The sequence below is a fragment of the Lachnellula hyalina genome (genome assembly GCF_007821495.1).
Source record: "Lachnellula hyalina strain CBS 185.66 chromosome Unknown contig00046, whole genome shotgun sequence".
Classification (NCBI taxonomy): Eukaryota; Fungi; Ascomycota; class Leotiomycetes; order Helotiales; family Lachnaceae; genus Lachnellula; species Lachnellula hyalina.
In genome coordinates this window covers 1-137,868 of record NW_022157160.1, presented here as the reverse complement: position 1 = coordinate 137,868, position 137,868 = coordinate 1, and the positions used below count along the sequence as shown (strand labels likewise).

The window sequence follows — 137,868 nt, the reverse complement described above, 5'->3', positions numbered from 1 at the left end:
TGGCAAATAGTCCACCAGCGTCCCTTTGCTGTATTCAAAGCTCGCAGCTTCCTGGGACCAAGGAGGAGAAAGGGCAATATGATTGGGGTGGAACAACACTTCATTAATCGGTAACGTGGCTGCTCCCTCATCTCTGATACCCTCTGGGATGGGAGCAGAATTCGAGACAGTGAGGGGTGTGTACTCTTGTACCCCGGAGTAGTTTGGTACTGAGGATAGAGGGTTGCCGGGACCGTAGATGTGTGTCCCGAGGCTGTATGCAGGGTTGGGTGATTGTACTGTGCCGGCGATGTTGGAACCTAAGACGTAGGGGAGGTGGTCTGCGAAGAAGAGTCCCACGTCGCGGCCATACGTATCGTGGGGAAGGACTGGGCTTTTGATCGGAGATTGGCTGGAGCTCTGGGGATGGGAGAATACTGGCGTTGAGTTGTAGTTACTTTTATGAGGACCCAGGGCTGGGAGTTCGCGAGTGCCTGCCGTTACTGGCTTGCCCAATTCGGTAACAAAGAGGGCCTTTTGAGTCTTTGCAGAAGCCATGTTTGGTGAACCTGAAATCTATATGCAGGTTGAGAGGTCGAAGAGAATAGCGTTTTGGACTTGGTTGCAAAGGAACTCTGCCGGCTTCTGAAAGTAGATTGGAGTGCTTGATATCAAAGAAGACACTTTGAAGCGCGCGCTACTGTTTTATATATACTTCATTTCTGATACTAATCAGACATGGCATCTAAATATATATGTCGGCAATCCTTGCATGATAGTCATAAGACGTCAGTGACCCTCATAGCGACTTCCGTTCTACAAGATCCGAGACCATGAATTGCATTGGATCTGAGAGATTGATAATACATGATCTGTAAGCGTAAAGTAATCATGTTGATACGTTGCGTACATTTAAAAAACAGCTCTCAGACGACAACAATCCCAGGTATGAAGTTAGTGTATAAATGGGGAGGGGATCAGGGTAATGTTGAGTAATCCCAATTATGACTGCAAGAGGGTAATATCGTTCCACCACAGCTTGAGAACTCTCGAGGTAGCACGACAGTGATCGATCTTGCCTTATCACGCATTGGCTGTAGATGGCGGGAGGGATTGGACAAGAACAGTTGGATTTATAAGAAGCTCGTTAGTCTTAGGTTTCGGGTACCTCACTTTATGACATAGACCCACCCTTCAACGCATTAATCCCATTCTGCAATTCTTCCCTCTTTATCTTCAACATCTCCTTCCGTTCACTCTCCTCAATTGCCTGGTCTATCATCCTCTCTTCATATTCCCACTGTTGTAATTGTTCTGGCGTCATTTGACTCTCATCAGCTTCAAGATCCAATGCGAAGGTATCTTCTCCCTTGTTTATAACATCTGATCTCGGCGTCCAGTGCTCACGTGGGGAAGGAGGTGGAGGGGAATTGTTTCCTCTTAGCGGTGTACCGGGAAGCGTCAGTTCTCTTTCGTAGTGGCTCGTTGCTGCTGTTGCTTGATCCGAAGGTAAAGGAGACGACCTATCGAGTCCCTCAGATTTGGACTCGACAGGTATGTTATACCGATCATATGCCGCGTCCAGTGCTCTGGGAAGTGTTATAGTTTTCCGCGTACGGCAACGTCGACAGAGTAAAAGGGCACCAAGGAGAACTAGGCACACCCCTATTGCTGCACCAATGCCGATGCCTGCTTTGGCACCTGTTGAAAGGCCCTTGCTTCGTGCTGGTGATGGACTTTCTAAGATGGCGGTAGACGTTGTGGGCTGGGAATGCGCTGCTATGCTAGTGGAAGAGGCGCTTTCCGAGACTGAGTTTCCAGATGACATTGTTGAAAGACTGGTAGTAGCGGTGCTGGATGATGTGGATGTCATTGAACTTGAAATGATAGGATCAACAATATAAAACACATTCGAAAATGTACTTGACGACGTTTTCAGATCCCTGGATATCCAAGTAAGGTTAAACTGATATTTAGTGGATGTGTTCAGTCCCTGCGCATAAGAGCCGCCGAACGTGAACGAACCATTGTTTACCCACTATGGGCAGTCGGGCTTGAATGCCTGATAAAAACATTGGGAATCCGCCACTGTTGATGGTCGCAACTTGAATCAGCATATCTCCCACTGGAGCGGAGTGGGTCCCTTACGAGGTAAACGTATCGATTGATTGAAGTCTGGAAGTTCAGTTACGCGCAATTCCATCAGCAATAATTCACCGCCGTCATCCTTCCAGCCAAACGTGGCGGGTTCTTTGAAAGAAAATGTTGGTGAAGTTGTCCAAGTTCCGAGAGGTTGTGGCGTTTCGAGGGCGACAGTTCCTAGTATCAGCAGCAGGAAGCTGCATATCGCAAGATACATTGCTCAATAGCCTCGAAGCCAAGGGAAAGCAGGTTTGTTGAGATGTGACGGAGAGTAAACGCAGTGTTCGCAGCTTGAGTCTAGCTGTCAAAAGAAAGCATGGGTGACAAAAATACTGTAAGATGATGATTGCACGTGGTGGACTGAGCCACCGTAAGGCTGTGAATCCGGGGTGTCAATAGATTTCGTGGCCATAATTGGTTAAGTGCCATTCTCCTTTTCAGGTGCGAGGTAGCACTTAATAGGTCAACAAAGGTGCTAAAGAAGGGGTGAATGGAAAAAATATGTGAATAACGCTCTGTAGTTTAATGGACAGCCAATAATGATAACTGCAGCGCTTGCAAATGGAGAAATGGAGAGATCATTGCATATTGCATTGTCCCACAAAGATGCGGGTAATGTATTTCCATAAAAGTGTTTGTGCTGGAGTGGTTATATCTTGAATGTTTCGAAGACAGAGAAATGCAGAATTCGAAGCAAAGGACCATCAGTGGGAAAGGAGGAATCCGAGACAGACGCTCATTGCAGTAGCTTCTGAGAAACGGGTATAAATGTACAATAGCGACTTAGCAAAATAATAGACCTATAGCTCATCCTTATAGACCTCTTCGCTGCCCTCATCGCCCTCGGCCTTGGTCTCTACAGCTTCAGGCGTAGTGTCGTCATCTTTTTCGTCATTATCCACGATTCCCAAAATTTCCCTAACCTCTCCAGGGGCATCGACAACTTCGATCTTCCAACCTTTTTCCTTCGCCATCTTCTGCACTTCCTTTCGTAGCTGGTCCACCATCTCCGGCTCCAAATCCAGCTTTGCTAATTCTGCATCACTTGCCATCTCAACCTGTCCGCCCTCGGCCTTGCTCTTCGCCCTGGCAATAATCTCAGTGTGGCTACCAAGGGGCTCCTTCCCAAAATTCGGGGGTATTGGCATACGGGCGCCTTCATTATTCATCCATTGGCCACCTCCGACAACGACTCCGCCGACGTTGATTTTCGTCTCTTTCTTCTGCCCAGCAGTCTCAAGCTCAGCTTCTAGTGTCTTTAATTGCAACCGGTAATCAATCTCATCTTCTGGAACTATGACCCGACACGTGATAGGGTGTGCTTTGTTGTCTTTCGGTGGCATGAATGCCACATCGTTACACAGACGTGGTGTGTAAACAACCATAAGGTAAGAGCATGTTGTTACCTCCTTGATATAGCCAATCCGATCCGTGACGTGTGGGTTGCAGTGGAATTGGACCTCGACTCTTCTTGGCTTACCAGTCAGATCGCATGTCGTGCCCCCTTCCATCTTCTGTACCAAATATCGCGTGTCGCCCTTGACCTGTAACTCTGTGTTCGGCGGCTGGTTCTTTTGACCCTTTGGAGGGTCTAACTGGTTTTCCCATTCAGCTGCTTTCATGCCACCTCCCCTAGCTCTACCAAGCACAAATTCCATGGTATTTGGGTCTCTGAGTGGTGGCACTGGCGGTTTACCCGGCTGAGGTGGAAGCTGGTGGAATTGCGTTATATCTGCATTGTAGCAAAAGGCATATGACCACCATCCCGAAATATAATAGAGACAATTTCCCTCCAGCTCTTGGAGGAGTTCCCAACCTCGGTCTGTGGCGCGCGCCAACTCTTTTTGCTCGGCCGCGCGGGCTTCCGCTTCCGAAGTTTCGTTCCTGGGCGGTGATTTAACAATGGGAATCGTGCAAAGATGTTGTTCCCCATTCAAGTACATTAATTCGTAACTTTCGTAGGTGGGGTCGAACGGTTTATCATGGTGCGTATGGGGGGCACCGCTGGGCTCGATGCTCTTTGTATTCGAGCTTGGAGGAGGCTCCTGGATTGACGAGGAAGCTTGCTCGATTATGTGGTTTGCAGCTGCATCTGAGATGAAGGAATCAGAAAAGATAACTTCATACTGAAGAAGTGTCAGTCCGGCGCAAAGGATGATCAAGAGCTACTTACTTGTGGGAAAGCAAGAATATCATCGTGCACACTGAACACAGTCTGACTCGCCAGAACTATTGGAATTGATGCCAAAAGGGCTCCATTAATCAGATGCATTTTGCCATATGGAATATGCGAAATGGAGGAGGGGACTGATAGCAAGATCCCAATGGACGTTGGTAAGATGAGATGTTGTTCATCTGTCATCTTAGATATCCGCTCCGCTACCCTCCGCCGTGCTTATCAGCCATGTGAGCGCGGAGCGGAAAAGCACTCATTCCTGGCGATTCATAGATCAATCACGTGATTCAGAAGTAAGGCTAGATATCGACTAGAATCTCCCAAGCATTAGGCATTGCTTTTCCCATTAAATTGTTTGATTCCGCAAAGTCTTTGTTTCAAAATGATTTTTGATTGAGATTGAAGTTTCAACTCTTTTTCACGGCGTCTCTCAAGTCGAGCCGGGTGTTGAAAAAGCATCGGGCATCAAGAGAGAGAATCTAGGCCGTAACTTCGTAAGACGAGGTCAGGCAAGCTCTCGGCGACCTTAAAGCCGTCTGACTGCCTTGAATTAATGCCTCAAATGCGACCTGCACCTTCAGTACGCCCGTCTTCCAAAAAGAAAAGTTTCTCAGAATGCTATTCGAGTCTGGAGTCGGTGGTGTAGAACGTCAAGCCGTGGTTGGTGATACTGGAAAGTCGTTGAGTGCGGAAGGACTTCCAGCATGCGGTTGAGCCAGTTAGAGAGGTGCTTGCTGTGGACGTGACTAGATTATGCCTTACTCCTTTATGCAGACTCATTATTGCAGAGCTCAACGTTGGGCTGTTTGAGTTTGCCAACGACTTCCAAAGTTCCACTTCCTCGACGTGGTACGGCTTACTGGACGGTGGATACGAGTTGGGATCCTTCCACTTGTCGAAAATCTGGCGGCGATCAATCAGAATCGCGAAATTCGGTGAGGCGGACTCGCGGACGACGTGTCTGCCTCACTTTGCTTTGGTGGCAGTTAGAGCAGTGCGGTTGGTGGTACCGTGGTACCAACCGGAGCGAACCGTACAGACCACTAGAGAGAGCGTGCGGTGTGATTCGCTGCTTCACTTATCAAGTTTGGAATAGGCTGGGTAGCTTTGCATGGACAGGGTCACTTTTCCCATCACTCTTCCCATGGCTGCGTGTTGTCCTTCACTGCACCACCACATGCAGGGTGGGTGCGCCCGGACGGTATGGAATTGGGTGATAATCTACTGAATGGCAGCCTAGATGGAGGGGCACGATAGGTTCAAATGCCCTGAAGGGTGACGCCCAAGAGCCTGGAGCCAGCCAGTAGAAACCCCATACAGGGTTGCTGCCAGTTTTCATCCACTAGGAACGCGGAAGGCTTCACTAGATCGCGGACTGCAAGGGAAGATGCCAAGTGCCCTATCCCATCCTAGTGAGAGCTCCTAGCATGCATCGAGAAGCATCGCGGCATCCACTCTCATCCACTCTCATCCACTCTCGTCATGCTTCACCACTCTCCGCGCGCCATCTCTCCACCGCTGCAAGCCTCTTCCCAGCTCACCCAGCCGATCGACACCGAATTTCAATAGAGCCCCAGAATGACCTTTGGCTTTCCGCCAGTTGTGAAATATCAAGTTTGTTCCCTCCTCCATCCATCCTTTCTCTTCCTTCGCCCTACTTTTTGAATGCAAGCATCAGCGTTCATTACTTGTTATTCAAACATCAGAGTGAACTATCATCACCTTCATTGTTTGTGCAATAGCGGAGACTAGCAGTGAGTTGTCGATCCCACGATCCGTCCTATGGGCAGCAAGAACTCGTTCGCTGATATTGTAAGGCTGTAGACGTTACAGATTGATCGTCGTCGAGCTTCGAGGCAACTTCTCAATAACCTCCCTATACAAACTACTCAAACCATAGCTGCCCATCATGTCGGCCGACCTAAGGATAAACACCTCCTTCGAAGCGGACCAGCGACTTCGACGAATTCAACAACTCCAAAGCAGGCAAGCTGCCACCCAGGCCGCCCTTGATGCCGAGATTGCTGCCCTCTCCTCAAGCGCTCCTACTCCCTCATCATATCAACCGCAAAACCGAGTACAGAAACACCATCGCCGAAACAGCAATGTCCCCAGAAGCATGTCTTCCACTGGTGCTACCATGGCCCGGCATCTCTCTTCTGTAGGACAACCCTCTGGTCTTTTCTCTACTGGCTCTAATGACAACTAGGATCGAATCGAAGCACCATCTCAGCGACGGACACTCTCCCAGCGGTCAGCACCTCCCATGGCCCGAACGAACTCGAAGGGTACATCGTCGTCTCGAAGCGGCAACATGCCTTTCACTCAGAATGGTGCAATGCCTCCACCACTTCGCTCCGAGCCTCGAGAGAACCCTTCTATGGAGACTTGGATGAAGGACCCCTCCTACACCTTCCGCTCTCACCCATCAGCTCCTCTGCAAAGGTCACCATCCGAACGAAATTATGAACTCGAGCAAGTCCCAGAACTGGACCAAGTCGGAGAGAATCCCCTCGACTTCCTTGCACGCACGATGGGTCCTCCGACACTCTCACTATCACCGCCATTCTCAACACCCTCATGCACACTGAATGATCGGCTATCGACAACCTCTTTTAACACCGCAACACCCTCGACTCCTACAACCGATTCGCTTACTACGGCAACTACACTTTCAAGTAGTATGAGTCGACAGAATAGTCTGTGCAACGAGCCTGTGCTCGAAAGTTTTCAAATGATGAAGTTCAATTCGAACAATTCTTATTCTTCAGATGTCAATTCCCCCGATCAAATTATGTATGATCAGTTCAATCCTCATTTTGCATCTTCTAGTCATAATCGTCGTTCATCGAACGAAGAGCAATCTCAACTTCTCGTTGGGGCTGGTGCTAGTCATGATTCTCAATTTTCACATTCCTTTTCTTCTGCAGAAGCTTTTGCATCTTCTGGTTTTGGTGAGAAGATGGAAAAATCTCAATCGAATGAAAGTATTTCTTCGAACGCGTCATCTGCTTCTCGAAACAAACAGCGGCTGCAAGCTAGTCTTGCCGCCGCTCGACCGATCATGCCTAAAGGTGGCAGCGATGAAGACTCAATATCGCGAGCAAACTCATCACAATCGATGAGTCGCCTCGAATCAAAAGACGGGTCCCATGACAAAGTTGCTATCTCGAAGCCTACTTATCAGCGTCCAAAGCATGAGCGAGTCTTATGCAAACAGTGCGATAATCACCCTGACGGGTTTCGCGGCGAGCATGAGTTGAGGAGACATCAAGACCGAGAACACAAGCTGTTGGTCAAAAAATGGGTATGCATCGAGCCTACGGGTCATGGTCATGCCAAGCCCGAGCTCCCATTGTCGAAATGCAAGGCGTGTGGGGTGCAGAGGAAGAAGTACGGGGCATATTACAACGCCGCAGCGCATCTTCGACGTACCCATTTCAAGCCAAAGGCAAAGGGGGCTCGCAAGACCTCCAAGGGTGATGATGGGGAGAAGCGAGGTGGCAAGGGTGGAGGGGACTGGCCGCCAATGTCTGAGTTGAAGCATTGGATGAGGGAAGTGGAGGAGCCGGCAACCGATTACTCTCAGTCACAATCTCAACAAGACGAGGCCGACATCTCCGATGACGAGACGAACGAGAACGAAAGTAACTTCGATGATCAAGTCTTCCAGTCCTCAACCATATCGCCACAGCTCGGAAGCAACAACTTCAACGACACGTTCATCGCTAACTCTTCGCCGATACACAATATGTATCCTTCAACACCCAACGACATCTACAGCATGCAAAACATGCCTCTCAGTCTCCCTTCACAGCAGAGTTCATGCATTGATACGTCAATGTATAGTCAAAACAGCTTTCATAATTTCTCTCCCGATCTCACAAACGACGCAATGGCGTTTTATGATTCTGTTCCTCAAAGTTTCGACGACCAGGCTTTTGCTGGTCCCGATTTTGTACCTTTCCCTTTCTCTCAATGACTTAGTAGTTTTCTTGATCTCTTTTAATTCTCTTCTATTTCTATGTCAATGTTTTTTTCTTATACATATGGGTATGGTACTTCGAAGGTGTGCAACAAATCTTCTCTTTTCTTCTCATATTATTTATGTTTACATATATCATGTATTCGGCGTACTACAATTCATTTTTCGATGAATTGAGGCGTTTACTTTGGGATTTTGGTTAGGTTACCTCATGTACATAATATGCAAACACGACGTCATGACAAATGAGGGGTCACATGGATGGACAGGAGTTCAGAGGTCTAGATACTTCTGGCGTTTAAGGTCTTATAACGGTACCGCAAGGGCGGGCCATGTTACTATTACAATAATAATATTGATCTTACACACTTAATAACCCCTGCCCCATACTCATCGTTCTACCCATCGACCACATCGATTATGTATAGGTATGGCCTGCATCCCCAATTTCACATACCACAACTTCCAAATCCCAATTCCAGAAGCCACATACCCATTCTACTTGCTCTCCCGAAGGCGATGTAAGGCAGCACAGGGCATACAAACATGATTGAACAAGACACAGGACAAAGACAGGCCACCTGGTACACGGCTGAAAGAACCATCCCACCATCTATCCAAGTGAATGAATGCCCACCAACCCGAAAATGAATCCGCAACGCTACCTACTCCAACTCCGCAAGAACAAGCATCATCGCCAAACAGAAATCCACCCTTCACACTTCAGGTTCACCTCACGGATTAACAACAGACAGATAGGCAGATAATGCTAGGAAAGGAGACACAAGTTGAATCTAAATCGCAACTATCATTGCTCACGGAGGCACAGACGAGAGCAATGGATTCAAGTCTCGCCGCAAGACGATGATGTGCCTCCGCGACAATGCAAACCCGAACTATCGGCATTAATAGCCATGGCCTCATCATCATCATCATCATCATCATCATTACCAAAGCGCTTCACGTCCCGCATAACCCCGATTCCAGAAGAAGAAGACGCAAAAAAGGAACAAAAGAATGTCGAGCAAGGCAGCGCGATCTAGGACCTCGCGCGCTGCGTACTTGTATAGGTACCCCTCGACACGGGATAACGAGGGAGTCGCCGTGTAGGGCGGAGGATCTGGTGGGTGGTTGTATGCTGGGGCTTGCGGGCATGTTTTTTGTGCTTTGGTTCGCGGGTTATGATATGATGGTTGGGGTGTTCAGGGTGGTTTCGGCGGGGTTTTGGGGGTGGATGTGGGGGTGTGTTTGTGCTTGATTGATGGAAGGAAGGAGAAAGGATGTGGTTGATTGGGAAATAGGTGGTTGTAATGGAGTGCAATGGAATGGAATGGTATGGTATGGTATGGTATGGTATGGTGGTATGCGTTGTTTTTGCTGGGAAGGAGGAGGTGGGGTTCCCTCACTGGAGGGATAGGTATGATGATCTTGAAGGAACACAGGAAGCGTAAAGGCCCAGGTAAAGAGGCGAGGAAACGCTATTGGGTCAGGTTTTGGGTCAAGACTTTGGATTTAATTCGGCGTAGTATGATAGATACCTATTGCATCCCTTTCATTTCTGTAAAGTTCCCAAGACCCTTATTTCGGCATCCCATCATCATGAAGCAGACGCCACAGGACCTTCTCCACCAGGTATTAACTGGTCCAAGTCAGTGATTGTATTCAGAGGTTAAGATCAGACGTACCATGCAGATGTTGTTTCCATTAAGCAGGATCTTTGACAGCTTGGTGTGGTTTCCAGAATAATCGCTACGAGGTCTATCAGCATCCAACACAACACACACGAGAGTATAGAAAGTAACATACAACTCGGTGACATCTTCAAGAACCATGTCTATATTTTGATTAGAATATGTGGGCAAGAGCGAGGAGTTGCGTGTACTTACTGACGTAGTCGTCGAAACCCATGAGCGTACCACTGAATTCTGTTCATCCAATCCGTGTCAGTCTACAGACTTGATGGTTTTGAAGTAGGTTACGAGAACGCATACCCTTTTCACCCTTCATAACAACCCAGATCTTGGATCCCACGCATTTGTCAATCAGCTCTAGAATTGGAAGTCAGAGGAGATGAGAGAGCTTTAGCAAGGGTTTAGGGTGACGAACCGAGGGGAAGTAGTTGAGATGTCATGGTGAAGAGGAAGCGGCGAGGCTAGAAATGAGATATCAGATCAGAAGAGTGTTTCGTTGGTGGGCTTTGGCCTTGAGAGAGTCTTCTGCTCAGCGAGACTCAGATGGCTGTAAGAAGCTTGAGGCAACTTTCGAGGCGGGGCACGTGAGGGTTGATATTAAGAGTACAAAGAGAATCTTAAATACTCACAGGTTGTGGAATAAGGCTCGCTCTCCAATACAAACAGTATCAAGATCAAGTATCGCTATCTTTCGTGTTGTTGATCACAGATACAGAGGCCTCGATATTGTTGTAATTCTCGTGATATCAACCCAAAAGGTCTTGGCGTTCACACTTTGCTCGGTTTGCACTAGCTGGACTGGACAACCGTGGCGCGTCTACCTCTAAAGCTCTCACCTAAAATCAACACACGCCTCTCCCACCCAGCCTATTTATCTATATGCGTGTATTGCTCGCGTCATGCTCCTTTGCCATCATGGAGCATCAACGTTGGGCAAGACACTTCGACCGATTGTTTACCGAATGAGTGGCGAGAGTGCTTTGAGGAATCCGTTTATGACTTCAGGCGAGAGGTCAACTCGCGCCAGCATGGCTACTTCGTAAGTACTTTGTTCCTGTTATGTAGTTGAAAGGGAAGCAGAGACTAATATGATCCAAGTAGCCCTAAGGTTCCGACTTCAGGTCGTCCAAAACCCCCTCAGCCAAAGACATGGCATCCAAGCCACGGCATCCGATTCAGTCCAGGACCTGACACACCTCGAATGAACACCACAGCCGCAGTAGAAATAGAGCAGGATCTCATGCTACACTCAAAAATCGAAGAAAACTATATACTAGGTCCCTTGCAAACGACATCTCGAGCACTGCCTGAAGAGAAGACCGAAACCCCCACCACCTACCCCCCTCTCCCCGCCGACCTCCCCCCTCAAGACCCAAAATACAACTTCATCCCAACCTCAACCTCCGAATGGAAACCAACAGAAGAACTTTTCCGCGCCGCGAAAAACGCACCCCTTGGAGCCCCCGAATCATACTGGTCGCATAGCCTATACCGACATACCACGACCCCAACGCAAAAAGTAACAGTCCACTACTGCAAATCCCTCCACACCACGGAGCGCGTCCTACAAACATACTTCCTTAACGAACCCCTCATCGGCTTCGACATCGAATGGCTAATAGCCGCCCACCGCAACTCCGGGCCCAAGCAAAACGTCTCGCTCATCCAAATCGCCTCGTCTTCCCGCATAGCACTCTTCCACATCGCTCTGTACCCCGGCACATCCCTCGTCTCCCCAACGCTAAAACGCATCCTCGAAGACGATACCATCACGAAAGTAGGCGTCAGCATAAAAAGCGACTGCACGCGCCTGCGCACGCACCTAGACATCCACCCGCGCGGCCTCTTCGAGCTCTCGCACCTCTACAAGCTAGTAAAATACTCGCCCCTGTCCTCGCGCGACCTCGCTTCCAAAAAGCTCATCAACAAGAAACTCGTCTCGCTCGCCACGCAAGTGCAAGAGCACCTGCACCTGCCCATGTACAAAGGCGACGTGGTGCGCAGCAGCGATTGGAGCCGCGCGCTGAACCTCGAGCAGATCCGGTATGCGGCGAGTGATAGTTATGCGGGGGTGCAGCTTTTCGATACGCTGGAGTGTAAGAGGAGGGCGCTTGAGCCCACGCCGCCGCGGCCCTGGCATGCGGAGTTGAATCTGCCGATTCGTGTGGCGGAGGGGTTGGAGATCGAGACGGACGGGGAAGGAGAGGAAGAAGAGGAGATTGAGAAGCCCGTGGTGGCTAAGAGGAAGTATACCCGGACCGCTGTACCGGATCCTGTCAAGGTCAAGAATGCGGATGCGGATGAGGATGTGAAAGATGGAGGACGCGATGAGACGAGGTAGTTTGGGAACGGAATTACCAGGTGTTTACTAAACTGAAGACTCACGAATTGGGATTGTCATTAAGGTCTAGCATTAGCATGCATTACCTCGGCGTCGGATACGGATTTTGCATGGGATGGGATGGGATGGAATAGGATACACATGGCTTTCAACGACCGCCAAAACTACCTAGGTATGCATAAGCATGGACGCATTTCATAGACTGCATGGAATAAAAACATCACTTGGTCAAAGAGTGAGGGATTGAAATATCGTCTATTAGCGAGCGTAAAGAATGTGATTCTATAAACCAAGCACAAATCCTCTATGTATTTCTTTTTGCCTTCATTTCTTGCTTGAAAACCATAATCATGAAAATGTATTTTTGTCCTCCCACCACCACCATAACCATCTCTCCTGCACCCATGCTTATTTCATCCCCAGCAGTGCCTTAGCCCCAGGCTCACTACAAACATACACAACATCATGCGCATCACTAAAGCCATTGAATCGGGTAGCACTGCACTTCGTATAAGCTCCCATATCCTCAAAGTACAGCCAATCGCCCATATCAAGTGTATGATCAAAGCGCACACTTTCTGCGATACGATCAATGCCATCACAAGTAGGGCCCCAGATAGAATACTCAGTGCTTTCATTGTGGTGAGATTGTTGGGAAGAGAGCGCGTTGTAGTGAAAGCGTTGGTTTGCTCCGGTCTGCAGGACATGTGCAATGGGATTCTGATGATCGAATATGATGCTTGAGAAATTGCCGTATAGACCATCATTAAGGTACAGCATGTAGCTCTTGATGCCAGTCTCAGGGAGCGTGATGGTGCGGCGCGCGATGATGTGGCATGCGATGGTAAACGCAGAAGAGACGTAGTAACGCCCCGGCTCACCGATGACGTTGATATGGGATGGCATGTAATTGTCCAGGGCAGCGCTAAGAACAGCAGCCATGTCTTCGAAAGTCTCACTGCAGAACCCACCACCAACGTCGAGGGTGTGGAGGGAGAAGCCGTGGTCTGCGGCTTGGTCAAAGACGGTCCGGGCATCGCGGACGGCGTTCATGAATGCGAGGGGGTCGGAGGCGCCAGATCCAACGTGGAAAGAAACGCCTACTACGTTGAGGCCCAACTCCTTGGCTAGGGAAAGAAGCTCTTCTGTAGTGTCCATTGCGGCGCCAAATTTCATACTCAAGCGACATAAGCTGGATGAGTCGTCGGTGCAGATGCGGAGGTAGAGTTCGGCTCCTGGGTACAGCTTCTTGATCTTGTGAAGCTCGTCCGTATTGTCAAATGTCATCTGCTTAACGCCTTGGTTGGCTGCATAGCGCACGTAGGAGTTGGTCTTGCAGGGCTGGGCATAGATGATACGGCTTGGGTCGATGCCTGCCTTGAGGACCATCTCAATTTCGGCCTTGGAGGCACAGTCGAAGCCAGTTCCAAGCTCCGATAGAAGTCGGATTACTTGGGGGTCAGGGTTACACTTGACCGCTGCAAAGTCTTAGCATGAGGAATTTTACTATGTAATAGGAATCTTACCGTAAAAGGGCTTGACGCGTGGGAGGTTCAGCTTCCATCTCATATGCTGCCGATAAACCTCGCCGAGATCAGCTACGAAGAAAGTGTCTTCATCGCCGGGCTCGCAGATATCATGATCGATATTTTGGACCCTTTCCTTCAGAGCATTTCCAATCAGTTGTTTGGGGGTGTTCACGCCATTGAGCTCGATGTAGGAGGACTTTGAATTCTCAAAGTACCTATCGAGAGTTGGTGTGGTTACAAGAGTTTCTGTGGCGGAAGATGACATATCCTCGAAAAAGAACGAGGGGTTTGTGTTGTGGTAAAAGCCTTTCACATGTTAGCTTTGATATTATCCAATTGATCTAGATTGATCGAGACATACTTAATACTCTAAAGGGGTGTTAGGGAGGTCTGTATCGATCAGATCCTGAACTGATCTGACGAGGTCGGCTCGACTCTTCCTCTGCGAGAGGAAGAACCTGTAAACTCGTCCTATGCGGCAGCTGAGAAGTTGGGGACGGAACGGGGGTGTTGTATGACAAGTCGAACAGAATTCGCTCAATTTGCCAAGTGAACAGCAAGAGGAGGGGGGCGGGTGTTGAGGATGTCCCTGTTTGGTCGTAGAGAGTAATCTTGATCAGAGACTAGACTTCCGGCCGCAGGAGCCGTGGTGGGTATGTTTGCCTTTGAGAAGACCAAAGGCAGTCGAGGGCTATTGAGGGATCCGTGGGGATCTGTATTGGGGATGTGTTAGATGTGTATGGGTTCGAATTGTGTGCGTGTTGCCGTGATGGGTATAAACACCGAGGGTGATCTGGGTCCAGTATGACAATGACACCGCCTTTTCTGGCAGATGGAGGGGTGGGACTTACCAGAGGCAAGCGGCTGAATGCAGAGACTAGGTAGATTCGTGATTCTGGTATTGTTGTAGATACAGAGTATCGACGACTGGGACGTCTAGGGGGTGGAAAAGTGTGTAGAACTTCGAGGTGTGGAAGAGTGTTGTGTTGACGAGTGAAGACGAAGGCGAGGGGGAGCTTGAAATTTTTGCTTTTAGATGTGTGGTCATCGCTCCTCGTACTTGGCAACGAACGGTTCGGGCCAAGAGCTCTTTAGCCGCCTAATCCTTGCAACTACGACTGCAACATGGATTGCAAGAAAATAACGCACCAAAGGAAATGTGCAATACAGTCTCTTTCTCTCTTCTAACACTGAACATCTTTCCCCTGATGGAAATGTCAAAAAGGGGAAATCTTGGCATTTGGAAACAACACACAAATGCCTCAAATCCCCCCTCTGTACCTGCATTTTGGTTCACATGACGATTAAGCCTCTTTCAAAAATCCAGATATTGGTCTAGACTCTATAGGTAGAGAGTATCTAAATATGTATTCAGTTTACTACCTTACCAATGGCTGCAAATTTCTAGAGTAAGAACAACCATGTGACAAGACTAGCAATCCACGAAATCGAAAAATGTCTCACCAAACCCCTCAATACGACGAGTACGAGTGAGTATATGCTATAGCACGTCTGGGGAAATGGGGAAATGTCAATGTCTCACTCCACACATTAACCATTGCCCTGGAATTTCTCCAATTCCACACCCGCCCTTTCTGAATCCAACAGCATGAACCCATACCCAACCACCACCATCATCTTCTTCCCCCAATCCGCAATCCCCAACCCACCCCACAAAACATCATGTCCTCACATCTTTAGTCCGCCATCCCACAACTCCAGGACAACAGCTCTGAAATAAGACGGAGCCAGCCAGCCAATCTCTCATCCCAATCCACCCCTTCGAAACGCACAACCCAAGATACCTAAGTACCTTACGCCAGGTTACTCAGGGAATGACTTGCTAGAGAAAAAAAGGCTGATATCGCTCTTGCGCTAGGCTTCGTGAAGCCATGACTTGTGATCTGCCAGCCATTGAAGGGGACTGTAGACGTGGTTATCTGTTCGTAGCGCGTGGTCGTTCACCTTGTAGGTAAGGTAGGGACTGAAACAAAAAATACATATCTCGAACCTACTTAACCACTGACATACAAGGTAAGCCAGCAAGCATACCTAAGTATGATTCCTACCTATCCAAGGCAAGGTACCTGTCTAGGTATGCCAGATCATACGGTGCGGTACCTATCGCATCTATCAGCCGAAGCTGCGCTACCTCCTGGTGCTCCTGGTGCGCTGCCCAAGTCAAGTCAAACCACAGACAGAACGCCAGCCAGACGACCCATCAGCTACCGCCGTACTGCTCTCTAGCCCCAGTATACAATCAACAGCGCTTCAGATATTCCCATCCGCGTCGTTTTGTTCGATTCCAGGCAAGTCAGGTCCGGTCGTGTATGGTGCTTAGTTGTCAGTCAGGCGAAAATTTAAGAAAGAGGGAATGGTTATGGCTCGCTTAGTCATCATCGAGAAGCCCAGACCTCTTCTCCCTCTCCTTTCGTATCAAAACAAACTACTATCAACATTTGAATCTGGTTTTATTCTATTCTATTGAAAATACGGGGCCGATTCTTATTAAAACATGCTTCGTTTTATAGCACTATATTAGCATATTCAAATTCAAATGATAATCACCCATCTAATTATCAGGCAAAGAGCCCCCTTTCCAAGAGCAGCCATGACCATGCCAAATCCAACACCCCACCCAATTTCAGCCCGCCCTTACTTCACAACACCCCCCCACTAATCTCTCAATACCCCGGATCATCCTGACATAAATGCTTCGGGCTACTAAACCCATCCAGATTCGCTGCGCTGATAAACCTCTGTGTCTTCCCCAGATCCCCGCTACAAACCGGACCGCACCAGACCGGCCGACTATCATGTCCGTAATCCTGCAGGATATACGCCTTGTCGGAGTAATCCGAGCCGATCGCGTTGCTCACGTCGCACACGGGGATAGTGAAGGTACCTTCCCAGGAAACGCCTTGGGCGCCCGGGTTGCGCCAGCCGCCGGAGAGGGCGGCTTCGGCGCGGGACGTGGCGGTGCTGGAGTTGTAGTTGTATTCGGCGACGGCGTAGGCGTCGAGAGAGGAGTTTATTACATCCTATGTTGTTTGTTAGTCTATCTATTGAGAATGGAGAGGTGGAGAGGAGAGGGCTCGACGTACTGCAATCTGGATGCCAGACCAGTCACCTTGACCGAGCTGATCGCCACCAGGTGGCATGGCAACCCAGCCCCATTGATGGGAAGTCGTTGATACCACATCATTCTCTTGCCAATAGTATAGGTACCACGCTTTGCCATCACGGCAAACGCTGGAGCCCTGTGGTCCCTGACCAATATCTTGGCCATCGCCGCAAGCTCCGCCGCCCATGATGAAGATCTTCTGGGTGCGCCAGAGGAGGTTGATGGCATTGCCGACAAGGAAGTTATTCATCACGTCGATAACAGCATTCTTGTCGACCCCAGGGAAATCGACGAACGCGCCTCCCTTTAGGTAGGCGGTGATATCGCTTCCTTGGAACTGAGAGCCGTGCATGAGATCGTTGTTGGCTGAGGTGAAGGATTTCATGGCGCCAACGACGATCTGACCAAGGATGCCTCCTAGATCAGCAGACTTCTGAAATGTATCATCTTGGCTATTGTGAGATGCTAGTCAGAACATGTGCAAGCATGAAAGCAATGAGGATGTTACACTTACTGCGCACCAACTAATGGACCTGCTGCACCAACAGCGCCCCCAACGATAGAGGAGGCAGCTCCAGCCATGGCACCCAGGACCGGATCAACCAGCCCTGCAAAAGACGCGCCAATACCAACGATGGTAGCCGCCAGATTCAGGATCTCTTTCAGAACAGTGGCACTCTTATCATCTTTATCTTTATAAAACGTCAAAGCCCACGAGTCCTTGCTCAGCGCCGCAGCAATAGCGCTGACTTCGAAAGACTGGCTTAACCCAATAAAATACGAATGCAGGCGATTCACACTCTCAGCAACATAGTACGCATTCCGAATATCATTTCCCTTGTCGTTCAATACCCGATTGTCGCACGGATCCAAGTCGCAGTCACTCGGTGACCCGTCGTCACGGCATGACCAGTCCGGGTTCCCAATAGCCCATTGTCCGAAAGCCCCCGCGAAGCCTTGACTGTTGGCGTTGATGTCGGACGTGTGGTTGCTGACCCAGGTGCTCAGCCAAGCATCCGTGTTGTGACTCTGCCAATCTGCGTCCGTCTGGCCGTAGAATTGGGACACTGTTCCGCAGCGACGATGCAGACCGAGAGCAGCTGTGGTCTCGGTGGTAGGGAGAGCTGAGGCTGAGGAGAAGAGGAGCGCTAGGCACGAGGTAAAAGAGAGTGGATGGTGCATGCTTGACTGCTAGTAAACGAAAGACAGGACAACAAAGAGAGAAAGCGAGAGTCGATGAAGAAAAAAAGTTTTCCCTCTACTCTGTGAAGAACCAAGCTCATTTAATACTTCTCAATCCCGCTCGAGTTGAAGATCGAAATACTTATTTCCCCGAGCATGAAATCCTACACCCCATCAGCACAACACAAACAACACAACCCATCCTTCCCTACCCTATTCTCCATTCTATACATAGCCTTCCTTCATTCGACCTACCGGCTGGTGGCCTTGTACATGTCATGCAAAGAAACAGTACGGTACGGTACGATACTTCATACTCCAATTAACCCAATCACAGCCGTGACCGCACCTCAACACGGAAACATCCCATCCCATTCCCACACTGACTCGCTCGTTGGCTGACAGGATAAGGCGGAATCGCAGGATCAGCCAGATACAGTAGGTGGTGTGGTCTTCCTTTTCAATTCTAATCCTTCGTGCCAAAATGTCCACAACCTTATATCTTGGCACCGGGGCTACCAGAGCCTCAAAATAGAGTTATGTCGGCAGAGCGCATTGCAATGCAGTGCTTACTCGAGACTTGAGCAACGAATGAACAACCAGCCGTGATTATCCCACACTCGTGTCGTGCAAGGCAGGCAAGGCAAGGGATCTCTTGCACGCACGAAGAGGTGCCGGGTCTCTGAAACGTAGTCCGATGAGTTTATTATGTAACTCTGCCGTAGATGAGAGTTGTCGATTACCTATTACCATCAAGTTTTATAAAACAGTACTCCATAAAAGAGCGAAGGATGCAAGCAAGGCAAGTACATATCTCGTATTACTTAAGCTAGGTTTTACTCCGCACTAGCCATAGCTGGGCTGGTCTTGTGTCTTGGCATTGAATCCTGAAGCTTGGCATACCACACATTGCATTCGGAAAAGAGAAATGCGATGGAATCTTACCTATATTAGGTACTTGAGGAAAGGAGGGAACTTGGAAGGCTGTAGGAACAGCTCGCTTATGTACTACTCGTATATCTTAGTTAGAGTGGCCGCTGAATTGTAGATCGCATACAAGGGAACCCCCCCTTTCTTTTCTCCTGTCTTTGTTCCTTCCATCTCAGTTAGCCTTGGGAGTTGGATTGAAACACGGTAGGTACTTGATAATTATCCTGCATCCGTCCTCCCCTACTCGTGCCCTACCTGCCCTTTACACTGCTGCGCAAGTAGTAGTAGTAATAGCTACTCATTTAGGTCTATGGAATAAATAACCTAAAGTCTACAAAGATGGTACAATCAGACGGAAACAAAACAAAACAAAGCAGAGCAGACTTCGTTCCTTCCCAGACAAGTTCTTAACAGCTTCATTTCGAGAGACATTAGTTTGGAGTGATGGTAATCATAATCTAATATACAGGAGTGGAATACATGTTTTATATATACTGTACACCAATTTACAAGCTTGGCTCAGATCACTCTTCCTCCTCAACAACTTCCCCCTCAGCGACCTTCAACTCCCTCTCCTGCCACGACTCGTCAACCCACGCCTTCTTCTCCCCCCAAAAACACAATCCTCTCATTCCCCTTCTCCAAGCCCTCAACCACATACTCCTGCGCCACATTCCGCACCTGGTCCGCCGTAACATCAAGCAGTTCCTCCCTCCTCCTCTGCTCCATCTCTTCATCAACACCACTCAAGAACCTACTCATGCCCTCCTCGGACACACTCTCTGGTGCATCCAAGCTTTGGAATACCGATAATTTCGCCTCTTCAATATCCCTCTCGCTCCACTGCTTGTCCACAGCCCATTGTCCCGCATTCTGCATAATGCTCAGCGTATTTTGCGGGTTCGGATCACGGTACGAGTAGAAGCCAAAAATGCCTTGGATCCCCTTCGCGTAAGCACCGCCACCGTACGCTCCACCTTTCTCGCGGATCTCGTGGTGCAGGTGTTTGTGCGTTAAAAGTTGGGCGAGAATCTGTAGGGGCGCGCCTGCTGGTGAGGTGTAGGAGACTGTGGGGAGGGAGAGGGCGCCGTAATAGACTTGGTAAGGGAGGGGGAAGAAGGTTTTCGAGTTGCGAGAGAGTTCTGGGACCGGGACCTTGAATCCTGGATTCCTGTTCGAGGGGATGGAGGAGAGGAAGTTTTGGAGTTCTGATTCGTTGGTGGCGACACTTTCGGCGCCGCAGGTTATCGCTGCGCGGAAAGTGCTGGAGGATGAGAGGGCGAATTCTTGGATGCGTTCGAGCTTATCGATCACATCTTCTAGCTCTGCCATTTCCGTGAATGACGAGAGCTGGGTGATGAGTTGGACTTGGGATAGACCGCTGATTTGTTCTCGTATTCGGCCGTAGTTTGTGAGGCCTGCTTCGGCGTAGCCTCGAGCATAGCCATGTCCGGAAGATGCAATGCTGTTCACGGCACCATCAGCAGAACCTTGCAAGAGCTGTCTGATTCGAGCCCCTGCCAAGGGATCCGTGAAATCTGTTTCGAGGGTCAACTTTCGGATTAAGTCATACATGAATGGCACATTGCGATCCAGAGCTGTTCCCGAGAAACTTATTCCTTCTGTACATGATTTGAAATCATGTGGAGATGGAGAGGCATAATATCCTGTATTCACCCCCCCTGTCTTCAGTTTAATAAGGTCTTCAAGCTGTTCCATTGACATGTCTCTTGTCCCCAAGCGCATTATAGAATCCGAGAACAGTGGCAGGTAAGCTCTGAGCTCTTCTGGCAGGTTCTCAAAGGTGTTGATTGCTCGGAAATAGGTGAGCCCATTTGTCGGCGCTTCTCTCCACTGAACGCTCACGTCTCCAAGCTTTGAATCCCTCACTTCGTGTATTACATTTCGCCGAGGGATGTCCTTGACATAGACGGTCGGCAGGCAGCTGAGATCTTGGGTATTGGATTTGCCTTGCTCTTCAAGGAGCTCCAATTCACGTTTCTCCAGCTGTGCACGGGCTTCTGCTTCGCCTCCTGCTTGCTTCGTAACTTCAGAGATCTTTGACGCAAGCCTAGTAGCTTCTTCTTGGACTAGTTCATCGGCGTAGGTTGTTGATGGGGTCATCGTAAATGTGAGGGTATTGTCGTTCAACAAATATTTCTCTAGCAGTCCTTCCAAGTAACCTCCTTCAGCCATTTTTGCCTCAAACGCCGAGACGGTATCATTCCAGGCCAAAGACTCAAATGGGTCTACCCCTTCAAACCAGTGAGGCTTAATTCTTTGCATTAGATTCATGCCGAATTTAGCTGTCTTGTGCTTCAAGCCAAGCTCCAGTTGATGCATATATCCATCAATTTTCGATTTGTTAAATCCATTCTTGTGAGCTTCTTGGAAAGTCTTGCTAATAGCTTCTTTTACTTTGGGAACATCGGCCTCTTTGACACCAGTGAGTCCCACTGAGAAAATTGCTATTCTTCCTGAACCATCATATCCACTGTTAGGGCTCCATTCGGTTCCCAGACCAGCTTCAATCAGATTTTGATATAATGGCGACCCGTATCCGTTCATCAACAGGGTAGACAATAAGCCCACGGAGAAGTTTTCAAGAACATTCGTGGTATCCCCCATCAGCCAAGACGTCGATGTTTTGTACTGCATATCCTTGCCCACCAACGGATCTATTGGACCCGCCACTGTAACGTTCTGTGGTCCGCCACTAAGGTCTATAGGGCGGTGAATTTCGAAGTCTCCTTGGATACGGTTGAAAGCACTTAATTGAGCATTGACTTCTTCTAAATGTTCGGCCAATGGCATATCTCCATATGTAAAAACTTTGGCGTTGCTCGGATGGTAGTGCTCAGCATGGAACTTCTTTAGCTGCTTGTATGTTAAATCCGTCATTTTTTGAGGGTCTCCTCCTGAATTGTTGATTGCTGGAAATATGTGGTCCTGGAACTTGATGTAATAGAGGTATCCAGCATCCGACATTTGCCCTTTCATCTCATTGTATACCACGCCCTTGAATACCAATTTACTGTCTTCTGGCTTTGCGGCGTCTCCTTCTACAGCAGCCTTGGGGTTTTCAGGACCAATCCTCCATCCCTCCTGTGTGAAATCACTCTCCTTCAAAAGGGGGTGTAATGTGGCATCGAGATATACGGACATCAAATTCTTGAAATCTTGTTCGTTGGTGGTGGCGAAAGGGTAGAAAGTATGGTCCGAGGCAGTGAAGGCGTTCATGAAATTGGAGAGAGTTCGCGGTAACATCTTGAAGAATGGGTCACGAATGGGATATCTAAAATCATACTTAGCATGACTCCTTGGAAGGGTTAGAGTGCTAGCTACTTTTCGCTCCCACATAGTGTTGTATGCTCGAGTATATGCGGTACTCCTGTATCATCCGGCGGATTCGTCTTGAAACCGATAGAGAAGACATTATTCTTGTCTTCTCTGGCTACATGCAAATAGTCTGCGCCGGTCTTGTCATGTTGCAGATGTAAAGCTGTCAATTCGAGCTCCGGGACATGTTTCGAGCGCACGAGAGTGAAGCCATGGAGTTTCTCCCCTGGTTTTGGGTATTGGGCGAGCTCTGTGACTGCTTTCCGGATAGTCCCCTTGGATGCGTTCCGTAACATCCTGTTTGACGATAGGGGATACGAGTATATGGTCGAGATGGGAGATGGGGAGATATAGAGGGTGATGCAGATCCAGAGATTTTAGATGCAAGGCCAGCTCGGAGCCTCGCGTAAAAGCATACAGTACCAGTCCAGTCCAGTACGGACAGAAATTATTCAGTGGTGCATAAAACCAGGATAGGCCAATCAACAGCGTTTTAAAGTAAATCGTATTGCATGGATCGGTCTTAAACGCATAACAATCAGTACATTACACTATATCATTCCTGTATTAATAAACATAAAATAATATACTTTCGAAATTAACAATCTTTCATGTCGTATTTGGTTCCATTCCCATGACATTATTATATAAGTATTACTGTATCCCCCTTTCCACGATACCGGGTCGAGCCTCCTCATTTGAAACTTGAGCCCGCTAGTCTCTATCTGTCTTACGCTCTTTCCGCAACAACTTCACGAGAGGAAACACTAGAGGAGGGCAAGCAGGACGAGCATTTGGGAATACGAGCGATCAGAACACAAGGACGAAGCTGTTCCCGAGTACACACATCTTCGCCCAGCAGCTGTGCTTGCGCCAGCTAGCTTCGATCACCCACCCCGAGCAAACGACCCAGCGATCCATCCCAAATGCAACATGTCGACCGCCAATAATCCAACTCATACAACTGTACCTGCGCCCTCTAGAGCCTCCTCGATTCCTTCGAACCATACCCATCCGGAGTCTGCCTACACAAATGGCAACCACCACCATCATCACGATGCTGGTAACACCAACCAATCTGCGGCGGCAAATGCTGCGAAGAAGGGCAAGCAGAAGAAAGCGACGGACCCGAACGAAGCCTCCAAGTTGATCGCAGCGAAGATCTCGCAACTGGAGCTAGGAGCTGCAGAGGATAAGGAGCAGGAAGCTGAAATTGGTTGGTTATGCTCATTTCCTTCTCTTGCGTTTGAATTTTTGCTGTGAAGTTGTCTGCCGGACTTGGTTTGCCTCGAATGTTTGCAGGACGAAGATATATGGAGATATTTGCTATTATATACCTGTTCTTGAGGGCTTTTAAGGAACTCGCGACATTATGCGCCATCTCGACGATATTCAAAAGCCATATAACCGCCAAAACTATCCCCCGGAGCATAGCAAGGCGCGGAAAACTATCGTTTTGCCGTACACGGGGAGGGTATTTATAAACTTGCACCTCATGATCCACCTATCTTGGAAATAAAAAGCATAAGGAACCATCTCACGATTTAACGTCGAATTCGAGACAAACATGATCTCTCAAAGTATACCGAACTTCTCCGTCCTCTATATGGTCTTGGACAACCCACGGCAATCGGGATGATTCACGACAACTACTCGGTCCTCTGTAGCAAAATCGAATGTACGCCCGCGCAAGACCAGTTTGAGCTACCCGAACGAGGATGATGCGACCTATTATAGATTTTTATTCAAATAATTCCGCATTTGCGCTTTGTTCATTGGAAACCTATGAAGCTATCAGCAGAACGCCTCCACTAACAAATTCATTCTACAGAGCGAGAGGTTAAGAAAGCAAACCGCGAGCTGAACAACCTTACCTCGAAGATGGACGACTTGGGAAAGATTGATTATCTACAGAAGCAGGTCACGGAGCACCTTACAAATATGAAAAGGTGGCAGCGCAAGAGTTCGAAGAATCAAAAGCGCTCGGACGATTTGCAGAAGGAGAAGGACCAGAGAACTAGCGAGCTCACCAAGCAAAGTGGTATGCGGGAGAAATTGGAGAAGCTTTGCAGGGAGCTACAAAAAGAGAATAATCGACTCAAGGTCCGCTTGTTCATCTGAAGTCGAATTAGGTCCTAGAGTACTGATGGCTCAATATAGTCCGAGAACCGAGATCTGAAAGATTCTGACAAGAGTAATCATGAAGCGTGGGATGATAAATTCCACCACCTTTTATGGCAGCTACAGGAATACCAAGAAGCGAAAGATCATCCTCAAGCTCAAGTTGTCAATATCGAGGTGGAAGAATTGTTTGTTATCAATCCCGGTTTCTATGGCATTTGCTAATTTCTCTAGGTTCAAACAACGTTTCAAGTCCTTAATTGAGCAATATGAATTGAGGGAACTGCATTTTCATTCAGTAATGAGGTCAAAAGAACTGGAACTTCAGTATCACATGGCCAGGTTTGACCGCGAGAAGAAAGCTGCAGAAGCAGAAGGCACTCGGTCTAAGGCTCTGAATGCCCAGGTTCTGACATTCTCAAAGACCGAATCAGAATTGCGCCATCAGTTGAATATCTATGTGGAAAAATTCAAGCAGGTAAGAGCAAAACATTTAATTTTAATTCTGCGGTCAAGTTCGAGAACAATATATATTGCCATCTACAAAGTCATCAGACCTAACAAACCTGTAGGTGGAGGATACACTCAACAATAGCAACGACCTTTTCCTAACATTTCGAAAAGAAATGGAAGATATGTCCAAAAAGACCAAGCGGCTGGAAAAGGAGAATGTGACTCTGACGCGGAAGCACGACCTGACGAACCAGAATATTCTTAAAATGGCCGAAGAGCGTAAAGCCAACTTGGAAAATTTGGAGCAGTTGCGAAAAAAGAACGAGAAACTTACGAGCATTATCAATCAAATGCAAAAGCAGGGGAGAGGGATGCCCAGCGGAATGGCAGGGATGGCCGAAGGGACTATAGAGGGGGAATATGCCGAGGGTGATATGGAGGGTACGGAGAGTGAGTATGAATATGAAGATGAAGATGCTGAGGATGGTGATGAGGAAGGGAGTGAGGAGGGAGAGTATGATGAGGATACTGAGGAAGAGCATGTCGAAGGTCCTAAGCCCTTTGGTCCTCCTCCGCCACCTACAATGGCTGCTGTAAACGGGGTTTCGGCCGCTGCAAATGGTATCAAGCAGCATTGATTATTTTTGGATAGCCATGTTGTTGAAAATAATGTTACTCAGTTCCCGTCTTGTAACAGTACTTTTCCAGCATTTTTGATTGGGGACGTGCTCCTATCCCAGGGTATAATGTTTTCAGCTCTAAATGTCCCAAAGCTGAGACATTCCGGGCGAGATTCATATTTCGAGAAATCATGATTCACCATGCATTTAGTCGTAGTGAGTAAGGGTTTACAAGTCAAAGACACTGAAACTTCTTCGCAGCCAGCCCAGCCTTGCTTGCCTTCAGCCTTGTTCGGACAAACCTTGGCGCGCTTGCAGACGGGCCCAAGCGTCTCGGAATCTGGACGACTTCCACTGAAAGTGTTCCAAGTACCTATACAATACAATAACCCTCACCCACCCCACAATAATGTTGAGCTCTGTAAAACGAATATATTACCAAGCTACAACCCATGCCATCGCATAGACACCACTACCCTCTCAAAATCACCAAGACGTCATTGATGTCTCTCCAATCAAACAATCAGTGAACTGATATAAAGACAAAACAACCGCATCGCAACCACCCCCACAATGGCACCCCTCCTCGAAGACCCTCGATTCCGCCAAACCTGGAATCAATTCTCGCAGAATGCAGAGCATGCCACCGAGTCTGCGGCCGCTGGCATCTGGACCTTCCAGCACCGCTATCTAAACCCATGTCTCTCCTCCGTCTCCTCCTCGTTCACACACTGCACCGGCCATTGTTTCCCCGATCGATCAGCGCGCGGTCGGACGCGCGGGCGCGCGGAACTTAGTTTTGATTTCTACGATGATTGGGATCAGGAGAATAATGGTGGGGAGAGGCAGGGATTGCTTGGGGGATGGGGGAATGATGAGTTAGATCGCCTGTTGTCGGGGACTGGGCCGGGGGATCAGCCGCGCAGGAAGAGGGGGATGAGTTATGGGACTGGTGGTGCTGGTGGGAGTGGGAGGCCGAGGAGGAGGAAGAGTCAGGATTTAAGGGATGACCCGACGGTTATTCCTAGTACGAGCGCATTGGGGTTCTTGGGAAGATTGCCGTTTAAATTGGGAGGCACACTAAGGTATAAACCCAGTGCAGCGGATTTGCAGGAGCATCCGGGGGCAAGGAGTGAGGATTTTAGGGCGGTGGGTGAGGATGGGGAGGATGAAGGCGAGCCTCTAATCACGGATGAGGATGATGAGGGGAAGGGGCATCAGAGACAACGAAGCTCTACTGCTAGTTCGGAGGAGACGTTGGATTCATTTCGCTCGAGGGGGGATTTATTCCCGAGTGATGGGGAAGACGATGCGGTGCCATTACCTGACGAATTCGCCATGGTCCTCGAGAGGAGGACAACCATATCGAATATGGATGATAGGAGTAGTGGGAAAACAAGGAGCAGTAAAGGAAAGAGACCGGCTGGATCAAGGACCACTTCGCGAACATTATCTAGGACAGCAGCTTCCTCTCAATCCAGGCCATCATTAGACGGCCAGCATACGAGTTCAGGACCACAAACCCCGGGTCTACCGTCTCCAGATGTAAAGATACCGTCGTTAACGGACTTGCAACAAGAAGACGAGAGACTTCGATTAGAAGAAGACGCAGAAGTAGAAAGGAAGCGAGAAGCTGCTGCAAAGTTGGCTGCGGAACGTGGGCTGAGAAAGGATGATGTCATCGAGGCTATGGCGGAGAGCAAGACTGATGCATCTGTGGTGGAAGCCATACCTGCACCAGAAGATATAGATATCAAAGAAGCGCAAGCGAGTGATGAAGTGTCGGCTAAATCACGGGAGAAGGAACCAATGAGCGAATCTCCACCGAAAGAACCCCGGGATCAGGAATTCGTGCCTGCTAGGTTGCCGAACTTTGGGTGAAGTTGTATTTCTTGGTGAATGAACAGGCGGGCATAGTTATTCAAACTTGGGCGGGACGAAACAGATGATTGGCGTTTTACACAAGCATGCGAAGCGCTCGCTGCTTCGTTTGGGTTGAAATGGGTTAGGTTATTTAGAAGATAAATAGCATATCTTTAATTACTTGAGTATCGGGAGCCTTGTGTGAAGATAGAGTTTCATGATACCTTACGTTGGCAACGTAACAGGAGGATTACTCTAGTAGTTTCGACTTTCTAGGATGTATCTATAACATCAACTTTTCATATCAAATATCCGCTGCCTTTATTTAACGCGATCGATTGCTCAAGGCAAGTGATATTGTAGTCATAAGTTCAGCTAGAAAGGAAATTCAAAATGAACCATTAGCATATTTCCAGTTCCCATAGATATATTAGTATTGGTATCACAGGTTAATACGTGATCACGTTACTACTATGCATAGTTAATATAATACTAGTATTCTAGTAGATAATACTTAGTATTTATAGTATTATAGGCAAAAGATAATATGCATCTTTTACTAACTAAGCGGATAACTAAGCTAGGTCACATAATTATAAAGGTCGGGATACAGCCCATTATCCCAACAATCAGAGAATTCGCAACCTATAGAGTATAGAAAATGATGCGGAGATTTATATATAAAGAGAGAATGCACTAAAAATGATACTAGATGATTTTCTTTTTGGTGACGAATATATGATATGCTTATATGGTTGTACTTGACTGGATCTTCCGTCTTAAGTTCATTGAAGGCTGGGCGGGACGGGCGTTCAAGTAAAGCTGCACTGAGGAGGTTGAGGGGGAGGTCACAAATGTAAGAGTGCCGATTTCTTGGTATGATGCGGAATAAACTTGCAATTGGAAGCTGGCTTTTGGTTGTTATTTCCTTGGCTGTCTATCAGATAGTGTGAGACACTTGTGACGTATCCTGCGAAACATGTAGAATGAGCTTCAATATTAGGTACTTAAAAAGTCTGCAAATTTCATCAAATCAAGACAATGGTATTTTATTATATTCTAAAATTTTATAATCTGCTTTTTCCACCCCCCAAGAAGGTTTGGCCCTGCTTTAACATATCAACAGCTTCTTCAACCATTTCGTCCACAATTTGCTTCGCGGGCTGAATATTCTTAATAACTCCAGCGACTACTCCCATCAAATGAGGAATATCCACATCATTGCCAGCCTCCAAGTCAAAGTCAATAGGAACAACACCTTTCTCAGTCAACTCCTTGATCTTCTGAGGCTGCTCCTCCCATTTATCAGTCCACTCATTCCTCCTAACTCTCAACGGCCTCCCACTAACCGTCAAAGTCCTCAAAGTATCCTCAAACTCAGCCGTAACAACACTCTCCTTGTGCATCTGACTACACCCCGCCTCCGTACTCGCTACAAACCTCGTCCCAACCCAAACCCCTGCCGCGCCCTGCATCAAACTACTCGCCAGGCTCCTCCCATTGTATATACCCCCCGCCGCAACGACCAGCGCCGTCTGCCCGTTCAGCATCTTAGGCCTATAACCCCTCGCCACGTCAACCACACTAGGAATCAGTATCGAGTTCGGCACATCCCCCGTATGTCCCCCGCCCTCTCCTCCCTGCGCACAAACGATATCAACACCAGCATCAAGCGCCTTCCTCGCATGCTTCGGATGGCCCACCATATTCATAACCAGAATCCCCGCGTCGTGCAACCGCTCCACGACATGCGGAGGCGGCACGCCCACCGCGCTTACAAACAGCCTCGCGCCCTCTTCAATCGTCACCGTAATCAGCTCATCGAGCTGGCCATGCGTATAATCGTGATTCGTCTTCCTCGCCCCCTCGCCGACCTTCGGCAACGCGAGGTCGACGCCGAAGGGCAGCGTCTGGGACTGGAGATTGGCTTTTAGGGAGTGGATGATCTCGCGCAATTGCGTGGGCGTATAGCCTAGACCGCCGATACAACCTAGGCCTCCGGCGTTGGAGACGGCGGCTGCGAGGGGCCCGCCTGAGGTGCGAGCCATTCCGGCGAGGAGGATGGGGTGTTGGATTCCGAGGAGGGTGGTGAGGGGGGTAGTTATTGGGCCTTGGGGTGCCATTCTGGGGAAAAGGATATGTGTAGTCTACGTTGGAAATGGATGTATGAGATTACCTGGAGAAAGAATAATGTATATTCGGGGGAAGAATAATTATATGGAGTGAGTGCATTATCTGGGGTAATACTAGCGGCAGTTGGTATGGTGTGGGGAAGTCGGGGCGGGCCGAGGTTCCCCAGTTCCGAACTGCCGCCTTGTTGTGCCACGTGAAGGACTATATCACACAGGTTCCACGGATTTTTCGTCATTCTCTACCATCTATCTATCTATCCGCCTAGACGCGTGTAATAGAGAAGTATTTATATGATGATGCTTGATGAGAAATTATAATGGCGGAGGCCGCGAAAGATGTGAAGTATAAAAGCTAAGCGAGATAATAGGGGAAGGGTTAAGTTATATCTATTACGATCTGTATATACTTGAAAAATGTTCTGAAAACCCTAGTTCCATGACATTATCAAAATTTACACATAGACATTAAAGCCGTATTGATTTTGTGACGTTGTGAAGACTCAAAATTCCGGAGGAGATAAGCTCATCCGCTGAGCGGGTTCAATAAGTTCCCGTTTTTGTTCATGGTTAACTTATTAGGGATCGCTAACGTCTCCTATTTTAGATCCATATCAAGCCGATTCGTGGTAATAGAGCTTTGATATGGCACGGGACAGAAAGGGGCACGTACTGTCTTAGCAACTCTGAGTCCATGGCTCTTGCTGTCTCGTAGGTTTTGAGTGAAGCTAAAGTTTGGATTCGATAAACCTGTAATGGCTCTTTCCATCCACGAAGACAGTTACGACGAAAACTGAAACTACCACCCTCTGACTTGTCGCCATGTGCAACGGCTTAATGAAACCGTCTTCCTTTCGTCTTCGGTCTTCTTCCTCCTTAACAATCAACATCCATCCATGAACATCGCAGAATCATCCATAACGAGAATAAAAATATCTCAAGAGATCAAGTACTTATCAACATCATCAAGTCGACGATCATCGCGGCATAGTGAAGCTCTCTGCACCCTTCGTTCTTTCCGCTATCGCTGGTGTCTGCAAAGCACTGCCCTTCGCTGATCCTATTCCATGGACCGTTGAGAACTTCAGCGTTTATCAGCAGAGACGGCTCTGGAGGCAGGCATGTGAAACCACTCCTATTCCACAAGATATACTGCTAACTATGTTGTCTACGCCAGTTTGAAATTTAAATGTTACAGACCCTTCTCTGGAGCCACAGAATATCATATTCACTTTTTTAGATCGCTTCCTGACTGCTCGCCTCAGCCGATAATCCTTCCTCGCCATAGGACTTATCCGCCTTCTCTATCTTCCTCCGCATCCTCCGCTCCTCCCCTATAACCTTCTTCTCGTCCAACATTATAAATTGCTCGTCCGGCGTTCTCTAATGATACTTTCGCTTTATTCGTGCAGATTTCATACCCTGTAGTAATATCGACTTGTTATTCCACTTCTCTACTTCGGCCAGCAATGTGTATAATGTTTCGGACCAACTGTAATAGAGCAATCGGGGAGCTTATTAGATAGTACTTGGACGGCGAAGTTATTAAGAGGGAGCTCGAGGCCAGATAATGAAAAGATAGGATTGCCTTCAGCGTCTAAGCTACTCTATATTAGTAATATCACTAATTGTTAAGGTGTATATTTACCTTATTATTAAACTCCTAGATGGCTTCGCCCTCAGGCTGCCTATCGTGGCCCGGCGACGTCTTTAACCGCCAGATTGTATCCTATTGTATGTTAACATCGAAAGCAGACATGAAGCGCAACGTCTTTACTGGAAACAATTGAGTGTATTATATATATTCAGATATGCAATTGTCTATGCTTTCCCAAGATGGTCTATCGCTGTGCTGGATACATCTGTCATCCCATCTGTGAAGAACGACCAATGAGGCCCTTTAGGCGTTCATCAGTCTCGTATTCTTTCAGCGCGCTCTCCTTCCACTGCGACCAACCTTCCACCGCCCCAAACGCTTTCAATATTGCATTTGCCAACGGCAGGGCGTACTTCCATTCTGGTTCTAAGGCCAGGCCCAAAAAGAATCTTCTGACTTTTTCATCAATCATATTGCTGGCCAGATCAGATAGGCCTCTTTTCCGCAGCATATCAGCCAGTACAAGATCGTCGGGGCTCAGTGAGAATTTCCCATTGCACAAGGCGTTCATATCTGCTGTAACAAGCGATGGTCCAAAAGCTTCCCGTCGAGGTACAATACGTGCCATTTGCCAGTCAATAACGCCAGTAATGTTCAGCTGCTCGTCGACGAGTAAATGGTCGCCTTTGTCGTCGACATGCTTCAAGTAGAATCTCTCTGTCGTTTGGTTTTCCTCTTGCGAGACCAATTAGGTCACGTTATCCTTCATAAAACGGTACACTAGATAAGCATCGATAGGATATTCGGTATAGAGCTGGCCATCCACGATGAGCTCCAAGTAATGCTCAGCAAAAGCAGCATAATAGGCGGTAGATGTAGCAAACGGACCTGTGGGAGTGAGAACGAGAAACCTGTCGCTCGCAACGGCTGATACCTCGACTTCAGATGATTGCAAGCACAGAGAACCAGCTTTAGGAAAAGGGTGTGTTTTTCCAACTGCATCAAAATGTCCGCAAGACCGCTCCAGACCTTTGCCTTTTCGTTCTCACTAGCTTTGCCGCCGGACACCCCCTGGCCTGTCCATGGTGTCCCCCGTAGTTCTTCCATGAGAATGAAGCTGACGCCAGTACCATGGTCTGTTTCAGTGCCACATATACCGTAACTAAATACTCGAGGTGCCGGTACTGCGGTAGTTTCAAGAAACTTCAGGGTTGCATATTCGCTGAGTACAAGGTACTCGACTAGCGAAGACGGAAGACCAACAGCGAAGCTAGCAACACGTGGAATGCGCAGTAACCATGAAGGAGAGCCATCGTGGAAACGAATACGGGCGTGGTAGTTAGCGCTGCCCATAAGAGCACCAGGGCCAATCGTGGAAGAATGTTCGATGGTGCAACTCCGACCACCATTTAGACTTGAAGCATGCTTGCAGACTGCCGCGTCGTTGATCCGAGAGCAGAGACGTTCAATTTCAGCAGCAGTCTGCAATGTGTAGGTTGCATCGTCCAAGGCCTTTTATTTCAGGAACACTCAGTATTGGTTTAGAAGAGCGAAGTAAAGGCAAAAGACTATACCACTTACCTTGTTGCACTTGTGGTAAGATGAGGACATGTGAATGACACACAGATAACTGTTGCACGCATCGCATCCACCAACAGCTCTGACACTTGGCCGTTCACATCCCGGCCTTGAGCAAGTGAAGAACCTCGAGTTCATAGTGTGATAATGTATAAATAAGACGAGCTGTGATAGCTATGTGGAAATTATCCAAGAATTGCTTGTAAACGACGGAAAAGGTTGCGGGAATCGCATGTAGCTAGACAAGATGGCGTTGTTGAAGTAGTCCTTGGTGTTGACGCAGGTTCAGCAGGCTTTGTCACCGCCTTCATTCTGCCTCTGCGTTGGTGTCTCGGAAGCAAATACGATGCATATCATTGTCTAGGCAGTCTATTTAGCTGCGACTCAAAAGTCCATTGATTGGAGCCCAGTAGGGCGTATCTTGCCGCTAACCGGCCCCGCTACTCTCGGAAACCATGTCACAGAAGACTAATAGCGCCGCGCGAGCCAAAGTTCAGAGATCGACATTAGAAAACAGGAGAGGGGATTTTCACCCTTGGTCAATAGATTCGGCCGAGGCGTATCAAAGAGGATTTTTGCTGTTGGAGTTGGTTCAGCCAATATATCGAGTTTCAATGCCTGACATTGAATCACCAACATTATTTGGCCGGTTAATGTCCGTGTCTGTTGCAATCACAGCTTTAGTTTGGCGTTCTTTTGCTACTGTATTGGGCACGCACTAGTCGGTTGGAAAGCGGGGCGACCGAACTCTCGGGTTCTTATAACGATTACTATTCCAGTATCCTAGACGCCGGAAAACAGTTACATCCGTGAAACCCTCACATCCATTTTTAAATAGTGGGCTATTTACATAGCGTGTATCGGAGGGTTCCAAATGCAGCATGCACCCTATGTTACTTTCGGTACATGTTTGTCGGCAGTAATTGGGAGCCCCATTCAAAGCAGGTAGTGCGCAGTTACACAGACTTGATTGGCAGTCATTCCCTCTGCTGTTGGAGTTGGTGGGGTGATCTGAACTCGTGGGGTCAGCTCCAACCGCCCGCTGCTTGTTGTTCGATGTCATATAATCGAAAAAGGCATAGGTCATCCCTAAACAGCATCATCCTTAGCAAAGGAATAGGAAGGCTGGGAATGCGGCTCCGTTTTGCCAAGCGTGCGGCACATGCAGATGAACTATTCGAAGCTTCTTAGGAAAACTCGCATGATGCGCTAGCTGTATAGAAAATTGCAGCTTGTAATAAATGGATGTCATAAAATCCTAGGATCCTTTCAGATCGGCATCTCTTTTGTTTATTGAAGTTCTTACACCGAGTATTGCTATGCAATTCGAACTTTAACATTCGAACTCTATCTATAAGAAAGTATATAAGAAGATAGGTAAAAAGATATGTAAGAAGATAGATAAGACCATAAAAAGATAGGTAAGAAGATAGGTAAGAAGATAGGTAAGAAGATAGGTAAGAAGAGAGGTAAAGACAAAAAGTAACTAGTTATATAATACGTAGCTGAAGGCAAAATGTAGAGGACGGCGTAAAACAACCTAAAGGTAGAAAAAGGTCCTATGCATCAAGATAGGCAGACTTGGATAATTGTCTAGGAATAATCGTATAGTAGGAACAGATTTGGGACCCTTAGCTAGGAAAGGGGGCCTTTTGGGCTCCTTGTTGAAAGCTGACGATTCCTAGTAAGATAGGTACGCAGACCTAAGCGGACTTAAGCCGAAGTTGAGCTACGCTGCCTAAGCACCTAAGCAAAGGCGGCGCGGGGTTACGTAGGTCAGAGGGTTGGGAGGGGAGGTGTCGAGATTCCGGTCAAGAAACACAATTGCCAAACTTCCAAATGTGGCAGCCAAGAACAGTAAGCCATAACCTGTATGGATGAAACATTACTAATGCAGTGGAACAGCGTCGATGCCGATATCCCTTGCGCGGATTTTGCAGCGACAGATCTATTCACATATGACTCCAGTGAACCACCACTAGACGGATCCGATAATGATGTAGACGAAATGCTTGTCTATCACTTGGAACTCATGATCCTTTACCATGCTCGTGACATGAACAGCTCATTGACCGTGGGGCAGTTGTCATGGACGTAAGAGAAATGAGGCGTGAAGCTATTACTCCATACGAGAAGCGCACATTTGTATTGTTATGGTGCGAGAAAGTTAATGAACTGGCAAGGTCGGAGATCCATTGTTTTGAAGGAAATGGGGTTCATGGAATCGGCAGAACAGGATTGCAAATGGTAACTTTTCTTACTAAGGTCTGTGGAATCCATAGACTATTGAGAGGCGTATATTCACAGACCAATAAACGCTCTCTTTAACTTGAATTGTCTTTTCAAATTGTGATGCTCTTTGCATTGTCTGAAGAATGTGCCCCCGTGACCTAGAAGGATGTTGGAGCAGAGTTTGAAAGAGCAGATGCGAAAGATATATGTAAATCGAAGAAAGACAAATGATAGGGATATTCGGATACATATTCGGATAGGGGGTTCTGACCCTTCGAGTACTTGCGAGTGATTTAATAAACAAGATCCCGAGGGGATCCGTGAGTGTGGCATGATGGCCAACTTGCACGACACGAGAAGGCATAGAACTTGCAATGAAAACTTTCCAAGAGAGTCAAGCACAATTGCAACACAGAACTACTCCGATTACCACAATCACAGACCGAGAAAATAGTGGAGGAAGATACGTCGATATCCATTTCTAATATCATACACACATCACCTCGAATACTTGCTCTTCCATGCTTTCCACATCCATTCATAGACTATACACCCCCATCTGTTCCTCTTTATCATACACCCCCTTCCAGCCCATCCACCTAATGACTCAACGTACTCCTCTTCTTAGCCCTCCTCCTCTTCAACATCATCCTCCCCGTCCGACTCCTCACCCGCGCCAAGAAGCCATGTCGCCGCTTCCTCACAAAATGACTTGGGTTAAACGTGTTCCGGCCTGCGCACCGGATCTGTGTCAAGTTCATCGATGGGTGCGTTGATATGGGCAGGATCGCTGCTGCATCTAGGTCGGTTGTGGTGCTGCTTGCTGTTGTTGTGATGGGATTGGGGCGTAGGGAGAAGGATAGGGAGGACGGGATGATGGTTGGGCGGAGGGAGGGGAGGGATGTGAAGGTCCTAAACGGAGGAGATGTTAGTTGTGGTTTGGCATTGGGGATGGGGATGGGGAGGGGAGGGAGAGAATTGGGAAGTACCGTTTTGAGGAGGTGGGTACGCGGGTTATTAGGTGCGCTGTTCGTGATGCGGACGCGATGGGGAGTTTGGAGAAGGCATTCAAGCCCCTCGAGCAGCGGAGACACAACATCTTGCGGTATTGCGGTGGTCAATGGCTAGAACACAAGCTCGAGGTTGATATCCGAAGTTGTCGTTCCAGAATGGAAATATAAACGCTAGCGGCCGCTTCGACCAAAAAAAAAAAAAGATATGGAGCTTGATGTTTTAAGACTGTAAGACTGTAAACCACGACGGCGCATTTATTCAGACACTGTACGAAAAAGCCAAAGCAGTTGTTTGAATTAAAAAATCAATAATGTCGGCCTTCCCACCCCACAAATCAATCCCCTCAATCCCAGTCTCCCAAGAAATCGCCCTCAAATACCTGTCCTCGTACCTCACAGCAACCGCCACCAAAGCGCATCTCCTGCCCAACGCGCGCCTCGAAGCGTCCGGCCCAACAGCAGGCTCCAGCTCCTCCGTCACACTACACAATCTCCAGCGCGTGGAAGCGGGGCTTAGGGGCGAATGGCTGGCTCCTACGTTGCAGTTGAATGAAGGGGATGGTGAGGGGGGAGATGAGGAGATCGCGGGGCAGGGAATGGATGATGGGACGGCAGTGGGAGCGGCAGAGGAGGGGTGGCAGGATTTAGAGGAGTATCAACGGGAGCAGAGTATTGAGGTTGGGAATGTGGGGGGTAGGGATACGAGTCGTACGGTTGAATTGGGGAAGGATGAGGAGGTTGAAGTGGCTGAGGATGATTCCGAGGTGGATGTCGAGGCGCCGAAGGCTAAGAAGGTTAAAACGATGCATAAGCCTGCGGATAAGGTGGCCAAGTCAGTAGACAAGGACGCCAGGAAGAAGGAGAAGAAAGCTAGGCAGCTGGAGGAGAAGAAGCAGAGGACGGCCGAGAAGTTGAAGAAGGCGGAGGCTTGAACTTTACGGATCCAACCCGACACAACGATACAAGACACTACGACGAAATATTGGAGGAAATCGCTTTATTGGTGGTTATACATTTTACAGCTCTCTCCCACTGGCCTTCTCGGCCTTTTCATCCTTCTCATCCGACACTACATCCGTCTCATCAACCCATCCAAGTGCACCCAATCTCTCCGACAAAATCGGATGCGAGAAATGGTAGCTAGCATACATCCAATCCGCATCCATCGTGCTCAGATTCTGGATCTGGAGCTTGATCAAAGAACGAGCCAGCTCTGTCGAGTATCCCAACCCCTGCGCGAATTCATCGGCTTGGAACTCGTATTTCCGGCTCAGGATGTTCATCAGAAGCTTGATGACTGTATCCATTGGCGCAAGAGCGTCCGAGAATAGGATGAAGCCGATTATGATGGGGAATTCATTGTGGAAGCCAAAGGATTGGTAGAGGGACTTGTTGTTAATGAAGACGGAGAACAGGGCGAAAATGTAGAAGAAATGAGCCTGCAAAGTTGGTTAATAAGAGAAACCCAATTCGCGAAACTGCATACCTGAGAGATTCCAAACAGCCTCGTAGTGTGACCTAAGCTCCAGTGACCAAGTTCGTGTGCAAGAACAGCAACAACTTCCTGTGTCTCGCTCTTTTCAATCAATGTATCATAGATGACAATATGCTTCTTCCACGGCATTCCAAAGAAATACGCATTGCTATGCGCACTCCGCTTGCTACCATCAATAACATATAGTTCATGCAGCGGGAACTTCAACCTCTCAGCCAGTGCCTCAACACCAGTCTTCAAATCGCCAGGCTGCAGTGGAGAAAGCTTATTGAAAAGCGGCAAGATCGTAATCGGGTAGATAGTAATCATGAAGACCTGTAATCCAGCACCAAACATCCAAAGGTAATAAAAGAAGCTATTCCCAGTCTTCTGCACAATAGCCAAGAAACCAGCCAAGATCGGAGGAGCCAGAACAAAAGCCAGCATTTGCGACTTCAACATATCCATAACAAAGAGCTTGGGCGTCTGCTTGTTGAACCCGAATTTCTCTTCCAGCACAAAGGTATGGTAGATGGAAGTTGGTAGCGAGATAACCTGTTGGATAACGATGAACGTGAGGACGAAGACGATGGAGTGCGAGATTTCGCCGCTGAAGCGTGCAGGTGCGTAGGATAGGAGCCATGATCCAGTCAGGGCCCAGAGTTTGGGGAGGATGTCGTAGTAGATGAATGCTGTGTTTTGGATCTGGCCGAAGAGCCCGCTGAAGAGACCGAACTTGGCTTTCGCGCGGCCGTATGCTTGGGATTTGTCGAAGACTTCTTGCGACACTTCATTCTTCAACACCTTGGGCGGTTTGGTCTGCTTCAGGACTTGGTATTGGCGGAGGGAGAGGAATCCTTCGAAGACGTATTGTGCGAGGGAGAAGCCGATGATGAGCTTCTTCCAGGGGAATAGAGGCCTGTCAAGGGCGCGGGCGAGGCGCTGGAACTTGTTAGCTGGGTCGCAAAAATGGAAGTTTGGAAGGGGTGGCATACTTGAAGGAAATCCATCTTGTTGCCGGGAAAGAAAGAAAAAAAGAAGAGATGGAACTTTTCCAAGGGAACGTCGCTGTGAGATCATCACACAAAGATGTGTCTTCTGCAAGGGGGTCGCGCCGCGTCTATTAAATAGCCGCGCATATCAAACTCCACTTCCCTGCCGATCTCACTTCAATATTTCTGTGTCAATATAAAACTTTCGGGTAGAACAAGTGATATTACAGTTTGTCTACAATCTCCATGGTGATATTTTCATTTTGCTTCATTGTCAGCTTTGTTTACAACGGACTTCGAACCGCTTCCAATTCGACCTCCTCAACGAACATCTAAGACCTTCTCTGGCAAACACAATTTGGTTGCGCCGAATCATGCCCATGTTGTACCTATATTGTGTTTGCTAAAGAGGCCCAAGAAGCGTTTACAAGCGCCCCCTTCTGTAATCTACGGCTCCCCTCTCAACCCACATGATGGTCTGACAGGGACGCCGACCATCATATCAACAATATCGTGAGTATTTCCTACTGCTGTAGCGTACGAAGTAAATGATCCAGCATTTCTCTCCTCCGCGAGTTTCTCGCTGCTTCGCTTACCAGTTTGCTTCGACAATATGGGCACTTAGCCTGGTAACCCTTTTGTCGAATCCAGACATCGAGGCAAAGGAAGCCAAAGGTATGCCCGCATTCAGTTGTGACAGGCCCGAGGCGAAGCTTCTTGAAGGGCCCTATACCGGAGATAGACGATCGCAAGTTGGCGAATAAAGCCTTGCATTTCTTGGAAGAATTTGATATCCTCTCTCTCGGGTTGGCTGAATACGTATCTCGTGCAGTCTTCCATTAAATGGGTTATTGAAGTCCAATCTGAGCCCGAGATGCTCGCGACATTCTTTAATATCGATAGTATCTTTGCCACATTTCTGAATTGTTCGCCCATTGCCCCCAGGCAGATGGCACAGTCTTGTCCCGACAAGTTGGCTGGGGTCGCCGCGTGTAGAACGATTCCTAAAAGACGGTGTCTTATTGGTATGTCCATAGTCCCCGTAGTCTCTTCTAAGCGCTGTGCCATTCGAATCAAGTATTCGAGGCCTTCTTTCGCGTCCCCGGCCCATTCATGATTTTTTGCCTCTTCTAGGATTATCCTCAAATGACCGAGGTGTCCGTGTCTCTTGAAATCAGCTGTTTCGCTCACGATTTTAAACACTTCAGTGATGTTTTTTGGTTCCCTTACGGCAGGTGTCTCTCCCATAGTATATGCACCACAAAGTCCGGCCCGATATTGGATGTAAGGGGAAATATCACCAAGCCGTGTCGAAAGATAGTTCATAATCTTGAGTATTTTGAAGTAATGGCGACTTGAGATAGGATTCCAGAGCGGCTTTAGGAGGGGCATGAAGCGTTCTACCTCCGCTTCCTCCACCTCCACTTCGATGGGAAAATTGGGGTTGCGGAGCGCCATCAATCCACTGGTAATTGGACAAACTTGGTCGATTGTCCGATAATGAGATGTAGTTTGAGGACTGTCGAGTATATAAAGCCAACAATCGATATCGTTGTGAAGGTATATCTGGTAAAAGGAGGTTGAAAAGCCTTTGTCGAGGAGCGCTTCGGGGTCTGTATGTAGCTCCCACTGTGTGTTATTCCGAGGTCGAGAACAAGATCGAAAATCATAGGGGAAGTTAAGGATTCTTTACACATGAACCGACAAGGAAGTTTCCAAATGGCCTGGGCAGCTTGCACTAATTCTGTTGAAACTGTGTTTGCGACTGAGAGCTATGTTTGATGCTGTTGGAGTTCCCACGTCTCCTGGGTAGTTCCCGCTGTCTTGAACTAGCTCCCATCAGAATACCTGCTGTGAAAGAAGGAGCGGTCTCCAAGCCTCTCGTTAGTGTATTAGTACATTGAAGGGGTCCAAAACCATGAGTTGGACACTTCCAGATCTGTATAATTCCTAGATGACGAAAGTGTGTTTCTAGGAAACGAAATAATGAATTCAACTTCAGTGTACAGCTCCATTCCTTCTAAGCTGCAGAGCTCATTTGGCAACTCTTCTAACTCTTCTAACTCTCCTAATATGCATTTCTTGCAGGTCGCAGCTTCCAAAAGCACATTACATTGATATTTCCCATTCGAAAATGCCTTTGAACTATACAATGCAAATTGAAACCTATAAATGAATGGAAACATGCAAACATCCTCCCTTACCAACACAAACCCTAAGCCAACGCTGGATCATCCTTGATATTCTTGCCCTTATTCGCCACAATCTCCTTCAGCGCCTGATCCGCAACCCTAAACCTCTTATCCGTCTCCTGTTTAAGTAATGTAACCAATTCCCTCTGCTCCTCCACATCCCGAACAACACCCAACTCCGTCTCCCTCTTGCTCGCGAACCGAGCCTGGTCCTCCGCCTTCCCCTCCAGCACAGCCTGCACCCTCTCGCGCGCAGTCGCAAGCGAATGCTCCGCGGATCGACACAGTACTTCAATCCAAATGATTAGCGACAGCTGCGCGGTCTTCCGAGCTTGCGCTGCGACGAGCCAGTCCGAGAGGTCTTTGCCCTGGCGGGAACTGGCTTCTATGTCGAAGTTTGTATGGATGAGTAGTGTGGTGCTCGAGGTGTATTTGCTCAAGCGTGAGACAGCCTCCTCCGCCCGCGAAAGCTTATAGAGCCACTGTTGGGCGTGCGAATAATAGCTATGAAATAACTCCCACTTGTACTGACCCAGTAACTCATGGTGTGCTTGTATTTCCTTCGTCGACGTCCTAGCTTTCGCGACGGACTTTTGGAAGGTGTCGATCATGCGGAGTATTTTGCTGGGGTTCTCCGAGAAGACTTGGTCAGCGTGGATTCGGCCTAGGAATCTATAGTCGCCAAGACCATTTTCTACACTCTTGAATTCGAGTTTATGGACCTTATTTGCCAAACGTAAAGTTGCGTTTCTGCCCTGCAGAGTTTGTTGGGCGCGGTGGAATACTTCGCGGGCGACCCTGACTTTTGCTACGAGTACAACGAGTGGCTCGTGGTCCAAGATTGGTTCATAAAGGCTGAGTGCCACATTGACCAATCTGGGGAAGACCTCATTCTTGGATGCCGGGGCATGAAAGTTGTTGGGCTCCGTTTCGGAATCGATACTTGCTAACTTCGTCGTGTAGGACTCGGATTTTAATCCTGCGACACCTGCCGACGTGAAGGTGGGTCTCTCTGTTGACAGCGTCTCTTGCGCTGCGGTTTCTTTCTCCCTCGCTTCTGCCGGCCTACTTGCGAGGAATTGTTTCACGTTCAAATTCCAAGTGTTTGTGTTTGTCTGTACCTCTTTGGTGGGCTTTGTCTGCCCAAGTACATGTCGTTTAACATTCAGGTCACATTCCCTAACATCAAAACGATTTATAACACTTTTAATGGCCTCCTTTACATTCGAAGTTGGCAAAGCTGGAGACGTTTGAGTTGGTTGCGCTTCGGATATGTGCTCGTTTCCCAGACCAAACCACCTTTTTCGAGCAGGTATCGTGACCTCTGGTTCCGGCGTTTTCACGACTACGACCGTGGCCACTTCAGGCTCAGGGCTCCCGCTAGTCCTTCCATTCTCAAAGAACTTGCTAACCCATGAATGAGCCGGCTCACCAACGCCATGGGAGCCAGCGACCCACTCGTCTTTGTTTTTGAACGTGATGCCCTTGGGTGTTTCCTTCAAAGATAGCAAGAATAGTATTGTGGCGAATATGAGACTTGCGAGATAGGCAAACCGCCAGAACTTGTACCAGAGACCTGGAGGGGACGGAAAGGTGGGGGAGCCGGGAGCTATATTGATTGATTGATTAGTGAGGAACTCTTTTGTTTGGAGATTTGAGAGGGCGCTTACTGTAGCCATAGTGTATTCCTCTAGTAGCGGTCGCTACCTGTGAGGTTCTCAGAAAGTTGCGAGGATCATGTAGACTCGCAATATCTTCAACTGGTTGTGTCGCTTCTGGGAATTGCGCATGTCCGACATTAGCTCTAAAGACTGATCTTGCGATTTCCGCATTCGATGGTCCACTAGCCCGCCGTGCGTACCTAGACCGTTGAGTTTGGGTGCCCATGATGTAGTACTATAGTTTGAGCATGCAAAAGAAGGCTGGTATATCGAATGGTCAGCGCGAGATAGGAAGCCATTGGAATTGGAGCTTGGCTGTAAAAGGTATTGTTGAGGAATAAAGAAATTGATGATACGACTGAACCCAAACTTCGACAATATTTGATACTATGGGAACAAAGAATTCTGCTGCAATCGTTATGTCTCACTTGAATAAATGACGGTGTAGGTCGTGGACTCAGGGGCATACAGCTCGCTTCGCGTAAAGACAAAGAAAGTTTCCGCATCCGGCAATAACCTATTTGAGACTTGAAAAGCGACTTGTAACCGGAACATCGCAAATATAACAAAAGCCTATATTAAATGAAACGTAAATTGACATAAAAGTAATCGCTTCCTGCACCTTGTAATACCTCGAGGCTCCTGAAAAGCGTTTAGTAGCTAAACAAACAAGATTCTCAATGTAGTGATGATACAAGTATTCGTGACTTCGGATCTTGAAGGGAAAAGACCGAATAAAATAGATAGACTATCATTTGATGGAGCAAAATGCAAATATATACCGAAATATTGGTTGCTGTAGACTAGAGGGAAATTACTCATCTATGTTCCTCATAACTAATCTCCTCTTTAATCCTGGCTTCCACTGCCTGAACTGTCTCGGTATCATACAGATCTTCGGGGGTCTTTGCACCCCGAACAACTTCCCTTTCATGTACAGCCGCCTCCTCTTTGGTCATACACACCAGATCCCTTAACCTAACTTTACTAGTCTTCTGGCCCTCAACACCAAGGTCAATTGTAGACCCCTCAACCGGACTCCGCCACCTCACCAGCGCGAGCCTTGTCGAAACCCCACTGATCGCACTCCTCCCCTTGTAAACCTCCTCAACCACATAGCCCACATCACCAGCCGTAACCCCCAGCTTCAATCCCTGCGCATCCTCCCTAGGAGTCGTGGCCCTCGCAAGTTTCTCCTCGAAGCCCTGCAACTGCGCCAAAATGCCATCATACATCTTCTCTCTGCCCTTCGCAGGCACATACTCCGTCGGATACCCCGTCACATTCAAAATAACATGATTCGCAACCGCGTACCCGAAAACCGCTGGCATCGTTCCGAGAACCGGGAGGATCCTAACTCTGAAATCCGGCAAAACGCCCAAATCTCCAACTGACCCCTTTGCAAACTCCTCTTCAGGCAAGGGTAATAGTTGCGCTTTTCCTGGGCCTGGTTTCTCGGTGGAATATACGACTGGTATGCCAGACGCTATGCCGACGGCACGTAAACGGCGTCTGGTGGAACGGGAGAGTGGGTCTTCGGTACTGGAGGATATATCACCGATGAATATGCGTGTCGGGTCACTCTTACACCCGGCCCCCATACTTGAGATGACCTTCAGGTTATTCTTATAACAGTATTCTAGCAACGCAACCTTGCTCTCGATGTTGTCAATCGCATCCACTACGAAATCAGGCTTCCTGCCATCATACCCGGGCCCCAGCAACGTATCTGCTGCCGATTGACTAAATAGCTCATTTCGGAGGTCGAAATGCACCCAGGGTGTAATCTGCTGTAGACGCTTTCGTAGACAAGAGACCTTGGGTGTTCCTACATCCGCGAGTGTAGCAACCGCGTGACGATTTAAGGAGGAGAGCGTCACTTGGTCGAAATCGATTAGGCGGATGTGAGAGACGCCGGACCGGGCGAGTGCTGCGGTGCAGTGAGAACCCACACCACCGCAGCCAACGACAATTATAAATGCTGAGCGTAGCTTGGATAAGCCTGCATCGGTGAGGAAGACCCGGTTACGGGCTAGTTGTTCGAGGATGAGTTCTAGGCTTTCTGTTAGTGGGGCTTCTGAAGAGGTGTGAAGAGGGGGTTACCATCATCATAATCCCCCTTCAGCGCACGTTCCGCGAATATCGCACTCCTCTCATCCTCCTTACTCATTGCCGTAGCTTTCGAAGCAGCACCATAATCTGTAAGCTAGATGTATCTTTATTAACATCATCCCCATCAGTGTTCCTTCCCCAGAAGGGCAAACCCACCTTGTCAACCTCATGTCCATCTCCCAATTCTGGCACACTCCTCTTCAGATGCTCTACCCTTTCTATCCGCCTCACATGCTGATACCCTAATATAGCCCCTGCGACGACAGCGCCTGATACGACAGCTGTGGCAGCTAGCTGAATACGCTCGCGCGAGAACCAGGTTGTCATTATGCCACCAGTTTTCTTTCCCTCGTGCTCCTGTTCCTCCGCTTCTTGCTCCCAGGGGGGGAGTTTGTCTTCGTCCGAGTAATGGTGATATGGATCGCTATAGCGCCTGTCCATTTTGCAGGGTACGCATGGTGCGCGTTGTATCCATTGTATATTTTGCGGTGGTGTTGAAGTGTGCTGCTTTTGCAAAATCTAAAAGGTTTCGCGATTCGATGTTTCTCAGCCTCGGCTCGTTTGATTGGTCGCTAGATCTAACCTCACCCCTCTTTTCACCCCCCTACCTCTAAGAAGAATCCGCACTTCCTAAAACAACAGCAGTCATCTTGCAACCCAAATAGTATACTACTTAATGGACAAAGATATCCTTATAAACACAAGAACTTAAATCCAGGGCTTTGAAAGTTATGGATAGTGGTGTGTCTGTATTGTAAGGATACAAATTCAGATATAAATCTCATTGAGTCTACTTCCCCATATCTAGGAACTAAATGCTGAATTGAAAACATCATATTGGATTACAGCTAAACAACAGGGTATATTGCTATGTAGTAAACTTAAGCTTGTTTACTTTGTATCATCTCGTAATCCAGCAACGCCGTGCTGAATAATCAAATACTTTCTTCCAATCATAAGTCGTCTGTCTGCTGTTTCTTGGAACTTTCCGCCATTTCCTTCATTTTTCATTTGATCATACCAGGGAGTCGTCTGAGTGCTTGTATCCTATCTTGCCTTGCGTGTTCATTCCGCTGTGGCGGACATGGGGATTTGGCTACGGACGAGCCTGGTTAGAAAATGGAGCCAAGCTCCATTCCTGCGGTTCAACTCTGACTCAGCCATGACAAGACTGAGTACAGGATTCAACTTGGTCCGGCTGAAGCTGATTATCCATTCACTAATCCGAGAAGTCTTTATTTGACAGACTTTAAACACTGCCCCGAATTGGTCCATGGAATAGTGAATCACCGCTACTGTAGACAGAAGCTGGTAGGTGGGAAGTCCAATACTGGGACTCTGACCCCTGGAAGAGATCCTAGCTTTGTCACTGGACCCAGACGTTTCAGGTGGTCATGGATCACTCGGTGGGAGCGCTCCCAGCATGATCTTACTATCGTCTTGACTGCTTCCCCAGAAAGGGGAATTATCATGTTGGCCATTATACACAATCCTTGGCATCATAAGGCTTCGAGTCGGAATCTTTCGTCTCATCGGTCGTACATGTGCTAGGCTTCTTCGAAGGCTGTTATCAAAGATCAGCCTAATACTAATGAAAGCTCACAAGCACACCAATTACTCACCCCCACACCAAAAACAGCCTCCTTCTCCTCTCTTAAATGTTTCTCATCCTCCACCATCCTCGTTTTTTCTTCGACGTGCTCAAGATTCCTTTCAAGCGCTCTCGGCATCTCTATATGCGGACTTCCACCCATAAGAAACTTCTCATTTGGTCCTGTATTTGGGCGCGGAGAATCATCTTTAGACTCGTCGTTTGGCCAGAGAATGCGTTCAGCTTCTTCAGAAGACATGGGTGCTTTGGGGTCGGTAGTAACTTCGGAGTCGGTAGGTGAGTATGATGAGGAACCATCGTATAATTCTTCGCCAGAAGTATCGATTCTAACTTGTGGGACAGATCGACTGTGACGCTTGTCTGAGCGGAGCTTGGAGTCTACGCTCTTAGTGTTGGTGGATACGCTCAGGTCATCTGAGTTAACAGCACGGGAATTCCGGAAGACTAGAATCTCAGGGTTAATCTGTGATATTGTCCTTCTTCTTTCTGCTTTCATGACATTCTTCAGTAGTGAAGCTTCGTTCCTCTTGTAGGCGCTGTAGAAGGTTTTGTCGATCATCGCAGCTGAACTAAGATCTTCGAGGTTGTCAATCTGTGAGAGAACCCGCAGGCTGACACTTTCGTTCGACGAAGATCTAAACCATTTCGCTTTTCTCGGAGAGGGTAGTGGTGCTCCCAGCTCAACGACATCTCGAGGATTGTCATCATATCGATCTTCCGTCGAACCAGCATGCTTCGACAAAGCCCAACCATTTCGACCTGTAACATCTCGTAGAGTAAACCCAGAGATACTGTTGTAGATATCGCCGATTGCGCATCTGAAAGCAGGTGCGTAGTCGCAGACTCCGCTGTGAACTTGAGGAGCACTAGGCATCAGTCTCAAACAGTCGACCAAATCCTTCAAACTTCGCTGAGGCGATGGTGGGATATTATGGAAGCCGGTATTATTCATAATGCTCGGAAGCATCCGTAGTTCATTGTAGACTAGCATTAGCCACCCTAGATTCGTGGCATCGCATAAATGTGATCCCTTAGGACAACGTGGCTCTGTTGTCATCAAAAGTGATCCAAGACTCGCAGTACGGTTTACGTGTTCAGAAGGTGGTCGAAAGTAATCCTCGATGGCATTCGTACAGCATTCGTGAATCTGCGCAAGCTTTGCGGCGCGGATGGCCTTGATCTTATCTCTAATAGCCTGGGGCCAAAGTTCCTTGCTCTGGGTCTCTGCGTCGCTTAGGGCGTTGAGAATGGCGGTTTTTGTTACACGAGTGAAGATCCTTCGAATTCCAAATGCGTAACTAATGAGTAGAAATCCATCCGGGTTAGGATCGGCTGCTTTATGCACCCATTGAGGGAGCCATTGATATTCCACCTGTAATTCTAGAGGTGAGGTACACTGATATTTCAGACATACTTCTGCAATACTGACAAAAACTGGGTATTCGATTTCTCTGGGGACTTTTGCGTTGTGCATATGGGCTGCATGAAGAAGTATTGTGAGAGCTTCATTATGGTTGAGTTCAGCTTGAGGCATTCGATAAACTTTGACCTCCATACCATCCTTACATATCTGCTTGGTAGGTGCTGGAGGAAGTTGATTCATCAGGTCGAGCGAGAATCCTTTTCCTGCTTGCTGAGGCAAAATCATCTGCGAAAATATGGGAGACGATTCGGCTAAGAGATGTGAAGATACGCGGAACCTTAGTACCGGATGAGTTTCTGATACGTATGGGAATTCCAATATCATATCTCCATTTTGGGCAATCACGTACTCGCGGATGGTCAAGTTCTCGGAAGTGCCAGTTTCCGCCACTTCGAAGAGCTTCTCAGTAGCTTGTAGGTCAAGCTTCAGCCGATCGAGATTCAGGGATCGTATTTTATATTGCTCCCAAAACAAAGGTTTCTCTGATTTCAAAGCATGAACGCTGGTATCTCGCCATTTGGAAATCATGTTTCTCCGAATCGTCTTGTCTGATAGGAAGGTTTCTAGCTGTTGTTCAGATACTTCAGGTTCGTAGGACCTATATATTGCCAACAGTGAATTTCGCAAATTTTCCAGCATTTGCTCTTGGGTCGCCTTGTATTCATGGATTGCGGCCCGCCACTGGTCGTTGACTTGGAATGGCAGAGATGATTCGGTGCTGTGGGATGATCGAGTATCCAGCGGCCCAATACTAATGTCCATGGAAGCATTACGACCAGTATTTTCTGCAGCCTGTCAGCATCCATAACCCCAAAATATCCAATCCGCGTAGAACCTACGAGACTTGTGTAGCAAGCTTTGGCACAACTGCAAATTTTTATCTTTCAATTTCTTGTAAACCTCCCATGCATGATCAACCTTCTTCGGATCCGACCCAGATGGAGCCTTGCGAATGCGCCTTATATTCTCTTTGAGGTGCAGGTATTCGAAATCGTGTGTAGCAGGAACATAGGGATCTGGTGAAGGAAAGCCACTCGATCTCGTCAACTCAAGGTCCGGGAATAGCGAGTTTGGAATATTGTCCTCGCTGTGGTTCGGCTGGATGGTATTAGCATTGTTTGAGGGCATCAGGGATTCAATGCTACAGTACCTCGACCTCTTTATTTATATCCCCGTTGCTTGTATCAGTTGAGAATACGCTCCGAGACATTGAAGTTCCCCTTTCTCTCTTGAAGAAGAATCGCGAGCGAGATTTCGGACTGGAGGTGGAATTGGAGCTGCTTGCGTGTGAAGGGTGGCGGATCATCTTGGACGACATCTTGCGGGTCTTGACCTTAGTCGTCGTACATGAGTGAGGGGTAGAGCAGTATGTTGCATTGATCAGACATCATCTGAGCAGCATTAAGACCTGGAGTCTGAAGGTGATAGAATGGATGGGATGGCTGACAAGATGGGGTAAGGCTGTTGTGATGCCAAGGCTTTGACAGATGGCGGGGGCGGAAGCTAATCGATAGGTAGCGTTCAAATAAAGTTGTTTTAAGAGCAGCCTCAATGAAGATATACAAGAGTGCGAGAATATGTGACATGCTTCTTGATGGTAAATGTTATCTAGAATAAATAAATTGTTTTTAAAGCGAAATACTTGTACGTACAAAGTCAATTCCCAGCTATACGAGTATGCTGTAATTGGTCCAGCTTACGATCTTTGCTGACGCTTCCACAGGTGAGACGGAAATTCCCCACCCGCTGGCTTTTGCCATTAAAAATAGCCACAGCCTTCTCGCCGACGTGACTCACGATTAAAAAATACATATGCCTAAACATGCCCAGACATTTTCTTTCCCGAATCCAGAGAGATCAACGTTGCCTCACTCCTTGCAGAAAGGTACTCGACTTGCACGCGTATCACTAGGTAGGTACAAGTACTGCTTGTAGATCCGGTACTCCTGTAGATCTCGCAAGGCTGACGGATGAGGCCGCGAGACACACGCGAATAGGCGACACCCAGAACCCCTCCTATGTGAAACATTCCCGACATGCAGTTTCGGTCTCAAAAAATGGTCCAGCTTGACGGTAGAACTGGGGAAGGCGGGGGCCAACTCGTGCGATTGGCCATTTCACTCGCAGCTATCACGGGGTCGCCCGTAAGGATTGAAAATGTCCGCGGAAACAGGTGCCTAACATGATCCCTGGCTCATATCAAATGCATCCTAACGCGTGATAGGAAAGGAGGCCGTGGTGGTGGTACCGGTGGTGGTGCGGTGTTTCTTTTCTGCTCTATAGTTTTCACTGTTGATCATATATCCAGGGCTCAAAGCGCAGCATACTGCGTGCATTCAAACTCTTGTAGATGCTACCGGAGCAGAAGTCACAGGCTGTTCTGTAGGAAGCAAAATTGTGGAATTCAGGTCAAAGCTGTCCCCTGCGGATCTGATTAATCGAAAGATCCAGGTCAAAGCAGATTCCGCTGCCAGCATATTGCTCGTCTTCCAAGCACTTCTTCCATTCCTACTTTTTGCTGGGGACGATACAGGCTCTCCAGTCACAGCCACCATTCAGGGCGGAACCAATGTTAGCTTTTCTTTATCATTCGAATATCTGGACCAGGTTCTATTGCCATCACTTGAGAGATTTGGAGTAAAAGTCGAGCGTAAATTGGAGTATCGCGGCTGGTCTCATGGCAGCCGTCAAATTGGTTCAGTGAAATTCAAGGTCACTCCTCTTCCACCAGGACAATCACTCACGACGCCAGAATGGCCATTGGAACGAGGCAATATCACAAAGATCGACGTTTCAATAATAGTTCCTCGTGCTTTATATGCAACCCTCAAGAAAGCCATTCTTTTCGAACTAGGACTGGTCTTCCCGGACGTCGAAGCAGATTTCGTAATAGTCGAGGACAGCAGACACGACGCGCGGATGTACACCCTTCTTGTTGCTCATACCTCAACTGGATTACGATTTGGACGAGACTGGCTCTATGACAGGAAGTCCAAGAACAAACCTCTGGACGATCTGAGCACAGAGATTGCACAGAAGGTTGTCGACGAACTGGACGCAGAAGTCAGGAAGGGAGGACTAGTTGATGAATATCTCCAAGATCAGCTTATTGTTTTCCAAGCACTTGCAGAAAGGAAGTCCAGCATTCCAGGGTCAAACGACACTGCCACATCAGACCCAAAGCGTGTGGAGAGAATGGATGAGCCTTTTGGCGATGGCAGCACGCATACAACTACTGCAAGATGGGTAATTGGTCAGCTGCTTCCAAATGTCAAGTGGATTGACAAAGGTAGGATATGTGAGGGAGTTGGGTGGAAGTCTACACCTGGAGATCTAAACTCTGTCCGGACTTCTTTGGAAGCAACCCCTCTCAACAATTGAGGCTGTGAGTTGGGTGTTTGGCTGTGAAGTGTACCTCGTTCGTTAGCCAATCAAACATCTACAATACTCGTATAGCCCCCGAAATTAATCCGGTCAATGCAAGGCTGAAGCCAAGAGGCTGCTGTTACGTTACTGCACTTTGCCGCAATGAAACTTCAAGCAAATGAGTTTTATTTTTGCTGCTTTTTCCTACCTTCTTCCACTATTATACCGAAAAGACCCGGCTCAGTACTTTGTTTTGCTGATACAAGCTACAGAAAAGGTACTGGTACAACCCTAAGTTGAGGATATTGCAGTGGCTAACTTTTCTATTTTAATTTAGCACATCCGGAAAAACCTCCAAACCCCTACGAAATGTCGATCGTTCTCGACGTCAATTATATACCCCGAGCCAACAACTGGCCCACTGGCTTCTCTGGCTACATCTGTGGCACCATCCCCTTCGACGACGCGCCCTGCGCCTCCAACCCAAAACTTAGTAATATTGGCACCACCCAACCCTCGACCTTCACCCAATGCTGCAATGGCCCCATCATTAACATAACCTCCCCCTCCACCGCCCCCTCCGACCCGTCTAACGGTGCTTCATGCCTCGCCTACTGCGATGTAGATTTCGCACGCACAATCGATAACGGGACGGGTTATGGCTTTGGCGATTACTGGGACTGTTTGTCAAACCAAAATGCCGATGCTTTTGGACCAGATGCTGTGACTGGATCGGTCACTTGTGGTTGGGTCAATACGAGTACTCATGAGATGTGCGAGATTAGTGTTAGTGTGGAACAGAGTTATTATTCGCTGAGTACGGCTTCCGCGGCGATGGGGAATGCCACTGCGTCGGGCGATGTAGCTACTACAGCTACTGCGTCGAAAACCTTTGCGTCTTGTCCTGCTGAATTGACACCGACAGCGACTTCGAGTGCTGCGGCTACGGCAACGGGCAGTAAGTCGAATGCGGTACGGGTAAAGGGAGAGGTGGGGATGATTTCGGTTGGAACGGGACTGTTAATGCTTGGGTTTGGGATGCTGCTCTTCTTATAAGCCTACAGACCTTCGGATTTGTTCTTCCCAGCCAAAAGAAAGTTGTCGCAGGCTACTTACGCAGGCCCTGCATTTTCCGGTCTATACGCCATGCTGCCAACCCCCAAGACAGAATTGGAGTAAGGTCCTGCATACTGCTTAGGATAGTCGGTCTCGCCAAGGCAACCGACAATGAGCATTACCATGTCTCTGGGTGGCGGTGCGGAACTCAGAAATGACTCGGACTCGTTGCAGTGACGTAGCGGTTGGCCGGTTGGGGACAGACACAGTACTCGGATTGCAAGCCTGGACTCGAATCAACCCACCTGGTCATTTTCCGGGCCCAAATCATGCAGCGCACTAACATATCCACTTTCTATCTCAATGTACCACCCGTGCAGCTTGCCAGTTATGAAAACTACGGATTTGTCAATGCAGGTTGAAAACTGGTTGCGAAAAATCAAAGTAGTTTAGTGCTGAGGATGACAGAAGAAAGGGAACTCGGAACATCAACAAGAGTGTAAGCAAAACTCGAAGTTGACATGTAATACTCGCTCGGCAGAAACTCAAAGACACTCATGCTTGTAATGGCAAGTCCATTGTTTTTACTTTGACGCAGAAAATATGAGTTTATCTGAAATATGGATCTTAAAACCGAAGGGATTTGCATGCTTTCTGGGGTTCCCCATTGTATCAGACAGACTCCCTATTATATACTGTTTTTGTATTTCGAAATTGTATCTGATCAGAGGCAAGTGTGGAAGCAGCTGAGCTTAGCCTAAGAAATCGAGCGAGCGCTCTTTGGGTTGCATTGATGTTAGGAGCACGCGCCCATGGAAAGTTTTCTTTTTCTTTATAACTCTTATTAGCCATCAGAATTGATTTTAGAATTTTTAGTTTAGAAAAGATCAACGAAGAGGGGGTCGAAAGTGAGGTGTAGCGAATATGAACGTTTCTTCCCTTCCACTACAAGACTCGTAAGATAATAATTCTGGGGGGCATAATGTAGTGTGACTCTATAGGTGGTAGGATACGGGGGCTACGCCTTGAATATATTTCAAGTAGAGTTAATGTTTTAAAGACATGCATATTGAACTCTTGGATAGTGACTATCTTGAACGGTGACAGAAACAGTTCTCCGATATGATGGAAACATATTGAAAGGCTGAAGCGTTGTTCCACTAGGGAACCAGTCGTTGTATGTAGCTTTAAAGGGGGAGAATGGTGCAACCCGACCATCACGTGTTCCCTCTCCTATTAATGCACGACTTAATTTCTAAGCCGTCAAACCCCGCAATCCATATCCACATCCACTCCACTCCTCCTTTCCCGACTCTTCTCCTTACCTCCAAAAAGAAACCCAAACTCAAAGCCAATATTCCAATATTTCAGCAATCATGATCACAGGCATAGCTCACGTAAATATCCTCGTCCCACCTGGGACGCTCGAGCAAACCGAAGAATTCTACGCCGGCACTCTGGGCTTCACATCTATCACCGTGCCAGAGAGACAGAAAGGAACTCTCAAATGGTACTCCTTTCCCCCCACCTCAACTCCAAGCTTTTTCGTTGCTTCTCTCAGCTCCTAGGCCCAACTGAAAAAACCACAGGTTCGATATCGTCCCTGGTGGCCAGCAAATCCACGTCGCCTTTGGCACCAATGAGCCCAAGTCCTCTCGGCACCCATGCTTCAAAGTCGAGTCACCTGACGCTTTGTTGAAACTGCAGACGAGGATATATGAGCATTTTGAGAGTGGAAAGCAGGCGGCGCCGTTGGAGGCCGATAAGCCTGGGGAGAGTTCTGGTGAGTTTGTGTTTTTGGGGGAAATGGTTCAGGAGTGGAGTGGGATTGGCGGTGCTGACTGATGGGACAGGAGCCGTGGGTGTGGAGTACCCGTCGAGGTTTTTTGCCAGGGATTATGCGGGGAATAGGTTGGAATTTAGTCTGTGACAGAGGGAGGGTCGAATTGTACAGAGTTCTGGGAAGGAGTGAGGCGAATTTGTGTTGTATGGGGAACAGTCTGTTGAAAGCCTCGATGACCCTTCCATATTTCAATCGTACATGAAAGGTGAATAGAACAATCCCCGCTAAGTTGCGGTACACTCATCGAGCTTCAGTAAGTTCTACGGAAGATTCACCTCTTTCCTCAGCAAGTGCCAGCGTCGTGAATGGAAGCTTTAGTATTTCATCATTCATAACGTCCAGTAAATCATTTCACCGTCTTCAATCACCATGATGATTTGGAATACCAGAAGCCGCTCGAACGACCACTTAAGCAACTCCCGATCTCTTCTTCTTTCCCAACCAAACTCTTCTTCAATACTTCACTCTCCACCCCCCACTCTCGATACTCTACTCTCAACAACACCCCTTTCCATCATCAACATCTCTCACACAAAGAAATCCTGCCACAATGTCAAGTCAAGCGCCAGAGCGCCAATCGTCCAAGTCCGGTGCTAGCAAAGCACCTTCCACCTCAGCAGTGCCAACCATGCCTGGTCCGTCTAGCTACGGTGCAAGCAGAGCACCTGCCACAAGAGCGCCAACTATGAGCGGTTCATCAAGGCTCCCAACTGCAATGCACTCCCAGGCACCTCCTTCATATGCCACTGCGGCCCCGTCTGCATCAAGGGGTGCAGCTACAGAACTCAAGCGTGACGGTACGTTTATCTATACTATTCCCTTCTTGGAACTCATACGGATTGGCGGTAGATACATCGGGAGTTCTGACATACTAATAATTCCCCACCCTCTCCCAGATTCCTCCTCAAGTTAATAATACTGAATGTCAATTTATAGGCTCATCTACTTCCTCTTATGCCCCGTCAAGAGGCCCCCCATCGGCCGGTACGTAACATGATACCATTCCCTTTTTTAACATTCGCGGACCAGCTTTGGATGTATCGGGTTTCTAATACATCAACAATATTTCCAAATCCTACATTCCTTCTCCATTTGACCGTCCTAACTCTGCCAGCTTTGTAGGCTTTGATCCCCGTCTTCAAACGCGTCCTCCTAAGGATTACCAGCAGGACGATTCGAGGGTTTCGTCTGTTGCGCAATCAAGACGACCTTCGACGATATCCACAACCTTGTCGAGGGGCCCAGCCACAAGTTTCCAGCGTGACGGTACAGTTCCCCCCTCTCATATTCTGGTCATTCTATTTCCTCGTCCGGAAGGATTCAGGATTTGATTATCCTTCCAAATATCTCAGAAGTTTTATGATGTTCAAAGATACTCTGGAAATCTGACATCTTTCTTGGTCTGGCAATACTAATTCCGCGTATCTATAGGTCCTACCAAAGCCCCACCCACAGCCAGAGGTGGCACTACTCTTACCATGATACCTTCTTCAAGAGTCCCTTCCAGAGCACCCACCAACTTGACTTCCATACATCGAGACAGTACAGCTATAAAAATGGCTTCCCGACAAGTTGATTTCGATACCATGTCGATAATCGATCAAGCAAAGCAAAGCACATGGGCCCAATCAGTCATCCAGAAGCAAAAGGCTTGCCCAGAGGGCCTTGAATGGATCCGAAGAGATGGTGGTTATCAATGTACTGGTGGCGGACATGGTCTGAGTGACATTTTGATCGCAGAGGGCAAATCTGGAGTCATGAGTCTCCCAACTAAGACTTGGCTGGAGTCCGACGGCATCTACTACCCTGCGTTTGATGGTGCCCTAGGTGATCGTTACCACAGAGCCATTGGAAGTGAGGCTGATATCCACTTGCATGCTCCGGGTGCTAAAGCGATCCCCAAGAAGTCGAAATAGAGTTTCCTTTGGGATAGTCGATGGTGAAGATTGCGCTGTTAGCTAGCTACTTCTAAATAAATGATACCCGTTGCCTTTATCAATGTTCCACTGTCTATGAGTAATGTGAGACGGCAACAGAGTTGCATAACTGCATTCCGGTATGACTGGATGACTGACTATAGCAGGTGATCATGATCCAGACATCCGGACACGAATACGTATGCCCGCAACCGTTCCTGTTCTGGTCAATATGCATATAAGAAGGATCGTTGTAACATTTTGCATGCTAATTATAGTTAGTGCGCCACTGTCTATTCGCCCGTGATAGAGCTGCTAGAGAGGTTTAAAGTATAATGTTTTTATCAACCATAGAATTTCTGTCACAAGTATATGTTCAGGATCTCGAGAAACTTCTCATTCTACCTAGCCCTCAATTCTACTTATTAAGGTAGCGCAATGTTCCTATCCTCATATGTCAATACTTGCCATAGTTCAAATGTTACAGTCGCTGATAAAACTACGAAACTCCAAAATAATTGCCATGACTGCTTATCTTTGAGCCGCCGCCAAAAAAGTACACGGGCCAGGCCGGCTAAGCTCTCCGGGTATTTGTGGGAGGTAGGTATTCAAAGCAAACTCTCAGCCCCGTGGGCCCCCTCGGCGAGGCAATGAGCTGATTCGTTGAAATACGACCAACGGAGGCAATCTCCCAACCAAGACGCCTTTCATACGCAGCTTGACTTTTGTACTACATTAAGGAGATATGACGAGTACGAAGAATATTTAAATCTGTGATTTCTTGAGATCTGGGAAAATAAATTACTCCGCGCGATACGTCGGCTTTATATAGTTGCAACCCAACACTCCTGAAACAACCCCATTGCAGCTTAGGGAGGAGTGATAGCCATGCACGGAGTAAGAAGCATATTCAGATGATACTGTGAGCTAGTCGAATTGAATATCAACCTTGGGGGAATCCAATTTCCTGCATCTTTTCCATCCATCATTCCTCAACAGGCTCACCCAACCAGACCTTCCAAATGGACAACCCACCTGCGATTCCGACACCAATGCTATATGCAGATTCCACTTATAGCGTCGCCGAGACTCCTCTAGGAACTACACGTCATGTTCGAATCGTCACGATTGGAGCTGGAGCAAGCGGCATCAATATGATCCGGACTCTTCGAGAGCACCTCACGGACTACGAACACGTTGTGTACGAAAAGAACCCTTCAATTGGTGGGACATGGTACGAAAATAGATACCCCGGATGTACATGTGACATTCCAGCCCACAACTATCAATTTTCCTGGCGACATAACCCTGCATGGAGCACGTTCTTTGCAAGTGCGCAAGAGATCGAGAAGTACTTGTGTACGGTTTGTGAGGAAGAGAAAATGGGCCCTTCTATTAAGACGTCGCATCAGGTCCAGAAGGCAGTTTGGGACGAGGAGAAAGCTGTGTGGGAGTTGGAAGTGCAGAACTTAGAGACTGGCGAGAGGTTTAATGACTATGGCCATTTTCTCCTGGATGCAACTGGGATTTTGAAGTGCGTTCATGCTTTCTTGTTCTTGTTTAAGGACTAACCGTGCTTTTAACAGTCACTGGAAATGGCCTGAAATTGATGGTCTTCAAAACTTCAAAGGGCATCTCATTCACAGTGCGGATTGGCCCAAGGACTTTGAGTATGCCGGGAAAAGGGTAGCGGTTCTTGGTAATGGTGCGTCGGGAGTGCAGATTGTCCCAGCCCTACAAAAAGGTAAGATTCCAATCAACCCGGAGACTTTACCTAATGCCCGTCAGATGTCAAGGAACTGATCCATTGCATCCGATCACCTACCTGGGTTGTCCCACCACAACAGCAAACGCTACTTACGAGCAAAGGCAGCGAGCGTTTTGGCGAGATAGAGATGGATGGCGATAAATTTACTCCAGCGCAAATTGAAAAGTTCAGTTCAGACCCCGTGTACTATCTTCAGTTTGTTAAAGCTATTGAGGAGGAAATCAATTCCAAATTCCCGGTTGTATGACTCACCTTCAAGCTGCCCAGTATAAGAAAATGCGCTGATTTTAAATGGTTAGCTCCTTAAAGACAGCCAATTAGCTAAGTATGCCATACACATGCTCTCTCAGCACATGAAGATGATACTGGGCGGTGATGAGCGTCTTTCCAAGGCACTGATACCCACTTTCCCCGTCGGATGCCGCAGACTTACGCCTGCTGTGGGATATCTGGAAGCACTGACACAAAAGAACGTCCGAGTTGTGACAGAGGAGATTGTCCAAATCGTGCCAACGGGACTTCAAATCAGCACGGGCGAGGTGATCGAAGTTGACGCAATTGTCTGTGCTACTGGCTTTAATGTCTCTTTCTGTCCTCGATTCCCAATAGTAGGCAAGGAGAATAAGAACCTACAAGATCTTTGGAAAGAGAACTTACCACGAGCATACATGTCAAACTCTGTACCTGGCTTCCCGAACTACTTTAGTAAGCCCCCACAACGTGTCATTGAGTCCGAGGCAGCTAACACCTCCTCCAAGTGTTCCTCGGCCCTAACGCCCCAATCGGTCATGGATCTGTCTTCACAATCACCGAGCACGTCGCCAAATACATCGCAAACATAATCCGCAAATGCCAGACCGAGAATATAAGATCCATTGCTCCAAGCGAAGTGGCACTGCATGACTTTTACGAGCATCTAGAGACATTCATGCCCAGAACCGCCTGGGCAGGTACATGCCGCTCTTGGTTCAAAGACGGCCGAGAGAGCGGTCCCGTCACGGGGGTTCATCCTGGAAGTAGGATTCATTGGTTTCATATGTTGGAGCAGTTTAGAGGCGAGGATTTCGTGTATGTGTACGATAAGCAGAATCGGTTTGCGTATCTGGGTAATGGGTTCTCGACCAAGGAGCTGGGAGATGGCGATAAGTCTTGGTATTTGGGGGCCTTGGAAGCTAAGACATGAGGTGTAGAGGAGCAGCATTCCGAGGGGTCTGGTTTTTTGGTACATAGATTTTGAAGACTGCTGAGCAATTGCGTAGTCGAAACAGGGAGTTCGACGTCGGAGTCTTGACATGAACATTTTCCATTTCCGTCTTTAGGCCTGGGCTGTTGCTGCTATAGCCTAAGCTGTGAGTGAGCCTGGGTAAGCCAGGCTAGGCAGTGAGTCCAAGGAGGTGAGCTATGGTAAGTAGACAGGGGCCTGTTTGAGCTCCCTTGGCTACAACTGCCGCTAACTAAAATTGGAAAAAGTAAGTCATGGATTCTTTTAGAGCTAGTACTAGATCCATTTTCGTAAGAGAGCCGCACTCAACGACCGACTAAGCCTCAAATTCAACTTGAACGTATGCAAGCAGATACCGCTCTGTTAAGCACTTACTCAACTCCTCTCTACCACAATTTCGGGCTTAAGGGCACATAATACTGCTCCGCAATAACAGTCGATCGTCGATTTTGTATAGTTCCAAAGGGCCAAAAGGACGACACTACAAAGCCTAGGAGGCGTTAATGTTTGGCGCTCCTTATGAGCATGTTACCTGTTATACACAAATATATTAAAGTATATCAATGGTGGGCGATCATCCCGACGACAATTCTACCGCTGAAGACGCGTTGGACGGACAAAATGCTAGTAATTCCCCAAGCAGCAAGCAGATCTCCAACTCAGCCTTCTCTGCCTGCTCTACAGTGGGTGGCAGGTTAGGCATCATGGAAGAGATCCCAGCCGACATAGCCAATCAACTTCTGCCAAATGTATGCTCGGAACTTAATACAGTCCCTGTGCTTACCATTCAGGTTGCTGGACGGGTCCCACACTCGAATCAATACTCCGTACAGCCTGCACCTGGCTAGAAAGGGATTGCGTTGACGCGAGATGAGAAGTGATGCTGAAAGCTTGCAGCTTTCTAGTGGTATAAGAGCCGATGTTGTACTGGCTATGCCGTCTCATCCCGCATCCATCCTCGCACTCGTCCAATGCCGATTCCACGGCTGCTGCGGGGCAGCCTCCCAGCGATGCGGGACATCTCAATCCAAAAGATGTGCCTCTACATTTTCAAAATTGTAAGCCCCAATGATAAAATAGACAATCGGAATCCAAGCTTGAAAAACGCCAGAAAGAACTAAATCGCCTTAATCTCTTTCCTATAATACCACAATTCTATCTGCGATTCCAAGCGTCAGCTGTAGGTCATAAAGATCAAGATGAGCTACGGACTCCTTCAGCTTCTTGATCCGGCCAACGCGATGGTGGAGTGAGCAACCCTGACTTTTTGCTCCGTGGTGATTTCTCTTGTGCTGCTCGCTGATATTGAGTTAGTATTGTGTTTATCCACGGCGCTCAAGGCGATCGAATAACGACGTGGACGAAATCTGGAATCTTCTGGCCGAAAGACTTCCTTCTACATGACGTTCCTAGAGCTCGTATCTTCACCTTTGGGTACGATGCGAAGGTTGACCATTTCTGGGACCCGTCGCAGATTGAGATCGATCGGCATGCACATGATCTCGTCGAAAGCTTAATTAAGCATCGACACAGAACGGAGACCGTGAGACGGCATCCCTCTATCTTTCTTCGCATCGATAGAGCCGCCAAGCTGACCGGATCCTTCAATTAGAATGACCGGCCGATCATATTCGTTGCCCACAGCCTTGGAGGTCTTGTTTGTAAAATTGTGGGTCGTCTGAATGGCTGAATGTAACTGAATGTTTACTGTCTATAGGCAGTTGTGATGGCCGAGACGAGCCCTGATAAGGATATCGTTGCCAAGCGCACTCATGGAATAATATTCTTTGGGACACCGCATGAAGGGTCTAGTCAGGCAAGATGGGCCGAAACGGGCCGGAAATTTACTAAGTTGTTCGGATTGGATTCAAACCAAGACACTGCCAAACTACTTGAGGGCTCAGCTAGGCTGAGCGAACGTGAAGGGACGTTCATCAAGTTCCTGCACCTGAGTCGCTATGCAGAGTCAAAGGGCGTAAATAGCAACGTTCAGGTAGCTTGCTTCTTCGAAGAATTTGCATCGCCATTAGTGGACACAGTACGTCTAAGAAGAGCTCTTCATCTGTATCTTCCTACCCTAACACTTTGTAGATTGTATCATCTACTATTCTCCATGGCTACGAGGCGCTGTCAATACCAGCTAACCACCAGGAAATGTGTAAATTCACAAGCAGGGATGAAGTTGGTTACAAAAAAGTGTTGCGTCTTCTTGGAAGATGGATGAAGGAGCTAGCTTCCCGAGGTGAAACTAAACGCGGCAAAGTAAGTGTCGTACTATCATCTCCGAGTAGAGCAAACATATAGTTTCGATATATTAATAGAGAAGTTGTATCGATTGGATTCTACAAAATATAGAGACATCTGCTAACTCTATACAAGGATGATACAGAGACCAAACCTGAGCAAGGCCCAGTCACGGCTTCAGAGCTTCAGACACCAGAGACAACTAGCGATTGGGGGACCCTGTCCTCTTACTTCCAAGGACCTGCAGCTAAGGTACACGAACCATCTGACACTATTGCCGGAGATACGAAGGTCATCCCGCCACATGTTTGGTTCATCAACCAACATGCTGAGGACATAATCGTTGTAGTGTCAAAATACCGCCTAGGTCACCTGCTGAGTGGTGTAACACCCGATACGTCTGACACTGGTGGAGATGTTAAGTTCAGCAACACGGTATAGTACCCTCAATTCCACCAACAAGTGTATATATAGGTGCATGTTCTAACCTTTATATATCGACAGTCGTTCCTTGGTCCTGCTACCAGAAAGACCCTCCCTCCTCACGCGCGAGACCCTGAGAGATCTAGTGCGGTATTTCCCTTCTGGACGAGAGAGGACGGATTTGGTGTCATCAGTATCTTTACCGGCCCGGACAAGATATTGTGCCTTGAGAATGATCAGGTGTCGGCTGGTTCTTGGATATACCTCAAACGTGAACCGGACTCGGATATTCTGGAATATGATGAAGCAACCTCCCCGAAAAGTACCCCTCTGTTCCCTATCGAGATCAACGGGAACACGATTGACCTAGAGATCGAAGGAGCCACAGGCAGCAGTGCGCAGTCCAATTATATCTTGGTCCAGAGTTGGATGCCTCTTGCACTCTCACAGATGAAAGAATTGGAGAGCATAGGCCTTAGCCTTCACAGGTATGTTTCTAAGAATACATACCTATATTGCCGCCGGGGAACCAATCTAGACGAAATTCGCCAATTGTCCTATGTCGCCTATATGGATATCTATAGGCAGGGATACAAGATCTCAGGAAGCCTGGGAAAGGCGGCGCGGAGTCCTCAGGGGCGTCATTCCCGCATTCCGCACGAGGTTGATATTGTCTTTCACGACGACGTGAAACCCGCAGGCCTCAGAAAATCCATCGCAGAAATGGCGCATCTGAGAGCAGACACTCCAGTTCGATCAACACAAACTTCGGCACATGATCCAAGAGCAATACCTAGTGAGCCTATCGTTAATCGACGAAGTACGAGCTATCGTAAAGGTCCATAAACTCGAGTCACGAAGCCACGTTGCGCGGGAGATCCTGAGAGCCGATGTCAGGGGGGACCCTGGTTCCCAGCCGAACCACACGTACGAGGGTAAAGATGAGGTTGTTGCCGTCGCAGACACTGGATTTGACAGCGGACATATCAAGAACATTCACCACGCATTTCTGGATCAACAGGCCGACCTGATAGAGAGTCGCATCTTGTCGATATATCCGCTGAGCAACATCCCCTTAGTTAATGACTTTGACGGCCACGGAACTCATGTCTGTGGATTGGCCGTTGGCAACGGTACAACAAGACAGGGAGTTGAGATTAAAGGGACCGCTCCGAGGGCAAAACTCGTTGTTCAATGCCTTGGCCCAGATTTCAACGGAGTCCCAAGTGCTCTTGTGGACCTCTTTGGACCTCCTTATAATAACAACGGAGCGCGCGTGCATATAAATTCCTGGGGTTTCGGTTGGAGTGGAACTCAACTTCGTTACGGGGAAGCCAACAGGGCTGAAGACATCGGCCAATTTGTCTGGGATAACCCCGATATGATGATTTGCATCGCGGCTGGTAATAACAACAACCCCTATAACCCAAAATCGCCGCGGAAGCAGATTGGAGCGGAAGCAGCCGCGAAGAACTGCATTACGGTGGGTGCTACCGATAACGACCTGGATTATCGCGATGAAGTTGCCTACTTTAGCAGTCGCGGTCCCACTGTTGAAAGGCGCATCAAACTCGACGTTGTAGGACCTGGCATATTAGTGCTCTCCGCGAATTTCGCACACCAAAGACGACCAGCGTATCCATACGATGACCCCTATTGGTGCTTCATGAACGGGACGAGCATGGCCAACCCTCTTGTCGCTGGCTGTGCGGCTGTCCTGCGCGAGGCTGTCCATGCCCAAGCCTTTTCACCGACAGCCCTTTGCTTGTGCATGGAGCTTTCCCAACTCAACCCATGGGACTGGCGATGTCACAGCCCAAGTACAGGAATAAAGAGATGATCGCTCAGTATGCGTGGCAACCAGAGCTAGGAGGGAACGAACAGACGGACGGAGGAATGTTTTTCGGACACACAGTCCATGAACCTACTAGGGGGCTTTTAGTTGGTCTAGCGCTTGGCGTCTATGTCTTTGTCTCGTTTGCAGGATGATCCATATGCTCGAGGTGGTCGGAGGACCACGGTAGGTAAGGCCAGATTGCATACAGGTGCTCACCGGATATAACTAGCTTCCGCTCCTTATAAGATGCTATTGATCTACCTCAATGAATACGAGTGCTTCGAATGGCAGCAGGCTGCAATGAGATCCTGCGCTGACAGAAAATTTGACATGACTTACATGGTTGCTAACGAGAACAATAGGGCCCTGAGCAATGAAGCGGTTAAAACCTCACTAGAGCATTGGCGAGCAGTATTGTTGGAATGCAGTAGCTTTGGTATGCAATAGTCGATGGAATAGGGCCTTCAGGCCCTATATATATAGCGTACTTCCCACTATAGAACAGCAGTTAATTCAAGCTTATTACCCAGAATAACAACAAGTATTTGTGAAACGGATAAATCTGGGTCTAGTACACTCATATCTGGAGCAGTAATTTCACTCCCCGCCACTGAATTCTTCCACAGTCCTAACCTTTCAGAACAACTACTCAGGTAACCATTTAGAATCCCGTGTCTACCGTATTGGAAAATAATAACTGGAGGGCAAGTTCAATGGTGTAAACAAGCCTCGATTGCTAACTGGAAGGCTTATACGCTATCTTCTCTTCCAACCTCTGCCTCGACCCAAGATCATGAGAAGGCAGCACAACCAACGGCCTCTCCCTCGCCAACTGCTTAATCTTCCTAACCGTCTCGACCGCCCCCACCGGATCATCATTCGCGCCATCCGTCCCCTCCGCATCCAAACTCTCCAAATCATACGTCGCATCGCCCGTCAAAAAATACGTCGTCGCCTCATCTCCAAACACGACCAGCGACACATGACCCCGCATATGTCCCGGCGTCTCAACAGCAACCACCCTCCCATCCGCCGTAACCGGATAGCTCTTCTCAAACGGCCCCACCGGCCCTCCCGTTGCCTGCAGAAAATCTGGCGCGAAATCCCGCGGCCAGTGATTCGGCGCTGCCCCTGACAGCGTCGCCGCCGTGGGGGACTGGAACGCTTCCCAGTGCTCTTTACTCATCAATACGGGCGCGCCTGCTACGTCGCTCAGACCGCCGCTGTGGTCGTGGTGCAGGTGCGACAGCACCACGGCTGTGAGATCGCCCGGACCTATGCCACGTTCAAGCAGCTGCGTGCCGATGCTCTGGTCCGGGGTGATGGAGAGCCGGGACATGAATTTTATGGCCGGGAACCACCAAGCAAAATAGCCGGGGCCGTTGCAGGAGGGCGACATGCCAGTGTCAAATAGGATGCGGCCCTCGGTGGGGTGGGTGATGAGGAACGTGTAGACGGGCAGGGAGGGGGAGCGCCATTGGCGATCGGTGAGGATGTGGAGGAGGCGGAGGAGGGGGGAGCGCGTGTGGGGCTGCGTGTAGAGTGATGGGCGGACGGTGATGGTTCCGGTTTGAAGGATTTGGATTTGGATATCGGTTGTTGCCATCATGGGGGTTTGGAGCGGGGATCTTCAATTGGTTGAAGTTGCTGAGTGAAGGAAGAGGTGTAGTGAAGGAAGGCGAGGTTGATCTTTCATGCTCAAGATTTCGCTGCTGCGATTAACATAATAAATGCTTATCGCTGCGCTGACCAGTCATGTGAAACAAGACATTGAGGTATGTATAATCAATAAATGAACAGAAAGTGAAGCTTTTAGATATATATCTATTCCCGGTCATTTATGAAGACAGTATTTATAAACCACCCGCGTGAGGCAGTGTACTTCGGTCTCGCCCGGTCCGTATACGGAAATGACATTTCAGCATTGCGAATCAGGATCCTGATATATTTCTTAGAGTATACGTAACATCCAAGTATTATCGGCCAAGGACTATTTAAACTCAGTTTATACTATTGCTAAATGAAGTTATAAAAATCCCAAAGTTAACTTTGCTCGGGACGAAGTAAGCGGCGTATATCACGGTTGTTGCGGCTAACCTGTTCCGTGCTCGGTACGGGTATAGGGGAGGGTTCCTTTACGTAATGAGAGATCGTAGATATCTTAATACCTAGTTCAGAATATTGTTAATGGAATTAGAATATCCTAGATATGCAGTATAATGGTCACGTGCTAACCAGGAGGGTAATTGTGCTTGAGTTCAAGAGCTAGGATAAATTTGATAGTTTAGATAACTGCGAGTTAATGAGTAATTTAACTATAAGACAAATCCCCACTCTTGTCTTACACTTTCCTATTATAGTTGGAGTAAATATACAACACTGAATAAGGAACATCTAAGAAAGACATTTCACTACTAAAAGTCTGAAATTGAGCATAACAAAAAGATTAAGTGCGATTAACGCTACATAAGGTGGATCTCTCAATTCACTTCACTTCCAATTTGTAATTCTGGATGCTCGGCTGTTGATTAAAAAGCATGGAACAAAATCATCAAGTTCATGGGCACAGCTACATGATAAGCTCAAGGACCGTTCGAACTGCCACAACGGAAAACAGATAAATTGGAATGGTCTCGTGTCAATTACTCGCTGCTTCTTGAAAGAACAAGTAATGAAACGTTTTGCATCCCAGTCTGCCCCCTTTTGGCCATGCCATCTCTTTACACAAGTAAGCTACCCGCACTGGTGTCTGCAACGACTCCAGTAGCGTTGGTATCCTTCATCAACCACAAATAGCATTCTGCAACCTCCTCCGCTATAATAAGTTAGTCTATTATCTGCATCAATCGATCAAACAATACTCACGTTTTCCGACATGACCAGTAGGCACCTTGTCAGAAAATTCCTTGAAGAACCCCCTTTTCACCTCCTCGGGATAATCCTTCCAGAGTTCGGTATCGACAGCACCGGGACTCACCAGGTTAACTCGAATAGGTTTCAGATCCAAGGCCAAATTCCTCGTCAGACCATGGAGCCCTGCGGCGTAACTTGCAACGACACTCCAGCCTGGATTTGGGCGTTGAGAGACAGACCCAGTTGAGAGAACGATGGAGGACTCGGGGCCCTTGTTCAAATACTTGGATCCGACTTTGGCGATGAGTATAGGCGCAACGAATCGTACCTGGCCGGCGGATATGATACGCTCGTAGGTGACTTCCTGGATGGGCGCAACGGCGAGCTTGTCACCGGCTGTAACGACGATGTGGTCTACCTGTCCAACTTGCTTGAAGAGCGCCTCTAGATCTGCTTCGACGGTGGGTTTAGACAGATCGCAAGGGTAGCCGGCAACGGTGGCGCCTGGGTAGGACTTTTTGAAGGAGGCGAGGGATGCTTCAATCTTGGAGTTGGATGAGGATGATACGGTGACTCGTGCATTCGACTCTATTGCTGCTTCGGCTACAGCAAATCCTAGTCCTGCATATTGTTAGATATATAAGAGCCAGACAAGGATAGGTAGGGAAGGAAGTACCTGAAGTCCCTCCAATGACCAGGACGTGCTTGCCTGCGAGCTTATTGTATTTTTGTTGAGGCATTTTGGAATATAGCGATCGAGATGATAAGGGGATTCTTGGTCAGATGAAACTGTGAAGTGCAGGTCCGCCTCGAGGTTTGGGAGCAGAGAAAGCCATATATATATACAAACCTAAGGAGACTACTGACGGATGAAATCAAGAGCCATTGACAGGGGCCTACATTCCCGTAGTAATTTGATAAGCTACATTAGATCACGGTACTGTACAATAACCCTCAGGTGATAAACTAACAGGGCATCAAAGCACACCTACCTACCTACCTCTTTGCGCCTTGCATTTCCTGCAGCAATAGTGTTGTATTTAGGCGCTCGTAAATCCGAAAGATAACTCCGTTCGATGGAACTGTAGCGACGAAGCATCATGCATGTCGGAACAGTAACCACATCAAGTATAGCTCTGTCATGTCTTACAAATTTGGTTACCGGAGTCTCGTAGTTTTTGATTATATAATAATAGGATCATCCCGCTCACGCACGAAAATGCGGGAACGGGACCTGTTGTTCCTAGAACGCCGCATAGGGTTCAAGACTTCAAGTGCCGTTCAAGACAGATGAACATGTCTTATATTTCCATCTTACCAATCCTGTTACCAATCCTATTGTATTTAATTCTTGCGTGATTCGGCGACAGGTCAGGCTCATTGGCTTTCAGCCAATAATGTTCATTGGGATGATGCACTACAGCCCGACCCGGAAAGCACTTGGATATTTGCCGAGGCAATCCGATTAAAAGGTTGTATTTTAGATATGGGAATAGCCTCATCTTCAGAAAAGGTCAATGGTTTATTAGGTTCCTAATATCTAGCATTAAAACATCTCTACAAGATACCCCACCTTACAGTATATCATAACCATACTTACCCCACCCTCCTGTTCTTATCTAAACGCCTCACAGATATCTACCCATCAGTCTTACAAAAATTTATGACCATGTGCATTTCTCTTTCGATATTTAACCAGACACATTCTATTCCGTCGTCTCGACTTTTCAGGTTCCAGAGCTGAAAGCCATCGAAGTGGAAAATATGTCACTTACCACCATCCCCGCCCGCCACGGAATCGCAACTCCCCTTCCCAAAGGCTCGACCATAAAAGTGATCAACACGCGCGGTACCCAAGTAGTCGACACCTGGGCCTTCACTCTATCCTCATTCCCCCCCTCGCCCGCCTCCACGATCGAGACGCAGATGTCCAACCAGCACACGCGCGCCTGCCTCAACAGCACGATTCCGAAAGTGGGAGATGGGCTGTTCAACAATAAGCGGGAGAGGCTGTTGACGCTGGTTGAGGATACGACGGCGGGGATTCACGATACGCTGATTGCGGCTTGTGATGAGGAGAGGTATCTTGAGCTTGCTGGGGAGAAGGGGCGCGGGCATAGGAACTGTGCGGACAACTTGGTGGAAGGGTTGGCTGTGCTGGGTAAGTTCTTGTGTGATTATTTGTATTATCGTATTATCGTATTTGATGGGATGAGATGAGGTAACTAATAAAGTGAGTAGGTATCAAAGCACCGCAGTTCACACCTTCACCGCTGAATCTCTTCATGAATATCCCCGTTCACGATGATCATACGACATTGTCTTTCGAAGCCCCCACGAGTAAGGAGGGACAGTATGTGTGCTTGAAGGCAGAGGTGGATCTCGTGATAGCTTTCAGTGCTTGTCCACAGGTAAACGTCCACTATTTCTAGTTTCCTCTAGAGATCAGAACGGGAATTGGACGAGATGCTAATTGGTCTTTAGGATATATTGAAAATCAACTGCGGGGAGCCTGTGGATGCACATTTCCAAATCCTGTGAGGTAGATATATCAAGTGAAAGCTTTAGGACTCGCTCATACAGCGGCTGAATTCGTGACTGCAACTAGCTGTTTATTGATTAAAGGGCTTTAATGAAGATTTAGGAATCAGCCAACCCCTTATCACTTGTCGGTCATTGACTCTTGAGCCTGAAATTGAGCGTGCATCAAAATAATATCTCGTCCTCTAGAAGTAACAGGTTCATAGGGCTTCAGTGGCAAAGCTATAAATTGAAACGCCAGAGTTGTACTAGGCCTGACGCATAAATTTCTAGGGAAGTGAAGCTTATGTCTCGGGAGTTGAATTTGCTTAAGCATACAGAAACTTGTAGCTTATTTCAACGTCCAAGTCCAGTGGCTCGAGTCGTAGCACTAGCAGACGCAAACCATAATGGCTGTGACTCTATAGCTAAGGCCACATCTTTATAGTGTCGTACTGTACATTTAGCACCGCGTCTTGAGTCAATCTGAAACACGCCTCCTAGTCGCGCGGCTGATACATCAGCGAGTAACTCTATCTATCTCAAGTTGGAACATGTCACCTACCGGCTTCTTTGTCTTTATTTGAATTTCCTGGTGGGAGATTAACGGCTTCCCCACCATATTTTTCTACCTCTACAGCGTATAAAGTTTTATTGATTCTAATTCTAATTCTAATTCTATTAAACCTTGACTTTCAAGTTCCATCCCGCCTTCTTAACCCTAGCACCCAATATACAAAGAGCAGCAAGGATGTTAGCAGTCCCGCAAAAAGTCGCTGGAGCAATCCAGCCCTTCTTCAATAACACGCCAGCGACAGGGTTTCCGACCAGAAGACCTAATGCACCGAACGTGAAGCTCATCCCCATGTGCGTTCCGACAAGACTCATGTCGTTAGACAAAGTAGCAAGTGCGGGTCCGGTGATGGAAACGAAAGTCCCGGAGAAGCATCCGTAGAAGAGGCAGAAGACAACCATTTGGCCGAGGGAGTGAACGGATGTCCAGCTGAAAGCGATGACGCTGCAGAGGAGAATGAACGGGAAGGTGATATTCAACGGCCCCGTTAAGTCTGCGAAGAAATTGGGCACGATACGACCGAAGATGGATCCAACGTTAAGCAAGGTAAGTAGGTAGAAGGAAATATTTTCGTTGGCGATGTTGTGCGAAATACTGTATGATGTGGCATAATAGAACGGGATATACATTCCCATGAAACCAAAGAATTCTCCGAGGGAGAAGAGGTCGTAAGGAACGGATCGAAGGATATTTTTATCGAACAGTGGGCGTCGGGTGGATGGGAAAGCCCTGGCGCGCATGACAAGAATGGGGATCATGAGCGTGCCGAGCATGATGAAGGCAATAACACGGGTGGCCCACCCGAACCCAATCCGTGGTTGGAGTTGATGAAAGACAATGGGGTATATAACTCCCCCTAAGATAAATAATTAGGACGTGAAATGTGAGTTGAGACGATTGGCTTACCAAGACTGCTTCCTGCAGCACCAACACCTGTAGCGAATGCCCTCCTCTTAGTAAAATACTGCGGCATGACTGCTACGGAAGGCAACAATAGACATCCGGAGCCACAGCCCACAAGAACGCCCTGCGCTAAGACGACTTGCCAGTACTCTTTGCAAATGCTAGTCATCATCATCCCGGTAACCCCTAAAACCGAGCCGGCTATGACCAATCCCCTCAGATACCCAGCATCATAGATAGGACCTGTAATAAGGCCACCTACAAAGAGCAACAGGAATGCCTGGATAGAACCTATCCACGAAATGTTTGATGGACTTTCATGGGCGAGCAAGCCAGACTCGTAGTATGTTTGGTAAGCGCCAAACGTATTTGCGATTCCCCTGTGAAGCGTTCAGTGCCAATATACGATCAAGAGCTAAGCGCGACGTACCATGAGTTGAACATCATGAAAAAGGCCTGCAACGAATTAGTATCTGTAAAGAACAAGTGCCGAGGACAAAACACAGCAAGAACGAGGAGAAGGGATAAAGAAAGGGCTTGATTACCCCCAAGACTTGAAGCCAAGCTATCCATGTATTTTCGCTCGCGATTTCCTCTGTTTCTATACTGACTTGATCATCAGACTTTTTCTTTTCCTCTCCCTCAAGAGTTTGCGAGGAGTCTAAAGAAGCGATTCCATCTGGCGCAGCCCCAGCATGTGCGGGTGAGTGCTGTGGTGTAGGATCCATCTTGAAGGCTTTGTATGAAGATGTCTGTTGGATAGTCGTCCTGTCAAGAGCACAATCTGGTGTCGGTTTGAGAGATGATTGCTGGAGCTTCCGGTCCTGCCACTACACCAAGCGCCAGGTTATGTTGATGTTTGAATTGCATGAAACAATCAAGTATTTTGCAGAGGCTAGCAGGTTATAAGGCAGTAGCCCTGAAGATCTAAGTACGTCTTACGGACCATATAGAAAAGGAAAATGTGGTTTGCAGGATGGTACTCGTATTTACTTGGGTAGTATTCTGTCGACGTTCATGAGCTCTGGAATTCACTCCTGAGATTGATTTGTCAGATTTGGTAGGAGGGTTGGGGGTCTTTGGGGAGAAAATTTAATTAATGGAACTAGTCTGTCTAGTGTGGGAGGGAGCGACGCGGCTGACGGCATGCGATGCGGGTCGGGTCGGAAAGCTAAACGAATGAGGACAAGCTTCTGGATATACCTGCAAGAGCGTCTACTCCGGAGTATATCCGGGCAAGGATCTAACCCGAAAGAGGCTGTTTATTTGAGTGGCTTAAAAGCTTGTGTTACCGTACTGTAGAGCTTCTGTGGCTGAATAAAGTCATGCTACTACTGCCATAATTCCTCGCAAAGCAGGATCGATCGTTTTTAGCTTAGGGAAGCTTTCATGCAAATCCGAATTTGGATCATCTAATACGCCATGGAGACTCTCTCTGCGTGACCGATTCCACACTCCTTCCCAATTCGCCACAGTACATGTTTGGCTGTAAGATATTGTTCCTGGGATATGAACGGGCACCGAAGAACAACTTTCAGAGACCAGATGAGAAAGTATCCACCAACTCCTTTGGATCTCGCTGGGGTCCTAGACGTCGAGCCAGTAGCAGACCCAAGGGCGAATGCTACACTCGAGAATATAGCATGAACCTGTTTGTGGATGACTGAAAGTGACGTGGATATCTGTTCGAAAACACGCTGTTCATCTCTCGGGTCTCTCGGGAATACACGCTTGAGGGCGTCCAATATCACTTGATGAAGGATGATTCGGACCGCTCGGTGCTTACACCAAGCTCCCACTCCCCAGATACCAGAATGCTCGTGGTATTCAATCTCCTGATTAGCAAAAAACTCTCGATGCTGTGCTGGAGGGGCCGACACAACATAGCCAAGGCATCGGGTTGCGTTGTTAGCCCATGCACAAAGCTGTTCTTCGATTCTCAACGCATCTTGAAGGAAAACCTCACAGCCGTTGGAGTTCAAGCGATGAGAAGCAATATCGGCCTTCGTTGATGCTTGGAACTCACTGACAGAGTACATCCCACTAAACATTTGACTTGCGATAGGAGATGAATCTATTCTTCGGATAAGTCGTTCGGCATCAGGGCCGGGCATCAGCCCGAGATCGAGGTTTCGTCGTTGGATTTGGCAACACAGGTTCTCCAACAAATGAGAGTTGGTCAACAGCATACCTCGGAGGTCGACCAAAGCTCCAAGGCCGCGAATATGGCAAAGAGACAAATTATTAGTAAATTTGTTACAGTCGAAAACATACTTCACAGAAATATAGTCAGCACGCATGGCCCCTTTTCGGAGGGATACTTGTAACCTACCTCGTAGAGTCCCAAAAGCATCACAGCAATGATAGTGTTATCACTGGCAGCGGCGGCGCGCTTAAGCAACAAGATATTTAGCTGCTTAATAGCTTTGTAATAATAACCTATCGCGTTGTACCGAAGGTTCGTGTTGTTGTACCTTACGGCGATGTTTGCATAAGCCGCAGCGTAGACTGCTTGATGTAGCACGGAATTGCTAGAGACTTTCTCAAAGAGGTCGGGCAGGAAGTCCAGCCAGCCATGACTGCGAGAAGGAAGTATAAAATGCTGAAAGAAGAGAGGGATGACTTGCAGCCCAATATCCGGCGTCAGCTAGGAGCATTAGCGGGGGGATTATGGACATGTCAGTGGTGTTCACTATTACACACCTGATTTGGTACACCCCGAAGTATCCGATTCAGCGTTGTGATAGATGGACTATCTGTTGCTGGATTTATATCATTGGAGTGGACCTTGAGCTTGATAAGCTGATTTTCGCTGCGAAACGCGAGGTCCCACCCATCCATGTAGCCAGGGCATGACCTGCCGATCTTCTGACATTTCTGACACCAAGGGCGCGATTCGTCACACTGAGCGGTTATCAGTGATGTAGCTTCATATAAATATCTGTATCTTACCTTGACTTTGCGCTTTTTACAGGTACTACAAGCTCCGCTTCTTCCGTTGTTGACCATATTCTACCATCTCGACCGTGAAGGGGGTAAGATAGGGTAGCGATATAGAAACCTTCGCTGTATTTCGTATTGGTGGGATTGTGCAGCTTCTGTCTCATTGGGTGCTGAATCCACTGCTGATGGAGGAAAACAAAGGTTGCGAAGCTGGAGGTGGAGGTTTCGCCGGCACTACACTGCACGGAGGTAATGGACATAAAGGGTAAGGCCGATCCAAGCACGACACCCCAATATAAAGTTCGCTGGCGTGGTGTCTGCGTAGGCCGTAAGAATTGATCAGCACCACTATCTTTAAGATCGTAAAAAGTATAGGAAACATCCAACATCTTCAGGGGGAACAAAAATGGGATGGAAAAGCTTCAATAAGTCTGCCATCTTCAGTTGCGGCGCCCGCCATGCCACCAGATGCCATTTAAGCGAATAGCCGTCAAACCTCCGCAACGACCTCGAGACTTGCCTTTTCCAAGTCCCACCCCCTCAACGGATGAAATAACTCCGTATTATGAATAATAACCTCAACTACTATCATATCAAAGTCTAGATCTGATTCAAAGTCAAGATATCGTCGTCTGATGAACAGCTTTAATCACAATGAGCGATCCGCTTCGAGGCCAGCGGGGTTGCTGGACCTGCCGCATACGTAGGAAGAAGTGTGACGAGAGCAGACCACATTGTTCGACTTGCGAGTCGCTGTTAATCACTTGCCATGGTTATGGTCCGAAACCTGACTTCATGGACAATGGAGAGAAGGAAAGAGCTGTGGCGAATAGCATCAAGGAGATCGTGAAGCATACGTGGAGGCGTAAAGCAACAACCAAGCAACGCACTACCAATGTTAAGTTAGCCCCCAAATCATTGAATGGCTCTGTGGACAACTCCTCTTCTGATCCTGGGTCAAGTCGCCAGTCTGTCTTGGATCGAGGGCCAGTCGGAGAAGATCCGGGCACGCTGTCAGATGGAGTCGTGGTAAGCCTCTTATTCTATCAGAAACAGAAGAGATCCTAATCTCCAACAGAAGTCTAACTCACCTGCACCTAATCTTCCTCCAACGGCCGCATCTAGTTCTATCCCATTGCACGAACACGTCTTCGTGATGCATTTTCTAGACAATGTATTCCCGCTACAATTTCCCATGTACAGACCAAAATTGTCGCAAGGAGGACGAGGCTGGCTTCTTCCTTATTTACTTCAAATACAGCCACTTTATCATGCAGCTCTAGCTTCCAGCATCTACCACCATCGGATGACTACTTCGAGCAGCTCCACGTACCGAGTTGCTGCGTTGATTCAGCAAGAGAAGCATCTCGGAGATGCAATAACACCAATCAATCAGTTGGCTCACAACTCCTGTCCAATAAATATATTGGGTATTGTTATTACAGTTATTCAACTGATGTTTTTTGAGGTATTATTCCACAAAGAAAAACATCACGGCTTGTTTGTGTATTGACCACTCTGGGGTAGCTTTTTACAGGGGATGGCAATGCGTGGCAGGCTCATCTGCAGGCAGCAATTAGCATGTACGAGAAAGCCAACGAAAGCCAACTAGCGAGCCTTGATTTGGCGGCTACGTCAAGGACAGCTATACTCGAGAACACTCCGCTCCCGGAATACCAACCTGGAGTTTCTGAAGAGGTTGCTAGCTTTAAATTCTTAAATGGCATACTTATCTCGCTCGATATCACGTATTCGATCACGGCAGGAACAGCACCACGTTTGCTGCATTACCACTCCACAGTACTCGCTTCAAATTCACAGACTCAGCTTGAGGATATCATAGCTTGTAAAAACTGGGTGATGCTCCAGATAGGTCGCATTGCCGCACTATACGACCAAAAAACGCAAGCCTTGCGGCAAGGTCTCTTTGATTGCACAGGATTTGGGCGTGCAGTGGAAGATATCAGTCGAGAGATCCAGAGAGGTTCTGACCAAGGGTCGCTAGAACGTGTCGAAATTTCTAAAGCCGAATCTGGGACTAGTCCTTCTATGCTAGACACCGCGCTTGTCACTCAGATCTTTGCCTATATGGCGTCTATTTACCTTCACTTGGTCTCTCGTGGCTTTCAGAGCTTGGAGGTGTTAGATACTGCCATTTCTGAAGTCATCACAATGCTGAAAACTGAAGTTCCGTCACGTCTTCTACCAGCTTTAATCTCTCCACTGTTTATCATCGGATCTGTTTCGAATCAAGAAGACCAGAGCCTGTTCCGTCATATCTTCTCTTCTCCTACGGTACTGAATCCCTTGATGAAACACCGAGAAAGGATTTTGGCAATACTGGAAGACATTTGGAGCAGAAGGGAAAACTACCCTAGCTTTGCATGGGAAGACGCTCTTGATCAACATACCAGCAATATACTACTCGTTTGAATCACACAAGGTACGACTTGATCCCCAAATTGAACGTATTTAGAACGCTTATCAAAGAGTCATACAAAGGGAGACGAGATTACAAACAATTTCTCACGATGTTCTTATATTTCTAAGCAGTGACTAAACGGTAGGTATTCCTGCACCAATCTTTGCCAGCTTTTCTAAGCTCTATCATATAGTAGCGGATGTTTCTATTTGTGATTGGTTCCACCTGCGCTGTTCACCCCCATTCGCCATGCAAATCCCGAATGATCTCTACAGTAGCATAATGTGCACTTCTAGGACCCAATCAAAAATAGCCCTAGAAAAGCGGCGCTGGGAGGAATGTCACCAGCATATTAATAATTATCAAACAAGTACATCTACTAGGTGGCTGCGTTTGCTTTTCAGGTTGTTGGTTGTTAGCGGCGCGGCGAGGACGACTACTGCGCTACGCCTTGTGATTGGACACAGCTGCGCCGAACGTACCCCTGGATGCCATGCTATTCCCTTTTGTAGACGTCCATCCCGATTTTTGCCATGGCCGCAGCATTACGAGATTCCTGAGTTTCGGCAGTGCTGGGTAGGCGGACTATGTATTCTCGGCCACGATATTTCCCATATCCCGACGAGGTTTGAAAGCAGCATACCAATTAGGTGATTATTCCTCCGACGAGCAGCGTTCGTGCTACACTATATAAACGGGGACCCGAATTTGTAATGCAATTCTATCTCTTACTGCCTTCTCTTACTTTTAATATGGCCAATATTCTTCAACAGGCCATCACCATTGTTTTTCACTTCCTCACTGCCAGCTACTTTCGACAGAGACCCGATTCAACTTCCGAACCTCGAATTATGAAGCATATTGTTATTCTCGGAGGCTCATATGCTGGGGTCAGCACAGCCCATCGCATCTTCAAGCACGCTGCGAAGACTGGGCCTTTCAAGATCACTCTCGTGTCCCCAAATACCCATTTCTACTGGAACGTGGCCTCCCCCCGCGCCCTGATCCCGGGACAACTCAGCGACTCGGAGATGTTTCGCCCGATCGCTGCTGGGTTTGCACAATATCCTACTAGCCAGTTTGAATTCGTCGCCGGCATGGCAGAGTCTTTAAATGTAGAGGCCAAGACAGTGGGGATCTCTTCGGGCCACGGTGAGACGGTAATGCTCAAGTATGACTACCTCATTCTGGCCACGGGCTCGAACGCAAAGGGAGAAGTTCCATTTAAGAATCTAACGTCGACGGAAGTGACGAAGGATTCACTCCATGATTTCCAAGAGCAGATTGAGAAAGCGGAGACGATTGTCATAGCAGGGGCTGGCGCAACAGGTGTGGAGTTTGCTGGGGAATTGGCATTCGAGTATGAAAGTCGGAAGGAGATTGTTCTTGTAAGTGCTTCACCTTCTCCTTCACTTATTATTCAACCAAGTATTGGTAAATTAGTCTACTCACTCGCTCACTCACTGGCACATTGAAGATCTCAAGCACCCCTGCAATCCTCCCCGAATCGCCCACCAGCGTACAGAAGACCGCAATGAAGGGTCTCCAGAACCTAAAAGTGGACATCCAGCTATCCCAAAAGGTCATCGGCTCCACCCCCTTACCAAACCATCAAACCGAAGTCTCACTTTCGAGCGGAGAGAAATTGATTACCGACTTGTATATCCCCACTACTGGATTGGTCCCCAACTCTTCGTACATTCCCACCAAACATCTCAACGCAGAGGGATTTGTGGTCGTAGATGAGTATTTTGCTGTTAAAGGAGCGGAAGACGTGTATGCTATTGGGGATGTCTGCAATGTCGAGCCCTTGCAGTTCATCTATGCGGATCGACAGTCTACCTTTCTAGCCAAGAATTTTGCTTTGATTCTTAGTGGCAAACCACCTCTTGCCTATAAACTATTCTTCATGAGTAAGTATCATAATGCCTTAGCTATTACCCCACTTCCCTCATTTCTTCTTTTTTCCTGAATTCGAAGAGGAAGTTTGGCTAAATCACTGTGGTTTAGGAATTATTGGGGTTTCGGTGGGTAGACAGCTTTCCACTGGAAGTTGGGGGCGTGTGAGAATGCCGAACTTTGTGGCACAGATGATTAGGAAGAGCTTGTTCCTGCAGAATTTTGATGGGACGGTTGATGGGACGATTGGCGATAGTCCGTTGTAAGAGGGAGGAGCTGTTGCTTAGCAGTCCACCGCAACATGCAAGTGAGTTCGAAATGCTGGGCTCCTGGTTCTATCGAGGCGCTTATATGTATTTAAGACTTGATGGAAACGTAAGCTTGGAAGTAGGAAACTTTATACATCGGCCGAGATATCCTTGCTCACACGCGCTATATTTTATATCAGCATTCTATTCTTCTCCATTGCTCCTGTAAGAACTATATCTTGTTCCTGCTTCTCACGGGGCTCTTCTAACAACCTGGTATTTTCCATCATGCCAAGCCTATGCTGAAAGCTCTCGGCCCTTGCTAAGAAGTTCGTCCTCGTAGTGTGGATCTTACTTCAATAGTCATGTATCCAAGATGCCGAGTAACTTGTACGGCCAAAAGTCCTATCACAAAAAGGGATGCATCATGTTATTATAAGGTTAGCGCTAACTTACTAGGCTAGAGTCTTTAATCAGTGCGCTACATGGTACTGTATGTTACCCCTCCCCCTCGGTTTATCCCGTAGTTAGTGTACGGAGTATTCCGCACAGGGCCTATTAGTGTATCGATCTGCTTGATGCTGTACATTCATGCGGTACTTTTGCCGGAATCTCCGCAGTAACTAGTACTCGAGTAAGACGTTGAAACAAGCATTTGCTCCGTCCTGCCGATTTGTTAGTTCTGCTCATATTCGTAATCGATTTCGACCAGGTTCTCCCGTCCTCGGTACTAGCCGTTGCACCGGGATCTCGAAAACAGCAATATCCCGAAAGAGCCGCACTCGGGTAAATTAAGGTTGGGTTAAGACACTTTTCCAGGGGAGATTCTCTTTCAATTCTTCAAAAAGTGTGGAACTTTTGAGAGCACGAGAAAAGCACCAAAAACAATATCGGTTTCTCCAGTGGCCTGTCCCAGGGAAACGATCTTGTATTCTGCACGACTTTGAAGAGCCAAGAGTTAGCATTGCTTTTCAAAAATGGTCTAGAGTTCTTATTGACGATATAATAAACTCTCCAAAGTCTTGCTAGTATTCTGACTCATCTGTGCCACCTGCTGATTCTTTTCTTCATTGTTTGACTGATCAATACAAATGGCGTCCGTCCATACCAGACGGTTCTTGCGCAGTTCTCGTATACGCCATGGAGCAGACTCGAGGTTCACATCCAGTTCTTTTCCTTTTATCGAAACGGTCTGGGTCTTCTTTGCCTCACTTCACACGTATGAGAAGGCAGTGTGTTTTTAGTGATGTTTGCATGCACACTTGACATGCACACTTGATGTATGACAAATATGTACGAAGTAAGGGCGCATCCTAAATGTATCCTGAGATCAATAACAAATAAAAGATATCAAAGATTGTCACTCAAGAAGTACATATAGGCTAGTGAAAACACATATTTGGACTCAAAAAAGTGGTCAATGCTCACGTAAAAGCAGCTAGAGCTAGACTCTCTTAGAATTCGTAGGTCACAGAGATGATCGAATAAGAGCTTGACGCTAGCATAAGAGGGTTGTGATGTGTGTGAAGAGAACCCAGCGCCAGTTTTATGGCCCAAGTACGCTTATATAAGCAGCAGCGGCTAAATCAGACGAGACCCCTGTCAAAATCGCGTCGTCGCGAGGCCACCTGAAGCTTCACTTTGAACTCCCCTCGATCTTTCCAGCAATACACGAGGTCATAACCCTCATGTAACGTCCGCCAACATGCGACTCCCAATCAATCTTCTCTCCCTGACCCTCTCTATTCTCCCCTCAGCTTTCGCCATTTACTCCGACGAAGCCTACAGCGTTGATTACCACCACGAACTACTCGGCCTCCCACTACCGCACACAACGTTCTTCCATCGGCCGCGGAAAGATGAAAAGGCAACACTATTGTATACATTGAGCGACCTAGGCGTCCTTGGCGCAGTAAATCCTGGTCTTGGAACAGTAGTTTGGCGGCAACTTTTAGCTGGAGTTGTGGGCAATGAGACGGGGTTTCTAAGGCCGGTGCAAGGAGAGAATACGGTTGTGTCTGCGATTGGGAGCAGAGTTGATGCTTGGGATGCTATGGGCGGAAAAGAGAAATGGGGCAATATATTTGAGGGGAATGTGAAGGATCTAGAGGTCATGGAAACGGCTGCTGGAGCCGAAGAGACCAAGGATGTCTTGGCCTTATTCGAACACGAAGGCAAGAGCATACTGAGACGACTGAAGGGCGAAAGCGGAAATGTGGCATGGGAGTTTGAAGATGGGACTGGCGATGTGCCATTGCAGGTCAGCACGAATGTCAGGAGTATCTTCATAGTGTCTCTGCACGGAGCTTGGGGAGGGTATAATTTGAAGATTACAGCCCTGGATCCGGTCACTGGAAAGCGAACGAACGAATACATCCTGTCAACGAAAGCCGATGTACATTCGGCTGAAGACGTTCTACTCGTGGGGGCGAATTCGGCGGCTCCTATCATTGCTTGGACGGACAAGGCGTTGAAGAACCTGAAGGTCAATTTACTGGGCAAAGCTGGAGATTTGCAAAGTCTGCCCTTGAAGGAGTCAGACGGGCCAATCGTTAACGTAGCGTTGCATGCGCCGAATCTTGTTCAGTCACAACCACATTTTTTGGTTCACACCCATTCGAGCGTTTCCAACCGCGCGGACGTCTATCATATCGATCTTGCAAGTAGCAGCATCAAGAAGGCCTATGAACTACCAAAGCTACCAGGACAAGGAGCAATTTCCACCAGCTCCCAGGAAGCGAATGTCTACTTTACCCGGCACACAGCGGATGAGGTAGTTATTGTCTCATCTGCTTCTCATGCTATACTTGGTAGATTCCCCCTGGAGTTCGAAAGTGACCACGGCTCGCTCCTTGACGGTGTCTCGGAAGTTGTTCAACGGGACGCGAATACATATGCGGTGAGGTCTGCCTTGGTTACCTCAGGCCAGGACTGGGTATTAGTTCGCAATGGAAAAGCGGGTTGGATTCGGCCTGAAGGACTTTCTGGAGCAGTCGCTGCCGAGTGGGCTGAAATTCCTGAGTCGGAAACATTGGCCCAAACATTGGAGGCTGAAGCGCATAGCAACCCGTTATCCGCATATATCCATCGGGTAAACCGACACGTCAGTGATTTGCAGTATTTGCCAGGGTACTTACAGGATCTCCCTAGACGATTCTTGAGCAGCATCCTCCCTGGGGATATTGTTTCCCCAAAACCTGGAGTCCTAGTACGTGATACATTCGGCTTCAACAAGCTGGTAATTGTTGCTACCCAACGCGGACGCGTCTATGGTATCGATGCTGGAAATCAAGGGTCTATTGTCTGGTCCGCGAGCGCTTTTGAGCAACCTGCGGGCAAGACATGGGATGTGAAAGGAATCTGGGTCGAGCATTCTAAGGGTACTACGACCATACGAGGTGCTGATGGTGAATATGTCATGTTCAATACTACGAGTGGCAATAAAATCGAAGCCATGAACCCCGGATCGTGGCCCGCGACAACAAGTACGGCGGTGGTTGATAGTCCTTCTGGAAAATGGTTACTACCGATTGGCGTTGACGGAAACCCAGGTGAAGTTCCTACTACATGGGCACCTAAAGAGAACCTAGTTGTCAAGGGAAGCAATGGCGAGATCAAAGGGTTGAAATTCGAAGCCGGAAAAGAAAATGCGCAACCCGTTGTCACTTGGACTTTTAAGCCTGCTCTTGGTCAGAGAATTATCAACGTCGTCTCAAGACCGGCCCATGATCCTGTGGCCTCTATCGGACGAGTTCTTGGCGATCGTACTGTTCTCTACAAGTATCTAAACCCTAACATCGTGCTAGTAACATCAGTATCAGACGAGCATTCCACTGCCTCGCTATACGTGATTGATACCGTCTCTGGCGACATTCTCTACTCAATCAGCCACGACGGCGTCGACACAACCCAACCAATCGCTTCAGTGCTCACAGAGAACTGGTTTGCGTATTCCCTATGGGCTGATGTACTTCCAACCACAGAAACTTTGCCAGCGTCAAAGGGATATCAAATCTTTGTGTCAGAGATGTATGAGTCTGATGTCGCTAACGATCGTGGACCTCTTGGCTCGGCAGCCAATTCATCCAGCCTCGAGCCATCAGATATCCCCAACGCAGGACCAGCCTTACCTTTTGTTGCCACACAGTCTTTTCTCATCCCCGAAGCAATCAGCCACATGTCAGTCACTGAGACTCGCCAGGGTATAACTACTCGCCAGCTCATTTGCACTATTGCCTCTAACAACGCTATCATCGGCATCCCACGTACCCTACTCGATCCACGTAGGCCAGTTGGCCGAGACCCTACCGCCGCTGAGATGGAAGAAGGTGTCTTCCGCTACCAGCCTTATATCGAGTTTGATCCCAAACTCGTGCTCACACACAAGCGCGAGGTGATTGGCGTGAAAGATGTTATTACCAACCCGGCAGTCTTAGAGAGTACGAGTCTGTTGTTCGCGTATGGGATAGATATCTTCGGGACAAGAGTTGCCCCGAGTGCTGCATTTGATATTCTTGGAAAGGGTTTCAATAAGCTGAGTTTGGTTGGAACAGTGCTTGCACTGTGGGCTGGTGTTGTGGTTTTGGCGCCTATGGTAAGTCATTTCTTCCCCACTTTGGAAAATCATGTTAATAAGATGGCAGGTGAAAAGGAAGCAAATCAACGGGCGGTGGACGACTTCATAGATCTTGTAAATTGTACAAATAGAACTGAATATATTATGTTTTCTTGGCTTATGACTGAACTAGTCTGCTAGATCTTATATCGAGGCGTAGTTCACGTCACGGACCCTAATCTACATGTCTCCGAGTGCGAAAACCTTCTTGATCTTGACAAAAGGCGCGGACCTTGTAGTTTATCGGGGACTTTCAGGTCAATCCTGTGTATCCTCACATTTCTTCGTCAGAGAGGAGGTCTTGCGAGTTTAAGCAACGTCACCACCTGGAAGCTTAACAAATAACGAATAATAGAATATTGTTCCCACATTATCATAAATATCTAACCATTGTCCCGTTTGTCTCAATCACCTAGTCATACAGGCCTCCATTCCCATTCGTATTCGTATCATAAATCATGATAGGTAATCGACACCCTGCCACACCCCCCACACGGAATCGTAACCCCTTCCGTGCACCGATTACACTTCTTACAATGCCACTCCCTCCAATTCATACAATCCCCACAACTCGTACAATGGCTCGTATTCATATCCTCCGCCCAATCATCCCTGCAAAAACTATAAAAATCTCCCCCGTTATCAGCCAGTCCATACGCCAGAATCTCATCCACCATCTCCTTCCTCCTCTCCGGGCTCATACCAGGCGTACCCCACTCCTTAGCCCACGCCTCCATCTCCGTACTCATACCATCCTCGTCAAAAGTATCTCCCTCTGGCTGCTCGCTGCTGTCTTCGACGCCCATCAACTGGCATAGCAACGCCTCTCGCGTCTCGTCGGATGCGAGAGAATTCTGGCTTGCTGTCCCGCTTCCGCTTCTTGCTCTTGCTCTTGTTTTTTGTTTGCTTCCGAATCCAACTTGCGAAACATGGGCTGGCGCGCATGCTCGGGTCGGCGAAGAATGAGGACAGAGCGTTCAGCGGGTTGATGCATGCGGAGCATTTGCAGCTGGGGGGGCAGCCGGCGCCGGATTTGTTGCATTTGCAGCGCGCGGTGGCGCAGGATGTTTTGCAGGTGCAGGTGAGGGGTTTGTCGGGGTCGATTGGTTTAATATCGGCCTTAAGAAGAGGTGTTAGGTATCAGGTGGGATGGATTGGGGAGGGGAAAAGAGGGGAGGTGTACTTCGGTTACTTTGCGATCTGTGTCGGAGACTTGGGATTGGTCGTCGCCTTCGGAATCGAAATTCGTAGCTGGACATGGTTGCCATTAGGATGCGATGGATGGATAAATAAGGAAGGAATGGAGAAGGAAAATGAAGACTGTCAAAATAAAGGAAGGGGGGCTTTGAGTAGTCAAATTAGCACACGCGTCATTATCATAGGAACGCGTTGGAGGAGAAACGCGAAACGCGAGACTAAATGATCTCGGCACCACTTTACCGGCAAAGTATTAGAAAATGAAATTCACAAACAAATTCATTGTTCGAGCAAGGAGAGGATCTTGATAAACTATACATCTTTTCCTTCTCCCAAACTATCTACTAAGGTACTATATAGTCGGTTCAGGGAGATGCATACCGCGCTATCACATGACCAGCTTCCTTCATTACCTATACTAGTACCTTTTTGGGAACCAGATGTTCTACTTAGGATAGCTGATAAGTTATCCAGCTCTTCCATTCTCTGTGGTCCGTCCTATTATTTGCAGATCCATTTCTATTAAGAGTCTTCACTTTTTCCCAGGCTGCGCAAGAAATTCATCCTCGCTTGAAAAAGGGGCCACTATTCTGAGAGATATTAATCTGGGACACCGAACCTTCAGCCAACTTTTGCTATCTTGGCCAATTTACGTCCTGTTTTCTGTCATGATTTTGCACGATACAACTAGAATAACGATGGTTCGCAGATATCTGGCTGCATCTTTGAAACACGGTGATTCACAATGAATGAGCTGAGGTGGCTTGTACAGGATTTCCAGAACAATCACTACTACTGGTTTAAAGCGCCTCTCCCGTAAAAAGACCACATCACATCTCTTCCGTGCCTCGCAGCATCCACGCATTACCTGCACCTTCAGTTACTTCCTAAAGCTCACCCCAATACCCCTCAAAGGGCCCCCGAGGATATCATCAAAACGAACACGCATCGAATCCTACCAAATAAACCGCAAATACCCACAACAAACCAAGATGCCACTTGAGAGCACCAAGAATTCGCTCAAGGACCTCGGCAAAATCACTATCGAAGTCGTAAGAGATCTTCGCACGCTCCAAAACCAGGGTCTCACTCTGCTGGATGTTCTATACCAATACAAAATCCAGAACGGAGGACTTGTCAAGAGAAGACCAAGACGGGGAAGCTTCTCCGTGGAGGAGGAGGGCTTGAAGGGCAAAGAATAGAGGTCATGGTGTTGAGATGGCGTTTTGGGGCGTAGGTTTACGCGATGGGGTAGATTAATTCGTGGAATGGGGACTGTTGTGGAGGAGACTGAAAGCTGGGTTTAGAAAAGCGGAAGCAAATGCTCTACCCAGTGCGCCGTGTTTGACTGATGTTATTTTCTTGTTATTAGATAGATAGGCTTTCATACGGGGGGTCTGGCATGTTGAATGTGAATGGAAGGTGGTGGGGGTTTCGGTTTGGTGGAATGGATATTTAAGGGGTTTTCGAGGTGCTATCTTAGGCATTCAAGTGACAAGAACTTTGGATACATACAAACCATTCGGGAGTCCTCTTATAGTTTTGTAATCAATTGTGACTGGGAGTTCGGAGCGACGTTGTCTTAGGTCAGTGTGCTACTTTCATGGACGTGCTGCGATACGAGGAGTTAAAGCTACTGAATTGACTGAATGAATTATTTATTTGACAGCATTTATCTCGAGATTACCATGAGTTTCCACATGCTGCCTTTATCTGCACGTGTATCAGGTTTAATATATACTTCTTTTAAAGTTCATTCTTTGTGTAATGCTCGCTTCGCTTGGTCCCACTTGCTTCCCTTGAAAGCGCGAGATTGCTTGCTAATGATAAAAGCTTACTCAGAAGATCAAGGCATGTCAAATTTCTAGGTCAATGGATCATGATCCTAGGGTCCACAATCTGGAAGTGAATTGGAGGAAGAAGACGCTAATGAGGGGCTTTGAATTTAAAGAAAGAAAATCTCAGATTGACTTCCCATCTTTCTTTCCAACTCAAACTCTTCGTCAAACTCTTCAAACTCAGACATACCAGAGTCGCCATGGACGCCAACATGCAGAAGAGCGGTCAGCAATCGACCATCATCGACTTCAACAACATTGGATGTCCCATGTTTCCGAGCGAATATGAGCGACTCAGCGCCATCAAGACCCGCCATCTCAAAAATCCGAAGTACAAAGGTGACATCTGGTACATTGTCAACGTCCTAGGATATATTGGCTATCGGAGAAACATGGATCAGTGCAACAAGGACGTTGTTATCAGTCGTCCGCAGATGGAAGCTGGCTGGATGAGGCTACTAATTCGGTCTTACAAGAACTACCCCACTGCGCGTGCTGTTGAGCAAGGATTTGAATATGATGGTAAGATAGAGAGCCTGCTCTGGTGGAAGCAGATGATGCTTAACCATGCTATGTGGCAAGTATGTGGCCCTTATCCTTGTGTTTTTTTCTTGCCTTTGTTGATGATTGCTCAGAAACGCGGCATGCACAACAACAACCGAGAGACACCTGAGCAGGTCGAGAGATACTGGGAAGAGAGGGCAATGTCTCAGCCTGGTTTGGACATTATCGTGGGTTATCCAGTGGATTCCCCTATCTACGGTGAATTAACCCGTCGTAGAACCATTCCCCAGACACGGATGCCGACCATGCGACACAGCCAGATGTCTTGTTGTGCTACGATCACTCCGATGCTGACGATGGTGGCAGAACGAATTGCGGCAGAGAAGAAGAAGAATGCAGAGGCTGAAAAGGTAGCTAACAATTTGAGCGAACTGCACATCAGCGATGAAATGGATACCACTGAGGTATGATGCCTTTTTAACTAGAATACGACGTGACTTGCCAAGAGGCTTCCGCTTGCACCACATATGTACACCAATCATCATGAGTTTGATACACCGTCACTAGAAATGAGTCTCAGTTCATCTCTGAGCGTGAATGTCTCGGAACCAGTGGGCCTCTTTAAATATCACCACGTTCTTGATGTCTTAATTCCTTTCTTTCAAGGGCTTTAGGTAGGAGCTTGAGTCTAAATCAAAGACGGTTTTGTGCTAAAGGAAGGATTGCAAATCAAGGTCTATCATTATACAAAACAAAAGTGAAGAATAATAGAGGTTCTAGGGAACCAGTCAGTTCATAGACCACGTAGTATCTAACTCTCATAGACAATACTGAGGTTCAAATGATGCCATAACATCTGAAAGAACTTTGATCACACACGAGCCAAGAGACATCAGCGACATTGCATTTACTTGCCTCATGCATATCTTTATGAGCGGCATAACATGACTCCGTCCAATAGCCACCATTCAATCATTAGCATTCCGCTCTCCCAATTCCTTTTAGGTAGGTATATAAATCAAATTAACTACTTTCTACTCAAAACATTTATTGCGGTTGAGGCCCCTTCTGCATTCTGGCAAATGGTTGCTATCCTGGTCAAGTCTACCTTGTGTAGCTAACTATATTTAGTAGAAGGTTGTTGATACATTGAGATATCGCTTTCCCTGTACTTTGTACAGCAGTAGTCCTTGACTATCATACACACATTGCCTGGTGGTGCCAATCCGCCACCATTGGCCCTTTTTTTGCATTTTTTATTCACGATTCCATCTTTATGTCTTTTTCCTTGGTGGTTTGCGCGGTAAGTTTATTCTTTTTGGTTGTTTACACGGCGTGTTCTGCTCCTCGCTTCCCCTCTTAAGCGAGAGGGTGAATGCGCGCTGGTTTGTAGAACTGGCACGGCTTTTTGCGACTGATCCTTAACCCCGCCAAGTCTCGTTTTTACGCTTTCAATAGTCTAGGAATATGTTTTCGGTGCATCACGAGTGTTTCGGCTTTTTCGCTTTAGAGAATGGTTTAGACAATGGTTTAACCCTGGAGACTAATATTATTTCTATCGCCTAGCCCCTATTTCAAATCCTTGTGCTGTGCGATCCTTTGTGGCAGATCTGCAACATTCATTATGCCCTGGAGAGGGACCCATCTCAACTACCTACTCATTGGGTCTTACTCTCGCCCATGGATTAAGTTACGGAAAGCTCCCCTTCTCAGGCCCAAAGTAGCCTCGTACCGGAAGTGGCAAGATGCCAATCAGCGAACCATCCACTCCTGCAGAACTAACCTTGTTGCCCCACCAGCTCAAACTCTTTGGATGATACCCAATGGCAAAAAACATGATAAGACCACTGAGAGCAACCCCCGCAGTCAAAGCTGCAGATAGCGTATAGTTGTACTTCTCCCACCACGCCAGCCGATGCCGTGGCAGCCAGTACATGAAGACGAAGGACAATATCATGCCGGGGGTTTTGTAGGTCATATTAGACGGCGCCCAATGCTGGACTCCCTGGATGATGAGAATTGGATTTAGCCAGAGCAGCGAGGCAAAAAACGGGAACAAAGTCTTGTTCATGAGCTCAAAAGTCCGCGGTCTGAGTTTCAACCTCAACTTTTCTCGAACACCCGGTAAGTATTTCGGTCCGAAATGTTGCCCGGCCAGGAACAAAGCGGCTATGCCAAAACCAATCAGGAAACACCATTTGAAGAGCGGGTAAAGCGAGTTGAACATCCTGTCAGATCCAAGTAGACCCCACATTAGAGAACTGGCGTAAAGAGGGAATCCATCATTGGCGCAAGTGAATCTGCTTGGCTGGTCAGGCGTGCATAGACCTTTGACGCTTGTGAGGATGAAGTCTTGCGTGCCGACCGCCACGAAGCAAGTGATGATGATTGTTCCAATCTGACTCCTGAATACAGCTCTAGGAGCAATCTTGCAGTAATGAGCCATTTTTTGATCCTGAACATAGTTGTCTCCGTATCCAGCAAGAGCCCAAGAGCCCAGCGTTTGTGCAAACAGGAAGGCATTGGGGTTGTTTGGCAAGATGAAACCGGTGATCACCTGAATCAGGGAGCCCAGTCCCAGGTTGGTACCTGTTGTTGCCGACAAGAAAGAAAGGGGGACGGCAAAGACGAGGTTGATGCCAATCATCACAAAGACGAGCCAGACTGGAGTATCAAGTGGGTAGATCTCGAGGAAAACTACCGAAACGACGATAGCGGCTACTAGAATCAAGAGGAACCACCAATCGGGGACTTCCTTGTACTTCGACATCAGCCGGCTGTGCACGTCCATCGCTCCTTCATAGTTGCCCCTTCCGTGCCGGAGCCCTTTGTAGAAATTGACATAGGCTTCCGAAACAGTGCTCCACTGGTTGACCATGATGTAGAGAAAATACACTGGGTAAAATGCAAAGTTCGCTCCAACTGTCAGAATGTAACCCGCGGTATAGAATGGAGGCGAATACTGTTGATACAGAGACTCGTCGAGTTTGTTGTTAACTACTATTTGCTGTACTTTGTAGGAGGTACCGTTGTTTGTGTAAGCTGAAGACGAATTGATTGGGAGGTAACCCGTGTTGTACATATTGGAGTAATAAATTCCCAGAATTATGAAGCCGCCAAGGATACTCCCAAAGTACATTGTGCAGGTACTAAAGAAGGGCTGTGCCAAAGCAGCATACGAAGATGTTGCAACATTCCAGTCAAAAGTAGTGATCGGATTGAACAAGCCCAAACCTAAGCTGGACCCTGTAAGGATTGCAAGAGTGAGGTTCTTAGGATCGATCCAGGTCATCCAGTTGAAGGTTGAAAGTGCCGTAAACAGAAATCCTGGGAGCCAATAGTAGACAAACATGCTGATGGTACAAATTAAGAAGAACTTGTATCTGGAAATCGTCCATCCATATATGTTCTCCTTCAGCTCGGGTCGAGTCAGCGCTCGATTCATTGCAATTATTGGCAAGACTGTAGGCCATAGAGCCTTGACCGGGTACACACTGAAACGTCTCAGATATCCAGCAAAGCCCATTCCCATCAGCTGAACAAATAATGTCAACATTAATTGGTAACCGAATGTGACAAAAGTTTCGCCGTAAAATACTGGTGACTTTTGAACCAGAATCATTCCGTAGCTGTTGGTTGTGTAAATCGCTACATTATACGTGATTGTAGCGAACATTGCCTCCTTAAAGTTCCAGATACCAGGGTTTAGAGAGTGACGGGTGCCCATTACAGTAATTCCCCAATCTGGCAAGACAAACTGCAGGAATTTACCACAGGGAAACAGCAAGATCTGGATCACCGGTCCGCCCAGAGCTTCAAGCGAAGTTATTGAGAACAATCGAGGCCTGCCAGGGAAGGGAATGATGGCTCATAGTGGGCACAGTGCACTTACTGATTGAGGGGAATCGACTATTGAAAAAGGTTGACATGAAAGTACCAATAATGGCCCAGCCGACACCCAAGAAATATGCTCTAATGGTTTCGAATGGAACATCTGAGTTATCCAGAGGCTCTGCCACTGCTCTGACTCCCTGTACGCCAAGATCATGGAGTTATTATTGCCTGGTGTGATAGAATTGGAATTGCAATGTTCCACGGGAGTTGAGACCTTTCTTCAAGATAAACTAACTTTGAAAAAATGCCTCAATAGTAGACCAACCCGTGATGTAGGAAGTAGAATATGTTCTTTGAGGAATGACTTACCGGGTAGGGAGACGAGTATCTCATCATAGTCGCGTCAATCCTCAGATCTCGGTCATAGAATTCACCATAAGCCTTTGGACCCTCAAGCAATCGCTTCATTCGATCTCGCATGTCTGCCGGAAAATTCCAGTCGTCTGCATGGAACTTGACAGACTCATCGAGGATTGCCACGGCTTCTTCCTCGGTCATGCTGTTGATCTTTTCCAGGATGTAGTCCACTTCGCCATTTGGAGCCAATGTCTCGAGCATCAAGTGAGGAATCTGATCTCCAAATCGCTCTTGGATACCTGGTGCGGGGGTCTTCTTCTCCTGCTCAGACCCATACGGGCTCGACGTTACTTCATCATCAATGCGTTCTACTGCGCTAGACATTGCTGCAGAACCTGGATATTGAGTCAAACGGTCAATGGAAAATTAAGGATATGAGGAGGCAAGAGGACGGATTGCATTATAAGTTGCAAGTCCTGTCTGGCTGTTGGAAAGTGGGACATGGCCTGTATACATTCACTTATCACAGACACCTTCCATATATGTATATGGCTTGCACACTTTTGATCAGCAGTTATCATCGCTATCGACTAGTCATTTAACCCCATGCTTGCTATTGGTGAAGGAAGTTGGATTCCTGAAAACAATTCCTGCAAGGCTAGATTGCTGCGGAATCGTCCAATGATTGATCTATATGCCGAGTAACGTATCAGAATCACGATAAAAGAATTTAACCATATTCATAGCATGGTGATAGCTTGCGATCTATGCATATACTATTATTTTCTTACTTCCCATAAAAAGATGGTCATCTATGTAACTATAGAGGTGATATAAACGGCTGATACCTATAGGTACATACGCGGAGGTAGGTACATGTAGCGGGGTAATCGGGGTTGGGCGGGTGTGGCGGGTGTGGCAGTGCACATGTAGGTATAGCGGAAGTAATATACCTACCTATAAGTAGGTAAGCTATCTACCTATATAAAGCACACTTCTATAGCGCGCAATCATATAAAATGGTAAAAATACCTAACAATAACAGCAACATCTTCATTCTTACTTTAGCTTTCCTCTTTGCATAATTCTAAATAGATTGGCATCTTCATCCCTTTGCCCCCTTTCTCTGCCCTCTCTTCCTCTCTCTCCACTCGGGTCGCGGGAGAAGAAGCTGTAAATGCATCTGCAGTACTAGCGTCTTGGCTGACAGCTTACGACCATGCCCTATTGGCTGCTACGTCATGTATGCTTCCAAGCAAAGAATAGCCCGCATAGGGGTTATTCTGGTACAGTAAGGTTGGCTTTCTACGGCAGCCCCTATCAGGAAAACCATGCCTTTAAATCTTGCGTAGAGTTTATTTTGACGAGGATGTCGTCGGCGGTCTGTGCCGTATACTAAGCTAGTAAATTACGGAGTAGGCGCTATAGACCCCCACCCCTTTCATACGTAGTGTTGAAAGGGCCGGGAGCTTGGCACCTACTCCGTACTGTGGGGCTATGCCAGCCCACCCCACGTATACCTAGCCCTACATGACTCGTATAAGGTGAGAAAAAGGCTTGGTATAAAGTGTATTTCTTTACAGCTAAGCTTAACAAGAATCAAGATATAGAATACTAAATCGATATTGTAAATAAAATAGAGCAAGCAATCTTATATCTCACCCTTTTTCTTTTCTTTTCGAGATAAGATAAGATTATGCGGGGAGAAATTGAGAAAGAGGGATCTGCAGTCCAGACAATGAACTATACCGGGCCCACTATAACCTCTAGGAAGTAGGCCGAGAGCCTAGTGTCGGACAGCATCCGGATTCCGAAGTAATCGTCCCCCCTGCCCTATAGGAGAGTCCTAGAGGGAGTGGAGGGAATGCTTGGACCATCACTCTCTACAGGGCAGGGGGAGGGGGACAGGAATCCCGGATTACGTGATAAAACTTACTTCGTAGCAGAATTTCTAAAGATGGACTCAAAGTTTGCTACGGAAGTACTCCGGAGTAAGAGACATCCTTGATAAAGCTAGCACTTTAATGTTTCTTAAGCTTCGTAAAAAATACTAGCATATTTCCCAACAAATCTAGATATACTTATATGCATTTCACAAACTGATGAGACTTCTAAATTTTTGACATGATCAATATCCAAATGCACTGCCTCTTGCAGCTCAGCCTTTCTGCTCTGGGGATGGCTCTTCGCTTACCTCCCCTCCGCTTCTCGCTTACCGTGCCGTACCGAGCCGCTGGAATTGACGACGTCCGTCAATAACAACCCCCTTGTTCCTTTATTCTATCTCTTATATGCAGATGAACCCATACGAGGCGAACAGGCGTTGAGCGGTGGAACCACGGTCCCTTTCAAATCATCCAAGCATACACTAATCGCGGCAATAAAGAATTCATTAAGAACAGAGATATAGTCTAACAACGTCTAATTACGATTTTCTGCTAATGACGGTTAATTTGGCCTTATTTCGTGGCAGCTGGGTTTTATACCAAGTTTATGAATTATATCACAGCACTAATCCTACGATAAACCGCAGGAAGCGTTAATCGTAAAGGCTCTAATGAAGTAGATTACGTCCTGAATTAACAGGAAGATTTCGTCTTTAATCTCTTCGAAGAGGAAGACCAAATAGGTACTAGCAATACCCAGCCAAAGCAGCCGAACTATTTAGATAGTTCGAATTACAAAATCAATCCTGCGCCTTGATTCCAGTTACAAAACCTCTCGCAAGGATGAGCCGCTACAAGAAGTCCACGCCACCAGCATCGAGCGCCTGACTAGCCGCCAAGCGACACGGTGAAGGGTTCATTCAGTAGAGAACTGCAACGCAGGCGAACGGCATATTAGGCACCAAAATATCAAAGCAACCCACTCAAGGGTTAACTCACACTAACCAAAATTGACAAAGACTGGTCCACAAATATCAGAATCGAAGTAAATTCATTGGCATTAAAAATTATATACAGCATGGGATCTTCGTAACACTGAACGTCTCAAGCACTTGAACGTCTCGAACATCGAGCGGTCTACATGGCACCATTGGTCAAAGCAGCACCAGGGTAGGTGGCGTTGAAGTAGCTAAACAAGTCTGTCCCGTTGACGCTCAAGTCCTTGTAAGCAGGGCAGTCCAAGGAGAGGAAGATAACGTCAAGGGCTTCGGTGAGGGTTTCAAGGATTGGACCAATGGTGGCATACAGCGAGGACAACATGTTAGGAGATGCCTCCTTGACGAATTGGAAGGCAAAGCAGAGCGCGTTGTTGCCCTCCAGCAAGTTGGCTGCGTTGAAAGCCCCACCAGTAATGTCGGCAAAGTCAAGACCAGTGAAGGTGTTCACACCGTTCGTGTTGCCTCCAATGCTGGTGAAAGTTAGACAAGAACAATACGGACAATCTGGGACAGCTCACCTGAACAGCTGTGGGTACTTCAGGATAGTGTAGGTGACTAGGTCCTTGGCTCCATCCATGAACAAGAACAGTTCCGGGCGCTTGTAATAATTCTCGGGGATCCTGTCACTTCCCTTGGTGTAGACCATGTTGTCGTCAGGACCACTAACACCATAGATGCTCTTCAACGCTTCCTTGGCTGTTACAAGAGACGTCAGCTCCGATGAGGCTAAGCAAAGATTCAAGACTTACTCAAAATTCCATCTGGGTACTCCTCAGAGTGGTTGCCGAACAGCTCACCCGAGAAGATAATGGCCGCGTTCCGGACGAACCATCCACTCCATGGGAGGTAGATGAAGTTAGGGTTGTATGAAATGTCCTGGTACCATCTGTCGATGGCATACTCAAACATGACGTCCAAAGTGTAATTGGGGACCTCTGCATCCTTCTGCTTATCGAACAAGCGGCCGAAATAGGTCATGTTCGTGTCTAAAGAGGAAGAATGTCAAGTCAGCAAGGTAAAAGCAAAAGCTGGACGAATCCGGGACTCGCAGCCTCCATGTATTGGACAACAGACGCAAGTGAATATTCCAACTTACCATCAACATTGCCAATAGGATCGTATCTGTCATTTCGGGTGTTCGACCCATCGACTTCAAAAGTGTTGTGGGTACCTGAGAGGCCGCGAACCTCTCCCAAAAGCCCACCAGCGTTGTCCAGAATCTGTTCAGGATTCGCACTGCTGGACATTCCGCCCTGGACGTATAATTAGTAACCTCGAATTATTCTGGAGGCTAGAAGGGGGCTAGAGTCTCACAATGCTGACACCTGGATTCAACGACAAAATGTTACCCCCGAAAACTGTACCATAGACCGCAAGAATAGTGCTGATATCTGGGCCCATGTTCCAAACTTTCTGGGTAGCCTCAATGTATTGTGCAATCTTATGCTTCGTCAGTAAGAGTCCGGCAAGCTAAAAGAATTACCTCACACTGGCAATCCCATTGCGGGGCAGGTAGTTGTGGTTTGACAACGTGTTCAATCCAGGGCATGGACCACGAACATCGCCAGCAGTGAAGTTGGGCATGATGAACTCGTGGTCGCCGTGTACTAAGTCGGTGGTCAGCGAATTCTTCGGGGTGCTAATAGGGAAACGAACCATCAATAAGTTGAGCCACAGGGTCGAACGTCGACCGCTTTTTCGGGCGTTTGGACTCAGCGAATCCATCTAGCAGTGAATCCTTCATAAGTGTTGCCCAGTGCTCAATGGGGATGTGGTGCCCGCCAATCTCAGCCGTACGGCCGGCCACAGGGGATGTCTTCTTGAAAGCATCAAGGGGAACGGGAGCATGCATGTCTACGTTTTCCGCAAACGCAGGGAGAGCGGAGACATGATGAAATGTCTGTGAGAAAACAAAAAACGATACGCAGTTAACCAGCTTCATAATGAGTGATTGAAGTCTGAAGTAAAATAAAACAGAAAAATCAAAAGAGTGTGATGGATTGATGCTTTGTAAATTTGAGGGAATGCTACAAGGCTTATATACTGACAATATCATGTCGATCATTTCTTTCATCATTATCAGCTCCATTTCAAATGGAAGAGCGATGATTCGGGGATGGATTCCGAAGTGGGTGGTGATCTGCCGGCTACTTGCCACTTTCTGGTGTTTGCAAGGGCGACGAAAATCTTACCAAGGTCAATTAATTATGACCCCTACAATGTAGTATTCTAGGTATCACTAGCGCGAAACCTTCTTGAGAGATCTTCTGCAAGAAGTTATCTTGTCCAACCAGATGTTTAGACTCTGTAAATTACTTGTATTACTTGCTTAAGTCAATTTAAGACCTAGTTTGACCGTTCCGGCGGTCGTAAACGTGGTTGACAGCTGGATCAGCCTCAACGAAAGTGGATATCCCGGGCCGCAGCATTGCCAACGGTCACGCCGTAGTTGGAAAACTGCTGTGGCTCATTTAACTGGCTTAACTCTAGCTGCAGTGTACGAACGGCAAACTCACTATTTACATTTTGTAAAGTGGTTGATCAACTGGCTTCACTGGCTAGGGTCGCTTTTACTAGAGAGAAAAACCCAGCCGGCTCTTAAACCCTATGGAAGTTTCTACTTTCGAGCCCAAAACCTTTCTGGCGTTATAATATTCATTCTCTCTTCTTGAAAGTTATTTTTCTATAGCATTTAGCATCGATCAAGCCTCAACTTCCGGTGGTAGAAGTGATCTAAAACCTTTCTTCAGTAAAGTTATTAGGAGTAACCCCCGCCATACTGAATCTGTCTTGGCCCATCTTACTTTTAGGGATCATGGATAAGGAAAAGAGAGGCCGCTGACCCGTGCAAGAATAGGGGTAAGCTTGTTATTAACTTCAGTTGTCTATTTGCCTCAGTGCGAGTACAAAAGCACAGGTTATCTAATTAGTTGAACGAACAGACGTAGTTGTGGGTTTCCCTTAGCATTTAAGTTTACTTCGTGGGTTCTGCCTTCAGATTTTGTACGAAGTAATCCAATACCCTCGAAAAGGCTGAGTCCAAACAGGTGTGTGGAGATTCTATGACCATTGCCGAATTTCTTTCCTTGCTGGCTTTGTGGCCCATATGTTCGCTTCAAACGGCCCAGCCTGTGGATGAAGCATGCGTATGATCATGCGTACTAAGCTGGATGCGCACGGTCTTTCGTTGAGTACGGAGCATCCGTACCGATTATTCAAGTCGCGTCTTTTTCCAATCTGACACCGACCCAGTTAGCGCGGATCTATAGACCCCTGCGTATATAACAGCCGTTATATAACCCTAGAATAAGCCTCCAGAATAGCGGGACTAATCCAATCTTACAGTAAAGTGAGGCTTCTTGGATGGGGCCCTGTCTTTAGTCAAATCCCGGCTATTTAAGTGGAGCGCAGTATAAAGTTATGGAGTACTTCGTAAATATAGTAGAGAGGGTCAGACTTTGAAAAAGCAGGGAGCAGTCTACCAGCATTGTCCTAGGCGAGAAGAGATTTACGCACAGTCGTGATGACAGGGATTCCTATACGGAGTAGGAGAATAGGAGTGCATAAACCCCCGGCACCAGAACCCCTGTTCAGGGTTTTCGCCTAGGACAAAGTACTTCGTACTTCGAAGTATTACCAACCCAACCCCTTTCTATTAAGCAAAGAGAGAGCTTCTTCTCGAGAGATAGTCAACTTTTTGATCAAGAGTTTTTTTATATCCTAATGTTTTCAAAAAGCCTTAAGTAGAGTATCTCAAATTCTTACGCCCGATACCAGATGGTAATCCTTTATTAATTATACTTTGTACTTTAAAGTACAAAGAAATTTAAACTACGAAGTCTCATATCCCTATACGGTCTTGCCCTTCAAGTATTCAGATCTACATCAGATCTACAGTAGTACAGGCATCACCGTTCGGGAAGTTTACGGGGCTGGGTGAGAATCCGGAAACCGGGGACGAGAAGTGGATGAATACGGGATAATTAGCTGTATGGTATTATCATACTTCGAAGTAAATATTGTAACTTTCCATGATATATGCTTTTACAGGGTTTATATGGATTCCAGCAGTCAGACCCATTCTTATTCTAGTAGAAGGTGGGGCTTTTAGCAGTTTGATCACTAACTAAGGCATAAATATTCAATCCAGGGGCTTTTCTCGCCAATTAAAATCCGGTGTTAGCCTAGTCACAACCTGGTTCCAAGTGGAAAAGTGCAGTATTTATGATAATACTCTGTGACAACCCGCTACAGTATAGACAACCCAATCAATCCCTACTTTAGATATCCCTGCTGTTACGGACCACATCCGTTGAGAGATAGGCATGACTAGACGTCAAGCCGCTACCAATATCATATTGTTTTTGATTGAATTGGATGAAAAGCCTGTTAATGACACTTTACAGGGTGTGGGTTAATTATTCACATACGTATATAGAGGGCTATAATAGAAGCTCTACATTTGGTGTTACCTTGGTTATTCTAACATAATAAACCCATTGTAAGATAGAGCCTATAAGTCTTTCTTTAGTGTTTATATTTGTTTGTTTGTCTTCTACTTTATCCTAGGCCGAATAAACCCTACGTATAAATACAAGACTACGGGTTCATTGTCAGGGGATATTATGAGATCTAACCTAGCGTAACACCCCTGCGTAGGACTTTTGGCCTGGGACGAAGTACGTAATCTATCTATCAGGGCTCTAGGCATAAGTCGACGATGTCGTTTAAACTTGCCCTCTTCCTTGGCCGGCGGGACTCCGAAGTAAGCGATTTTCTCCTCAAAAGGGTTACGCATGATTGTTCATCATAGGCGGTGAATATTATATTCAGCGTCAATCTCATCTTGTTCATTGATCTACACTTCTGCGGAGCCGGCAGACTCTTCCCTCATGGCATGGGTGGTGAGACAGTAAGGCTTTGAATGCTTGTTCGACGAGTTGATAGAGTGTGCTGGAGTGTTGATAGCTCTCTTCAAATGAATATCTTTCTCTCTATGAATATCTTTCTCTCTATGAATATCTTTCTCTAAATGGATATCTCGCTCCAATTGAAATGTCCGAAGTACAAAGTGTCGACTCTTTCTCCCTCAGAGGTAGAGAGTCTTGTTGGCACCCGTAGTTATCATTTCTTGTTCTTCATTCAGAACGACTTCAGATAACTCGTTCTGACCCGGATCTTTGTCCTCCCATATCTTCTCCTAACCCTCCGGACTGTCAATATGAGACTCTTTGGTATCGTTGTAGCCTGTAGTGCGGCACTTGTCGGTGTCAGCCAGGCGGCCGGTCTCGCAGAGTTAGCATCACAAATTCCTGCTTGTGGAGTAAGTAAACTTACAGGACCTTGTGGCATAGTGGAAGCTCACACCATTGGTAGTTATTATGCCTGGAAACTGCGATATCAGCATCTTCATGTACTCTCGCCAATTCGACATGTATATGTACAAATACCCCCCTCCTCACATCCGCAGCAGCATGTTTAGGCACGTCTTGCACTGTAAAGGAACAGCTTAAAGTCGCCAAAATTCAAGAAGAGGGATGTGGAGAGCCTGTTGTATCCCAGCAGTTGAAAATCAGGATCATAACACATGTATTTTGTATTCTTGCAGAAGCGTGCGTAATTCTTCGTGTATGGACGAAGCTGCAGCTTGCGCGACAACTTCACTACGATGATTGGTCAATCATTGGTTCAGGAGTGAGTGTTGCCATTCTGACACTCGTTGGCAAGTAGACTCTAACTGGCACAGATTGCTCTCATTCCATTCTGGTATCTTCTTATTGCTCGTATGTATGTTACTTTCAACGTTTTGTCCCATCTAACACATTCAGTTACCGACCACGGCCTTGGTCTGAATATTTGGGACACAGATATCGATGGCCTAGATCAGTTTTTCAAAGTGAGCCCCAGAATTCGAAACAAGACCTCTTACTAACAGTCTCATACCAGTTGTTCTACGTTGAAGAGATCATTTATATTCTGATGTTAGCCATAACCAAAGTCGCCCTTCTCCTCTTTCTTGTCAAAATTTTTCCAAGCAAGTCCTTCCGCGCCGCATGTGGGATTGTCGGTGCCATCACAGCCGCTGTTGCAATTACGTTTGTCCTGGTGACAATTTTCTCATGCCGCCCTATTTCGCATTTCTGGACACAATGGCAAGGAACTTCTACAGGGAAGTGTAATAACATTAATCTCCAAACTATCGTAAGCGGTGTTATCAACATTATTCAGGATTTCACCATTTTGTTTCTCCCTTTGCATGAACTCTACAAGTTGCAGGTGTCAATGCAGAGGAAGATTCAACTATTTATGATGTTTGGTGTCGGCCTCTTGTAAGTCCTGCTGCTTTTCCTGGTATCTTCTGTTGCTGATCACTATTTTCTGCAGTGTTTCTATCATCAGCATTATCCGTCTTCGAAGTCTCATTAGTTACTCACGTACAACAAATCCTACCAGCAAGTTTTTCCACCCTGTGACCCTATTGACTATTTATCTAACATCTGATTAGAGGACTACACTAGCCTCGTCATATGGTCCACTGTTGAGCCCACCGTCGCCATCATGTGTGCCTGCATGCCTAGTATACGCCAACTTCTCGGACACTTCGCCAGCGGCGGCTTTTTCAATAGTACTATCAAAACAAACCCAGCCAGTGGCGTCAACAGCCGCACTCACGACCAGCGGATCTACCAAAGCCGCTCGTTCAAGATCGAGAGCAAGCTTCGCAACCAAAACGATGATTTCCATGAGCTCTCTAGCATGCATGACGGCACTGGCAGCAATGCCCACCTTGATCAAGCGTCTGGAAAATCGAATTCTCTTACGAAAGATGGGAGCGAGGGGGCTTTTGATGGGCATGACGATGAGCACAAACAAGCTGCCCATGTGTGGGTAAGACATCAATCTACACATAAGGCGGTTGCATGTTAATTCTAGCCAGACCCCTACACACTAAATGATACCAGATTTAGCTTTCTTCTACTGGATAACTGGACGTTTGTTCGGGGTATTATGACCAGGGAATCGGACAATGCAGTGAAGGTCTCCCGTCCCTCGTTCAACGCGGACACCTCTATCATGTATATAATATAATATTCTGCAACTGAATTCTTCAGTATTCTATGATCACACTTGAAAGGAAGTATTTTGGCTCTGTCGGTGGGTTATGTAGTAGCCTGACAATATTTCCACCAATCCATCGACATCAGAGATTCCGAATGCAATGTTTTGTTGCGAAACTTTTGGGTATACCCATCAGTAGAGCAGGCTCATTGTGATGCCCGCTCCTGGGACATATTCCCAACTCCAGCTTGCAATTCTCTTGGATTCTATCTCCGAGTACAGTCTTGGTTTGGTCTATCTGCCGTGACCATTAGCAAACACTTCTGTTATTTAACACATTCTGATTCTAGGCTTTAAACTTGTCTTACGAAGCTTCCGGTGCTCCGTGAAAACTACTGAATAGCAGAAGTCGTGGTCTAACACATTTCCACTTAGTGTCGCTGAACAGACCTATCATCTCTTCATTGATCTGATAGCAGGGTGGTCCGGAATCCATTGATGTGGAACACTGGAGACTTAGAATGCTACAAGGGTGTGCACTTGTGAAGATAGCATTATGTGAAAGGAGTATCTTATCCATTATTGGGGTTTGTGGAGTCCTCAGCAGAAATGCCGTGGCTAACTTCTGCCCCCCATGCCAAGTACTCTTTGGAACCCCAGCCACTCTAATGACAACATTCCGACTGTCTTCTTTTGGGACCAAGTCCGCGCAGGGTAAACTCTTCCCTGCTAGCTCCGCCATTCCATCTCGTGTCGGTAGTTACCATGCTAGCTCAATACTGTCACTTTCCTGATCCTCACTTAAAGCGTCCAGATCCGACGAAATACAAGGCTCCAAATAAGGAGTCTCACTTTAAGATTGCATTATCTATTATTTTTCTTGAGGTTATACCGATTTGCACAGGGGTAAAATAGCCAGTCATATAGGTGGGATCTTAGGTATTCAGGCTAAATACTCGCCACCGATAAACTAAAAAATGCAAGTAGTGCATCTACATATGCAAAGTTCAAGGTTTAAGGTATGAGGAATAGGTGATAAACGTAGGTAGGAGTTGAGTGGTCACTCTTCTCAAGTATAGTGGTTCTTCATAGCAACACTCGCCGATCGTCAATAAGGCACTGATTCGGAGAGACCCTTGACCACGTCACGGCCAAGCCTAAAACAGCTCTACCATTGGCGATAAAGGTTTCTTATCTGTGTGTGGTTCCTCGATATGTAGTTCCGGACAGCGGCAGTTTAAATAAAGCGGGTGGGGGAAAGAGAAGCCATCACACTCCCCACCCCCTAATACGAAGTAAATGAAAAAATGTTATTTAGTGGAGATTTATGTGAAGGCAATACCAGGCTGGCAAGAGGGCTTCTAGTGGATTCTTATCAATATACATACAGCCTTATACAGACTTCTAAGTACCCTCGCCATAAAAGTAAGCTAGTCTTACGAGGCTTATGAGCGACAGCCCACAACTTTACTATTATTCGTGGTATAGTACCGTACTAGATACGGCTTATGCCGAACTTGGCAAGGTCTAAGGTCGGCCACGTTTTCATCGCATGGAAAGAAGGCGTAAATGGTCGATCCTTTTCAACTTTATTAAGATCTTCTTCTTCTCTCCCGGTTTTGGACGGCATAAACCGGCCCATGAACGGCGACATTGAAGAGCTGTTACACCTTTAAAGGTTCGGGAAGTCCCGCATATCCACCAGTCAGGCCATGGCTCGAGCATCAGGGGAGAATATGTCAGAGTATATAGATACCCAGAGCAACCTACACACGACATCTCTTTATTTTCGGTGCATCGATGACTTCGTCTGGTAAAATATAGACTCCCGAGTCCCAAGGACGTCTTAAACATTCAAGGAACAAACTTCAAGCTTCGATCAGCAGACACTCTTTTTACAATGGCAGCAACCAGTACAGCGAACGATCCCAGTAACGAAAAGGTCCAGAACCAGACAACATCACGTTTCATGAAATGGCTTCGAGCCGCATGCTCTGAATACCGCCTTCTATTCACAATTGTCTTTGCACTTAACTTAGTTGGTGTCATCGAATTTCTTTTCAATTGGGTTCGGAAAGGATATCCAAACAACAAAACATGTGCCCTAGCGGTATCCATCAACCTGGCCATCTCAATCGTAATCCGTGAGGAGCACATCGTCAACTTGCTGTACGTCATTTGCACAGCCGTGCCTTCCACTGCTCCATTATGGTTCCGTCGCCGGGTAGGGAAGATCTATCATCTGGGAGGTCTTCATAGTGGATGTGGTGTAGCAGCGACTTTTTGGTTTATTCTTCTATGTGTCGAAAGCACCATCAGCTTTTGCTCTACAAAATCCAAGACCGCTGAACACTGGATCCTCATTATCATCGTCTACATTTTGGATTGTCTACTTGTGTCCATGATCGTCATGGCTCATCCATCGATCCGTGCTAAGCTTCATAACGCCTTCGAGATTGTTCACCGACTAGCTGGCTGGTCAAGTTTGGCTCTTCTATGGACTCTCACGGTTCTTAATACCGATCTAAATCGACGCTCCAGCCAGAAATTATCTTCCGCTTTATTCGGCAGTCCCAATATCTGGCTTCTCTTCATCGCTACATTCAGCATTATTATCACCTGGTTAAACTGCCGGAAAGTCAAGGTTGAATCAGAACAACTTTCAAAACATGCATTACGCATCAAGTTCGATTACGCCACTCCTGGACCAGGAACAACCATCCGTCTATCTTCCAGGCCTCTGTTTGAATGGCACGCCTTCGCCACCTGGTCTCAACCCGGCCAAAAGGGGTTCTCTCTCATCATTTCCAATGCCGGCGATTGGACAAAGGCCCTCATCAACAGCCCACCCCGAGAAATTTGGGCCAGACGAACACCAACGTGCGGAGTCCTCCGGATAGCGCCGATGTTCAAGAGTGTCCTGCTCGTCGCCACAGGATCAGGAATTGCCCCTTGTTTACCGGTCATCATGTCAAACAGTACCCGCATCAATCTTTTCTGGTCAACGCGAGATCCTCTGACAACGTATGGAACTGAGATCGGGAACATTATAACGGCGCTGGGGAAGCGTGCTCATATTCACAATACGTCGACGATGGGAAGACCATCAACATTGCCGACAGTACTGCAGCTCTACAAGGAAACTGAGTCCGAGGCCGTGATAGTCATTTCCAACCCGAAGCTGACGACAAAACTTGTGGAGGATCTGGAGTATATGGGTATCCCAGCATTCGGTCCAATTTGGGACTCGTGATTGCTTGCCCGTGTAAACTGAGATCCATTTTGCCAATTTAACGTCTTTCGTCTCGAGCAAGATTTTGAAAGATAGCGATACTGAAGCGTTGATAGATATCCCTTGCATTTATTGTATGCTGCTTGTTTATGGGTCATGATACATTGGAATTTAGACGTCTCTTTGCACTCAACTCTCATTAAACCGTTGCTTAAGATTCCCAAGCCTTATTTCCAACTTTATATAGCGCTACTATGAATATAAGGTAGAAATATTACAAGATTTCTTTCTCAACTATAACTATATTATAGGCACTCATTTTATAGATTTTATATTAAAAGCAATAGACTTTTAGTATTCCAAAATTATTCTCATAATGTGATATATGCATTTTTTCAACTCTCATAAAACGTTGATACTACCACTAGCTACATGTAGCAAATCCTTTAATGAAAGAATTTGTTATTCCTCATGGCAGTCACATATTACGATGCCGGTGGATCTGCACCCCCCCCCCCCCCCCCCTAAACTCCTATCTATGACACCTTAGAGTCATACTATTTGCAATAATAATAACTAAGAGCTTTGCACTTGATGCGTATCTATTGTTGCCACACGTTAGCAGCTCAAATATGACTCTTACTGTATCATTTATCCCACTATAACAAGCGATCATATAGAAGTTCAAGGATTGTAAGGTCAATAAATAATATTTATTAAAAAGTGGTGGTTGTCGTTAAGCGAGATCGCTTAAACAGGGAGGTGGGATTTACTCCTTCCCCTTGTCCGTACTCGAAGGATTTTGCTCAGATAGCTCACCTGCCCTACCCACGAATACCCGCCTTATCACTTGGCATCTAATGCTAAGGCACGTCATGCTTGCCAAGAAATAGAAATTCCTCGCATTCCGTTTCATACATGTTCTTCACTTCATGCAGACTATGTGGCACCAATCGACGGAGTCGGACTGGTCATGGTTCGCAAAAGTTGCAGATAAAGTTATACTGCTTACGCGGTGTAGATTCTATACTAATTTCATACTGATTTCACTGGTCCTATCTTTGATTTCATGTCTTGGGAAGCAATACGGTTATTGGTCCCAAGGCCCCACAAATATTCAGTTATAAGATTAAATTTTCATTATAGCATAACTGTCTATCAGAAGAAAAAAGTTATTCATACTCTTGGATCATCGGGACATCTTCAATGTCGTTTTGCACAATCCCTGCTTATTTACAATAAGGTGTCGACGAGTCTCTGCCTAAAATGGAAGAGAGCATTAATGCTGGCTGGTGAGGAAAGACTGCATCTTCATTTTCCAAACTTCTCGCGACCAAGCGGAACTCAGAAATAGCACTCGTTACTGTATCCATGAGGTTGGATGATATGAATAGAAGAGAAAAGGACCGAATAGTCTACGAAAATCAACACGATAGCGGTTGACAACTCGGCTTAGAACTGCGAGAATGGTTAGTGACTCATCCCCCTTATCCATTCTTGCATACAAGCTCACGTTGCAGTACATCCAGCACACGTAACTGTAGGATTGAGAGGCTATACTACCTTATGTGATGGAAGGTTCAATAGCCATGCAGTATGCCATATTTTGGTGATCTTGCGTGTTCTTATCACTTTCGAAAATCCTACTCAACCCTCGGCCGATCAAAGGACATCTACGGTACTACCCTAGTTAAACGGCAGTTCTATATACACGTTCATCTTCAATTGCAAAGATATTCAAAAACAATCTGGTGGCTACGTGCTTATAATTGATACGTTGCCTACCATTCTATTTTACCCGGAAGAATAGCTCAAAGCAGTCATTATCAAGACCAGCTATCAGGCATATCAACATCCTCCAACTTACCATATGCTCTTCTTCGCCATTCACGATAAACGGGGGGTTGTACTGGAACTTATCGCGCGCGCCAAGCAATCAGACCTCGTCAAACCTCCCCTATTCCCTAAGCGAAACTACGTACCTTATCAACAAGGGGTTGGCCTCACTCCCCTTCAACATTGATCCAACGATCGCACCTTGTTGAGTTGTCAGTCCGATGCTAAGTGCATATGCTGGCAGAGAAAACGACAAAATCACATAATCTATGCTGAAAACAGACCACGCAGAAAGAGCTAAGAACTCTGCATCTCTGAATAGCTTGTAGTCAAAGACCTTCTGTACAGCACCAATCCTCTGGTTCCTATCTTTTATGAAAAAACGCAAGTCGAGTTGATGGTAAAGGCAATGATTGCCCTGAAGTCACTGCTGTTCTCACCCAACTTGGTGCTGTGGAAGGGTGGAAGTTCTGGCACGTAGGAGGGAGGTCAAGAAGCCGCAATGCGAAATCTTCATGCGTCTGTTTCTCGGCAATTCACTTCCATGTTGACCTTTATCCATCCAGCTCAGAAATTGATTGGAGAACGCATCTTCCTGTATTGAAATGAGCATAGGCGTCCGTCTTGGTAAAAATAATAAAGTATTACAATTCAAATTAGCAGACACGCATTGCATGTTGCTTTCCACTGCCCAAAATAGAAGATCACAAACCTATTGCAAGACTGATTGAATGTTATTGCATTACTTACCTACCAATTAGATATTTTGTCAGAGCTCCCTCACATCCCCAACAGCGCCCTGATAACGAAATAAGCGCCTACAGAACCGACGACCATCGCCATCACAAGCCCTCTACCCTCCCACGTAGTAGTCAAGTACATTGAGTAACCCGTCACCAACTCGAGCAATCTGGCTCTATCCCTTTTACTCTTCCAATCAATATCTATCTCAAACGGCGGATGTATCCTCGGATCATCGCCCTCTTCATCCTCAGACGGAGCTGGTATTGGCACCAAAGGAACAGAAACCTCGAGTGCAACGGCACGATGGTCTGTTGTAGGTTGTAATGGGAGGGCGGAGTATTTATGTGGGGTTATTTTGAGTCCGGGTTGGGTAGAGAGCACGTGGGAATATCAAGGTATAGGATTCGATCGCACCAACTGGGCCATCTGTGCTTTGCCCAATGCCATGCAGACAATTCTTCGTCAAGTTTAAGATACGGTTCTTCAAGATTATATTTATAGGTCGGGGGAAAGGTGACCTTTGCCTCGGTCAAGCCATGTAAGGTCCTGCCTGCGTGGCGCTCGCGGTTGAGCTGGTCGGATAGGAAGAGTGTAGAGTAATGCTGCTCCGAGGAGGGGTCGTCGTGTGGTTGTGGGAAGGTTTCTAAATGATCGGTGGGAGAGGGTTTGATTGTGGAGGTGCGATAGTTGAGGTCGCCAGCTACGAAGAGGTGTGAGGTTGGTTTGTAGATTGAGGCGTCTTGGGGCGATATTGAAAGGAGGGGTCGCTGGTCTCCCGGGAGTGAAGCAGCGTTTTGCTTGCGATCCGCAGTTGTTGACGAAAAGATGAGGCCTCGAACTATGTTCTTCCAATCCTCATTTCGACGTAGTACTTCGTCCTCCATTGCGGCTAAATGTGCAGATACGAAAGTCAACTCTGTGGAGGAACCTTTGTCTCTGTATGTGAACCGTACTCCCACCGCGCCCTTATTCCCCATCTCTGACATTCCGACCCCAACACCTGCAGTTTCAATATCTTGTATTGCTTCCGGGTCCTTGGCGAATACCATTATTCCAGTTATGCCTACGTTCCGTGCAGATATCGGGGTGTATATTGGCGCATTGTCTGTTGCGTTGGAGGCTTTTCGCGCCCCCTTTTGGACCGCATGGTAAAACCTCGAAAAGTAGGGGACCAGAAAAGATCCGCCTATTAATCCATAGGGTATGGGAGCGAGTTCTTGGAGAGAGAGGACGAGAAGGTCGGGTAAGGTGGGGCTTGTGAGGCCGGAGAATAGTTGAGATGCAAAGGCATCTACATCGATAGCAGATAGACCGCAATTGAAAGTCAAAATGTAGAGGCTGAGGTCAGCCATTGAAGCATTATTGCTAGTCGCCATTGTCAGCTCATTGCGAGGTTAACTTGAGGTTTTAAAGTTGTTTGGGCACAAGTTAAAAGAAACATACAAGTTACAAGTAGCTTGCACGTCATGAAAAAGCAACAGACCCTGTCCTGTCTATTACGGGGCGAAGCGCGAAGGCCTGTGCTCTGTGGTCGCCTGAGGCACCCACGAGTACCTAGACTTGTGGCTGGCTCCTGCCACTCTTCTTATAAATGCAGCCACACCTCAGCATTCCAACCCCTGTAGTTCAGGCTTTCGCTAAAGCTCTAGCACTTAAAATACTCCAACCTGCCAAAACTTATACAGCAATAATATAATAACAAAAAGAGAGAAAACGTCAAAAAGATATTGGTAACAGTCCATAATGTAACATTTAATGCATCAGCCGTGAATCGAACACGGGGCCCATCGAAGTTGAAAGGATAGTAGTATAGACTAACCCTTTATGGCAACGATGGATTTTACCACTAAACCACTGATGCTGTTTATGGTGTATCTTTATAGGAAATTACCTTATTTTAATATATGACCCTCGCTGACCTTATTCGGAACACACCACACGTATGCGCAATGATGTTCCAGATAACCGTATCAAGTGATATGGAGTACTTTAATGCAGTTTATAATAAGACTCCTTGATTTATTTAATATCCTAAGCTGATTCAACATTTAAAATACTCGTAATATAATTAATATCAGAAGTCTAAGACCTCCTGTTGGGATCACAGGGGTGATTACTTCTTACTAGCTAGTATGCATTTGGTAAGACTTGACTCTGGTTTTGGTTGTGAATATATCTTCATTTTGTAGCATATTATAGCGACCTATATAAGCAGTATATTATAACCGTGATTATCTAGGAAACCAGCTAGAAAGTCTGGGATTTTACCCGGTGCCCGGCGAGCCTATATTCGTGTGTCTAGGGATAAACCTCAACTACTAACAAGTCTGACTTTGTGACCACGAACTCCTTGTGCTTAATGCCGGACTAATTTCTATTTCAGCGGACCCATGGTCAATTTTGATGCATATCGAGACTTAGTTCCTGTGTAAATTGAAATTACCCACTCGAATAAGTATCTTGGCCATTGTCGGATCATTCTCGAACGAAAATAGAGTTCTATTACGAGCTATTAAGTGTTAAAAGTAAGCTAGAGCTTCCATTATACGTATTGACATACTTCTTTGCATTCCTCATCGTCGAGAACGTCGCTGGATTGGCTTAGTCAATCAATATTTAGCCACGGATCTTTTATGAGCTCCTTGGCAGATTTCCTATCCTCGGGTACCCATTGAACCATCTTCCTTAAAAGTCTCTAGTGAGGTCTGCGCTCATGGAATATCTGGGGTGAAGTTGCCTATGCTAATTAGTACTCGTCTCATATATGTCGTTGAAATTATGTAATTACGCACCATCTGCATCGAAAGGTGTTGCCGAGAACTGCCCTCTTTTGAGAAGATCTTTTGGCGGAGGACCCATCAAAGCAACCAGTCTAGCTATATGAGCAGGAACCGAAGCATCTCTGCTTGGAAGTCGTTCGTTGGACATATGCTTTCCTTCAAACAAAACCCCAGAGCTTCATTAAAGTCAGTATAAAGTCCGAAATGAATATTCTTTTCCTTACTTACTATTAAGCTGACGCTCCAAATATCAGATTTCTCATTCCAATGTACTCCAAGCACGATCTCTGGCACCCAGTAGAGATCTGGCATAACTTCTCCAATATATGTCTCCTCTCCAAATTGAGCATCTCCGACGTCGCAGAGAACAAAATGTGATGAATTATCCGGCACCTCTACATGTCTTGTTGCATAGATGATATGATCGCCATCGACTTTTCGACGGGGCTTGTGTGGCAGAGGTTTAGGGCAAATCGTAGGAGCTTTTAAGCAGGAAAGGGAAATCCAGACGATTAAATTATATACTTCGGCTATTGTAAAGGTGATCAGCTTTTACAATCCACAAGCGCCGTTCGCATTATTAGCTTTATTTAGTTTAAATCACAATAATTCTAGCCACATTTATCTAAATATATCAGATTTAGAGTTAATTTTCTAATTCATGTAGAAAGGGCTTCTGTAAGCTTGAATTGGGATTAGACTTGGCAAACCTTGGGCTTATATATATCAGACGCCGTGCGCAAACATTTCCAGAGACGAAGTCACCTACATATAGACAGCAGAGAGTCAGTCACAATTAGGAAGCATGCCAATCTACGGTATTATCGCGCCGAAGAAGTTGACGTTATGAGGTACGAGTCTGATGCCCAGAACCTGCTGTCTCTCACCTGCAAGGAAGAAATTACAAGCTCATAACAATATCGTGTTTATCTCTCAAGCCAGATCACAGAATAATTTTGCAGACGTGGAGAACTCAAACGAAGGGTGATTCACGAAATCCTCATGATCATTCGCTGGCTTCTACTACGAGTACAGACCCCAAACGCAATGAAAATATCGTCGAGTTATTCTTCCACACTACATTCTGCCCCAAATTTAACTTCTCAACGCGCTGGAAGTCGACAACATAAATCAACATCTGGTGACGATAATGATATGTCAAACTAGATGGCATTGAAATAATCGATTGCATCTTCATAAGCTGCGTCCAGAGCAGCTTTGTATTGGACAGCGAAACTATTTTCTGCGGCTGGCAGGACCGCAGTGACAGCATCCGCAAAAAGGTCATTAGCAGTCTTGGTATCCGAAAGAGCAGTCTTGACAATGCCGCTAACGTTTGCGGCGACGAGGAGATCTCTTTTGTCCTTCAGAGCTTTAAGAGCAGCTTGTGATTTCGGGACTATAGGTATGAGATGAGGCGCGAGTAATTCCTCGTCGTCAGCGCTTATAGGAGGGTTTTGAATCGTATGTGCTGCATCAATTCCCTGTTGTAGGGCATCTTGAAGACCCTTGTCTGCAGTCTACGATTTTGTTAGATACATGAATAAAGAATGATACGGGGGTTCCTGACGTAGACTGAAATAGCCGGCGATGTACCCCCAGTGTAGTTAGTGGCAACATCGGTGAACGCCTGGATTTTTAAGACAATGGTCGCTGTACTATTGTTCAATTTCGACGCATCTCGTTTACCAACTCCAGTAGTGAGAGCAGCGACGCCTGATACAAAGACAAGAAAGCTCTTCATGAGGACCACTATGACGATGGTTTCTTGGCTGGAATAAAATGCTGGATGGCTTATGATCGAAAGCAAATCAGCGGAAGAAGGTTGGGTGATTGACGATAAGATAATTGTGGAATAACGCCGACAATTTGTTTATATGCTACTAGACATGATATGAACTCTGAATGAAAAGGGGCAGATCAAAAGAACCGAAGTGGGGAAATGAACAAACAGGTAGAACAAATGTATTTGACTACGGGCCACAAAGAATCACAAGCCGCATATTATAAAGGTCAGTTGATGTGCTTAAACTTAACTATATCCAACGGGTTTCTCCGACATGTTTTGTTGTTCGCGTCAGTCACTTGCGTGAGGGTGATTCCAGTCCAGACACAACAACGGATATTCGCGTATCCAGACTTATGTTGTACGGGGTGACATCGTGCCAGCCAAATGAGCGAGATGATGGAATGTTCTCTCAATGTGACATAGCAATGTAATGCCACTATCGCTACTGCCGAGCAAGAGTCCGTACCAGCTGCCACAGGTTAGGTGGGGTATAGTAGGGTGGACGAAAATGGAGATTTAGTTCTGTATCCGAGGGAGTATACTTTGGTCGTTGAGGTTGATGCAAAGACTGCGAGTAAATTTATATTTACGTTTGTAGGGGATAGTAAAGTGAGTACTGGATGGAGGGCTGAAGAGGTCAGCTACGGTATCTGATTTAGGCCAGTGCTAGTTACTCTCTTTTTAGTTGGGTACTTGATACTCTCTAGGGCGTGTCTATGAATATTATACCTTGATACAAGATTTATAATAGTATTTGGGGTTTTCCAGAGTCAACATTTGTAAAGATTGAACCCCTTTCCGGTTACCCCGAGTTCATTCCTAGACTCGTGATATGTCAAATGGTCAGCCTTGTCAAAAGTGCTTTGCATCCTGAATGTCGAATCCTTATACTAACTTTAAAGCTTATATCTGTTCTGACTCAACTACCATATGGCTCTAAACAAGGTTGAGAGATGAACAGAAAATAAATATTCAGCCCCTGGAATGAAATAGGGGTCCGAAACGAGCGAATGAAATCGGCAAAACACTAGCGCGTCTGACCCCAAGCGCGGCATGACATCGCATGGAGAGCTGAAGCGTTGAAAGGAATGGAATACTCGTAAAGACATCAACAACCTCTACGAGATCCTGTATCACGTCTCCTGTATCTGCTACGCAGCAGATACCATGAACAATGTTCAACTTCTCGAGCCTTGTGCAGAAGGCCCAGTCATTCATTGACCCCACCCAAGCCCTCAACATCTCTCCCTCTGACCGCAATCCTGCCAAATCTACTCTCTTCCGCCATCAGTTTCGTCTGCCCGACTCCCAGACCCCTCTGCAAGAAATCACAGCGGAGATCACAATCTCCCCACCGGTCGCGTACTCCCCGAATGCAACACAAGGCGAGAAGGACAAGGACCGAGACAGAGGGTACCACTATGAGGGAAAACTGCACCTGAGTGAGGCCTACCTGTGTTTCTCAACACAGCCCACTAGCTTCCTGCAGTCGGCGAGCACAAGCACATCTTCTGGCTTTACAGGACAAACACATGGTGGTGGACCGGGAGGAAACGGGTTCACACTACCTCTGTGCGCTATCAGACGTGTGGAACGGTTGCATAGCCAACAGTATCAGGTATGCTGCCTTCCCCCGACACCTGTGAACTCATAGCTGACCCGCGGTTCAGTTTGCATTGGCGATTACGACCTGGAACGGCCTCACCAATAGCCCTACGAACGATGCCGCCAAGACCCCTGCCCCACAACAGAAAATAACAATACAGTTGGCTGGGACTCGACAAGCTTGTGAAAGATTCTGCGATGGGCTCAAAAAAGGCCTCAAGGGTGGCGTAGGTGATGTAGGGAAGCTGAAGAAGGTCGTCGCGGAATGTTATTCTGAGTATCTGCTGCAACCAGGTGAAACCAAGAAAGATGGGAAGAAAGACAGTGTTCCTCCAGATGCTGGGCTGGGAATGATATTTCGATACCCCGGTGATCACAAAAAGTTGAGGGATAGGAGCAAGATGAGACTATGGGGAGAATATCTGCGAGACTATGGACGAAATGTTACATTAATTCGACAACCGACTTTTCACAAACTTATCCGCGTCGGTCTGCCAAATCGACTGCGTGGGGAAATATGGGAACAGACATCTGGATCGCTATTTTTGCGACTAGAGAACCCTATGTTGTTCGCAGACACTCTGGCAAAGTATGAAGGTCGCGATTCTCTCGCGATCGACGAGATCGAAAAAGACCTAAATCGAAGTCTTCCCGAATACCCCGGGTTTCAAAGCGAGGAGGGTATCGGCCGGCTCAGAAGGGTTCTCACAGCATACAGTTGGACCAACGAAGAGGTGGGATACTGTCAAGCTATGAATATTGTGGTTGCGGCGCTCCTTATATACATGTCCGAATCCCAGGCGTTTTTCTTGCTATCCACCCTCTGCGATCGGCTACTCCCGGGATACTACTCAACAACCATGTACGGCACTCTACTCGACCAGAAAGTATTCGAGTCTCTGGTTGAAAAGACTATGCCAATCCTTTGGGACCACCTGGTCAAATCCGATGTTCAGCTCTCCGTTGTATCACTTCCATGGTTCTTGTCACTATATATCAACTCCATGCCTTTGGTTTTTGCCTTCCGTGTTTTAGATGTTTTCTTTTTAGAAGGTCCAAAGGTACTGTTTCAAGTTGGTCTGGCTATTTTGCGTATAAATGGAGAAGAGCTTCTAGACGCTGCCGATGACGGAGCTTTTATATCGGTTCTGAAGTCATACTTCTCGAAATTAGACGAATCAGCGCATCCAAAATCCGAAAACGCCAAATTACGAGCCGTCACACGTTTTCAGGAGCTCATGGTTGTAGCATTCAAGGAATTTTCTGGTATCACTCAAAACAGCATCACGGAGCAACGTATGAAGCATAAGAACAGTGTTTTGAACGGCATAGAAAGCTTTGCTAAGAGGACTTCGATACGAAACCTTGGACCCGATAGCAAGCGACTTAGTGTCGACGACCTTGGTTCCTTGTATGACCGATTCTATGGAGTGCTATATGAGCGCCAGCAACGAAGTCAGATCATAATGGAGGAGACCGAAAGACGGGACAGGGCACGAAGAGCCAAGGCTGCAGAGGTTGTGACAGGCTTATCTGAAAATCAAGTTGTGGAGAAAGGACGGGTAGGACTCGGACCAAGTCCCACGCTCATGGATTATGACGGATTCCGAGAGTTCCTTGCGGGTATGGCCAGATGGGCGATTACAGATTCGCCAAGTCCTCCCGGGAAAGATAACACTTCAGAATCGGAAAAGCATTCTTACTTTGGCAACAGCGTCAGACGACGAGAGGTTTCACTTTCACCCTGGGGTCCTGGGAATCCCGAACCGGCTGACCACGAGTTTATGCAACGATTATTTCGACGTTGGGACGTGGATATGAATTCGGCTTTGACCCTTCAAAATGTCGTCACGGGACTCGCGCATATAAAGGGAAAGGGGGATATCATGGGCAGTATCACATATTTCTTCGAGCTTTACGATGATGATGGAGATGGAAAAGTGGACCGCGAGGGAATTCTACGCATTTCGGAAGCATTGCTTTTCCTCTCGCGTCGGGGTCTAGAGGGCTCTCTTACTCCATCCAGCTCAATGACAGGCTTGAGCGAGTACGAGGCTGACAACCCCAACCCCTATCAACCGGAAGGCATGCAAGGAAATACAAACGAGCGATTCTTGAGTAGCGTCAGTGCCTTCATCAGGCGTTGTTTTGAATATGCGGATCCTGATCATCCACAAAACAAGGTGACCGAGGTCGAGGAATCGGCTTCAGACGGCTTGGCTGATCCCGATTCTTTCGGAATTGGTGATGACAGCGATGAAGAGGAAGATCTTCTAGATCTTGGCGATTCTGCGCCTGTGCGGGGCAAGAAACCGACTGGCATTCCAAGTATACCCGCTGCATCAGATAAGTCGGACATTAGGAATCGTAGCGTGTCCAAGGCCCATGCGGAAGCTGCGAATGCTGCTCTCGACCCGTCCAAACCTCTCCATATTACGCTACCCACTTTCCGCATGGTCGTACTTGCCGATGAGCTCCTCGAGCAGTTCTTTGAATCTTCGTTTCCAGCTTCCTTCCGCATATCCGACAAGATGGTCGCGGCCGCCTCATCATCGGCTTCTAGCCTCACCACATTCTCAAACATTGGCTTCGGACGATCAACTCCTCAGCCCAGTGTCGGCGGTACCAGTTCTGCCGGCCTCGTGCCACCTGGCAAAGGTCTACGCGGCGTTCTGGACAACATTGTCACGGATGGTATGCGTGTTGCGGCCGAGGTTCGACGGCGCATGGACGAGGCCCAGAAAGAGCTGGAGCAAAACGCCGTCCACAGACCCGATGATGACGAGGACGACGAGGAAGGCTACGATGAACCTCGGACGCCGGGTGGCAATGCAGGACGCACTGTTCGTTCTGAGGATAGAGATCTTCTAGAAGGCGCGGACGCAGAGGCAATGAGCCTCAGAGGGCAGGATGGTGTCTCTGAGGTGAAACAACAGGATTCTCTGACCCCGACTGCTGGTCGTTCTCGGAGCGCGAGCGTTGTGTCTTCCAAGGTTATAGAGTTTGAGCGTTGAGTTGCGAATACACTTTTCGTTGTGTTTTGATAAGGCCGGTTGACCAAGACAGGACAATGGAGTTTTAGGAGGCGTCGTTTGAGTTGGGCATCAGAAGCGGGTATCATGGGATTCAGGCGATAGGAATATCTACACAACGATTGTGAAATGAGACTTTGACCGATTTTCACTCCACAAATCCACATAATTATCCTCAAACCCACGAAGTGACACTATTACCTGCCCTTCGAACATCTTTCGCATTGCTGTAACTTGATCATAATAATATTAATTCTGTATAATGATTTTTCTTCAGTGAATCTTTATATAATATAGCTGTAATTCAGAGTGTCAGCTGGCAGCCCACACGAGGTACTTTATCAAAATTGAAAAGCCAGGAGAAAAAATACACTAACCGGAAGTAAATCAAACCAGCCTTGAGAAGTGAATTATCCTTCGAACGTCCAAACGACGGAAAGGGACCTTAAAACCAACAAGCTTCCCGCTCTTGTCCTTGACATGATGGAATCTGGAGTTCTCTGGCGCGGCGCCGGACTTTGTAGAGACAGTGCAGCTGTAGCTGAAAGAAGAACTTTGTGACTAGGTGACGGAAGCTTGAAAAGAGTGAGCCCATAGCTATGAGTTGTGTTGTGGGTGCGATATGTACAGACTGTTTGTTGACTATAAGGCGTCGTCAACAAGCGAGCCCCTGGAATCGGACTGTTCAGCAACTCTCACGTACATAGGTACCTCAGTCAGTACATGTAGGCACGAGTACCTATGTACCTAGTAAAGAGGACGTCGGGGGGAACTTAACTATCGAATACAGAAAAGTAGGTCTAATACTAACATTACGTAAAGTTATAATCTCTTTAATAACTTATTCTATAATCCGTAATCTCGGCCTAATGTTGAAACACAACTTGCACATTAATCCATCACCGCGGAAATCAAACATACCGCGCCGCCAAAAGAACTAGATAGAAAAAAAAAAACATTTTAATGACCGATCTGTGGATCCGCACGTAGGATTCCATTCACTACCACATCCAGCATTAATTCTTGTCTCCCTTCCGAACACACTCCATTGTTCCACCATACACACACACTTGCTCATCCATTCATACATGCCTTCTTTCTCTTCCATATACCCTTGGTACTACTATCGTAGAGAGACTAGTAGCAACGGGGCTGCTTTGGCTTGTTGGCTGGGTAGCAGTAGATGACGGAATCGACAGAATCTCAGAGCTACTCGCTACTCCTAGGCTTGCAGGGTCGCCAGAACTGGCCGTAAAGGCAGTTGACGGCAATTGAGTTCCAGAAGCGCTTGTTTGTTCTAGGCTTGTAGAAAAGATGGTGGTTTCCGACAGTGGCTGGAATGTTACTGTTGTCGGCGACCCGAAGAAGTTGGATGATGTTACGACTGGTGGGCTTGTAGATGGCCCGAGTGGAGTTTCTACAGTCGTTCCCAGCCCTGAGCTTGAAACTGCTTCCACCGTAATTGAGGCCGATGCTGTAGGCGGGGAAGTATTGAACCCAGTGTTGGAGGAGAAAACCGTGGTCGTGCCACTGGATTGGGAGGTTATACGCTCGCTCCCGACCGATATCCCTGTTTCTAAGTTCGAGATACCCGAAGAAGTTATTAACAACGATTGAGAAGCCCCAAGGGAAGTCGTCTCTTGTGCGGGCTGACCCGCGACTGTTATAAATATTGTAATCGTCGGTATCGGAGCTGAACTGCAACCTGAATCTGCAGCTACTGATACGGATGAACTTGCTCCCAGTGGTGTAGATCTTATGCTCGCTATGACAGTTGCGGATGAGGGTACGAGTGATTGTGAAATGCCCGAGGAAAGCGTGGATATCTGCTCCGTAGACGTACTTTCTATGAGAAGTGAAGATTTGGTAGAAACAGTTGAAGATTGCTGCGAAGAAGCCGCCTCGTCCGAGGTTTGGGATAATGTACCAACGGTTTGTGAAGCTGGGGCCGTTACCACCGACGACTGCGATGGATTTGTCTCACTTGCAGATCCTGATGACGTTGCTTGCGGTTGAGAAGAGACCACGGAAGATATCGTTACGGATCCGAAGAACGAGGAAGTCCCGGGCCTTAACGTTTCAGAGGACAAGCTTATTGATGTTTGCGCTGAAGATACCCCGCTTATTGACTGTGAAGCTATGGATGGGGTGGGCTCTAGTGTGGGAATTGAAGACGAAGTTGAATCGGCGCATTGTGAGGCTAAGAAGTCAGAGTCAGTCCTTTCTTGGGTACTAAACAGCAGACTTTGGAAGAGAGTGGGAAACATAAACTTACCTGGATAAGAGACAAGGTCCACCGGCATACAATCAACGGGATACGTAGGATCCTCTTCATCAACCAAACCTTGGAATAAGATGTTGATTTGGCCATTCGACATTTCGCAAAAGATAGCAGACCCGCCGTCGAAGAAAGCATCATTCCAAAACAGGTGATTATCTTGAACACCGACCACTGTAGTAATGTCACCTGCAACTGGACTTAAAGCAAATGGCTGCCAAGCAGTCCCGGTATTCGTTGATAATATTTCATTACCTGAGATCAGCTGGCTGTTCAAGAGCCTAAATGCTTCAGTGGAATTGCAGGTGCCAGAGACGATCGGACTGCACGGTCCAAGGAAATGGCCATTGTCAGAAGGGATGGCTCTGTTGAGAACCCGGAATACAATTCGGGTGAAGTTTTGTATTGCTGACTCTGATGGAAGTGCCCCTGAAGAAGTCTTGGAAAGTGAAGCTTGAGAAGTTTGCGATATCTGGGACTGAGTAGGCTTGCTGATGGATAGGGACTGGCTGGCAGATATGGAAACTGCTGTGGTCGTCTCTTGTGTACTCAGACTACCAGCAGGGGACACCAGCGCAGTTATCGAGCTGAATACACTACTCTGAGCCCCAACCACAGTGCTGGCCGTATTAGTAGATGTCGTAGCGGTTTCCTGTATGCTGGATGTGCGAGCTGCGTTGCTTGAAATCACAACTGATGCTGAAACACTAAATCCAATACCTTGGCTTGGAGTACCTGATGCTGCACTAATGATATTACTTGGAAGTAGAGTGGACTGGGAAGCACTTTGCTCAGCACTAGACATCTGGCTTTGACTTCGTGAGCTGATAGCAACAGAGAGTGTACTTGAAGGAATTTGTTGACTGCTAGAAGCCTGGTTATATATTGTAGAACTGGAAACTGCTTGACCAGACTCGGATGCTGAACCAGCTTGCGAGCTACTAAAAGGCTGTGTCTGAAATGTGGAGCCGGTAAGCGTGAAGGCCGAGCCAGACGCTGAAGCTGGTACAATTACATTTGGATATGATGTCTGTTGACTGCTAGAAGTCTGGTTATATCCCGAGGGACTAGTCTCAGGAGGATTAAATGCAGAAGCTGATGCACTTTGCTCGCTGCTGGAAACCTGCGTCTGAGCTGCAGAGCTGGGAAGGACAGACCCTGAGACTGATATAGATGTAGCTTGTTGACTGATAGAGCTAGGGATCTGTGATTGTAAAATTGAACTAGTCGCAAGGATCGTGGATGCCGAAGCGGATGGAGTCTGCTGGCTGCTAGAGACTTGGGCTTGCGCTGTGGAGCTACCTTCGACAATCGTTGATGCGGATGCGGTCATGCTTTCCTCTGTGCTGGAGCCTTGGAGTGTAGAACTCATTGGGATGTAAATTGAAGGAGAAGATTCCAGACCACTACTTGAGAACTGTTTGGTGATCGTAGAACTTGCTGCCAGGAAAGATGAAGAAGGTGATAGCTCGCTGCTCGAGACTTGATTAGAGCTTCCAAAGCTCGCTGTGCTAGGAATAGAAAAGAACGTTCCCAGAGTATTCGAGACTATATTAGAGCTTCCAAGGCTTGGTGCGCTAGACATAGACGGAAAGAATCTTCCTGGAGTAACCGAGGCTGGGTTGCTGCCTGTAAAACTTGTTGCGGCGGCAATGGACGAAGATATTATGAGTTCGGTGCTAGAAAATTGATCTGTGGCCGTAGAGCTTCCTACAAAAGCTGAGGACGAGAAGATTGGCTCGCTGCTAGAAAAGTCGATCGCAGTAATCGAGCTTCGTCCGGTGAAAGTAGACGCACTCAGAAGAGTGTCCGAGGCCTGGTTGACCGTGGAGCTTATAGTGCCGAAAACAGACGTAGATATTGGCTGGGTGCTTGAGGTCTGGTCGAGAACGATAAAACTTGAAGCGCCGCCAAAATTAGACGTAGAGATAATGGGCTGGGTGCTCGAGGCTTCGCTGATCCCCGAAGAACTTGCTGCAGCAGAGTTCGTTGAAGAGATAAACTCGCTTGGCTGGCTACTAGAGGCAGAGTATATGATGTCTGAACTAGAAACAGACGGACTTTGTACACTGCTTGAGGGTTGGTAGGCCAATGAGGAGCTTACAGTGTTGTACGACGATGCAGAAGCGCTTAGCACGGTGGTGACAGATAAATTAAAAGCACTACTGATTTCTGACGTTTGGCTCGACTGCGAAGCAGAAGTTTGGACAGTACTAGGAAGCAATATAGGCGAAGAAATGGTGCTATAGGAAAGAGCTTGAGAGATCGTAGAGCTCGCAGCGCCTGTGATTGAAACGGATGGGCTCTGTTCGCCGCTTGAGGATTGGTAAGGCAGTGATGAACTTATAATACCAGAGTTCGAGGCAGATGTACTTAGTGAAGTGACAATAGAACTGGAAGCTCCACTCGTCGCTAAGGGTTGGAAGATCGTACTTGATGCGATTGAACTTGAAGGGCTTTCTTGCGAACTGCTAACGGTTAACGAACTACTGATGGTTGGCGATTCGCTCGCAGAGGGCGTTATAGTCGTCGATTGGAATGGCGCCGAAGAGATCGCCGAGGGGCTGAAATCTGCCGAACTTGACTCTATTGAGGCCGACAGTGAAACCGTGGGAGGCAATTGCGAAGATGACACGCTAAGTATCGAGGATGACACTGATTGAGAAACGACTACGGATGTAGATATGCTGGAAGAAGTTTCCATACTCAGAAATCTTGAAGATAGCGTAGTCGTGGATATGATTTGAGGTGTACCCTGCACGCAGTATCTGTTTATTCATTAGCAAGGATATTTCTCTGGAGATGGAGACACATACGCAATGTCTAGTAATAAGTTGAAGCACTCGGAGTCTAAGGCAGGGTTCAATGCTCGCAAATCGGCAAACGTAATGCCAAACATAGTGTCTACCATATCGCACGTGTCGCCAGATTGAACTATGTAGTACTTGCAGCATTGTGAAGTGGTTCCGGGTGGTGTATACGTTGGGGCGGTGGACTGGCATGTTGAAGCTGCTGAGTACGACAAGGATGGGCGGGTATTGGAAGGTGCCACAGTTGTTGTAATTACCTGTGACGCAGAAAGCGATGAAGATGTAGATATGTCGGGCGTTCCGCCAACGCAATATCTACTTTCGTCAGTATGGACCTTGGCACTTGCATTGAGATACTCACGCTAATCCTTCTATCAGGTTGAAACAGTCTGAGTCCAGCGAAGGATTCAGGGCCCCAAATTGTTCAAATGTAATTCCAAACATAGTGTCTATGCTATCGCAGCTGTCGTCAGACTGAACGACATACCATAAGCAACATTTGGAGCTAGGAGGTGGGTTTGGTGTAGCTGCAGGGGCTGACGCTTCACACGACTTCGAGGCACTTATATAAGTAGACGGAGACAAGACCTGAAGGGTGGAAGATGATGAAGCCGTGATGATCGACGACGTTGTCGGGATAGAATTGCTCCCAGACGAACTCGAACTCGATGTAGTTAACGGCGTTGGTGAGCTGCTCGCTGAACTCGAACTTCTGCTTGAAACTGATGGCGCTATCATTAGCATCCCCGAAGTATTAACTTTGACATGAGAAAAATGTAAGCGCGGTAAAACAATTGACTAAAGGAAACACGTTAGAGCTTGACATTAGGGCAATGATATTATTACTGCGAGCCGACGTCGACAAAGACGGTGTTAGTAGATCGAAAACTGCTTAGAAGCCTGCAACTCGTTATGGACGTAAATTAGTATTGGCGAATTTATAGCCCTCAACGCTACGACTCAAGCAGAACGAGGAAAACGGGAGGACGTTGATGCTATAAAATTCCGAGGGAATCGAAGTGCCGGAAAGCTCGAGCTTCTTGGTTCCGACGGCGAAGGCTAGTAGGAAATGGCCGGGGATACGAGGTTGTCGATGAGTACAAGTCCAGCTGGTGGGCGATATAATAATATACGTGATGTTTGCAAGTCCGCTGAGAGTCTTCATGCAAACATGTTCCCAAGTACGTTGGCAACAGATGGGTCCAACTATTCCCAGTGCAAAGAACGTTGCAACCTAGGGGTTCACGTCGGCTTGGATTGTTGATAGCGTCAACCCAGATTCTATTACAAAAGAGTCAGTAAAGATCTCTACGAATCATTTGTAAAATATGGAAATGCAACATCCGGATATACATAGTTCAGATATGAGCTTTCATAATGCGGTATACCCATATCTCTTAGGTATTGTCCAAGGTTGCCATGGGACTGCCCTGACTCGGCCTGTGTAGGTTGAGCGACATGGTTGAAAGAAGTCCAGGATATCATCCAGTTTCGATCCTAGAAGTTCTGGTCCATAACTCACCTAACAAGTCTTGATTCCAGTACACAGCCAGACTCCAGCCCCAAGTTCCCATGTCCTAACGGTCAAATCACACAGAGCATCTGATCTTATTAGATGCTCAAAATAAATGAGATATAATAAGGGGACCACATTTTCCCAGGAGAATATCGGACTGTAGAGGGTTCCGGAGAATTTCGAATCGAGATCATCTATAGCCATTGCACAATCCCTTCCGCAAATTTTCGTGGTTGAATGTCGTAGGGTAGACTGTGGTGGAAACTCTGGACGGGCATCGAATTTGTTTTAGATGTGGTACCATAAGTTCCTTGACGTGTTCAGCCTGCCGCAAAATGTATAAATGAAGCCATCGTGTAAATGACCCAAGAATCTTTATGGCGATTGGAGCGTTGATGCGTAGCTGGGACAACGCTATACGTGCTGAAAAAGGAGTCGATCGAGGACCTTCGAAATTATGTCTTTCAAAGCTTGGAATTCGAGAAAATATGGACATCAACGAGTGAAACCCCGTGACCTGGGAATGGGGAAATTTGCGAGAATGTATTTTAATTCTTGGTGTATCTCTTCACACTTGACGAAACATCACCAGAGAAAGCGAGGAATGTGTCTCGAAAAGCTGCTCAACGATCGAAATCACACAAAAGTTCAAAAGAAGTGTTTGAGAACATGCTGTAATCCAGAAAACAAGCAGTGTAAAGCTAAAAGTTATACTTGAAATAAAGGCCGCTTAGTAAAAGGAGCAGCTTTACTCAGAGTAAGTATCCTCAGGCTCGGGGCCCAGATATCAGGGATGGAAGACTCCTTCGCATACCAGAAATAGGAACGGAAGCACGTTCCATGGATCCAATCGACAATTCCCTATACTAATCTAGAGATATAAGACGGGATAAATACGAGCGGTGGTGAGGGAGACGGGAGCCGACGGGAATGCCAATGTGCAGACGTGGATTTTTTAGCGGCGATCACATTGGAGACCACCATGGAAAAATGGAGGCGCATGTCGTGTTCACAGTGTGGAGGATGTGGAACGCTGGTGTATCAAATGTTGAAAGAAAACAAACAACTCTATAAGATGCGAAGCTTTGGCGTGCAGAAACTATACACGTGATCATCAAGTCTCCAACACTTTCCAGTGCAATCCCTAGATACCGGTGTCCTTCCCAACTGTTAGTATCCTACATATGTGCTAGGGTTGACTGCTACTCCATTTTTTGCAATATAATAGCCTTGTCATGTAATCATAAAGAGCTGGTGAGAGCATTTATATAGTTCAGTAGCTCATATATGTTTACATCGTAAATCGTGTAAACTGCTAAATATTCCTATTATTATATCTTCTTTGGAAAAGAGGTCAAAACCAACCGTTAACTGCCTCCAAGCCTCCCAGCAACCAAAACCCCGCGCACAATCCCAAATCCTAAACAAAATGTTTCCCCTCCCTCAGGTGGTCGACTTCTCCATATGGGAGGTTGACGCGAGCACATTCTCCGATGAGGAATATCACGGCACGCCACAGTAAGCAAATATCCCCCTGAGGATTTTGATCGAGATTCAGACAGCGAGAAGCAGGGTATTCTATTACGAAAATGAAATCTCAATGACGAAAGCACAAGGGTTGGGTTAGATGAATGAAGAGGAAATCTTTTGTTCATGTATGCATTCATTCTGGTGTTCCATCTACATAATGCTTTTAGTGACCTTCCATGCAGTTCAGTCTCAAAGTTCGTAAGTCGTCATTATGCGCGCGATTTTGTGCAGAAAAGAAGAAAGAGGGGAGAGGAGAGGGCCTTTGGACGCAAATCCATCCATTTCCATCATCAAATCCGCTCTAATCCTCCGTCAAATCACCATACTCCCACATACCAAGTCGCTCCGCCTTGGCTAAATCCTGCTTCTCCCTCAGCGCCTTCAGCACATCGCTATATCCGCGCTCCCAGCCCTTCAACTTTGTAGGAACCATGGCGTTGCCAGCCCGGACAATTTCGGCGTTGATGCTGTCGGTGAGTTTCTCGCTCGTATGTTGATCGTATAGCGTGACGTGAAGAGTTCCATCGGGCGCAGTGAAATCTACGTTCGCGACCAGCTCCTTGTTGGCTGCGATTTCGTTGATGTAGGCAATGGCTTCGTCTAGGTAATCCTTTTGGGTGGGGAGTTGGAGGAGAGAGAGGACGGCATCGACGGCTTGGGGTTTAAGCTTTTGCGGTGAAAATTGAGGCTGGTTTAGCGGGCGAAGTTTGGCCCATGGGACCTTCTCGCTGTTACCGTAGTCGACATAGACAATTTCTGCTTCCTTGGCTGGACGATCATTGGCACGTATACGGGCACGATACCATTGACCATCTGCTGAAAATTTCGAAGCAACATATTCGCCAGTCTTAGGCGGGCCAGTGAGTCCAGCCTTATTTGCTGGGTTCAGGTGGAAACTCTTAAACTGAGTCATCATGGTCTCGAGAGCTGATGTACCGGTTCCAATGATTTGGATCTTGCATTTTCCACTTTCGTCGATATTGGTGATCATTACGTCGCGGTAATCCTTTTCTCTGGTAACAGGAGCATCGCCGTTAGAACCATTTTGTGGTGACTCATCTTCCTCCTCGGGTACATCTAGCGATGGATCCCAGTTGACCCATAGACCTCTCTTTGCTTCCTTTGCTCTCTTCTCAGCAGCCTGCAATTCATTGGAATTTCCAGATTGCTCGGCTGAATAAGAATGGACAGTAGCAAAGCCTTCCTCAACAAGAATCTTGGCAAAAGACTCATTATTGATATAGAGTGCACCAATGAATCCACCAACTTTGTCAATGGTGTGCACGTCAATTAGGACGTCTCGTTGGGTTAGTCGCTTGGAAGCAAGATCATGTGCTTCTTGGCCGAAAGGCTCTGCCTTGTCATTAGGATTTCTAGCCGATTTAGGGGCTCGAATGCCGCCCAAGACGAAGTTCAGTTTGACATTTTCGCGTGGAATCAAAACAACGAATCTTGAGCCACCTTTGACGAAGTCAACAATAGCTGGGATCTTCTTCTGTCGCTGTAAAAAGGCGACTTGCATCTTAGCTTTTTGGAGAGATTCAGATGCATCGGTGTATTGTTTCGCTTTGGCGGGTTTTCCAGACCACATACCCTTCTTCTCTTCCTTGGCGTTTTCTTGTGCAATTAGAAGTTCGTCATAATTTGGAGCTCGATCTGTGTCATCTCGACGATGCCGAATGACTGAGCACCAACCTTCCTGGACCAAAAGTAATCCAATGTTCTTTTCGTTAAGAGTAATCGTAGCAACCTCTTTGGCATCATACTCCTCGGTTGCTGGTCGCGAGCCATCAATACTTAATCTTACGTGCTTTCCGATGACTTTCTTCCGTAAGAATTCCTTTGCTTCGTCTCGGAACGGCGCCTCACTTGCCTCGTTCTGCCGTGGACCACGAATGCTGCTGAGGTTGATTCGCTTTTCAACGCCTGTCCTATTTCGAACGAATATAACATCCGCACTGAAAATCCTAGTCACTTGAACCTCTAGATTTCCTCCAGGAGCAGCAGCCTTGGCAACATGATCTTTAAAAATGCCAAGTTTTGAATTTTGTGCGCCCTTCTCAGCGTCACGGAGAGCTTGCATTTCTGAACCAAGAAGAGTTGAGTGGAAGTCGGTACATCTGGCGAGACCGGCTTCCAGAAGAAACTTTGCAATTGAACCTCTGGGGTGGAGAACGGAGGCAATTAGCTGGTTCTGAGGGCTAAGACCAAGGATGTTGACTTTAACGTTTCGCTGTAACAGTCTTTCCTCAACGAATCGACGAGCTTCATTTCCGTACTCTTCGGCGGGTTGTGTTTGTCCATTAGAAGGATTGACACGTTCGGTGGTAGGAGCACGGATACCAGCAACCAAAGTCATTACTGTAAGCAAGGTTAGATATTGACATATAGAGTGTATTCAGGGGTGGTCTACCTTGAATGTGCTTGGTTGGGCTAATCAGCAAACGCACAAGCATGCGATCGCCACTTAACACGCGCTCGACCAGGCCGTCGGCAGTCTTTCCCTTCCAAGTTTCCAAGAAGCTTTGCGCATCGCCCATGTCGTGTTGAACATCGATTCGTCCACCACTAGGTTGCCATAAACCCTTGTCTTCACTACGGGCGGTTGCTTCGAGGAGGCGCAGCTTGTCTAGTTGTTGGAGAGCTTGCTCCGAGTCTTCCTTTCGGCCAGCGTCTTCCCTCAGCTTGAGCCAGCCTTCGCTGATCATCTCTTCAGGCAACTTGCGCCCATCTTGCAAAAAGACTACGCCATATTCTCGCTTAGTGTTGGGAATGGTGTAAAGAACTTGGAATTGGACGAGCTTCCCAACCACCATCTTTCGCAAAGCATCCCGAGACTCGAAGGCCCATTGCTCATCGCCGTCCTTCTTCAGATGTGGGGATGTACAGTAGGCGAGTGAAAGAACTCGTTCGCGGTCCGGATTGTCAATCGAGGCTAAGACAAGGCTGTCGCCGCTCATGACGGACTTTACTTTCGCTTGGTTGAGAACCATATTGCTGTATCGTGCAGGAGGGACGTTTGGGAGGAATTTCTTTCCACGAGGTGGGGGGTTTTGGAGATTTGCGCCGGAGCTAGGAAATGGTTCAGGAAGGTTAGCAGGGAGGTCCACGAGATTTTGGGAAACAATTGAAGATCCAGAAATGTTGTATGACTGTCCAGTCTGCGGAGTGGAATATCCAATCTTGACCGTCTTCACCGTCATGATGATCAAAAGCGTCGTGGGAAAATGGAGAGTAGGTGAAGTTGCAAATGCAATTGAAAGGTAAAAGGAGCGAATGTGCCTAGGTGAGCTTCGAAAAAACCTATCTTAACGAATGTAGTAGCAATTCTCATAGACCTAAGAGATGCAGCTTTTTGGCCGTTGTTGTGTGAAAGAAAGGTCGAGCCCGGGTGGGATGTTTTGTGTCTGCAATATCGCTCCAGTTGAAGGAGGAAGGAACGACGAATTGAATGGAGAATTGCGAATGGGCACTGGTAGGCTCGGTCCATATTCAATTTCGCATTTGCAGCTGTGGCTGATATCCGCATCGTACATGGTGGTCCTCGTCGTTGATAATGTGCCATCCGTAAGGACAACACTCAGTTTAGAGCACCTCTCTCCATTGTTCACGGTAAAGAAAACATTGCTCACTTACAGATGAATCCAATGCTTTTTGATATCTCAAGATCGCGCGAGCAAAATTCCGTGAATTCTATTTTGTTCGTGTATTTTGTAAGGGACGTGGTGAGATTCCAAATGTTTCGGACACGAATATTTTGGAGATTATCTGTTTATATTGTCGTTAGTGAGTCGTGTGCTTGATGAACCCCACCATGGGCTAACCCCATCGGGCAGCTTGATCTATTGCCACATATGACGCTTCTGCTACAATTACTAACTAGTAGATTAATAGATTTTGTTTCACAACTACCCATACAATACTTCACGGCACAATTGGAGGCTCTGATTTTTGACAATACGCGTTCAATTTTCTGGTTATCTAGGACCTAGCTTGGGGAATACCAAGCCTGGTTGCTTTTAGACTAATTGTCTCTAAGAATTGCACTTCTAGAAGGCATAACTTTCTAAGCAGCAATGCCGATGACACCTATAAAAGAGCATAAGTAAGTAGTTCCAGTATAACAAGAGTTCTAGAAAACATACCGCAAGCGGGGCGGCCACCAGCGTTACCAGTCTTCTTGGACTCCTCATTTCCTCCCTTTCCAAGATCATCAGTGCCCTGGTGGACAACAACGGTACGCTTGATTATGTTAGTGAGATATCAGAACTTTAAGAACACTACATACGCCAATAACACTCTCTGGGCCGATCAACTTGATGAGCTTGTCTTGAACGGAGCCAACACCGTTGCCTTGAGCATCGGTCTTGAAGTTGCCAAGGTCACCAACATGGCGGACCTCATCGGAAGGAGCGCCATGTGTCTTTCCGTGTGGGTTGACTGTATAATATCAATCAGCCCTGCCACTCATACATTGTTTCTTTATCGATGCCACTCACAGTGGGGTCCGGCGGATGTGCAGCCGTTGGTGTTGTCACCAAACTGATGAACGTGCATGCCACGCTCAGCGTTGGCATCATGACCAGTGATGTTCCATGAAATGGTGGTGGGAGAAGATTCGGTATCCTGCTCGAAAGTGACGGTTCCGGTGATCTTGGAGTCACCTCGGATCTGAACAACTGTGTGTAACAAACAACATGTCAGCGAGGGCAGAAACAAGAGAGGCGTGGCAATGACAGGCCAGAGCCTGATCAAAGACTCTGCTTGTAAGGAAAGAGTTTAGATTGGAGCCATCCCAAGTTGCAAATTGCTTGTTTGCGGTCTAATATCTTGCTCATATTATCTCTAGCGACCCCGCAATTGACGGGAAACTTCGAATGGTGTGGAGACAGGGGTAGCGAAAGGGTATATAAGATGGTAGACATACCGGCTTTGACCATTTTGACTGATTTGGGTTGATATTTGGATGGGAGAGAGGATTTTAGGATAAGTGTTGAAGGTTAGATTTGTAATTGAGGGGAAGAAGCTGTGAGAAGATGATGGCAGAGAAGTGGGGTTGAATTGCAAAGCTCCAGAGACCCACACTCCGATATCTCCGATAGAATTACTCCGTAGACATACCGGGACACGTGAATTGCACCATAGTAGTCCCCCCACTTCCATATATAGATATAAATGCAACAGTATCAAGTCAACCGTTGACTGCATCGAGGTTGAAAGTCCAGGACTTGAAGGTGCTTCCTACCACCAAGGGACTCGACAAGGCCTTACCTAATTGGTCGCTCATACGATTAACCCAATACGAGTGACATTTCATATCCACAAAGAATATTTCTTACTGAACGCTGATGAAGCAAAGGTGGGGGCCAAAGGAGAACGGGCCTAGCTCGAGACCCTTTGGTATCAAACGGATACATTAGCTACCTATACAAACCGACTTTTAGCAAAGTAACAAGAACAATATCTGTAGATATACGGGTGTAGGATTGAATCATACACTAAATCTGCACAAGACTTTTAATTCGACTTTTAATTCGACTTCTAAAGTTCCGAATTCGTTGTCATCGTCGCCTTCTTGAGCCACAGTTTATATAGGGCTGGATATGACTGCGCCACCTCATTGAAAAGGGACGCGCAAAAGAAAGCAGATCTTACCTTGCTAGGAATGGCAAGAAGTCCTTTTTGCAAGTCCTACTCGTACATCGTACAGCAAATCCAAGCCATTAAATCCGTAGATTTGTATAGGTATGAATAGAATACCGTAGGCACGGAAAGCCCATGGAAATAAGCATAAGCAGCAGTGAGAGCAGCAGTGCAGTGCAGTGCAGGGTAAGACGCGGTGCAGCAGGCGGAAGCGAATTGGCACGTTGGCCAGCCTCAGCTCATCGCTGTCAGAATACGCAGCCGGGACGCAACCGACACCGACAGACAACAAATCCCTTCCTCTCCACGCTACCTCCCCTCCCTCCGCCTTACGAATCAGTCAATCCTCTATGATTCCTCTCGCAGGCACCGAGAGAATCCGCAGACCATCACAAGCCGCTGAGCCTTGAAATCATTGTTAGTGCCTTATAATCTGCCTTGTCGCAAAGATATCAGCGCACGGATTCGGATTCGGAATCAGAATCAGGACTAAGACACCACAACGACCTCGAGTCTTGCGCCCTCGTCACGACAGCTTGGGATATCGGTTGAGACGGCTCTTTCGAGAGCAGGATACTGGACGATCGGATGGAGTTGGGCTGGCTTGCCTTTGGAGCTTCGGACGCGGCTCAGCAAATGTAGCAAGCCTTTGCATCAACAAGGACAACTGGCCACGGCCACAGATTGCAGGCCATATCCCTCAGTACTCCATCTCCCTCAGTACTCCATCCCCCTCGAATATTTCCGCCAAACGCGGCCGTTAAACCTTTGACCCAACTGCGCGCCGCCGCGTACTTCCGCAAATATGTCTTTCCGGGCAAATTCGCAACGATATGGCCATGTCCCTCCAGCACAGTACGGAGCTCCAGGCTCGCAGGATCAGAACAACACGAATTCTGGTCTGCATAGACAATCGAGCTTTAACAATGGGGATGATGCACAGTTCTCTGATCAGAACAACAGCAGGTATAACAGTACTGCGCCCCCACCGCCGGGGCGGCCTGTAAACATGCCCCAGGAAGAGCTGTTTTTGGCGGGATCGATATCTCAAAGCCCTCACTCGCCGGGTCTGAGTTCATTTGGAAGTACAAGTCCAGCTCTGTCTGGATATCAGCATCAATACCAGCCATTTCCCAGTGGCACAACATCCCCGCAACAGATGCCCTACAATCCACAGCATTTTGCTAGGACACAATCCCAATCTCAAGGAGCACAATATCGACCACAACCTGCCTACACCACCAACGCAAATGCGAGTCACCAGCCGTACAATCCGGCAGCGTACCAATCTCCACAGCAGCAGCCCACGCGTCACACCACGGTCTCGGGGTACAATTCGTACGGGTCTGCTTATAACTCGACGTCCATGCCACAAGCTCAGACTCCTCAATCACCTCCCTATTATCCTCAGAATACGCAGCAATACGGTGTTTCACGACCTTCCCCACAAACCATATACGAGCAACCCCTTGCTAGCCCAACTTACCCAGCGCCTAGTTCAGCACCGTCAAGGCAGCCTTATCAACCACTATCGACTTCTGCTCCTTACCCGACCAATGGTGATAATTACAACACGAGCGACTATACAACGCCAACTGCCCAGGCGCCGTATCCGGATTATTCTCCATACTCTCAAGGAGCAAACCTTGCGTTATATCCAGCTTACAATGATCCCAATTCTCCTCAGATTAATTCCTCCAACGGACCGGGACTGCAAAGGCATCCCACTCTTCGGCCGCTCCCAAGTGCTCCTGTGGACGAGCATTCGGGGGACAATGATGACTGGGGCCTTGGAATACATGGTCAATCTGAAGAGAACTTGTCACAAGAACAACTTTTTGCAGATATCGGGGATGCACTCGGGGGTTCATCCCCGCCAAGGCAGAGAAGGCCACACGGGATTGACCAGCGTAATGGGGACCTACTTGATAATGAGCTGAAAGACCTTAGTCGATACGACTCAAGAGCAAGCACTATCAGCCCTCCATCCGGGATTGATCGGTATGCCTCCACAGCGTCAACGTTGAATCATAATAATCGCCGAACCACCTTCGATAGCTACGACGGTGAAGAGAGTGATGCTGAGGCTGCTGCTGGTCTAGAAGCCATGAGGATTGCGGAGGAACAAGACGCCAACCGAGCTTCGACCGGATCAGGCTTGGCTTTTGGTGCTTATGAGGGCCAACCAGGTCCAGAAGATGACAGCAGTGATAGTGATTATAAGCATATGGATCTAGGCCTTGTTGGAGGCGGTTATGCTGCTGATATGTCCTACGGTAAAGATGTGGGTGGAGATCACGCTGAGCACAGTAGCGAAATGGAAGATCAGAGTCGGCCGTTGCCAACTCCGTACGATCTTGGGAGGTCGGAAGGCCACAACCACACACCAGCTCCTGGTCTTGGTGGCATGACGGATTATTCTATCCCTAGCGAAGGAGCTATTCATCCATTCCCCGCCTTTGAAGCTGCGAGAGTTGATACATCCGGAACTGGAGGGTTGCAAAGGCCAACTTCGCAGCCTCATAGATTAAGCTTTGATGAAGGAGATGAGCAGGTTTCGCTCCATTCTCGAATGTCAGAATCACGGCTGAGTGGAAGATCCGGGAGTGACAGTCCATCACGGGACGAAATGATGCCAGAGCTATTCTATCACCCTGGTATGAGTAGCAGTGGGTCATACAATCAAAACCGGCCACTTCCAGTTCCCCCAATGTCCGAGAATAGGACCCCTCAACTCCAGCCTGCTGGATCTTATCGAAATTCGGGCTACTCTCATTCTTACTCTTCCAGTACAGAGGCTGCTCGGACACAGTATGTTCCACAAGGTCCGGAATCGTATCCAGCACAAAGCATGCTCACTCCAGGGGGGCAGTATGTTCCCAGATCAACCTCACTATCAAGCCATAGCAGCACACCACAGACTGTTCCTCCGGTGCGATCAAAAACTGATGCAGAAGAGCGCCAGGCCAGACAAAAGGCTGCGAAGATGCGCTCAGCAAGCGGTCTTGATGGTTATGATATGGGCACGCCTCAATCTTCGATAACATTGGATCTTCCAGCTTTGCCAGCAGGTCGACGAAAGAAATTTTCTCCCACTAGGCTTTCGTCGTCGGACTATAGAAAATGCGTGGAACCTTGGGCGTTGAGTGGCATTGCAGAATGGATCCGGGATATGGCTGGCGGTGAGACTGGGGAAGGAGAAGCCGATTTGAGAGAGAAAGCGATTGAGGATGGGCTGGTTGCCCTGTTTACCCACAAAGTACCCACAATGAACACGGCTGATGCCGAGACTTTGAGCCAAAGAGTGGTCAAATCAATGTTCGATGCTGGGATCCTTTTACCGGATGAGGAATGGGTCAAGTTTGGTAATGGGACAGTGTCTGGAGTTCTGTGGCAACTTACGGGGTCAGGTTGCTATTCGCCCAAGGTACATGAGCAAGAGGTTCATGGCAGATGTTATTCGCATCACTGTACTCGTACACTCAAAAAGATCAATCTCCAGGCAGCAAAACTCGGCCCTCAGAAGAAAGCCGAGGACTGGGTCACATTCTTCAAGCTAACGAAGGAACAACTTGAAGGTGTAAACAGAAAAGAGATACAACGGCAAAACAATCTTCACGAAATAGTCATGTCTGAAGATACCTACATGGACCAGATCGAAGTGTTGCGAACACTCTATAGGGATGAGCTATCGACATGGGAGCCCCCTATCATCGCCAAAAGCAAGCTTCCGAAATTTATTACATCTGTTTTTGGCAAGGTAGAGGCTATAAAGGATGTCAATGAGAATTACCTTCTAGCACAACTAAAATACCGGCAAAAGGAACAGGGACCTTGGGTCATGGGGTTCAGCGACATATTCAGAGAATGGATCCGGAAAGCCAAGCTTGCATACATTGAATATGCTGCAGGATTTCCTTATGCTACCTATCTCATGCGGATAGAAGCAGATAAGAATCTTCTGTTCCGGCAGTTTTTGGATCAAGCTCGTGACAACAAGCGTTCCGGCCGTCTCGATTGGAATACATACCTCAAAGCGCCCATCACTCGATTGCAACGATATACTCTACTTCTAGGAACAGTGCATCATAACATGACGCAAGACACGGAAGAGAAGGCCAACCTTGCTATCGCTATTGAAGAGATCAAGGCAGTTACTCATGAATGTGATGCCAAAGTTGATGAACAATCGAAAAAGGTCGAGATGATTGAATTGAATTCTAAACTGCACCTACGACCTGGTATGACGCGTGTTGAGCTCAACTTGGATCACCTCGGGCGAGAACTTATTTTCCAGGGTGATCTTCAACGTGCTGGCGCAAATCGTTTTACGTGGCTTGAGACACATGCGATTCTGTTCGATCATTACCTCGTATTAGCAAAAACTGTGGTCAAGCCGGAAGCTACTACTTTAAGGAAAAGGGAGGTTTACGATGTGTCGAAACTTGTAAGTTCCCAAAACATCATCTTATAATTATACTAACATGTTTAGCCTATTCCTATGCAACTTCTAGTGCTCGAGAGCACCAACGATGATCCTGTAGTGAAATCATCGGTGAAGGGTATTGGAGCTGTTACAACTGCCGCAAAAACATCAACCTCTGCCTCAGACTTGAGATTAGGTATGAATCGATCGTTAACCAGTGGCCTGGAGAGGACAAACACCCTTGAGCAAACAAACTCGAACAATTCAGTGGCAACAATGTCGTCAATAACACGACTTCCGAGCGCGAACAGTGAGGCGGATGCGAGATCTATGTACCCCTTTCGAGTCAAGCACCTGGGCAAAACGGAAGTGTATACTCTGTATGCACCGAGTGCTCAGAACAGGCAAGACTGGTGTGACAAGATACTCGAAGCCAAAACTCGGCATGCGGCATCACTATTCGAGCAGCACGCAGAACCATTCAGATTACGGGTAATGGCGGATACTGCTTTTGCCTACGATGTCATGGCAAATGTATCTCAAAAGAGTGTCATGTCTGTTAAAGGCACCCCGCTGGACCGATCAATACGAGAGAGCGAGAGGATATATGGCGGTGGTGTTCGACCTGGACCAGTATGTAGAGCTCAAGTCAACTGTTCTACCGCTTTCAATTGCTACGGAAAGTCTATGGTGGCAATTGGAACCGATTATGGTGTGTATACTTCGGAGACATCGAATCCCCGGGGGTGGTCAAGGGTGAGTGGGATTGTCCCAATATTCTGGCCGAAGCTAACCATGAATAGGCTATACAAATCAACCGTGTGACACAAATTGCCGTCCTCGAAGAATTCTCACTTTGTCTAGTAATTGCAGATAAATCCTTAATAGCATACCATTTAGATGTCATATTACCCGTCTCGAACTTCCCTGCTCCTCAACAGGATTCCAGCCGACGAGCGCCCCAAAAGCTTTCCGGAGCCCGCGACGTCTCATTCTTCGCCACCGCCCGAATGAAAGACCGCACCCTCGTATTCTACAAGAAGAAAGAAGGTCTCCATTCAACCTTCAAAGTCCTGGAGCCCGTATTTCAGAAATCCACCGAGAAGAAATCCCGGCTCTTCGGCGGCAAAAGATTTGGTGCAACAACTGAATTCTTCCGCGAATTCGACGAATTCTATATCCCGACTGAATGCTTTACGATCAACCTCTTCAAATCTTCCATCGCCATCTCCACTCTCAAAGGCTTCGAACTCATGACCCTCGACAAAAAGGTCCCCATCTCCATCCCCGACACTCGCAACCCAGGCCTTGGAAACATAACCAATCGACTCAACGGCCAGCGCCCGTTAGGCATGTTCCGTCTCTCAGAGTCCGAGTTCTTGCTCTGCTATGAAGAATGCGGCGTGTACGTCGACTCGCACGGCGATGTATCGCGCTCGGTCATCATGGAATTCGTTGGGCGCGCGAAAACAGCCGCTATGTATGGTGCCTACCTCGTACTCTTCGATAGCGATTTCGTGGAGATACGAAATGCGGAGAATGGGCGGTTGAGGCAGGTCATTGCGGGACGCGATGTTAGGTGTTTGGATTATGGGATTAATCCTCTTGGAGCTGGTGGGCAGCTTGTACAGGGGGGTGAGAGGACGCTGAAGCTCGCAATGGCGCATCCGGAAGTGGTGGGGAATCAGGTTGTGCTTGAGATGCAGCTGAACGAGGGGCATAATGAATGAGTTGAGAAGCGGCCGTGTCCATGAACATCTCACCTTCGAGCCAAGAAGCCACCGTGGGAGTGGTGATGATTTCGGTGGTGGCAGGAGCACGAGCATTGCATATCAACGACGGGGATTGGATTATTTAGACATTTTGCTCTTTTATTTTTTTGCCTGCTTTTCCCTTCTGACGACATAACGGCATTTGGGCGTTTGTTTTAATGTTCAAAGGGGTTTTCTTTTTGGTTTTTTTTTAATACCTACCTACAGTACCTGCCCTGGATGAAAGGACATGGCGTTGGGGGCGTTTCTCTTTTTTCCTACTTATTCTTTCGATATTATATTGAGAGTATAGACCAGTACTGCAGGATATAGATGTACGATGAATGGAAATGAGATGATATGATATAATACCTAGCATAAGTTTAAGTGTTATCTGTGAAACAGATTGAGGTGGGTTGATGGGAGTGGAGTGGTGTTACTAGTATGATGTAGATGTATGATTGTGACCTCACTTGGTATATTTACTTTCCACCTCCTCCGGCTCTACGTACTTGATTCATACTTCCTACTATCTAAAGAAAAACATATCATCTTGATTCGGTTTCTAAAGACAATAAAAAAGCAAGCCTAAGTAAGGTAAGCTCAAATTAAAGTAGGAGCAAAGATAGATATAATCAATCAATCAATCAATCAGAACAGCAGATCCTACACACATACAACAATACAACCACAAAACCTAGCCATGAAGCTAGAGCTACAGCAGGAGTTAGACATGAAACAAACAACAATACAAATGCAATACAGTATATGCCCGTACTACACCAGGGCAAGCAGGAAACCAAAGGGATTGTTTTGATTAATGACGCAAGTAGCGTATAGGAGGGTTCTGGTAAGTATGTTTGTATTCATTTGTTTGTATTTGTGTATGCATCTATACATCTATCCCTTTATTATCCTATCTATCCATTCACTACCCTAGGTACCTTCACGCATCTCTTTCACTCACCCATAACCCGTCCTATGAAACCAAACCAAACGTAACCAAACCAAACGTAACCAAACCAATAACCCAAAGGTATATAAACAGACACAGACACAGACGCAGGCACAACAACAATGACACAGACCCCCATGACCAGTATCAGTACAGGAACCGGAACCGGAACCAGAATCGGGGTAGGGAGTTCGGGAGTAGGTACAGGTATATATACAAATACAAGAACAGCAGGTCCAGGGACAGCAGGAGCAGCAGAGCAGAAAACTCACGCAGCGGCTTCTTCAGCCTGCGGTGTAGTGGAGTATCGTGCGGTGGGGGAGGTCAGAGGGGTGGGGCAAGACGGTTTTAGGGGCTGGGGTGGAGTGAGTGAGTGAATAATGCCAAGGGGAAAGAATAGCTGGTTATAGACGCAAAACAAAGCAAAGCACAGCAAATAGTGAACAGTTTCATTTCATATGCTTGCTATCAATTTCGTTCATTTCATCATCTAATAAAGTACTCAATCTCCAACCAATCTACGAAGACTCAATCTTCTTCTGGAGGATATCCTTCAATGTTACGGCATCAGCGGCGAACTTGCTGATTCCCTCGCTCAACTTGTTGACGGCCATAGGGTCCTCGTTGAAGTCGAAGCGGAAAGTAGACTCGTCGTCGACGTACGTCTTCTTTTCGATATCGAGGCTTGTGGCAGCAGAGGCATCGAGTTTCTTAGGGATGGGCTCGGTGGAAGCCTGGAGTTCTTCGAGGAGGCTGGGCTATTAAAACATATTGTTAGGGAGGGTCTGGTCTTGATATTGCAAAAGGAGAAAAAGGCTTACGGAAATAGTCAAATAATCACAACCAGCCAACTCAGTAATCTCACCAATGCTTCTGAACGAAGCACCCATAACAATAGTCTTGTATCCAAACTTCTTGTAATAGTTGAAGATAGCCTTGACGGAAGCAACACCTGGGTCATCCTCCTTGGAGTAGGTCTTTCCGGTCGTGGCCTTGTAGTAATCGAGGATTCGGCCGACGAAGGGGGAGATGAGGAATGCACCGGCCTCGGCGGCGGCAATGGCTTGAGCCTTGGCGAACATGAGGGTCAGGTTGACGTTGATGGCATGGTCGCGTTGCAGGATGCGGGCTGCTTGGATACCCTCCCATGTTGAGGCGATCTTGATCAGGACGCGGGACTTGTCGATGCCAATGGATTTGTAGAGCTGGTTATACTGTTAATATTTGTGACATGATGTGTATTCGAGGAGGACGTACCTCGATAATGTGCAGGGCCTTGTCAACTGATCCCTTGGTGTCGAATGAGAATCGGGCGTCGACTTCGGTGGAAACCTTTCCGGGGACAATGGCCAAGATCTCCTTGCCGAACTCGACTAGGAGACGGTCAAGGGTTGCATCGACCTTCTCATCGATTGTGTTGCCGTGGTCCTTGCCGTATGCAACAGCTACGTCCATGAGCTTGGCATATTCTGGCTTCTTGGAGGCAGCGAGGATGAGGGATGGGTTGGTGGTGGCATCTTGAGGCTTGTATTTTCCGATTGCTGTTCATCATTAGTGCTTCGTTCGTAAAAGGAAGGGTTATGTGAATTTGAGGTCAGATTCCGGGGTAGCTTACATGCAAAATCACCTGCAAGAGATTAGCTTCAATTCAGCAATGGCCGGAACGGTAGAAGGAACTTACCAGAGTCACTGACGACGGTCTGAATAGCAGCAGATGGTTAGCAGGCAGGTCCGTAGGTGCAGATTGAAGTTATCGCCATCAGCTCAACACTGCCGTTATTTGCCGACGTCTCCGATTTGAGGACGGGAGAGGATTGAACTTACGGTGCCAGTGGCCTTGAGGTGATCCAAAGAAGTAGTCATGATTGCAATTGGGAAGTGGGATTCTTTCGAGTTGTGTTTGGTTGCGAGTGGTAGGTATGGGGATGTTGTTGTATGAAGGAGGTTGTGGCTGGTGGAAGAGTTTTTGTAGTTGAAGATTGTCTGCACTGCTGCCAGAGGCGCTCAAATCATCGGAGGGGTCAAACCTATCGTCATACTGAGTTGTATTGGTGGGGGGCGAGGGGGGTTACGTTAGTAATCAGCGGGGCGGGGATATATCCGTAGTTATGCCCTCTCCTCTCTCT

The 137,868-nt window shown here is 47.3% G+C and overlaps 36 protein-coding genes and 1 non-coding gene across 37 annotated transcripts in view; 16 read left to right on the top strand and 21 right to left on the bottom strand.

The window, feature by feature from the left end:
• LHYA1_G004056 (uncharacterized protein) overlaps positions 1-537 on the bottom strand; it is a gene marked incomplete at both ends in the record, with an annotated part of 555 nt that extends 18 nt beyond the window's left edge. The window contains one exon of the mRNA XM_031149020.1: positions 1-537. This exon is cut by the window's left edge and continues 18 nt beyond it. Coding sequence (XP_031006355.1) covers positions 1-537 — 537 coding nt within the window.
• Positions 538-2,921: 2,384 nt separating this feature from the next.
• On the bottom strand, positions 2,922-4,483 carry yos9 (OS-9-like protein; the record flags this gene model as incomplete). The annotated part of the gene is made up of 2 exons (XM_031149019.1): positions 2,922-4,247; positions 4,295-4,483. The coding sequence occupies 2 exons, from the start codon at positions 4,481-4,483 to the stop codon at positions 2,922-2,924; spliced, it is 1,515 nt and encodes a 504-aa protein (XP_031006356.1).
• A 1,723-nt stretch (positions 4,484-6,206) lies between these two features.
• Positions 6,207-8,279, top strand: LHYA1_G004054 (uncharacterized protein; the record flags this gene model as incomplete). Its single annotated transcript, XM_031149018.1, has 2 exons — positions 6,207-6,458; positions 6,507-8,279. 2 exons carry the CDS (start codon positions 6,207-6,209, stop codon positions 8,277-8,279), a joined length of 2,025 nt encoding a protein of 674 aa, XP_031006360.1.
• A 1,600-nt stretch (positions 8,280-9,879) lies between these two features.
• On the bottom strand, positions 9,880-10,413 carry LSM5 (U6 snRNA-associated Sm-like protein LSm5; the record flags this gene model as incomplete). The annotated part of the gene is made up of 6 exons (XM_031149017.1): positions 9,880-9,921; positions 9,968-10,031; positions 10,089-10,116; positions 10,169-10,207; positions 10,274-10,330; positions 10,389-10,413. 6 exons carry the CDS (start codon positions 10,411-10,413, stop codon positions 9,880-9,882), a joined length of 255 nt encoding a protein of 84 aa, XP_031006361.1.
• Positions 10,414-10,872: 459 nt separating this feature from the next.
• Positions 10,873-12,314, top strand: wrn (Werner syndrome ATP-dependent helicase-like protein; the record flags this gene model as incomplete). Its single annotated transcript, XM_031149016.1, has 2 exons — positions 10,873-11,012; positions 11,072-12,314. 2 exons carry the CDS (start codon positions 10,873-10,875, stop codon positions 12,312-12,314), a joined length of 1,383 nt encoding a protein of 460 aa, XP_031006362.1.
• Positions 12,315-12,722: 408 nt separating this feature from the next.
• spe-1 (Ornithine decarboxylase) lies at positions 12,723-14,108 on the bottom strand (the record flags this gene model as incomplete). Its single annotated transcript, XM_031149015.1, has 2 exons — positions 12,723-13,792; positions 13,841-14,108. The coding sequence occupies 2 exons, from the start codon at positions 14,106-14,108 to the stop codon at positions 12,723-12,725; spliced, it is 1,338 nt and encodes a 445-aa protein (XP_031006363.1).
• Positions 14,109-19,667: 5,559 nt separating this feature from the next.
• On the bottom strand, positions 19,668-22,714 carry CYM1 (Mitochondrial presequence protease; the record flags this gene model as incomplete). The annotated part of the gene is made up of 2 exons (XM_031149014.1): positions 19,668-22,374; positions 22,425-22,714. The coding sequence occupies 2 exons, from the start codon at positions 22,712-22,714 to the stop codon at positions 19,668-19,670; spliced, it is 2,997 nt and encodes a 998-aa protein (XP_031006357.1).
• A 637-nt stretch (positions 22,715-23,351) lies between these two features.
• Positions 23,352-25,630, top strand: Txlna (Alpha-taxilin; the record flags this gene model as incomplete). The annotated part of the gene is made up of 5 exons (XM_031149013.1): positions 23,352-23,634; positions 24,250-24,521; positions 24,579-24,727; positions 24,774-25,017; positions 25,112-25,630. The coding sequence occupies 5 exons, from the start codon at positions 23,352-23,354 to the stop codon at positions 25,628-25,630; spliced, it is 1,467 nt and encodes a 488-aa protein (XP_031006387.1).
• Positions 25,631-26,185: 555 nt separating this feature from the next.
• LHYA1_G004048 (uncharacterized protein) lies at positions 26,186-27,493 on the top strand (the record flags this gene model as incomplete). The annotated part of the gene is made up of 1 exon (XM_031149012.1): positions 26,186-27,493. The coding sequence occupies one exon, from the start codon at positions 26,186-26,188 to the stop codon at positions 27,491-27,493; it is 1,308 nt and encodes a 435-aa protein (XP_031006386.1).
• A 1,049-nt stretch (positions 27,494-28,542) lies between these two features.
• On the bottom strand, positions 28,543-29,598 carry LHYA1_G004047 (putative monooxygenase; the record flags this gene model as incomplete). The annotated part of the gene is made up of 1 exon (XM_031149011.1): positions 28,543-29,598. One exon carries the CDS (start codon positions 29,596-29,598, stop codon positions 28,543-28,545), a length of 1,056 nt encoding a protein of 351 aa, XP_031006385.1.
• Positions 29,599-31,469: 1,871 nt separating this feature from the next.
• On the bottom strand, positions 31,470-32,812 carry LHYA1_G004046 (uncharacterized protein; the record flags this gene model as incomplete). Its single annotated transcript, XM_031149010.1, has 4 exons — positions 31,470-31,936; positions 31,976-32,089; positions 32,161-32,713; positions 32,783-32,812. The coding sequence occupies 4 exons, from the start codon at positions 32,810-32,812 to the stop codon at positions 31,470-31,472; spliced, it is 1,164 nt and encodes a 387-aa protein (XP_031006384.1).
• Positions 32,813-36,057: 3,245 nt separating this feature from the next.
• On the top strand, positions 36,058-36,956 carry LHYA1_G004045 (uncharacterized protein; the record flags this gene model as incomplete). The annotated part of the gene is made up of 2 exons (XM_031149009.1): positions 36,058-36,127; positions 36,379-36,956. 2 exons carry the CDS (start codon positions 36,058-36,060, stop codon positions 36,954-36,956), a joined length of 648 nt encoding a protein of 215 aa, XP_031006368.1.
• An 84-nt stretch (positions 36,957-37,040) lies between these two features.
• Positions 37,041-38,491, bottom strand: STE24 (CAAX prenyl protease; the record flags this gene model as incomplete). The annotated part of the gene is made up of 2 exons (XM_031149008.1): positions 37,041-37,463; positions 37,511-38,491. 2 exons carry the CDS (start codon positions 38,489-38,491, stop codon positions 37,041-37,043), a joined length of 1,404 nt encoding a protein of 467 aa, XP_031006367.1.
• Positions 38,492-43,161: 4,670 nt separating this feature from the next.
• Positions 43,162-44,896, bottom strand: TCD2 (tRNA threonylcarbamoyladenosine dehydratase; the record flags this gene model as incomplete). Its single annotated transcript, XM_031149007.1, has 3 exons — positions 43,162-44,405; positions 44,447-44,542; positions 44,608-44,896. The coding sequence occupies 3 exons, from the start codon at positions 44,894-44,896 to the stop codon at positions 43,162-43,164; spliced, it is 1,629 nt and encodes a 542-aa protein (XP_031006366.1).
• Positions 44,897-45,935: 1,039 nt separating this feature from the next.
• LHYA1_G004042 (uncharacterized protein) lies at positions 45,936-48,808 on the bottom strand (the record flags this gene model as incomplete). The annotated part of the gene is made up of 4 exons (XM_031149006.1): positions 45,936-46,019; positions 46,078-48,275; positions 48,330-48,588; positions 48,641-48,808. 4 exons carry the CDS (start codon positions 48,806-48,808, stop codon positions 45,936-45,938), a joined length of 2,709 nt encoding a protein of 902 aa, XP_031006365.1.
• Positions 48,809-49,547: 739 nt separating this feature from the next.
• rtc (RNA 3'-terminal phosphate cyclase) lies at positions 49,548-51,912 on the top strand (the record flags this gene model as incomplete). The annotated part of the gene is made up of 4 exons (XM_031149005.1): positions 49,548-49,663; positions 49,715-49,746; positions 49,799-50,779; positions 51,194-51,912. The coding sequence occupies 4 exons, from the start codon at positions 49,548-49,550 to the stop codon at positions 51,910-51,912; spliced, it is 1,848 nt and encodes a 615-aa protein (XP_031006364.1).
• A 1,376-nt stretch (positions 51,913-53,288) lies between these two features.
• Positions 53,289-53,842, top strand: LHYA1_G004040 (uncharacterized protein; the record flags this gene model as incomplete). The annotated part of the gene is made up of 3 exons (XM_031149004.1): positions 53,289-53,422; positions 53,502-53,695; positions 53,766-53,842. 3 exons carry the CDS (start codon positions 53,289-53,291, stop codon positions 53,840-53,842), a joined length of 405 nt encoding a protein of 134 aa, XP_031006383.1.
• A 2,851-nt stretch (positions 53,843-56,693) lies between these two features.
• On the top strand, positions 56,694-58,622 carry stcW_11 (putative sterigmatocystin biosynthesis monooxygenase; the record flags this gene model as incomplete). The annotated part of the gene is made up of 5 exons (XM_031149003.1): positions 56,694-57,205; positions 57,258-57,415; positions 57,460-57,680; positions 57,790-58,144; positions 58,198-58,622. 5 exons carry the CDS (start codon positions 56,694-56,696, stop codon positions 58,620-58,622), a joined length of 1,671 nt encoding a protein of 556 aa, XP_031006349.1.
• Positions 58,623-59,860: 1,238 nt separating this feature from the next.
• LHYA1_G004038 (Subtilisin-like serine protease) lies at positions 59,861-63,168 on the top strand (the record flags this gene model as incomplete). Its single annotated transcript, XM_031149002.1, has 9 exons — positions 59,861-59,910; positions 59,976-60,204; positions 60,274-60,330; positions 60,379-60,699; positions 60,753-60,923; positions 61,041-61,340; positions 61,410-61,816; positions 61,913-62,124; positions 62,150-63,168. 9 exons carry the CDS (start codon positions 59,861-59,863, stop codon positions 63,166-63,168), a joined length of 2,766 nt encoding a protein of 921 aa, XP_031006350.1.
• A 658-nt stretch (positions 63,169-63,826) lies between these two features.
• aiiA (N-acyl homoserine lactonase) lies at positions 63,827-64,771 on the bottom strand (the record flags this gene model as incomplete). The annotated part of the gene is made up of 2 exons (XM_031149001.1): positions 63,827-63,840; positions 63,907-64,771. 2 exons carry the CDS (start codon positions 64,769-64,771, stop codon positions 63,827-63,829), a joined length of 879 nt encoding a protein of 292 aa, XP_031006343.1.
• A 1,114-nt stretch (positions 64,772-65,885) lies between these two features.
• On the bottom strand, positions 65,886-66,758 carry ATR9_2 (Short-chain dehydrogenase/reductase; the record flags this gene model as incomplete). The annotated part of the gene is made up of 3 exons (XM_031149000.1): positions 65,886-65,980; positions 66,031-66,639; positions 66,695-66,758. 3 exons carry the CDS (start codon positions 66,756-66,758, stop codon positions 65,886-65,888), a joined length of 768 nt encoding a protein of 255 aa, XP_031006344.1.
• Positions 66,759-67,782: 1,024 nt separating this feature from the next.
• Positions 67,783-68,559, top strand: ycgI_0 (Uncharacterized protein; the record flags this gene model as incomplete). The annotated part of the gene is made up of 3 exons (XM_031148999.1): positions 67,783-68,179; positions 68,260-68,429; positions 68,503-68,559. 3 exons carry the CDS (start codon positions 67,783-67,785, stop codon positions 68,557-68,559), a joined length of 624 nt encoding a protein of 207 aa, XP_031006341.1.
• A 660-nt stretch (positions 68,560-69,219) lies between these two features.
• apdF_2 (Aspyridones efflux protein) lies at positions 69,220-70,743 on the bottom strand (the record flags this gene model as incomplete). The annotated part of the gene is made up of 4 exons (XM_031148998.1): positions 69,220-69,968; positions 70,019-70,395; positions 70,446-70,471; positions 70,627-70,743. The coding sequence occupies 4 exons, from the start codon at positions 70,741-70,743 to the stop codon at positions 69,220-69,222; spliced, it is 1,269 nt and encodes a 422-aa protein (XP_031006342.1).
• Positions 70,744-76,132: 5,389 nt separating this feature from the next.
• Positions 76,133-77,539, top strand: ptaL_0 (Oxidoreductase; the record flags this gene model as incomplete). The annotated part of the gene is made up of 3 exons (XM_031148997.1): positions 76,133-76,768; positions 76,858-77,293; positions 77,391-77,539. Coding segments are annotated over 3 exons (1,221 nt in total), but the record flags the coding sequence as incomplete, so codon positions are not given.
• Positions 77,540-79,232: 1,693 nt separating this feature from the next.
• Positions 79,233-82,212, top strand: EMC1 (ER membrane protein complex subunit; the record flags this gene model as incomplete). Its single annotated transcript, XM_031148996.1, has 2 exons — positions 79,233-82,121; positions 82,171-82,212. The coding sequence occupies 2 exons, from the start codon at positions 79,233-79,235 to the stop codon at positions 82,210-82,212; spliced, it is 2,931 nt and encodes a 976-aa protein (XP_031006348.1).
• A 689-nt stretch (positions 82,213-82,901) lies between these two features.
• On the bottom strand, positions 82,902-83,516 carry LHYA1_G004031 (uncharacterized protein; the record flags this gene model as incomplete). Its single annotated transcript, XM_031148995.1, has 3 exons — positions 82,902-83,261; positions 83,326-83,393; positions 83,510-83,516. The coding sequence occupies 3 exons, from the start codon at positions 83,514-83,516 to the stop codon at positions 82,902-82,904; spliced, it is 435 nt and encodes a 144-aa protein (XP_031006345.1).
• Positions 83,517-87,371: 3,855 nt separating this feature from the next.
• On the bottom strand, positions 87,372-90,256 carry OPT2 (Oligopeptide transporter; the record flags this gene model as incomplete). Its single annotated transcript, XM_031148994.1, has 3 exons — positions 87,372-89,494; positions 89,574-89,712; positions 89,885-90,256. The coding sequence occupies 3 exons, from the start codon at positions 90,254-90,256 to the stop codon at positions 87,372-87,374; spliced, it is 2,634 nt and encodes an 877-aa protein (XP_031006346.1).
• Positions 90,257-92,895: 2,639 nt separating this feature from the next.
• APO1_0 (Aromatic peroxygenase) lies at positions 92,896-94,698 on the bottom strand (the record flags this gene model as incomplete). Its single annotated transcript, XM_031148993.1, has 7 exons — positions 92,896-93,226; positions 93,275-93,452; positions 93,506-93,742; positions 93,853-94,009; positions 94,071-94,196; positions 94,245-94,363; positions 94,413-94,698. The coding sequence occupies 7 exons, from the start codon at positions 94,696-94,698 to the stop codon at positions 92,896-92,898; spliced, it is 1,434 nt and encodes a 477-aa protein (XP_031006373.1).
• Positions 94,699-97,977: 3,279 nt separating this feature from the next.
• On the top strand, positions 97,978-99,683 carry LHYA1_G004028 (uncharacterized protein; the record flags this gene model as incomplete). Its single annotated transcript, XM_031148992.1, has 6 exons — positions 97,978-98,079; positions 98,133-98,450; positions 98,503-98,539; positions 98,585-98,652; positions 98,703-99,085; positions 99,275-99,683. 6 exons carry the CDS (start codon positions 97,978-97,980, stop codon positions 99,681-99,683), a joined length of 1,317 nt encoding a protein of 438 aa, XP_031006372.1.
• A 2,032-nt stretch (positions 99,684-101,715) lies between these two features.
• LHYA1_G004027 (Adenylate-forming reductase) lies at positions 101,716-103,068 on the top strand (the record flags this gene model as incomplete). Its single annotated transcript, XM_031148991.1, has 1 exon — positions 101,716-103,068. One exon carries the CDS (start codon positions 101,716-101,718, stop codon positions 103,066-103,068), a length of 1,353 nt encoding a protein of 450 aa, XP_031006337.1.
• Positions 103,069-105,663: 2,595 nt separating this feature from the next.
• On the bottom strand, positions 105,664-107,003 carry inppl1b (Phosphatidylinositol 3,4,5-trisphosphate 5-phosphatase 2B; the record flags this gene model as incomplete). The annotated part of the gene is made up of 2 exons (XM_031148990.1): positions 105,664-105,935; positions 106,046-107,003. The coding sequence occupies 2 exons, from the start codon at positions 107,001-107,003 to the stop codon at positions 105,664-105,666; spliced, it is 1,230 nt and encodes a 409-aa protein (XP_031006369.1).
• Positions 107,004-107,383: 380 nt separating this feature from the next.
• LHYA1_G004025 lies at positions 107,384-107,488 on the bottom strand. The gene has a single exon. It is a non-coding gene; the product is annotated as a tRNA-Gly (tRNA).
• Positions 107,489-111,370: 3,882 nt separating this feature from the next.
• Positions 111,371-114,815, top strand: LHYA1_G004024 (putative GTPase-activating protein; the record flags this gene model as incomplete). The annotated part of the gene is made up of 2 exons (XM_031148989.1): positions 111,371-111,814; positions 111,867-114,815. 2 exons carry the CDS (start codon positions 111,371-111,373, stop codon positions 114,813-114,815), a joined length of 3,393 nt encoding a protein of 1,130 aa, XP_031006338.1.
• Positions 114,816-123,268: 8,453 nt separating this feature from the next.
• Positions 123,269-126,170, bottom strand: snd1 (Nuclease domain-containing protein; the record flags this gene model as incomplete). Its single annotated transcript, XM_031148988.1, has 2 exons — positions 123,269-125,328; positions 125,381-126,170. 2 exons carry the CDS (start codon positions 126,168-126,170, stop codon positions 123,269-123,271), a joined length of 2,850 nt encoding a protein of 949 aa, XP_031006340.1.
• An 863-nt stretch (positions 126,171-127,033) lies between these two features.
• sod1 (Superoxide dismutase [Cu-Zn]) lies at positions 127,034-127,907 on the bottom strand (the record flags this gene model as incomplete). Its single annotated transcript, XM_031148987.1, has 5 exons — positions 127,034-127,056; positions 127,113-127,209; positions 127,256-127,407; positions 127,467-127,646; positions 127,895-127,907. The coding sequence occupies 5 exons, from the start codon at positions 127,905-127,907 to the stop codon at positions 127,034-127,036; spliced, it is 465 nt and encodes a 154-aa protein (XP_031006339.1).
• A 1,508-nt stretch (positions 127,908-129,415) lies between these two features.
• On the top strand, positions 129,416-134,766 carry rgf3 (Rho1 guanine nucleotide exchange factor; the record flags this gene model as incomplete). Its single annotated transcript, XM_031148986.1, has 3 exons — positions 129,416-133,057; positions 133,103-133,792; positions 133,840-134,766. 3 exons carry the CDS (start codon positions 129,416-129,418, stop codon positions 134,764-134,766), a joined length of 5,259 nt encoding a protein of 1,752 aa, XP_031006371.1.
• A 1,494-nt stretch (positions 134,767-136,260) lies between these two features.
• On the bottom strand, positions 136,261-137,605 carry LHYA1_G004020 (Transaldolase; the record flags this gene model as incomplete). The annotated part of the gene is made up of 5 exons (XM_031148985.1): positions 136,261-136,500; positions 136,564-136,947; positions 137,000-137,283; positions 137,424-137,442; positions 137,567-137,605. 5 exons carry the CDS (start codon positions 137,603-137,605, stop codon positions 136,261-136,263), a joined length of 966 nt encoding a protein of 321 aa, XP_031006370.1.
• Between the last annotated feature and the right edge of the window lie 263 nt (positions 137,606-137,868).